The 144179-nt window shown below is 46.3% G+C and overlaps 4 protein-coding genes and 3 non-coding genes across 9 annotated transcripts; all 7 read left to right on the top strand.

The window, feature by feature from the left end:
* Window positions 1–348: 348 nt before the first annotated feature.
* LOC142592702 (regucalcin-like) lies at window positions 349–29712 on the top strand. The gene is made up of 7 exons (XM_075704281.1): window positions 349–367; window positions 479–554; window positions 9537–9733; window positions 15313–15507; window positions 21884–22096; window positions 27836–27982; window positions 29306–29712. The coding sequence occupies exons 3-7, from the start codon at window positions 9577–9579 to the stop codon at window positions 29497–29499; spliced, it is 906 nt and encodes a 301-aa protein (XP_075560396.1). The 5' UTR covers window positions 349–367; window positions 479–554; window positions 9537–9576; the 3' UTR covers window positions 29500–29712.
* A 6729-nt stretch (window positions 29713–36441) lies between these two features.
* On the top strand, window positions 36442–63954 carry LOC142592701 (regucalcin-like). Of its 3 annotated transcripts, none has more exons than XM_075704278.1 (6): window positions 36442–36582; window positions 47672–47904; window positions 53482–53676; window positions 56052–56264; window positions 62022–62168; window positions 63542–63954. In XM_075704278.1, exons 2-6 carry the CDS (start codon window positions 47748–47750, stop codon window positions 63733–63735), a joined length of 906 nt encoding a protein of 301 aa, XP_075560393.1. In that variant the 5' UTR covers window positions 36442–36582; window positions 47672–47747; the 3' UTR covers window positions 63736–63954. The 3 variants fall into 3 exon arrangements, with proteins under 3 accessions (XP_075560393.1, XP_075560395.1, XP_075560394.1); XM_075704280.1 differs by having other exon boundaries at window positions 36448–36582; window positions 47711–47904; XM_075704279.1 differs by lacking the exon at window positions 36442–36582 and adding an exon at window positions 38899–38954.
* Window positions 63955–82340: 18386 nt separating this feature from the next.
* Window positions 82341–85924, top strand: LOC142592703 (uncharacterized). Its single transcript, XM_075704282.1, has 2 exons — window positions 82341–82534; window positions 84164–85924. Exon 2 carries the CDS (start codon window positions 84263–84265, stop codon window positions 85748–85750), a length of 1488 nt encoding a protein of 495 aa, XP_075560397.1. The 5' UTR covers window positions 82341–82534; window positions 84164–84262; the 3' UTR covers window positions 85751–85924.
* A 1214-nt stretch (window positions 85925–87138) lies between these two features.
* On the top strand, window positions 87139–111837 carry LOC142592704 (uncharacterized). The gene is made up of 3 exons (XM_075704283.1): window positions 87139–87350; window positions 103568–104838; window positions 108117–111837. Exons 2-3 carry the CDS (start codon window positions 103948–103950, stop codon window positions 108702–108704), a joined length of 1479 nt encoding a protein of 492 aa, XP_075560398.1. The 5' UTR covers window positions 87139–87350; window positions 103568–103947; the 3' UTR covers window positions 108705–111837.
* A 2212-nt stretch (window positions 111838–114049) lies between these two features.
* Window positions 114050–114123, top strand: TRNAN-GUU (transfer RNA asparagine (anticodon GUU)). The gene has a single exon. It is a non-coding gene; the product is annotated as a tRNA-Asn (tRNA).
* Window positions 114124–123347: 9224 nt separating this feature from the next.
* Window positions 123348–123421, top strand: TRNAN-GUU (transfer RNA asparagine (anticodon GUU)). The gene has a single exon. It is a non-coding gene; the product is annotated as a tRNA-Asn (tRNA).
* A 6814-nt stretch (window positions 123422–130235) lies between these two features.
* On the top strand, window positions 130236–130309 carry TRNAN-GUU (transfer RNA asparagine (anticodon GUU)). The gene has a single exon. It is a non-coding gene; the product is annotated as a tRNA-Asn (tRNA).
* The last annotated feature ends 13870 nt before the right edge of the window (window positions 130310–144179 follow it).

Consider the following 144179-nt stretch of genomic DNA (forward strand, 5'->3'; position numbering starts at 1 on the left):
CCAGAAAAGCGAATTCTCCTTTTACATGTATTTACACAGGAGCACCCGAGCTAAAGCATGGGTACTAGATTGCACGCCCCACAGCGCTTCGGCGTCGCTGCACGGAACTACAGAGCGCGACACGTCGGGGGGCCATAATTAGCTGTGCGAGGCGTCCGCTTCGTGCGAGCCAGCGTCCTTGGTGCTGACGGCGATCGGGCAACGTCGCGCTGAAGCATCCAAAGAAGCGGAATGGGGTGCGTGCAGATAAAAAGAGGAAATTGAAAATAAAAAAAAGAAACACACATTGAGCGGCAATCAAGTGTCCGCAGACACGCGCAACCCACCCGCATAGAGAGACGAGAGGCCGAGACCTCCGCGTGTTTCGGTAAGAGACGGCCGGTCACGTGACTGTACGCCTGCGACGTTCTTCAGTGTGCACAGCGGGATTCCGTGTAGTGGTACGGAGCAGGTTTCATTTCTGTTGTGTTTCTTTTAGTTCGTTTCAGGTTTCGCCGGCAGAAGTCTGCTCCGAAAGAGGTGGCAGTGAAACGGTGTCTCCTGTTCCAGGCAAGGTGAGCCAGACGGAGTTATCCCCGTTTTCTTATAGCAACTCCGAGATTAGGTTTTTTGAGCTTCCCGCTGCTTTGTTATCGCTCAAATTCTGCGTCGACATAACATCGTTTGTCCAGTAGCGTGTGCTAAAACAGTTCGTATCTTAACCTGCCTGGTTTGCACAGAGAAAAAATAATACGCCACCGGCGCCTTGCCCTTTAGCAGACACCAGCTGCTGCGTAGACGTGGATTTGATTTTACAGTTGGTCAGCGACTGAAGTCGATCGTTTTATCGAACAATGCGGAGCGAAAAATTGCAATCTCCGTGCGAAATCTGAGCACAAACGTAGCAGCAGTAAGCGTTAAATCAGGTTTTAAGCATCTGGAATAGAAACGCAGGTGTATTTGTGGCATTTTGATCTCGTGCGTTTCGCCCGGACTTTTTTTTTTCTTTAATTGCATTCTGCTTCTTCGTTGACAACTACCCGCTTAAGGGTTGCCTGGTCTTGCGATACACAGCCTGCGAAGACGGGCGGGAATAAGCGGCTTGGGATAAAAATTGAACGAGAACGGCCGTCCCAAATCGGTCCTACTGTGAGCGCGCAGAATATGGCGCGTTCCTGCACATGACGAAAAAGTGTCGCTCATTTCTAAATTATTTTTATCTCATTCATGTGCGCAACATTCCTGCTGAAAAGCCCGCATGCCTCACTAGGACATGAACGAGTTCCATGTCATGGCGTAGGTCCCCGTGTATTCTAGTCCTACAGGATCACTTGAGATTACGGCGTATGGAGCTGCTGCTTCTGAGATATTTTCTTTTTTTTTTTCTGATGTTGTAGACAGCATTTGAATCTAGCGTAGCCAGCTGTTTCCGGACGCTCAAACGTAGCCGACATGCGCGTTGCCTGGAGACCAAAACGAGTAAAATGCCGACAAAAGGAGGACTAAATTGCTTGACGAACGAAAATGGGCACCGTGTTGTGTTTTGCATTCGTTTTGGCCACATGCAAGGGTGGCAGCTAAATGCAGTACCGATGACGCTTTGCTCTGAGACTCCCTTTCAGTTGCACAAACTGATCGCGATACTTCTCCGGCAAAAAACGACGTGCCAAAAATATCGTCCTCTTGACTAGCGCAGCGATGTACCGGTTACAACGTTTACGGTCACCAAGGCTTACGCGACAAAAACAGGAAGTGCAGGACTAAAGAAGTTCGACGAAGGGTCTGTTATTTATTTCTGTCTGCGGAAAGTTCACGAACCCGTGCGATAGGCTTCTCTTTTCCTTTTTTTTTTGTTATTTTTGTCGGATACAAGCTCGCAACTTGAAACTTTCGGAGACTTACTTCCCTCGTTGGGACATGTTAAATTATATTGAAATTGCAGCATCAAATTTTTATATGGGAGATATATGTAATGCTGGTGGATGATTTTTTTTTTCTGGAAAAGTGGTCAATAAGAACATTATACACCACTGTAGGCATTTTTACGTATTCTGCGGGCTTTCTTTCCGGCTTGGCAAAAAATTATGTAGCACCTATTGCGCAACAGAAAGCAGGATCGGGAGTTTTTCAGGATGATCTCCCATTTTCTCATTGAGACCTTTTTTCTGAATATATCATTTGAGAAATTCATTCATTAATAATAGCTAATTATGTGATTAGGCGAAATACAAATAGTTGTCTGACTTACTTGCTCCAAGCAACGGCAAACAACGTTATATTGGTTCGGTCCAGCTACGTACCACTAGCATGTTGTTAAAATTTCGGCACAAATTACGTACACCCGGTATGCACGGGTTCGCACCGATTTGCTCATTATTCCGTGTCCATTTAGGCCGTTTGTCTCAAATAATTGGTCGTATATGAACTGTCTGTTAACTTTTTTTTGCATTTGCTTTGACAGTCAATTCTGCTTGACTTTGAAATTTGCTGATACTTGCTGTATGCTTTGTACAGGGGGTCCGAATCTCTTCTTCAAGTGGAAAAGTTTCTGCTTTTTGTTCGGGCATTCCTCAATACTTATGGAAAATAAGTTGGAAATTTCAATTGAAATTGAAATATAAATCGCTACAATGTTTATTCTATGGTGCTTTCATGTGAGCGTAATAGACGATGGGATGAGTCCGCGTGCTGACCCTGGGAAAGCACGCAGAAAGATATGAATCCGCGTTCTACATAGCACAAATCCGCGCAACGTTTATAAGCAAGCGAGATTGTGCACGTAAGGCTGTCACGCACATGAGTGACAGCGTCAGTGTGCGCGAGGGTGTACACGAGCGATAAATGAAAGAATGCTCATGTACTCGGATTTAACTGCACGTTGAAGAACTATGCAGGGGGGGGGGGGAATTCACCCGGAGCCCCCCACTACGGCCTGTCTCGCGTTAACGCGGGGTTACTCTGCATTGTTGACTCCGTAATTTGATTTCATTTAGTTACGAGCTTAACTTCCGCGGCGCCAGGTTTTCTTTCAGCAACGATATAGTATACGAAACTCCGTGTCAGTAATTTTCTTGCATCCAGCAGTAGCCTCCACTGCTGTTACGGGGGGTAACGAAGTAGGCATGTGCGCACCTCCTCCACTCATCGAAATTTCTGTTTTGGTGTGCGGTCTTTCCAGCTCTCCTCTTACCTTCCTCCTCCTTCCCGAACCTCTAGAAATATTTCTGCCTACGCCACCGCCCGGCTGTGTCTGAACGCGGCGGAAACTACCGAGTGGACCGCTGAGCCTTGGTGGGAGGCGTTATCACGAGCGTGTTCTCCTTTTAGAGCGCCACCTCGACGCCCGTTCCCGATTCGAATGTCGGCGCTCCCGGCATAACCGAGCGAACGAGCAGAGCGCAAGACGAGAGCGAACGCGGAACGCAGCGGGAGATGAAAAAAAAAAGTGGCGAGAGAGAAGAGCCGCGAGGAGGAAAGCGGAGAGGAGGGTGCAGCGGGACTACGACGCGGAAAGCGGAGGAGGTGATGGCGAAAGCGTGAGAAGGAAAGCGTAGTGCCGCGCACTGGGGGCCTTTCCGGCGATGGCTACGAGATGGCGTCTGATTGGCGCGCGTGGTCTGGGCCTGTCGGCGATGTCTTCTGTGTATCGCGCCCACGCGTCACCCACGCGCTGGCCCCACGCGCTGCCTCTCGCGATTTCCACGTCAGCGAGGCGGTCGCGCCACACTTCGCTCCGTTTGCAACGTGCCGCACGAGACCGATTGTACGCGCCAGCCAATGTATCGCGAAATGAAAACACGTATAGAGCTGCGCTCAAATTTCGCGTCAGGGAGTATCGTAATCGTCCTTGGCTTTTTTTTTCGTGGCAGCTTTTTTTAAATGGCCTGCGGTGGATAGAGAGAGAAGAAATTTTATTAATGAATGGCCGGCAGTTTCGTTGTGGTGGCCTCAGGTGGCGGCTCCAAGTCTTTGGACTCGGGCGGCATCTTTGGCTTGCCGGACGGCCCAGAGCTGGTCTGCCAACTCTGAACTTTTGAGAGCCGCCTCCCAGCGGCGGCGACGCCGATGGAGAAGGTCCCCGGCGGGCCCCGCAGCTGGGGCAGCGTCGGGAAGAAGCGAGCTCGAGGCTTCCCGTACTGTGGTAACGGCCGCGATTACGGACGCCTCGCGAACGGATGTGGTCCCATTACTGTGGTTGCCAGCACATTACCAGAGGATATGTCGCAGCGTTGCTCGCTGTCCGCAAACTTTACAGGCATCTCTTCGATATAAACCTGGGTAGAAGTGATGTAGTACCACGGGGCTAGGGTAGCTGTGTGTCTGGAGCAAGCGTAAAGTTAAGGCCTCATTCCTGTTCAACTTGTCGTGTGGTGGCGGGAATGTGCGTCTTTGGAGTCTGTAGTGTTGGGTGAGATCTCTGAACGTGGTCAGGCGATCGCCCCACGCCCATTGTGATTCTTGTTGCCGCATTTCTGTTGTAGTGTCCCGATCAGGCAGATCCTATGCCCCGCTCTCGGGGGCGGGGGCGGCGGCCACATAATCTGCGGCGGCTCGGCGTGTGAGACCTCGAGCCGTGGCGTGGGCCGCCTCGTTGCCCGCGAGCGGGACATCGGTGTGTGCCTGGGGTCCAGAGGAGGAAGACTGTAGAATTTTGGGGTTGCGAGGGCGATGACGAGTCGCCGTCGTCACAAATTTGGAGTATGCGGACCGCTTCCCGCGAGACGCGACCGCGCGCGAAGCCGCGGATTGCCGCCTGCAAGTCGCTGATCACGATCGCAGCGCTAGGCACCGTGGCCAGTGCTAGGGCTATTGCCGCTTCTTCGGCCGCCTCCGTGTGTCCCGTGGTCACTGTAGCACTCGCGAGGCACTTACCCGTGCGGTCTACAACAGCGATCGCGTGTGCGCTTTTCTCTCCTTCATATCGCGCAGCGTCTACGTACACCGCCTCGTTGCTGTTGTCAAACTTCTTCTGAAGGTCTCTTGCTCGTTTGTTGCGTCTCGCGGCGTGGTGCGTCGGGTGCATGTTTTTGGGAAGCGGCGGGATGATCAGGCGGTCGCGGACCGAGGCCTGAACCGCGATCTTTTCTCCATGCTGAGTGTGGTACGCGATGCCGAGTGCCTCGAGGATGCATCGACCTGTCTTTGAATTAGATAATCGCTCGTACTGCGCAATGTCGTGCGCCTCGATTAACTCGTCAAGTGAGTTGTGAAGCCCGAGCTCCAGAAACTTGTCGGTGCTCGCGTTGAGTGGAACGCCAACCGCCCTCTTAAAAGCCTTTCGTATCATGCATTCGACCTTGTTTTTTTCGCACCCTATCCACTTAAGGTAGGGCGCAACATACGTTATGCGGCTTATCGCGTACGCCTGCACGAGACGGATCACGCAGTCTTCACGCGTACCATTGCGTCTATTCGTGATGCGACGCAAGAGTCGGATCGCGTCATCTGCCGAACGACGAAGTCTTCGCACCGTCTCTCCGTTATGGCCATTTGCCTGCAGGTGTAACCCCATGATTCTAATTTTGTCTACGTGCGGTACGGGAGTACCACCTGCCAATATAATACGTATTTTGGAGTATTCCCGTTCTTCGTCGCGCAGGGTTTTACGACCTCACCTTGTGGGTTTGTAGATTAACAGTTCGGACTTGGTAGCCGAGCACTCGAGGCCCGTTCCACGCAAGTAATTCTGGACCGCATAGATCTACCCCTGCCTGTAGCGTTCGCTCGACGTGACCGTCACATCCTCCCCGGGAACCCAGAGGGTGATGTCATCCGCGTATAGACTATGGCGCAATCCTTCTACTTCTGTTAATTTCTCGGGTAGACCGAGTAGAACTAAAGAGTAATGGTGATATTACGGATCCTTGCGGCGTGCCGGACGGACCCGTCTCAAATTCCGGCGATTCCTCGTCGCCAACGACGATGCATGCACGCCTGCACGCGAGGAAATCTCTAACGTAATTATACGTTCTTTGGCCAAGTCCTAACGTTCTAATTGTTTTTAAGATTGCTTCGTGTTTAACGTTATCGAAGGCCTTTTTAATGTCTAGGCCGAGGACTGCCTCAGTGGAGCTGGTAGTGTCGTCTACGATCTGGTGTTTAAGCTGAAGCAATACGTTCTGTGAGGAGAGGTTGCGGCGGAATCCTAGCATGGATGGATGGAAACAACTTTATTCTGAATCCGGCAAATTTGGTGACCCGGGCTCAGGTCTCCCATGAGGGGACTCACAGACTGCATTTGAACACGCCATCATATTGCGGAGAGTATAATGAATTTAGCACTCCCAGAATCCTTCAACTTTCATTTATCATTTTGAATGGTGACTTAAATGTGGTACTGTAATGACACGGACATCATACATATTGATGATAACAAATATATATTTTTCAACAGGAAGAACAAGTGAAGTGGCAGAATATGTCTGTATTAGAGCTTAGTTACAACTGCGCGTATATTGATGAACTGTCAATATGGAATGAAATTCACGAAGTGGTTCCCGAAAAATGTACAAAATTTGCGCATGGCTTGTTACAGACCTCTTGACGCCAATTGCACCGAGTTCTTGACATTTCTGCAAAATCCGTTTTTTCTTTTGTAAATCTGTAAACAATAGTACTTAGAGGGGGCCTATGCTGTCCAGCAATGCCAGAAAAAGAGTACGTCCGTTTAGCTCGAATCGCACACGCTGTCTGATGTTATTATGCTTGCTCCTGCGCGCGTTGCCGTAACTTGTGCATCGATGATCGACCTATATTTATTACAAATATGACACTTGACTGTGTACAGGCTGGCACGATTAACGTAGCTATTAGTGATCACTTACCTACATGTTTTGTTGCTGACAGGCACCCGACGTGACTTGAATGAGTGCCAGACATTGTCGTTCGACATATTTCTGCATGAAGACTTGTATGCAGAGAACAAAGAGCATCAACAAAGTGGGTCAAGGTATCCTCCGCAGCACCTAATGAAGCATATAATTTGTTCATCGATGCATTGTGTTCCCTATATCACAAGCACATCCTGTACAAAAAATAAGACGCCATAACCAAAAAGTGCGCGGGAGACATGGATAATACCGGAACTGCTAAGTATGGTAGGTATAAAGGAGAAAATTTATTATGTGTTCCTGAAGAATCGTTATACTGATACATTAAGAGAACTTACACGCTATAGGAATGACCTTAAAAGCTTTAGCTCGGGCCCAGCTCCGACGCGGCCTATTCAAATACATGTAAAATGCAAAAACGTTTTTCTGGGATAACCGCTTGACCGATTTTAATGAAATTTGTTGTATTTCAGAGAGAAAGTGAAATTCTAGTGACTGTTGGAAGCGGAATTTCGATTTAGGGCTTGAATTTTGTTAAAAAAATTTTCAAGTATTCGACCGCTCGAATAAAAAAAAAATAGAAGCACTACATTTACAAATTCATAGCTCTGCATCAACAGATATTGCGGTTCTGTAAACGGCATCCATTAGATCATTCAAAGCGAACAAATTCGATATGTCATTTTACATCTTACGTGAATTTGTTACGTTGGTTACAAGGGTTCTGCAAAAGCTGTATTTCCATATTACTAATTTCCTGTATATTCATGTGTAACGTATCAATTTTGGCCGCTTTAGATTTACTATGAGATACAAGTCACAGAATTTCATTATCATTTTTCGTTGTTGAGTTACAGAGCTGTAAACTCGGTAGTTTCGTTTTCCTAAAATTTTAGATTTTTTGGCAATTTTTAATGATTGCCTTTTCAGATTTTTTGCCATTTAATGATTGCCCGACGAATGCCTAACTTCTGAGATATATCACGAGAAGCCAACAAACAAAGGCACCAAGGAAAACATAGAGGAATTACTTGTACTTACTAATCGAATTAAAGAAATTATAAATTAATGGCAATGAAAGTGGATGAAAAAACAGCTAGCCGTAGGTGGGGAAAGATCTCACATTTTCGCATTACGCGTGCGACGCTCTCGCACGCGTAATCCGAAGACGTGGGATCGTCTTCCACCTGCGGCAAGGTGTTCTTTCATCCACTTTCATTGCCATTAATTTATCATTTAATTCAATTAGTAAGTACAAGTAATTTCCCCTATGTTTTCCTTGGTGTCTTTGTTTGTTGGCTTCTCGCGATATATCTCAGAAGTTAGACATTCGTCTGACAATCATTTTTGCCAAATGGTTTTGAATGTATTGGCAAAATGGATACGGGTCTGTAGTTCATTAACGTGTTATTGTTTTATTTTTATTTTGTACGTACTGATTTTCGGTAACCTTCTCAAAGTTGATGTGGTAAACCAAATTTTATATTGCTACAACCGGCGTAATTCACGTTTCTCTCTCATAATATCAATTCAAGTCAGCTCAGACGCTGCGTGCTGGGATCGTACCTGCTTTTCAAATACATTTAAACTGGGCATTTGGAGGCCTCTAAGGCTCAATAATACGACGGCCTAACTGCTACATCAGACGTCACGCAAGTGCAATCACACGTTCGTAGCACACATTGAAATACTTCACGTCTCAGTGACATACTAGCACTAAACATTCCGCGGAAAATAACAAAAAAGTAAAGGGTGGATTTCGCTTACTCATCTAGTAGTTAACGTCTCAGCACAAGGTTTATGAAAATATTACTTTACAATTATTATTATTATTATTCAACAACACGTACCCAAAACATCACACACACCGGGTGAGCAGTTGTCCCCTAAAAAGAAACTACGCCCACCCGCTCGAAGAGGAGACAAAAGGAAATAAGAAAAGACGGAATAAACAACACATCACAAAGTCACACGCAGAGTACCAGCATTGCAGAAAACAGTCCAGACTCGTGTTCGACAAGAATTCTGGTGCAGATTGTGAGAATCATATCAAATTGATGCACGACCCTTCGGAAACGATATATCATTAAGCGGAGTTCGAGCCAGATATATTTGTTGAAACTTGCGGAGCAGCACACCACGACGTCTGCGGAAAGTTGGACACTTTCTTGAAGGAATAATTTATCAGCTTCGATTGATTCAGTCTTCCTCTTCACTGTCCCGTATAAGCCCCTGCGTCACACTCTGCTGCGATGTCAGATGAGGTCGCGACCTTCCAAAATGATCAGTACCCAAAGTGGTCAGTCGTCAAGACTGGTTAGCCCAGACGCAAGCGGTCGCCCCCTGTACGCCATTATGGCAGCACTCTCAAAAAAATAAATGCTCAATGTTATCTCTTTTGTGTGACCGCAGTCACCACGCACTTCTAGTGGCCACCGCAGCGTCACGTGAACTTATGAACCGTAACGGGGGCGTTAACTGCAACTAGGGCTTACATGCACATCCGCATATGTGCGATGCGTTCGTATAACTGAAACGTCCTCTAAAGTGCCGTGAACACTGCGCGGGTCTCACTCTCCACGCTCGTTTACCGTTGCTACCGTTGTCGATATCGCTGTCGCGGATAAAAGTGTGGCGCTGTTCTGCGTAGGCCCTGCATACAGTCCCCTCACCGTGTCCTGTCTCCCACCTTATCGATTCGCGGTATCTCGCCCCGCAAACTCCCAGTATCAGGTGGACATCGTCCGGACGTGTTCGAGCCTGAGCGATGAAGGTGGAAGTGGCCAGCAAGCGCAAGAACATCCTGGGCGAGGGCCCTCACTGGGACGAGCGGAGCGGGACGCTTCTCTACGACGATGCCCGTGGTCTCGAGCTGGTCCGCTACGATCCGCAGTCCAGGACCGAGACGGAGATCCTCAAGCTCGGTGGGGGGCTCTTCTTTCGCTTTTTTTTTTCTTAGATAGCATTTACTTGCGTTCCAGACATCGGCGACCTCGATAAGGTGGCGCCGTTTGCCTAGGAAAAAAATTACTTCGACAGCAATTGATGATAGAGTAGCAATTCGATGAATTCAAAACTATGTGCAACAGCCCAGAACATGCGCGCCTGGTGCACTGCATCTTTCTCGAGGACTACAGGAAATTGCGGGTTTAGTGCAGTTACCCGAGAATCGCGTAACTGTAACCCGCAATATTGTCTTACGTATAAACACTTCAGTACTCTTACAGCATACCTTCACTCAGCGCTCCACGTCGACTCGTGATGATGATAACGATTACGGCTTATTGGCATCCCCTTTGAGCCCGCGCGGTGACAAATAGCCATCGAGCCTGTTTGCGTTATTCGGGTATGCTGTACGTGCTTTTCATTCTGGCATTTTTTTGCATTAAGCTCTTTAATCTTTTTGTCTCTTTCTCAATACTTCTCTATTTACCGTGTACCGCTACGTATGCCTTGAACGGATCTGGTCGTATCAGTATCATTCCTGCTTTTTTTCCACCAATACCCTAAGTGTATCTTCCTTATCTCGTCTGCTGACCGGTCGATGCTTGCGCCCACTTTAAATCCAAGCGCTTCTGGAAGGTGTACATTACGTATCGGTCTCACTGAGCGAATCCCTTCGCATTCCATTAGGGTGCGCTGAGTGGTATTCGGAATTTTGCTGCAGCACAAACGTAGCTCAACTTGTTGCGAATATTTGCTCCGGTATGTTTTTGTCCTTAGGCAACCAGCTCGAGCCTCATATAGGAAGACTTTTCCCTTCGTGTTATCATACAGATTTACCCTTCTACTTCCTTCTCATTCTTGTGAATCGCCATGGTCCTTTTTGTTTCCATTCTTTGCATCCAATTCACTGTCTCTGTCCCTCTCACTTTCTTTGACTCCTAGTTTTCTACTCACGCTTTCAATTACCTCGTTTATGGTTGCCAAGTTTCTTGACCTGTTCCTTTATTCTGTGTCCACGCATTTCAGGCACAGAAACATGTGCACTTTAACCGCGCATTTATTTTCGTCCTGTTCCTGAGTCTTTCTTCATAACTAATCTTGCTCTGCGCTTCTCTTACTTCAAACGAGGCCCAACGCATGTCATCTTTCACATTCTCATTTGTGGTTTATCCGTGGGCTCCCAAAGCCAGCTGGCCCACTGATCTTTGGTTAACTTCGAGCCCCGACGAGATATGCGATATTAAGCACGGAATCGCATTTGCGAACGTTGTAGCCCTGGCACCATTACTCCTTTCCAGATTCCACGCACCACCTCGTATTTATTGCGGCCCCAAGGTTATCTGTGTTTCATTACTGCTGCATGCAGCTGCCCCTTTAATTTCAGGTTATCTTGGTGGTACCCAAGTCGGTACTAATTGATGGCAATGCTACCTCTAGACAAAAGCGGTCACTGCTCTATACAGACGCTCCACAACAATAGTTGAGAAGCGCAGTGCCTTATTTATCAGAGGAGTGGCGCTGTGATTAACTCAGTGGAGTGGGGAAGGAATTTCGAGTCGAGGATTGTCGAGAATGCAGGTGATAAACTCACGCAGCAGGCAATGAAACAAACCAGCCGCGGGGCCGCTGTGGCTATAGTGTTCGGTTGCCGAGGAGGAGGCAGTGGGTTCGATTGCCCGCCATGACAGTGGCATGCAAATGCAAGAAAAAAAATCTATGTTAAGTTAGGGTCTCCCTTAAAGTACCTAAAAGTGGTGGAAATTAGTCCTCCACCGCAGAGTCTCTCATAGCTTGGGAGTTAGTTTCCTTGGGAAACTAAGCCTCACGAATCAGTCAATCAACAATTAAGTGTAAGCTACAACGATGTGTCACAGACGCGTACACGTGAACAGCAGATATTGTACAAACAAGAAGGAGTACGTAGCTACATTTCATGCTCTACTACCCTATATCTTGCGCAGAAATGAGCCTTGAACAGGCCAAGGCGTGATTCGTGGTATTGCTGACAAAAATTAGCCGGTGCGTCCGCCTCCAATGACCAGACCGGTCAATAAGCAAATTTCACGCGCCCATCAGACATTACCACGAAGGGCTGTTACCATTGCCGAAGTAATTACTTTTTGCCGAAAAAAAAGAGCTCCTCCTATAATCTCACTCTACGAAAAAAAGAGCAGCCAAATAATGACCGTGCTTCACAACACTTGAAGTGCTATGGCTGGTACGTGAACGCACATGGCTGAGAAGCGGGCAAGCGGCTCTGACCTTGGCACGAAGGCTATGTTTCACACATAGCAGGCCATGCTACGAAAGCCAGAGACACTTCCATAACGATTCGCATCTGCGACCTAAAAGCAGTACGTCGCATATGGAAGGAATATGTTAGGTACGCGCCGTGTAATTCGAGGTAAAATCATGTTTCGCGCTTCCATGTCATAAAACGTGAGGTATTTATTGAATGAAAGTCGCCGGAGACCTAAACCTATACCACCGGAAGAGCGGAGTAACACGTTTTCGCGGTCAGCAGCCTCATCGCCTCACTTGTGCCGCGACAAAAACACAGCACGTGACCGACAAGAAGCAGAAATTTGCGCAAGGGGTACGTGTTTTGACGAGAAATTGTGTCCACAAGTAGCAGTTGGATAATGTGTAGCAGTTATTTCGTAGAAAACGTTGCAGAACAACAAGTACAGCGCTTCGAAGCGCGCGTATGTGCCCCTTCTATAGCCGCTTGATACTTACATAGCCTCCGCAGCATTGCCTGCTATTTTTGAAAACGAGTATAGTGGTTGCTTGTCGGACTTATCTCATAGCACTGACCTTACTAGAATAATAAGTTCGATTGAGGGTAAAAGAGGACTTGAGATGAGGTTAGGCGAAATGATGCTTTGTCTTTCCACAAAAGGCCGCTGATAAAGTTGGTCTCACTTAACTCGAGCAGCGCTGAACAGACAAACGGCCGCATTCTATAGCGTCCAAGTGAAATCTCATTTGCGTGAAGGCCGAAGTTTCTCTTGTTTGAATTTCGCTTCCGAACGCGTCGTCCCGGTCCCTGCATCGTAAGCACGCTAAGAGTGGTTTCAACCGCCGATTTCGAGACTTTTCGCGCTTCTCCCATACACACGGCACTATCTAATTCATAGTATAATTGCAATTTCGTTTTTTACATAGTTCGCTCCGCAATTTTCTCGGCCACGAGACGCATGGGCGGTTCGTTCGTATTAGTATATATGAAGTGCAGAATTTGAATGTGCTTTTGTATGTTCGGGTTGTTTTCGTCGAAATAAGTTATCAAAACTTACTTAATACGCCGAGAAGCGGTGCAACTGGTAGAGTTGGAAATTCATAGCAAATTTGCAAAAAGCGTTGTACGAATGAGACATCGACAAAAAAAAAAGGGTGCAATGATCACGGCGCCCTGTATGTTATGCCTGTTTCGATCTTTGCGTATGTCTTACGTAACGTGCTTTTGCTAGTTTAGTATATGTTTAGTCTTCGTTTCCTTGAGAATGTATTCTAATCTTCGTTTAACGCTTAACTATTAACTAATCCCGAACATGTCTTTATATATATATATATATATATATATATATATATATATATATATATATATATATATATATAGATATATAGCAGTTGGATAATGTGTAACAGTTATTTCATAGAAAACGTTGCAGATCAACAAGTATGTCGATGTCTCATTCGTACATCACTATACATATATATATGTAGTGATGTCACGAGGAACTACAGAGCGAGAATTTCAAGACCGGATGTCATTTTTACGGGAAAATTTTTCGCCTATTATACGATGGTTCCGCTCGCGGAAATGTTGACGGTTCTGGTGTTACAGAAGTCTTGTTTACTGACCCAGCTTAACCTATAGTGTTCCCTTTTAGTGGCCCTCTCATTTCTGTCACCCTGGTGCTGGCAGGGGTTGTCATATCGCAGATCGTACATGCAGCACACAACGCCACCGCTGTTTCGGAAGGAAGTGCTCTTTTTTTATCGATCGCATTTCCTGGATGTGGAGGTCGTAGACACCGGAAAGGCAGTCTGCTCGAGAATAATAATAATAAAGAAAGGCAACTCTCCCTACTCAATTTCTCATAGTGACTGATGGCGATGATACACATTTTATTTTTTTTCAAATACTGTAACCTAAGGACAGGATCCCTAATGAAGAGATAACCGCAAAGCTGCGAACATTCATTAAACCTTTCAGGGCGTTTGTTTTTAACGTCAGCAACATTTTCGGAAACCGCATTGGGCATATATGCGACAAATCTACGCAATAAGATTTGTTAATCGAAGAGACGAACATGACTGACACCGGAAATCAAAATACGTAATTAACTAAGTACCAAAACCTAGCTAATCGACTTTCTAATTGTTAGTTTAGCATGCATATCGCAACATACGAATCTAAACAAGTGATTTCACAAGGCACGCCCCCTTGTAACGAATTTTAGAGCTAGCGAGTCCAGTTTCGAGATAAGCGGTGTCAAACGCGCTAACAACGCACCCTTGTTCCACTTACCCTTTTAAGAAAACACATTTTTATTCACTGAAGCACAGAAATCACTGGAACGCCTGTGCATTTCGTCGAAAAGTTTGGAAATGAATTTCAAGAAACTTGCTTCATCATCAGAACTATTCCAAGTTGATGCGACTTTCGAAGACACCAGCTAAAATTCATATACTATTGCAAAGGTGCCATATAGTATTCAGTTCAAAACTTATATCCTAAAATTTGTTAATTACGAAATTATTCATTTTGATTTCTCGTGCAAGTAATGTCTGCTTCTAAAAGTAATACATCTCAAGAAGTATAATAGAGCTACATACCACGGCTTATTTAAAAGAACAGAATGCCGTGTAAAAGAAAAAGAAACACCCCGAAGAATGATACGGGATTCTGAACAAAAACATAGCGTATGCTTTCATTAAAAAAAATTTACGTGCCAGAACCATGCTATGACTACAAGGCAAGCTGTAGGTGTCGACCCCTGATTACTTTTGACGACTTGGGCAGCTTTAACGTGCACCTAAGTTTAAGTATGTACTCGAGCGTTATGTTGCATTACGCCCCCATCGAAATTCGACCGCCGAGGTCGAGATCTTGGCAGCGCGAGCTTCCATAAAAGCCCACATGACTGTACAATGTTACGGTACAAGGCGTATGGGTCTTGCAAATAGGAATGGGATATTACGCAGAGGGCCGCAACGAGTACAGAACAATGCAACATACATACTAGAGTTCGTGAAAAAAAATGTAAGACTGGAGGCCTTTTTTCAATGTTCCAATGATGGCAGGTCGATGGTATTCTTAATGGATTACATACCTGACGCGAATAAAACTGTTTCGGGGTGAACATAACTGCTTTATTTTTGTTGGGCATCCGCTTCATTCACCATGTATGAATTGTGAGAGGGAATCCTTATATAAATGAAGCGTAATATAATTTTGAATGTATGACAGTGGTACGCACGCAAGAAATTTGGTGTCTTTGGGTAGAACCTTTGGGCTGTGCTTACCTGGTTGCTCGCCTGGTCGCAGACCACGAGATTGGCAACCTGATTCCGTACGCCGAGGACAACCGGAAGCTGATGGTGTGCATGGGCAACGGCGTTTACAAGGTGGACCTTGACACCAAACAAAAGACGCTGCTGGCCGAGATGCTGGACAAGGACTCCGCCGTCCCTACGCGCATCAATGACGGAAAGTGCGACGCTGTGGGACGTCTCTGGGCCGGTGAGTGCAAGCGCTGTATGGGCCATTTGGCTGTTTGCAAATGGAGGCCCTGATAATGGTATTATCATTGTAGTCGTCGTCGTCGTCGTCATCATCAGCCTATAGTTATGTCCGCTGCAGGACAACGATCTCCAATTACCGATGTCTTGCGCTAGCTCATTCCAAGTTGTACTTCCAAATTTCCTAACTTCATCACACCGTCTAATTCTCTGCCGTCCTCGACTGCGCTTCCCTTCCATTGGCACTTGTTCTGTAGCTCTGAAGCCATGTAATCTGTAACTCTCAAAACTTGGTAACATGCTTTCCTGCAAATATCACTAGAGGGAATGTGGGCGCTAGCGCCTACAGGAACTCAAGCAATGGTGGTTGTCAGCGCGGGAATGATGGGCGGCAATGCATTGATTTGCGTAAACTGCGTGTTTGTGGCTTCAAACGACTGTGCAACTTTGCAAGTTGTTCAGTTGTAAGAAAATTTTGCATTGCACCATTTTACAGAAAAGGATTGCGCATGTATACTGAGTTTTCTGTGCTTATAAAAGTATGAATGATCGGAAACTTAGAAATACAAAGCCTAAAACATCTCGAGAACGTTCGAAGACACAAACAGAAAGATGGAACAAATCTATGTACGAACAATCAAGCCTAGCAGCTTAGCTATCTCAGTGCCTCAGTCTCCACGACTAAATTTTGTAGGAAACTATGCCTATAGATCACCAGTCAGCCTCTAGACTTGGTGCAGGGGTACGTTTATCCAGGTCAATTACTTACAGGGGACCCTGATCATGAGAAGGAAATTTACAGAAGGAAAAAAAAATTTGTAGGAGTGCATACGGCAGGCATTGCCAAATCCTGACTGGAAGCATACTAATGTCACTGAAAAGAAAAGTATACAAACATTGCATTATACGGGTGCTAACATATGGGGCGGAAACTTGGAGACTGAAAAAGAAGCTCGAGAACAAGTTAAGGACCGCGAAAAGAGCGATGGAACGAAAAATGTTAGGCGTAACCTTAAGAGACAGGAAGAGAGCGGTGTGGATCAGAGAGCAAACGGGAATAGACGATATTCTAATTGACATTGACGGAAAGAAGTGGAGCTGGGTATAGGTCATGCAATGCGTAGTTCGATAACCGGTGGACCATTAGGGTTACAGAATGGGTGTCAACGTAAGAGAAGCGTAGTTAAGGAAGGCAGAAAATTAGGCAGGGTAATGAAATTATTAAATTCACAGGTGCAAGTTGGGATAAGCTAGCGCAAGACAGGCGTAATGGCAGATCGCTAGCAGAGGCCTTCGTCCTGCAGTGGACATACAAATAGTCAGATGATGATGATACCTATAGGAGGCTTCTGGTCTTGACCACTCATTGTGAGGCACGATGTAGTATATAGCATAACAAACGGTCGGGCGAGCTGGAGTGAGTGCCAAAAGGTAGCGATGTCCTGCTGCCACGTGACCGTCTTTAGTGTCATCACATCACGACAAAGAAGAAACTAAGCCGAAACTTAGCGTGGAAAAACTATTGCGTTAAAATATTTAGGAACTCTTAGTTTCGCCAGTACTTTCTTTCTATGGTTTAGACGTCCCGGACTTTGACTCAATGCAAAAAATGAAGCATCGGAAATATCGTGTCAGTAAACGCTTGAAACTAAATGCCCTTCCAGGCGTAGTGCCTTCTCACAACCCATTCCGTTGTCTAATGCGTACTCTGATTCTCAATGTCACCAGTTGTGGCTACACTTGATAGATACATTCCTGGATTATACCGAAGTCATTCTGCGTAGAAACCATACCTTATAACGTTTTTTCCTTTTATTTTTGGTCGCAAGATCCCTCGATACTTGAAGTTGAAGGTTCCACTTGTGTGCTTGCTGCTCACTGCTGTAAGGGTTCGCGGTGGCTCACACTGCAAAGATAAATCAAATAAGAATAAATGCCAACAAGCCCTATTGTATTCACTTCTGTGAACTTAATTTTGTTGCTCAAACGAAACCAGTCGAATAGAGCGCAAATGTCGTATCCGCCGTAGACAAACTATGCGTGTGTGAAGGGAGAAAGAAAAGCGTGTGTGGTGTCTTGCTTCGTCCTCCGCATAAGTGAGCAAACGAACTTCCCCCCAAGGCCCGGCCTCGCCTCAGCCTCCAATCATGACCTCACTCAACATCACTCACTGAGACTTCAGCTGAGTTAATATAGCGGCTGCCAGTGCTCATATGTATGGCTTGTTTCAACAGCGTTGTCGAGGAGAACTTATTTGTTGTGTGGCTTACTTGGTACGGGTTCGTCCAAGACGAACTCATCGAGGTCGAGCCCTCAAATTCAGCCTCACTTCGTCAAATCTGGCAGTGGAACGCGCATCTCACACGTCTCGCACAGAAACGAAAGAGCGATAACAGTGATATTTCGGTGAAGGAGATCACGGGCGAAAACTGAAGCAGATACCTGCCAATCCATAAGGATCAGTGGCGCCACACTGACGTCACCGGCGCCATGTTTCAGGCGCGATACTAAACAGGAAAAATGAAGGGCTGGGGGCAGGCACGTACCTGGCATTTTATTTCGGGGGGGGGGGGGGGGCACCACCTCCAACTTCATCATCATCATCATCATTATCATAATCCTGTTTTATGTCAATTGCACGACGAAGGCCTCTCCCTGCGGTCTCCAATCACCCCTGTCCTGCGCCAACCGATTCCAACTCGCGCCCACGAATTTCCTCCTAATTTCATCGCTCCACTTAGTGTTTTACCTACTTGGGACAGTAATACCTACTTGTAGTAATACCTACTTGGGACAGGTAGTGACGGCGGATCCCGATCATGAGACGGAAATAATCAGGAGAATAAGAATTGGCTGGGGTGCGTTTGGCAGGCATTCTCAGATCATGAACAGCAGGTTGCCATTATCCCTCAAGAGAAAAGTATATAATAGCTGTTTCCTACCAGTACTCACCTACGGGGCAGAAACCTGGAGGCTTACGAAAAGAGTTCTACTCAAATTGAGGACGACGCAACGAGCTATGGAAAGAAGAATGATAGGTGTAACGTTAAGGGATAAGAAAAGAGCAGATTGGGTGAGGGAACAAACGCGAGTTAATGACATCTTAGTTGAAATCACGAAAAATAAATGGGCATGGGCAGGACATGTAATGAGGAGGGAAGATAACCGATGGTCATTAAGGGTTACGGACTGGATCATACGGGAAGGGAAGCGTAGCAGGGGGCGGCAGAAAGTTAGGTGGGCGGATGAGATTAAGAAGTTTGCAGGGACGGCGTGGCCACAATTAGTACATGACCGGGGTTGTTGGAGAAATATGGGAGAGGCCTTTGCCCTGCAGTGGGTGTAACCAGGCTGATGATGATGATGATGACTTAGTGTTTTGTCGTCCTCGATTGCGTTTCCCTTCTCTTGGTACCCATTCTGTAACCCTAATGGTCCAACGGTTATCTAACCAGCGCATTACATGACCTGCCCAGCTACATTTTTTCCTCTTGATGTCAATTAGAATATCGTCTATACCCGTTCGCTCTCTGATCCAAACCGCTCTCTTTCTCTCTCTTAACGTTGTGCCTAGCAATCTTCGTTCGATCGCTCTTTGCGCGGTCCTTAACTTGCTCTCAAGTCTCTGCCCCATATGTCAACACTGGCAAAATGCACTGATTGCACACCTTACTTTTCAGTAATAATAGTAAGCTTCCAGTCAGGAGCTGGCAATGTCTGCCGTATGCGATCCAACCTATTTTTATTCTTCTGTGAATTTCTTTCTCATGATCAGGGTTCCCTGTCATTAATTGACCTAGGTAAACGTACTCCTTCACAGTCTCTAGTGGCCGACTGGCGATCATGATCTCTTGTTTCTTTGCCCGGCTATTTATCATTATCTTCATCTTTTGCATATTAGTATTCAACCCCACTCTTACACTCTCTCTGTTAAGGTCTCCAATCATTTGTTGTAACTCGTCTGCAACAATGTCATTGGCAAACTGAAGGTTGCTGAGATATCTGCCGTCGATCTTTACTCCTAAGCCTTTCCAGTTTAATAGCCTGAATTCTTCTAAGCACTTCTAAGCACTTCTTCTAAGCCCTTTCTCTATAGGTATCTCCCTGCTTTTCTTGTGTAGGATTAAGGTAGCTGTAGAACCTCTGTAGATATTATTACGCGAAGGACGAGTCAGTAAGACGAGAAACTATTTACAGAATATATTTACAACAACGGTTGCAGCGCTGACCGGTTAGATTCGCAGCGCGAGCCCAGTTCGTTCTTCCTCCTCTTTTCTGGAGTGATGGCGCCTACGCACCTCGTTCAAACAAACAAATACCACACGCATGTAGCAATATTTTCCAAGCTTTTTACATGAGCGTTCTGTACTCCTTGATTACGTAGTACCCCTATGATTGCTGGTATCTCTACTGAATCAAATGCCTTTTCGTAATCTATACAAGCCACATAGAGAGGCTTATTGTACTCTGCAGATTTCGCGATAACCTGATTGATGACATGGATGTGATCCATTGTAAAGTATCTCTTCCTGAGGCCAGCCTGTTCCCTTGGTTGACAAAATCTAGTGTTGCCCTTATTCTATTGGAGATTATTTTGGTAAATATTTTATATAATACTGAGAGCAAGCTAATGGTCCCTCTTTCGTGGATTAGTATAATGTCTGCATTCTTCCAGTTTTCTGGGACCCTTGCAGTCAATAGACACTTCGTATAAAGATACGCCAGTTTTCCAAGCATTACGTCTTCTCTATCTTTGATTAAACCAACTGTTATTCCACCTTCTCCTCCCGCTCTTCATCGTTTCATGTCTTGCAGGGCCCTTCTGACCTCATCGCTAGTTATAGGAGAGTTTCTGTATCCTGTTCATTACTGTTTCTAAGTGAGGTATCGTGACTCCTCTGGGTACTGTATACAGGTAAACTTAGAATTTTTCCGCTGCTTTTACTATATCTTCGAGATTGCTGATGATATTATCCTTCTTATCTTTTAGTGCATACATCATGGTTTGTCCTATGCCAGGTTTCTTTTTTTACTGATTTCAGGCTGCGTTCATTTCTTACGGCTTCTTCAGTCTTTCTCATGTTATAGTTTCCAATATCAGTTATTTTCGCCTTGTTGATCAGTTTTGACAGTTCCGCGAATTGCGTAACGCTGTGCGGCCGCCAGTCCCATACAACCGCGTAGAGCGCAGGACTCTGGGATTCTAGACGTACTGCGCTCACTGCGAAAGGTTAGAAAAACACCCACATAAGCACAGCAGAGAAGTGGCTACGTGAGCCGGTTCGACCGATAACTGTAGAAGCGTCATTCAAAACAAGTAATTGTTCTCCACTTCCGGCGGCGTTTTCCCTACTTCTTTTTTAAATAAAAAGATGTTGATCCATAAATATTCTCATAAACAACGGTTAACCTTTTTATCATTCGCTTTTGCTTGCAGTTTGGTTGTTGCCTCGGCTCTCTCCCTTAGTAAATCGCTTAATTTCTCAACTCCTTGCGATTTTTGTTTCCAGTTGCCAATCTTGCACGAAAAGTGATATACAATTAGTGAAAAACAGACGAGGTAACGGGTGACAGTCATCTTGCTTATGAATTTAAGGGTTATTGCAGGGTTTCATGATAGACGCTCTTTCACATTATTTTATTTCCCACCTTATCTAACCCATATCACGTGTATATGGTTCCGGGCATCTGCCAGCGTCGCGGCGAGCCGTAACTCAAGGAAATAATGAAGCAAAGGGATAAGTTAAAAGCAATTGGCGTTTTTTCCGGCCGCAACTCGTTCCATGAGAGTACAGACTAGCTGAGTAACAGCCGCATCCCTCTCCTGGTCCCAGGATCAGCCTAAACAAAGAAGGTTGAACTAACAAAAGCAACAGCTATGTGCGTGACGGTTGAATAGATGGTGACAACTGAACGCATCTCGAGTTAATCGCGCGGGTGCGGAATCTATGAGAAAACTGTCCTTCACATTACAAGAGATGCCGATAACTACCGCCATCTAAAAGGAGTGGAAAAGGCAGCATAATGCTGACCGATGAACAGCTGCCAAGTCTCAACATTGATCTGGCGGCGCTTTAGGAATGTGTGAGGAGTGGTGGCGGGGGTGGGGATGGGGGGGTATGCCACTTGATATCGGGGGGGGGGGCGCGCCCCCCCGCCCCCCCCCCCCTGTATAGGTGCCTGGCTGGGGGTATGGTTTGACTTAGGCCTTTCTCTGTAATTAATCAACCTCTTCCCGCCAAACAAGTACAGATACAACTTCGAAAGACCATATTACTAGTCTGATACCGTTTTATTTAGAGGTCACGTGATTTTGACTGCGCGGAACGCAATTTGCAGCTCGCCCATGGGGCCGCGTTCATATTGTCATATTCCAGGTTCGATGCCTGTGGAACTCGACCTCGAGGGTATGGTCCAGGGGAAGAACAACTTCTGGTCTTACTCCAAGGGACAACTGAAGCACAAACTCGACAAGATTTCCCTCTCCAACGGAATCACGTGGACGAACGACAACAAGACAATGTTCTACAACGACTCCGTGCCCGGGAAGGTCTTCGCTTTCGACTTTGACCTTGCGTCCGGTGATATAAGTGAGTGCGCTTTCTTGAGCGTGGCTTACGACAACCGACTTGATCCTATGGAACTGAGTATAGTTATACGGAGGGCTTATACATACAAAGCGCAGATCCACAACATCGAAAGCAAAGTTCGCTCTTAAAAATCAGAACCGCGTGTAAAGAATTTTTGCATTTAAAACATGGCGAGCTACGTTGTGGGACAATTATAATGGGAAATTCGCTGCGAGATTGAATATCCGACTTTATACATGCGCTGTAATTAATGCCCACTTTCTCTCTTTTCTACTTCTTAAGCTTTGCAATGAGTAAACATGAGAGTCACCTATCGTACTGTAATATATTATGAACATTGTAGGGTGCACGAGTGCGATGCCTTGGCATCTTCAACTTTTTCTGATCACATTCTTTTAATGCGTGAGCTTTGGGAGTTTCAAAGTGGAAAAAAGCGTGTGTTTGAAGAGAGCTACACACACACATATATATATATATACATATATATATTAGTGCGACTGCTCCAGTGTGAACGGCGGCCTGCTCCGAACTACCGCCAGTTGCACTTCTCTACTCCAAGAGAAAGGGCGTGCGTCGAGAAAGGTCCTGAACAATACTTTGAAATGTGGTGAACGCGGTTTCAGCCATGGAGCCGGGACCTCAGGGGTGCGACGTAATGTTAGCGCATGTCTCTCGCATTTAAAACTCAATCATCGCTGAATATATATATTTTTCAATGGGACATGCATGTTCCTGAGGGTTACGATTTGACTGTAATATGTTTGCTGTTTGTCTTTTGTTTATTGCTTGTAAACGAAAAAAGCTAAGCTCTAGTGACTGTTGAAAGCCGATTTTCTATTTACTTTATCTGTATTTATCAAAATTGTTCACAACGCAAAATTTTAGAACTCGGAAATATGAAAGTTACAACTCTGTAACTCAGTAGCGAAAAACGACATCACAATTCTGTAAATTGCACGCAACGATGCATATAAAGCGGCATCACAGTTGAGCCCGAGATAAAGCTTCTTTTTAGGAGCACTTCGAACTAAAATGTTATAGAAGGGGGCGAGGGAATGGACGTTAAATTCTACTAAACGCAAAACACTATAATTTTGACGTTACTCTAACGGCATGGTTCCTTCGTCTTGGGTACGATTTCTAACCTACCCGTTAAGACAGTTACCCACTCTAAGTACTTAGGTGTTATTGTTTTTAACGATCTCGACTGCTGTAGGCATCCAACTAACGTGATCTCGCCGGGTAAGGAGTCTTTGGTTACATTAAACCGTCAACTACGAAACGTACCAAAGCACATGAAACTACTAACTCACCAGAGACTAACGCGACCCGAACTAAATATACGTACGCATAGAGCCCTCACCGAATTTACCTCAGTAACGCACATGAAGCCTTTCATAATCGCGCCATTCGTTTTATCATCTCTTCTGTCTCATATAGCACCAACCTATCTTCATTCAAAGGCATTCTCGCACGAGGTTGCTTTAGTATTGTGTGTGTTTTTTGCATAGTGATAAGCTATAGCAGTAAAATGACGACTAAAAACCGTTTCCGGTTGACGTTTTAGGGCTAGCTATGGCTTATCATCAATACACTGATGTTATCACAATGCACTTAATCTCCCCCTACACGGCTCGCCACCGTCTATTAGATTCTCTCACACGAGCAATTTATTAAGCATAAATTGTTCTCGCGCCCACGCTGTTACTTTAGCATCTTTTTTTTTTATTGAACAGCCAAAGACTGGGATGACTCTGCTTATATGCGATATCGCAGTCGTCACACCTCTTCATCTCCCTTCACATCAGAAGATTCCCCGCATCGTACATTTTATCAAACGGCAATGCGCATTTTTTTCTAACCCTAACCGTTGTGGAATACCTCTAGAGCAGTCTTTACGGTAATAAACTGACAGCGGAAGCTTTTACAAGGCTATTGAGACTGATGTATGTTTCTCTTTTTGCGGTTTCTGTTTACCAGTAATGCGTTGCATGAGGCTAGTGCCCGCAATGACTGGGCGTTTCGCAATTGCAGCAAATATACGAAACGGCCTGTAATTTTTCTTCCCCCGTGCCTTACGTTTCGGAAAAGAGACCTTTTATTTGTTAATGCAATATAATGGCGATAAAGTTCAGTACTTTTTTCTCGCCCATTGGATGCGCAGGAAGCAAACGAGATATGTGAATATGCTCTGAAAAAAAGTTTGCACCCTTGCATGTGGTTCTATTTTGCCCCCAAACAAGAATCGTCATCTATCTTGCCCGCATTTCCTTTCTTTAGCGCTGCAAGGCCGGTACTCCCTACTCACGAACGGCTTGCGCGTCATCAGGTGACACAGCACTCTCGACAGGAACGTAGCGAGCGCCGAGTTTTCAATAGAGGAAACGCAAGAAATGTACATGACAATTATTGTTTGGGGACAAGATAAGCCCCAAAGGGTGTCAACTTTTATTAGAGTATAGTTGTTATCCTTTTATTTCCAGATTTCTTGGGGGGAGGGGGGGGGGCAAGAATGAACAATTCCTTTTCCGTAAAAGTACCCATATGTGAGGCATAAGGCATAACGTACTCTTTAAAAATTTACACCATTTGGGGTTTATCTTGTCCCATAACGATAATCGCCCTAAATCTCCCCCGCGTTTCGTTTCTTTAATGCTGCGAGTCCGGTACTTCCAAGTCACGAATGGCTTGCGCGTTACCTGCATGACACAACATTCTCGACAGGAAAGTAACGAGCACTGAGCTTTCGAGAAAGGAAACGCAAGCGAGGCAGATGACGATTGTTATTGTGGGACAAATATACACCTGAAAGGGGGGCAACTGTTTTAAGAGCGAAAGAACGCCTTTGTATCAGCCGCTCTCACTTTGAGGCAGCTTGTAGAACGCTTGCATTTGCGAAAATGAATATTGACATCCGTGAGCCCCAATGGATGCCACCGTGCGAGTTTTTTAGATGCGTTCACTGTCGTGGGAAATTGTGCTTATGCAGAGCATTGTTTTCTGAATCATAATGATGACACGCTGGCAGAATTTTTGTTTTAACAGCTACACATGGGACGTCAAAATGCAGCTTTATCTTTCTTGAGCGCCCCTGTTCCAGGCCCGCTATGGTCGCTCAGCGGCCATGGCTTGCGCTACTAAACACTAGTTGACCGGTTCAAACCTCAGCCGCGGAAGCCGCATTTCGATGTGGAAAACAAAATTGAACTCACTCGTACTGTGCATTTGGTACACGCTAAAGATACCCAAGTGTTCGAAATTATTAAGGGGCCCCTCTACGGCGTGCCGCATAATCAGATCGTGGTTTCGGCACGTAAAATCTAACAACTAATTTTTTTAGTCCCGCTCTAATTCTGGAGCTCAGTATCGAAAAGGCAAAATGGACAACCGCTTCCAATAAAATCAAAGGGCACTAATAAATAAGAGTAAATTAGTTTTGGCTGTGTGGTACCATTTCAACTATCTACTTTCGTATATTAGGAAAGAAAAGGTTTCGTTACTAGCGAATAAAATTAAAACTAAGGGTTTTTTATCTCAAATTTCGCGCGCAAATCGCACTGCCGATACGTCAGTGTTGCGTCACTGATGACAAACTATGTTCGTGAGTTCGGGTAATTTCGGAGCTAAAAAAACCCTGAAAACTTGAGGTCTACTCTTTGGCTACTTTAACCTGCAATGTGTGAGCATTCCTTCCAAAACACAATTAGCATGACGCGTGTAAAATGCTGTCAATTCATGAAGTCAAGGGAGGTTAGTGCAAGAAAACCGGATGCTTTCGCCACATCTATTTCTTTGCAGCGCCTTTTCATACAAAAACCAAATTTGACTTTATACTTACTTTATACTTTATATACTTGCTTACATACTTATTTTTTATACTTCATCATCATCATTATCATCATGGCTACGCCAACTGCAGGGCAAAGGACTATCCCATACTTCTCCAACTACCCCGGTCATGTGCTACTTGTGGCCATGTTCTCCCTGCAAAATTCTTAATCTCATCCACCCACCTAACTTTCTGGCGCCCCCTGCTACGCTTCCCTTCTCTTGGAATCCACTCCGTAACCCTTAATGACCATGGGTTATCTTCCCTCCTCATTACATGCCCTTACCATGCCCATTTCTTTTTCTTTATTTCAACTAAGATGCCATTAACTCGCGTTTGTTCCCTCACCTAACCTTCTCTTTTCTTATCCCTTAACGTTACACCCATCATTCTTCTCTCCATAGCATGTCGTGTCGTTCTCAATTTAAGTACAACACTTTTCGTAAGCCTCCAGGTTTCTGCCTGTAGGTGAGTGCTGGTAAGACACAGCTGTTATACACTTTTCCCTTGAGGGATAATGGCAACCTGCTCTTCATGATCTGAGAATGCCTGCAAACGCACCCCAGCCCATTCTTATTCTTCTGATTATTTCAGTCTCATGATCCGGATCCGCGGTCACTACCTGCCCCAAGTAGATGTATTCTCTTGCCACTTCCAGTTCCTCGCTACCTATCGTAAACTACCGTTCTCTTCCGAGACTTTTAAACATTACTTTAGTTTTCTGCAGATTAATTTTTATATGCACCCTTCTGCTTTGCCTGTCCAGGTCCATGAGCATGCATTGCAATTGGTCCCCTGAGTTAATAAGCAAGACAATATCATCAGCGAATCGCAAGTTACTGGGGTATTCTCCATTAACTCTTATCGCCAATTCTTCCCAATCCAGGTATCTGAATGCCTCGTGTACTTGTATACTGTAATTTTATGCCTACTTATACTTTATACTTATACGTCCTGTATACTTAGGACACTACCGAAAAGATACGACGCAATCGATGACTGGCTGACTGAGCCGACACAGTGCTGCTAATGCGACCGGGTTAACGGAGCTTACCACGGCCCTTGTGGTCACCGCGCAAAACACTAATTAATTGATCGATAATTGGGTTTCATGCCAGAAAGGGTAGTTCTGGTCAAATAGCGCGCCAAACATATGGTGCAATGAGTTAACAGTTGTTTATGAAGTTAAGGCTGCAACATGGCTGTAAAAGGCAAACTCGAGAGTGGACACCGTCACACCCTCACAGCCATTTCCAAGTAGCCTCTCCCCGTCGTCCCAATACTCACGGACAGGCGGCCGATATCCAATAAATGTTTCCTTCTCTCTGTCGTCTCATTATCAGCCTTATTCTTGTGTCTACTACAGAATGAAGGCGCCTCTTCCTGCGATATCCAATTACCCCCACCTTGCACTGGTTGATTCCAGGTGATGCCTGCAAATTTCCTCACTTCATCCGGCCCTCCCCATCTGGCGTCTTCGACTGTACTTACCTTTCCTAGGGAACCATCTTGCAACACTGATAGACCACGGGTTCCCTGCTCTATACGCATTCCGTGGCCTGTCAAGCTCCATTCGTTTTTCTTTTTTTCACCTGTTACTGTCAACTAGAATATTGGATACCCCCTTTACGGCCTAATCCACACCGCTGTCTTCCTGTCTTGTATAGCGTTATGCCTAAGATTCTGCGTTGAATCGCTCGTTACGCATTCCTTAACCTTTGGTTATCTGCTTAGTCCATTCAATCTCTTCTGTAAGCCCGTTTCATGTGCCTTTAAGGACGTAACTCAATGATGCCTGAACTTGCGCAAAAGGCGAATAGGCAGAACTACGGGGTTTCCTTGCGGCAGTTCTTGGCATGACTCGGCGCTGAAAGAGTTGGTCAGCCTTCGAAAGTGATTGATCCGTGCAGGTAACCGGCGTGTGCTGGCCGAGTTCAAGGTGACCCCCGGCTACCAGCAGCTGGGCGTTCCCGACGGCATGACCATAGACGTCAACGACAAGATCTGGATGGCCTGTTTTGCAGTAGGCGCTGTGGTGCAGATCGACCCTGAGACCGGTACGTATACAAGGCGGCCAACGGACGGCCTCGGCAGGCTTATCGTTTTCTAAAATTTAAAAATACATATCCCACCAGTTTTTCTTTTATTTCATTTTTTTTTGTTTCTTTCCGTGCGAACAGATCTTCCTTTTAAATCGCCCATAAGAGATAATGCAAACCCGCTTTGGTTCCTCAGTGGCTATGGTGTTAGGCTGCTGAGCACAAGGTCGCGGGATCGAATCCCGGCCACGGCGGCCACCTTTCGATGGGGGCGAAAACACTTGTGCCCTTAGGTGCACGTTAAATAATCCCAGGTGGTCGAAATTTCCGGATTCCGCCACTACGGCGTGCCTCATAATCAGAAAGTGGTTGTGGCACGTAAAACCCCATAATTTTCGTTTTTTAAAGGTGTTTCAGGTGTACTTGAGGAAGGCGCAGAATTTACTTGCGTGAAAAATTTTAATTTCCAGGCAGCGAATTGAAAATACTCACAAATACGCTTGCTGTTTACTAACTGTACAGCACAGGCTCCATTTGCGAGATTGAAGCCTAGTCACAGTGAAGTCATGTTTGATTAAAGCTGGCAAATCGTAAGACTCGCATTGTTTCCAAGATATCTGACCTTAAAAGGTGCTGCAAAATTCACTGGCATTCCATTTACCTTTTTGCCTAAAAGCGTTCGCAGAGCATTTCTAGACGATGTTAACTGGAATGACAGCGCACTTTGTAGCAGATTTTGGGGACGGAAATTTGGAAAATCGTCTTAGCTACGCATGATTTCTGCGAATAATACATGGTTTCACTACTGCTCGTTTTCAGTTTTGCAGTTGCATCACGTACTCCAAATTGCATAATTAGTTAGTTTATGAATGCTTTAATTTTCCAACTGGGCACTGCGATTTGTCGTGCGAGTTACGTACGCCTTTCCGTGCAATCCACTCGAACTTCCCAAATTGCTCCACGTGCACAACACGGGTAAAGAAAAGTCCCAACTAAAGAAATTGCCTCAAGGGAATATCAGGGCACGCGAATCTTATTCACCAGCCCGCAAAATGAAGGAACGTGAAAACTGGCACTACGTAGACTGAAACCATGGCCGCCCTCTCATAAGAAAGTCAATTGCGACCTCGTTTCCAGACTCAAATGCTGGTTTCGGCAAGTTCTAAATTAAACGTTTATTTGACTGATTTCCATACCGCAATGAGTTTTGTTTACGCGTTTTGATAGCGCCATATTACGCATGTTTGAGTGGCATGCAAACAAGTATATTTGGCTGATAATGCCTGCATTCGACAATGACAACATGTCTTCTTCCCATCATTCGTCCTTGCCTACATTTAGCCAAAGTCCTCACCAAGATCAGTTTTCCAACCAAGTACACTACGTCATGCTGCTTCGGAGGGAAGAACTACGACACACTCTACGTCACTTCCGCTAGCTTCCCGCCCGAAGCCACGAGGCCCGAAGACGGACTGGTCTTCCAAGTGACCGAGCTCGGCGTGAAAGGAAAAGCGGCATTTGAATTCGCTGGCTAATGCCCCGGACGCCTTGGGAAAACCAATTTAGCACAGCTTATATGTAAACCGGGATATCGGCGGCCATGGATGGATGGACGGATGGTTTGTATAAGCGTCCCCTTGGAAAGGGTGCGCTGGCTTTGCGCCACCATGACATATCTTTCTTATTTCGTCGAATGTCTTACCTCTCTTACTCTTTTAACAAACAATAAATATTCTGCAACAAACATTTTCGGTACTTATTAGGAACTTCGTTTTTGTGCACCTACATCGTTTGTGGCCTCCATACTTTTCTGCCACCAAGCCTGCAACCGCCTTTTACTAATCTCTATTGCGGGCATGTTTACTTTCCCCCTGCTCTGAGCTCGCTGAACCCGAGAACTTCAAGGAGGCCAGAAGAGTCTAAACCTACAGCGTAGCCAATATCTTCAAATTCTAATAAAACATGTTGCATAGCTTCCCTTTAAGTTACCATAATAGCCGGTTTATTTTGGATTGCCGCCACCAAGGAGATTGTTTCAACCTCATTGCCTTTGCATTTAACGCTCTTTTTTTTGCCATGCTGCTTAATATACCGACCGCGTACTTTCTGGTAAGCGCCTTAGTACTTTTCTTCTACTACGAGTCCATATTTTTTCCCTGTAGAAATACCTGAACAGTCTCCCGGCCCATTTACTTTCTTCCATATTCCTCAGTCATTCTTCATGATCAATTTTATTGCCACTTTTCCTCACTTCAACACTTGTCCAGCCCATACATCTCACCTGTACGGATTCGTTTGTAGTCTTCCCGTGAGCTCCCAGTGCGAGGCGTCCGACTGCCATTTGGCTGCCATCGAGCACTTATTGTAGCTCTAATTTCAAGCAAGCGATCGCATTTCCAAATTTAAGTCTTGGAACCATTATATCTTTCCCAAAGCCCCTCGTACCTATAGTATCCCCATAGCGTTCTGTGTTTCTTTATGGCCGCATTTCTTAACCGCTTTGCTAATAGTATATTTTTCCTTATATCTGTTGCCCTCGTTTATTCATAAACCGAAGTATTTTTATTCTCCTACATGAGGTATTTCCCGGCCCTGTATTGACCCTGTCTGTTCACTGTTTTCATTAAATACAATAGGACCGAATTCTCAACCTTAAATTTCAATCCTAACATCTCACCTTCCTATCCACCCATATTAGCCAGATGTTGCCAGATAAGCAGAGTTGAGTCCGTCATTAGACCATAAGTGTTACGCCTGCTTGCCAGCTGTGTGGGAAAGATAATGGAAAAGATGCTCCTTGCCCGCTTGAAGTGGTACCTGGAGCACTACAACATGTTACCGAATTGCATGGCTGGTTTTCGTCGAGATCGCTCTTCAGTAGACAGTGTTGTTGATCTCGCTACGTACGTCCAGCTTCAAAAGTCACGCAAAAGATTATGTGCAGCTTTGTTCTTGGATGTCAAGGGGGCATACGATAACGTATCTCACGAGGCTATCCTCGATGCTCTTGAGATGGTTGGTCTAGGTGGTCGAGTTTTCCAATGGATCTCTCATTACCTTTTTATGAGATCGTTCTTTGTCTGTACCTGTGATGGTAAAACCGCACTACACTACACGTACCGAGGTGTTCCTCAAGGCGGTGTACTAAGCCCTACCCTATTCAACCTCACACTCATTGGTCTCGTTGATCATCTGCCAGTAGCGATCAAGATATCAATGTACGCCGACGACATATGTATATGGACCTCAGGTGTGACACGTCCTCAGATACGTGCAAGACTTCAAAAAGCTGCTACCCGAATAGCTATATACCTCCGCAACCAAGGTCTTGAAATCTCGTCAGACAAATGTGCACTGATGGCGTTCACTCGCAAACCAATGACACCCTACGCCATATCAATAAATGGCCAGATAATTTCTTATGAGAAGACTCACAAATTTCTTCGCATAATCATTGATAGAGATCTCTCATGGAGCCCGCACGTGGCCTACTTGAAAAAGCGTCTGACAGCAATCTCCCAACTTTTCAAGTTTCTGGGAGGAAAGACTTGGGGAATGTCAGTGCATGCAATGTTGGAATTGTACAGGGCTCTTTTTCTGGGCTTCTTGAGATACAGTTTGCCCGTACTGACCAACACCTGCCAGACAAATCTTCGTGCTCTACAGGCTATTCAAGCTCGGGCTCTCAGGGTTTGTCTTGGTTTGCCAAAATGCACATCGATAGCAGCGACTATTGCGCTTGCTCGGGACCAACCTATACAAACACACCTTGCGGTAGAAGTGTTGAGAGTGCACATTAGGCACGTTGCCCGTGCCTGTTCCCACCATCTGGCAGCACTACCGTCAGAAAGGCCGCAGGCAGCATATTGTACTACGCTTTCGGAGTATTACACCTGCCTCCCGTCAGGCTTCACCCCCGCAACTAAGCTATCGATTCCTTTATGGTGTTTGGCTCGACCCGCAGTGCACCTCACCGTACCAGGAATCAGGAAAAAAATATGAGCTGTCATCCCCTGCTCTTAAACAACTAACTCTGCTCCTTTTACACGAGAGGTACGCGAAACACGTACATATTTATACTGATGGATCGGCAACTCTCCAGTGTTCCTCTGGAGCCGTGGTCTTCCCAGCGAAAGCCACACCATCAGTTTCAAGACATGTCACCCAACGACACCGATGGCCGCGGAACTTGCAGCCCTTCGCGCTGCACTTCGTCTCGTCAGCCAAGAGCAACCTCGAAGATGGTCAATATTCAGTGACTCGAAGGCTGCACTGCAATCTTTGCTATCGGCCCTGCGGCGCGGACCAAACGAACAACTGGTATTTGAGATTAGAGAACTCATTCATACCTTAACTGAGAAAGGACACCACGTGACATTTCAGTGGCATCCAACTCACTGCGGAGTCATAGGGAACGAACACGCTGACAACGCTGCTCGGTCGGCTCTTCAAGGGGACGAAGAGGAGCCGACACCCTTATCAAGGACAGATGCCGCTCGTAAACTTCGAATGATCAGCCGTGACGTCACGTTCTCCTTGTGGAACGCTGGAAGTTTTCACGACTACCGACTCCAGAATCTTGACTACCCTCTACGCCTTTGTATTCCAGCTGGACTCTGCCGTCGCGAAGCTACCCTGCTTTGTCGACTATGGCTAGGGGTGGCTTTCACCAAGTATTTCGCTTACCGAATCGGATGGGCCGACGACGCCACGTGTGAGGACTGTGGTAACGAGGAGACTTTTCAACACCTTCTTTGTGACTGTCCTCGATATAATTTGCAGAGACAATCACTCGCAACCGCGATAGCGCGCTTTGACCAAAGACCTCTCACAGAGGAACTTATTTTAAAATACCGCCATCACAAGCCATCGCAGCAGAGGGCGACGAGGGCACTGTTGCGGTTTTTGAGGGCGACAGAATTGGACAGGCGGCTGTAGCCTGAACAGATGTAGATAGTGCGGCAAGTGTCACTGTGCTGTGCGATGACAGTATTCGGTGCCAGTGACCGATTGTGATTGTGTGTCTACGCTCCTTCCTTTCCTTATCTCTACTTTGTTACCGCTTTATCTCCCCCTCCTCTCTCTCCCCAGTGTAGGGTAGCCAACCGGATCTTTTTCTCTGGTTAACCTCCTTGCCTTTCCCCTTTCATCTCTCTCTCTCTCTCTCTCTCTCTCTCTCTCTCTCTCTCTCTCTCTCTCTCTCTTTTTGGTCTCTTACTGCTGTGTACGTCGCGGCTATAATGTATTTTTTCCTCTATTGCTGAGTCAAGCTGAGCGGTTTCGCAATTACATTGTATCCACGTAAAGGAGTACTGACATACTTCTTTACTTCTTTAATTCTTCCTTTAAATGAAACTCCAAGCAATTACGCGCCCTTGTAAAACAAATACTGGCAAGCTTCAGGTCACTCTAAGTAATTCGCTATATTTGCATTCTAATACTTCATTCTAGGAATCTGTTCGAGTGCTAAGATGGTGGACACACGGCGACATGTCGTCATTATACACTGAGCGCTATTTTGGACCATGACAAATTCCGCTACAGTGTCGGATGTGACATCTTGTCAGCTCTGATTGGGGCCCCCGTACGCCCATATTTTGTCGAGCGGAAGGCACCAAATTGCCAGGGAAATTAGAGAGGCGTTCCACATCAAAAATATATGGGAGAATACTACGTCAGTGAGTCGTCTATTTTGTTGATGGGAAAGGGATACGCATATCTGTACAGCACGTGTTGCGGGATTCTTTGAATGCAAATTCAGCAGTTGTTAGATTGCATGTTTTTAGTTAAGACTGAAGGGCGTGGCTAAGGAAGTAATTCGTTGGTGTGATTCACGTGACAGGACAGCAGGTGGCGTGCGCTGCAGCTGGTGGTAGTTAAGAAAAATTGACAGTCACTAAAGTATCCTCACGTGATTTCAACGCGGAAGCATTGTGACTTCACTGAGTTACCACCATTAAAAGCTTCGTAAGTACGACAACGTGTTTGCGTTCCGTTCTCCGCTTTCCTTTCTCTGTGTTCATTAATCACCAGACCGCAACCATTCAGACGTCATCGCCAAGTAGCTACGCGTTCACTCAGTGATTGCTTCATAATGGCCTTCATGACGTGACACGCGACGTGACGTAATGCGTGAGCATCTCGGAACCAATTTCACCTCGGATTATCACGTGACCATGATCGGGGACGTGATACATCGTCACGTGTACTGTACAACTCTACCTTAGTCCATTTTGCTCCAATTTGTACCACCCTTAATATACCTTGCTCCACTTTGATCAACCTTGACCCGCTTTAACTCACCTTCATTCACATTAATTTACCCTAATTCACCTTACCCCACCTTAAGCCACCTTACTCTAACGTCACAGCCAGCTACCACGTGACATGTGCAATGACGTTTCGTACTGGGTCGTGGCGTCGGGGAACAGTGCTCGTCGCGCGCCCCGGAGGTCGGGGTTCGATCCCCACCCGGACCCAAATGTACCAAATTTGCTTTTCAAAGCCCCATCGATTTACTTTGTTTACAATAACCTCGCTGAGCAATTTGACGTCAATCCGAGAATTCTCGACGTGTTTTTACTTCTTGAACCGTCAGTCGTTTTTTGGTGCCATCGCTTGATCACGCCGGATTTTCTGCCTCATTGGACGGGTAATGCGTTCACGTTAAAAATGCTTAGGAATTAACCATCATCCGTGTACGTAACGTAAAAAAAAAGAACGAATAAGATTAATAAGGGAGTGAAACTGAAATGAGTCACATATTGATACATCAATTTAAGGTCATTGCTTATGTCCATTTATTCATTTAAATCGCCTCAGTCGCCGCGGCATTATAGAGGGAATGTGAATTACCAGAACCAGAAGGCAGTATTGCAGAAAACTACAGAAATTAGGCAACCGTACGACACAGGTTACAATATACTATGGCTACATAAAAAATAATACAATACGGTATGCGAATAAACGGTTACATTACCTGGTGTTAGTGAGATAGAAAAAACAAAACAAAATGAATCACGTTATGGCTACTGAAAGTAATGAAACATCCATAAGGTAATGCGCTGCTAATTTCTTACTTTATAGATTTTTTGAATACCAATTTGTTTTTTGTCATGTACAGTTACCGTATAATTGTATCTTGTTAGTTTACCTTTCTCTGTGCTTTGATTACTCCTCTGTGCCCTCTAAGATGTGTTGTAAATAAATAAATAAATAAATAAATAAATCACAATTGCGAGTTCGGCCACTTGCCGAGTTCGGTCGGTCTTCTTTCTTTCTTTTATCCGCATTTAACCTTGCCGCGCGGAGTATTACTACCAACATATGTAAATGCATTCTGCTTGTCACTTCCGGACCCGTGTGAGTGGCACCTCGAATGAGACGAGCGGTGTCGTTCCGATGAATTGTTAAGAGGAAGCTTTAGCTCGGGCCCAACTCCGACGCGGCCTATTCAAATACATGTAAAACGCAAAAACGTTTTTCTGAGATGACCCCTGAACCAATCTTAATGAATTTTGTTGCATTTGAGAGAGAAAAGTAAGTGCAGTGACTGTCGGAAGCGGAATTTCGATTTAGGGCTTGAGTTCTGTTACAAGAACATTCAAAAATTCGGGTTTCAGAAACATACAATCACGAAGTTTATAAATTCATAGCACTACATCAAGAACAGATATCGCGTGTATGTGAACGGCATTTATTAGATCATTGAAAGCGGACAAATTCTATATGTCATTTTACATCTTACCTGGATTTGTTACGTTGGTTACAAGGGTTCTGCAAATGCTGTATTTCCTTGTTACACATTTCTTAAAGATTAATATCTAACATATCAATCTTGCCCGCTTTAGGTGTACTATTAGGTTCAATTCGCAGAATTTTATTATCATTTTTTCCTGCACAGTTACGGAGTTGTAAACGTGATAGCTTCGTATTATAAAAATTTTTGGTTTTCGCCAATTTTTACTAAAAAATTGGCGACCTTAATCAAATGTTCGGAACCAACATTCACTAGATCTTCAGTTTTTCTTTTAAATGCAACAAACCTCGTCGAATTTGGTGCAGTGGTTGCCGAGAAAAATGATTTCTCCTTTTACATGTATTTACAGAGGAGCATCCGTGTTAAAGCTTCCTCTTAATAAAGTATGTGTACTAGATCGCACGCCCGAGGCAGCCCTTCGAGGTCGCTGCACGGAACTACAGAGCGCGACACGTCGGGGGCCATAATTAGCCGTGCGAGCGTCCTTGGTGCTGACGGCGAGCGGGCAACGTCGCGCTGAAGCATCGAAAGAAGCGGAATGGGGTGCGTGAAGATAAAAAGAGGAAATTGAAAATAAAAAAAAGAAAGATACATTGAGCGGCAATCAAGTGTCCGCAGACACGCGCAACCCACCCGCAGCATAGAGAGACGAGAGGCCGAGACCTCCGCGTGTTTGGGTAAGGGACGGCCGGTCACGTGACTGTTCGCCTGCGACGTTCTTTAGTGTGCACAGCGGGATTCCGTGTAGTGGCACGGAGCAGGTTTCTTTTCCTTTTTTTTTAGTTTGCTTCAGGTTTCGCCGGCAAAAGTCTGCTCTGAAAGTGGTGGCAGAGAAACGGTGTCTGCTGTTCCAGGCAAGGTGAGCCAGACGGAGTTATCCTCGTTTTCTTACAGCAACTCCGAGATTAGGTTTTTTGAGCTTCCCGCTGCTTTGTTATCGCTCAAATTCTGCGTCGACATAACATCGTTTTATCGCGTAGGGTTTGATAAAACAGTTCGTATCTCAATCTGCCTGGTTAGATTGGAAAAAAAATAATACGCCACCGGCGCCTTGCCCTTTAGCAGACACCAGCTGCTGCGTAGACGTGGATTTGATTTTACAGTTGGTCAGCAACTGAAGTCGATCGTTTTATCGAACAATGCGGAGCGAAAAATTGCAATCTCCGTGTGAAAGCTGAGCAGAAATGTAGCAGCAGTAAACGTTAAATCAGGTTTTAAGCATCTGGAATAGAAACGCAGGTGTATTTGTGGCATTTTGATCCCATGCATTTCGCCCGGCCTTTTTTTTTTTTTTATTGCATTCTGCTTCTTCGTTGACAACTACCCGCTTAAGGGTTGCCTGGCCTTGCGATACACAGCCTGCGAAGATGGGCGGGAATCAGCGGCTTGGGATAAAAATTGAACGAGCACGGCCGTCCCAAATCGGTCCTATCGCGAGCGCCCAGAATATGGCGCGTTCCTGCACATGACGAAAAAGTGTCGCTCATTTCTAAATTATTTTTATCTCATTCATGTGCGCAACATTCCTGTTGAAAAGCCCGCATGCCTCACTAGGACATGAACGAGTTCCATGTCATGGCGTAGGTCCCCGTGTATTCTGTATTGTCCTACAGGATCACTTAAGATTACGGCGTATGGAGCTTCTGCTTCTGAGATATTTTCTTTTTTTTTTCTGATGTTGTAGACAGCATATGAATCTAGCGTAGCCAGCTGTTTCCAGACGCTCAAACGTAGCCGATATGCGCGCTGCCTGGAGACCAAAATGAGTAAAATGCCGACAAAAGGAGGACTAAATTGCTTGACGAATGAAAATGGGCACCGTGTTGCGTTTTGCATTCGTATCGGCCACAGGGGTGGCAGCTGACTGCAGTACTGATGACGCTTTGCTCTGAGACTCCCTTTCAGTTGCACAAACTGATCGCGATACTTCTCCGGCAAAAAACGACGTGCCAAAAATATCGTTCTCGTGACTAGCGCAACGATGTACCGGTTACAACGTTTACGGTCGCCAAGGCTTACGCGACAAGAACAGGAAGTGCACGATTAAGGAAGTGCGACGAAGGGTCTGTTATTTATTTCTGTCTGCGAAAAGTGCACGAACCCGTGCGATAGGCTTTTCTTTTTCGTTTATTTTGTCGGATGCATGCTCACAACTTGAAACTTTCGGAGACTTACTTCCCTCGTTAGGCCATGTTATATTATATTGAAATTGCACGATTAAGTTTTTATATGGGAGACATGCGGCGCTGGTGGATGATTTTTTTTTTCTATAGAAGTGTCAAAGAACATTTTAGACCATTGTAGGCACTTTTACGTATTCTGCGCGCTTTCTTTGCGGCTTGGAAAAAAATTATGTAGCACCTATTGCGCAACAGAAAGCAGGATCGGGAGTTTTTCACGATGGTTTCCAATTTTCTCATTGAGACCTCTTCTCTGAATATATCATTTGAGAAATTCATTCATCAATAATAACTAATTATGCGATAAGGCGAAATACAAATAATTGTCTGATTTACTTGCTCCAAGCGACGGCAAACAACGTTATACTGGTTCTGTCCAGCTACGTAGCACTTGCATGTTTCTGAAATTTAGGCACAAGTTACATACACCCGGTATGCAGGGTTTCGCGCCGATTTGCTCATTATTCCGTGTACATTTAAGCCGTTTGCCTCAAATAATTTGTCGTATATGCACTGTCTATTAACTTTATTTTGCATTTCCTTTGACAGTCAATTCTGTTTGACTCGGAAATTTGCTGATACTTGCTGTATGCCTTGTACAGGGGCCCCGAATCTCTTTTCCAAGCGAGAATGTTTCCGCTTTTTGTTCGGGCCTTCCTCCATTCTTAAGGAAAATAAATTGAAAAGTTTAATCGAAATTGAAATTTACGTCGGTACAATGTTAATTAAATGGTACTTTCATGTGAGCGTAATGGACGAGGAGATGAGTCCGCATGTTGAGCCTGGGACGCCTACAGATAGATATGAAGCCTCGTTCCATACAGCACAAGTCATCGCAACGTTTATGAGCAAGCGAGATTGTGCGTGTAACGCTGTCACGCACATGAGCGACAGCGTTAGTGCGCGTGAGAGTGTATGTACGCGAGCGGTAAATGGAAGAACGCTCGCGTACTCGGATTTAACTGTGCGGTAAAGAACTATATGCAGGTGGCGGAAGCTCACCCGGAGTCCCCCACTGTGGCCTGTCTCACGTAAAGCCGGGGTTTCTCCGGTGTGCTTGACTCCATAATTTGATTTCATTTGGTTACGAGCTTCCGCGGCGCCAGGTTTTCTTCCAGCAGCGATATAGTATATGAAACTCCGTGTCCAGCAGTAGCCGCAGCTGCAGTTACAGGGCGTGGCGCACTAGGCATGTGCGCCCCCCGCCCCCCCACTCCACGCATCGAAATTTCTGTGGTATATATGCGGTCTTTCCAGCTCTGCTCCTACCTTGCCCCCTCCCCGAAGCCTTGAAAATATTTATGCCTACGCCAATGCCCGGCTGTGTCTGAACGCGGCAGTAGCTCCCGTCTGGACCGCTGAGCCTTGGTAGACGGCATCAGACAGTTTTAGCAGAGCGCTTGCTTGCGCTCCGCTCCGCACATGTTTCACGCGCACCGGTGGCTGCATAGAATGCATTGATTTCGCTTATCTAACAAGCGCGTCTCCCAGAGACGTCGCTGACGTGCTCTAAGCTTGGCGGTAAAACGATTACGAAAGCAACTACACGCTCCCTGACGCACCGCTAAATCAGGTTCCTAGCGGAACGGGGTCAGCGTCCCACGTTCCGCTGCCGCTGTGTGTGCTGTGCGCACGCGCGTCAGAGTTCCCGGTAGCGTTTTGCTGAGCGGCTGCGTGCCAATTGTAGTGATAGGCCGGTCTGAGCGGAGCAGACCGTAAACGCTCTGCTAAAACTCTCTATTATCACGAGCGTGTTTTCCTTTTAGAGCGCCAGCTCATGGCGCACGTTCCCGCTTCGAACGTCGGTGCTCCCGGCATAACCGAGCGAACGAGCACAGCGCATGACGAGAGCGAACGCGGAGCGCAGCGGGAAATGAAAAAAAAAAAAAGTGGCGAGAGAGAAGAGCTGCGAGGAGGAAAGCGGAAAGGAGGGTGCAGCGGGACCACGAGGTGGAAAGCGGAGGAGGTGATGGCGAAAGCGTGAGAAGCGTAGTGCCGCGAACGGGGGGGGGGGGGGGCGGTGTTGCGGCGATGGCTACGAGATGGCGCCTGATTAGCGCGCGCCGGTCTGGTTCTGTCGGTGACGGCTTCTGTGGATCGCGCCCGCGCGTACACGCGCTGGCCCCACGCACTGCCTCTCGCGATTTGCACGTTGGCGAGGCAGTCGCGGCGCACTTCGCTCCGTTTGCAACGTGCCGCACGAGACCGGCTGCACGCGCCAGCCAATGCATCGCGGAACGAAAACACGTATAGAGCTGCGCTCAAATTTCGCATTAGGGAGTATCGTAATCGTCTTTCAGTATTTATGTTCTTTTACTTTTTTCGTGAAAGAGAACTTTTTTTAAGATGACCTGTGGTGGATAGCATCATTTTAGTCCATGAGCTGTATCGCTCAAAGATGCGGACGTTACTTGTAATTGAATAAATAAAAAAAATTGTTAATTTTGTTTAGTTACTTCTTTTACGGCACGTATGGCAATTTACGAAGTGCAGCCGGTGAGTTCTCAAGGCCCGTGCGCTAGAAATTAATCTTCAGGTTAGCACCAGTCTCGAGATAATAATTCTCAAAGAGGGCGACGAAGTGCATTAGCGGCACCGTCAATTTCGTGCTCTGATGCACAAAACTACCTTGTACGCATAAACGAAATGCATAAAAGGAGAAGTGCATTTTTACCGCAAGTTTGGCGGCGCATACCTCGTAATCCGCGCAATCCCCAGGATTCGTTCTAAGTCGATGTGAGCGGTAAACTCACGGAATAAAATTTCGTAAATTGAAATACGAGGTGTAAAGCAATTAGCAAGAAACTCTCACCAGCGAAAATCTGTTAATTATTCGATTAAGCTTTTTTGTTTTTTGTTTCTACAGGAAGTAATGCCCGTTACGGCCTCCTCGAGTAGTGCTTTTCAAGGATACGGGCAATTTATATTAAAAAAAAAGCTGAGTAGTTTGAAAAAAAATCGCCCTACCATGCTTCCACGCTCGATACATGCTCCACCCGCGGGCGAAAGGCGAACGCTATCTGGAGCATGGAAAGTCCCGCATTGCGATAGGCAGCGTTCCTATAGAAGATAACGCGGCTTGGCTTTTCACTTCGGAAACTCTCTCTGCCTAACGCTGGCGCTCAAGTGGCTCACTGCGAGTGGTGGGCGCGTGGAGATAAACGTTGGAAGAACGTCTCACAGTGGTAAGCACACGCTCCGCTTCGGACGCGCAGCTCCTGAAAAAAAAAAAAAAAAAGCTCATTTCTCGAGGAGCGCGGATCACATGCACGGAACGCGTGGAACGTGAGCAGCGAGAATGTGCATATTTACCGCTTTCATACTTTAATGAATATATGCCTTTTTTTCTGAGAGATTTATCATTCGTTCGTGATTTCGCTTTTTTTTTTTTGCTTATTTCAGTCATACTACGGAGCAAAAGATAACGCAGGCGGGATGATAAACATACGGAGAACTTGTTTCGTTGTATCGTGCAGCAAGCAACATGGGCTGTTGTAGAGTGACGCAGAAATCGTGCACCTATGAAACAAAAACAAACACCGAACACGACAACAGAATCGACCGCGACACGAACAGAAAAAAAATATGTGTTAAGGAATCAAAGTACAATGTGGACAGTTAAGAAAGCCCAAGAAATTACGTGTATGCGATTTAAATATCAATGAGTGAACCAACCACGCATCCGAATGCATTCGCGGAATCAAATGTTGAGACGTCAGCCAGTAACTATACTCAGTGAGTGTGCGTGGAAAATACGAGAAGACAAACATTTAGGTGTTCTTGGTTGCTTGGGGGCTTGAGTGATTATTATTATTTCAGTATTCTTTAGTTTTTTTTTTTTTTGCGTACAATGCGGAGAAATAAAGTAGCCGAGCCACTGCTTGCACCGATTTTTTCACTACAACCGATTTATAACAGAACATATATCCTGCGGATAAATATCTCACTTAAGTCTTGTCACCTTGTTTACGCGAACAGACTCTACCTGCACGACAAACTACATAGTGATGCTAGCTAATAAAAGAAAATCACCAATTAACTTTGTAATTGAACGCCTGTGAGAACATGTCCCAATTAAAGAATTGAATCCACGAAGTAATGAAGTCATATCCACCTACCCAGAGGTTCAAGAAATACGTTGTCAAACGTGTCGCAACATCTATTGACGTTGCAACCGACCCTCGTCATCAATACATATAACGTGGGTTCGTATGCCACATGCGGCCAATTTTCTTCCACTTCCATAGCCCTTCATTTATTATTTCTACATTTCAATTAAAACAGGTATATCACCTTGTGATTTCTTTAGTCTCATTGTCTGTACGTTGGCTTCATATGATTTTGATATGTGACCTTCGCAGCAGTTCTATTGGCGAAAGGATCTACCTTTCTTTTCTTTCTTTTTTTTTTTTTTGCATTGGCCACTTCCTGGGCTCCTGCTCGCACGGGACTCATTGTTTTCCCCCCTTCGAGCGATAAGTTGATCGGCCACGGCATTTTGAACATCCGGCCTGCGCCCGGCTTGTTTTCTTTCGAGTAAAAGGTTATCGGTCACAGTATTTCGAGAAGTCACGCACGCGCAGACACTGGCAACTTCCTGAGTGCATCTGAACTATAGAACTTGCCGCCACCCTGGACAACGACAAACGCTCCCTTCGCGAACTTTGCGACTCGTGGTATGCCGGCGCGCTCGTTACTTCGGCAGCAGCTGCGGCGGGCCGAGAGGACGTGCCTACAATTCTTCGCATTCGCCACTTTCCAGGTTGGGGAAATTTCGCCGTTACATTAACAGCTCTGTTTCTCTGTGTCAACCTCTTGCTGCCCTGCTGCTGCCAGTGTGAGATCCTTACTTTTTAGCGTGTGTTATTTTTTTTTTCAGTCTTAAGCACATGCTCGCACGGTTTCGTTCGAGCATGCCTCGTGACAGCGAAAGCGCTTGTCTTGCCACGAGGGGTTGCCCGAGACAGGTCACCTGTCGTGCATTCAGTGTAAGCATCCGTACCACAGAGCGAAGTGCTCGGGTGTTAATTTGGCCCCGTTTAGGGCTACATGGAGATGTCAGACGCGCGCAAGCACCGCTAGACGGAGCGATGGAATTCTTAAGCACATGCTCGCACGGTTTCGTTCGCTTGACAAGGATACAAATGCCTAACTAAGCGAGCAGAGGTGATTGAAAGGAAGTATGACGCTGAGGACGTGACGCAACGTCGTTAGGTAGTAAATGAACTGGAGTGGCGAAATAGACGCCAAGATCTACATACACGGACTGCCAAAATCGGATAGGGAAGACCTCCTAGAATGAGTAAATGAGGTCGTACGGCAAATTAAGGTACCTGCATTAGCCGCTTAGTCAATCATGGCATTGCGCATGATATCAGGAAAAAAGCCCTGTAGTTACTGTCCGCTTCTTGCGGCAGTCTTTGACCGAGGCTGTTGGCTTTCCGCGAGCACTGCTCCCGAGTCCTAGTTGAATTCTGTGTTTATCAGAGAAAATTTCACTCAGTCTAGTGAAGAACGGCTCTTGCCAGCTAAACGATGAGCCAGAGGAAAGCACTACACATATGTGTAGTACAATAACGGAAAAATTCTTCTGCGAAAACATGGCCAGCCTATTGTGGCCATAAGAAACCGGGTGAACTAGAAAGTATTTGAATGCAGTGGTCCGCAATTTTAAGAGCCTTCTTCATCAGAATGCGCAGCTTTGGCGGCATAAGCCCATCTGGCCTGCATCCGCTTTCTGCGCAGTTTTCCTCGGCTCTCACACGCCGCATTTGAACACGCAATCATCTCGGGGAGAGTATAATGAATTTAGCACTCTTTGAGAATCCTTCAACTTTCAGTTGCCATTTTGAATGATGACTGAAACGTGGTACTGTGATGACACGGAAATCATACATCTTGATGATTACAAATATTTTTTTTTCCCCAGGAAGAACAAGCGAGGTGGCAGAACATGTCTGTGTTTGAGCTTAAGTCGCAACTGTGCGTATATTTATGAACTGTCAATATTGAATGAAAATCACGAAGTCGTTCCCATAAAATGTAAAAAAAAATTCTATAGGTTTGCTACAGACCTCTCGACGCCATTTGAGCCGTGTTCTTTACATTTCTGGACAATCTTTTTTTCCTTTGTCAACCCGTAAACCGTAGTACTTGGAGGTGGCCTAAACACTGATATGCTCTCGAGCAATTCCAAAAAGAATACGTCCGTTTTGCTCGAATCGCACACGATGTCTGCCGTTATGCCTGCGCCTACGCACATTACCGTAACTTGTGCGTCCATAATCGATCTATATTTATTACAAATAAGACACATGACTGTGTACAGGCTGGCACGATTATAGTAGCTATTAGTGATCCCTCACCTACAGGTTTCGTTGCTGACAGGCATTTGAAGTCACTTAAAGAATGAGTGCCAGACATTATCGTTCGACATATTTCTGCATGAAGACTTGTATCCAGGAGCTCAAAGAGCATCAACAAAGTGAGACGAGGTATTATCCTCCGCAGCACCTAACGAAGCCTATAATTTGTTCATAGATACATTCTGTTCCCTATATCACAAACAGTTCCTATACAAAACATGAAGCACCATAACCAAAAAGTCCGCGAGAAACAGGGATGAAGCCGGAACTGCTAAGCATGGCACGTAGTAAAGAGAAACTTTACTATGGTGTTCCTGAAAAATCGAGATCCTGATGCACTGAGAGAACTTAAACAAAGCTTAAAGCACACTCAGTGTAACTATACTTTGCATATTTGTTTGACAGCGCAGTAGACTCGAAACGCGCATGCACGGAAGAAGCTTAATTCTATACTGTCTCGTAGAGACATGAATTTCACTGTCGAGGAGGTGACGCTCGCCGACGAAACCTGCAATGGAAAAGCACCAGCTGATAAGTTCGATCAGTAAACCACACTTCCCTGGTGGACAATAGTCACCAGGGCGATGCTGTGCGCTATTTACCGCCACCACTTGTGCAGTCGAGCGACTTTACTCCGACAAAGGGAACTGAAGTACGTAATGCGTCCGACATGCCAAGAATGAGCGAGTCGGAAGATATCGAAGGCATTAAACTACAACCAGTTCGCTCTGTTCTTGACCTCATCATTCCATATTTAACATACATTTATAACCTTCTCTTCGGTCGCCTCAAAAAATGCGAGGGTGACTGTTATACATAAAGGGCAGCTATAAAAACACGTTAGTGAACTACAGACCCGTATCAATTTTGCCAACACATTCAGAACCATTGGAAAAAAGAAATGACTGCTAGACGAATGTCTAACTTCTGGAATGGCGATTCTGTTAAACCGCATCGCAGTATGGTTTCAGGTCTCGTAGATCCGCGGAAACCGCACTATTATATCAAAAATAATTATTATTTAGCGACATTGCACAAAAAGAAACTACCATCAGGCATATACTTGTAGACCTTGCATGGTATTTGACAGGATTAATAATGAAACATTGCAAGAGAAATTTTGTTACTGTGGAACCCATTGCAATGCCTAAGATTTATTAAAATTCACCTAGCCAAGCATCACCGATATGTATATATTGGAAAAGCACTGTCTTCATCAAAACGACTTTATCATGGTAGAGCACGGGGAAGTATTCTAGGCAAAAGCACTGTCTTCATCAAAACGACTTTATCATGGTAGAGCACGGGGAAGTATTCTAGGCCCCCTGTTATTTATAACTTATGATAATGACATCGTAAGACTTGACAACACTATTCAGTACGTTATCTACGTGCATGATACTAGCTGATTCTTTATTAATACACATGGAAATCCCCTTGCACAAACTGCCACAGTAGGTTTAGGAAAACTACACACCTGGTCAATTAACATTTGCTTACTGATCAACTCATCTAAAACCCAGGCGCTGGCCAATTAAAAGCTGCTAACTAATCTAAAACCCAGGCGGTGCTTTTCAGGTCCCAACGGACACGTACCGCATCTCCTTCGTTGGTGCTCATTAATATTGAAATTATTTTTCTCCTCTTTTCCTAAAATGTTCCGCGAGTTCTGCGAGTACATGTTAGGATGACCATTGCGTAAACTTCCAAGTTAGCCAAAGTCAAATTCCGATAGGCACGCCTTCACGGGATCAGATCCCGCCGCATTTCGATGGGGGCGAAATGCAAAAACGCACGTGTACCGGGCATGCACCTCGTGCGCATTAAAGAAGCCCTGATGGTCTAAATGAATTCCGAGCCCCCACGGCGTGTCTTCGTAATCATATCGCGGTTTCGTCACCTAAAGCCCGGAATTTCTATTTTCCCACATGGCAATCCGTCTTCAGCTGCAAACTCGTGTACCAAATATTTGTCCTCTTGAGATGCTTCAAGTGAGGCAATTTACGTAACTTCGATATTGACTTTGGTACAAAACTACATATCTATAAACTCCTCGTTTCAGGTTTATTTTATGCATTATGATTTTCGGCAATTTTTGCAAGGTTGATGTCGTAAAACAAATTTTATCTTGCTAGAACCGGCATATTTCGCGTTTCGCTCTCAGAAAACCAATTCAAGTTAGCTCAGCCACTGCGTTGTGAGAACGTGCCTGCTTTTTAGATGTATTTAAATTGGGCATTCGAGGTCTTTCAGGCTCAGTATAGATGTAGGCTTAACTGCTACATCATACGTGATGGAGATGCAATCCCACACCTGTAACACACTTTCAAATACTTGACGTCACAGTGAAATATCAGCGCTAACGATTCCGCGCGAAAGAAAAAAGGTAAAGTTTTGATTTCGCGTTCTCGCCTAGTAATAAACGTCTCTGCACAAAATTAATGAAATTATTATTTTGTAATTATTAATATTCATGTAAGCATACACAAACATCACACAGAGCAACAAAAGCGGGCTAGCAGTTGTCTTCTAACAGGAAACCACGCCTACCCGATCGCAGAGGAGGAAGAAGAGGAGATAAAGCAAAAAAAGAAAAAGAAGGGGGGTGGCATCAACGCATCACACAGTCACACGCAGAGTACTAGCATTATCGACTAGAGTTTATATCGGTGGTTGACAACTATTAAAGTGGATATTTGTGAACCTCATATCAAATTGACGCACGACCCTAGGAAACGAGATATCATTAAGCGTAGTTCGACCCAGATTAAGTTGTTGAAAGTTGCTGGCCAGCACACAATCACATCTGGGGAACGTTGGGCACTCTGTCGAAGGAACAATTTGTCGCGTTAAATTGATTCAATCCTTCTCTCCAGTGTCTCATATAAGCGTCTTCGTCACACTCTGCTGCGATGACTGATGAGGTCGCGGCCTTCCGAAATGATGTAGTGAAATTGGCCAGCCGTCATGACTGGTTAGCCCAGTCGCAAGCGGTCGTCCCTGTACGCCATAATGGGAGCACTCGCAAAAATAAAAGTGTTCGATGTTTTTGTGTGTATGTGTGTGTGTGTGGGGGGGGGGGGACCGCAGGCGCCATACAGTTTCAGTGGCCATCGCAGCGTCACGTCAACTTATGAACCGCAACGGGGGCGTTAACTGCAACTGGGGATTACGTGCGCATACGCGTACGTTCGATGCGCTCGTATTAGTGAAACGTCCTCTAAAGTGCAGTGAAACACCACGCGGGTCTCGCTCGATCTCCACGCTCGTTCACCGTTGCTGCCGCTATCGATACCGCTATCGCGGCTAAAAGTGCGGCGCTGGTCTGCGCAGGCCTTTCCCTACAGTCCTCTCACCGTGTGCTGTCTCCCACCTTATCGATTCACGGTATCTCGCCCCGCAGGTGCGCCGACCCGCTTCTCTGACGAGAGACTCCCAGTAGCAGGTGGACATCGTCCGGACGTGTTCGAGCCTGAGCGATGAAGGTGGAAGTGGCCAGCAAGCGCAAGAACATCCTGGGCGAGGGCCCTCACTGGGACGAGCGGAGCGGGACGCTTCTCTTCGACGATGCCCGCGGTCCCGAGGTCGTCCGCTACGATCCGCAGTCCAAGACCGAGACGGAGATCCTCAAGCTCGGTGGGGGCTCTTCCTTCACCTCTCTTTTTTTTTTACTGAGATACCATGTACTTGCATTCCAGACTACGGTGATCTCGATAAGGTGGCGCCCTTTGCCTAGAAAAAAAAAATTACTCCTAAAGCAATTGATGATAGGGTAGCAATTCGATGAATTCAAAACCATGTACAGCGGCATACAACATGCGCGTCAGGTGCACTGTATTTTTCTCGAGAACTACAGGTGCAGCTACCCGAGAATCGAGTCACTGTAACCCGCAATATTGTCTTACGTATAAACACTTCAGTACTCATACGACATGCCTCCACTCAGCGCTCCACGTCGACTCGTGATGATGACAACGATGACGGTTTATTGGCATACCCTTTGAAACGGCGCTTGCGTTACTCGGGTATGATATATGTTCTTTTCATTCTGGCATTTTTGTATTGATCTCTTTAATATTTTTTGTTTCTTCCTCAGTACTTCTCTATTTACCGTGTGCCGCTACCTATGCCTTTAACGGATCCGGTCGTATCAGCATATTCCCTGCTTTTTTTGCACCAATACTCGATATGTCTCGTGCTTATCTCGACTGCTGACCGGTTGATGCGTGCGCCCACTTTAAATCCAAGCGCTTCTGGAAGGTGCACACTACGTACCGGTCTCACTGAGCGAATCCCTTCGCATTCCATTAGGATGTGCTGAGTGGTATTCGGAATTTTGCTGCAGCACACACGTAGCTCAACTTGTTGTGAATATTGGCTCCGGTACGTTTTTGTCCTTAGGCAACGAGCTCGAGCCTCAAATAGCAAGGCCCTTGCTTCTGTGTTATCGTACAGATTTACCCTTCTAATTTCTTTCTTCTCATTCTTGTGAATCTCCATGGTCCTTTTTGTTTCCATTCTTTGCATCCAATTCACTGTCTCTGTTCCTCTCACTTTCTTTGACTCCTGGTTTTCTACTGACACTTTCAATTACCTCGTACATGGCTGCCAAGTTTCTTGGCCTCTTCCTCCATTATATGTCCATGCATTTCAGGTACAGATACATGTGCAATTTAACCGCACATTTATATTCGTCATGTTCCTGAGTCTTTCTTCAGAACTAATCTTTTTCTGGGCGCTTCTCTGACTTCAAACGAGGCCCAACCCATGTCATCGTGCACTTCCTCATTTGTAGTTTTGCCGTGGGCTCCCAAAGCCAGCCGGCGTACTGATCTTTGGTTAACTTCAAGCCCCGACGAGATATCCGATATTTAGCACAGAATCGCATTTGCGAACTTTGTAGCCCTGGCACCATTACTACTTTCCAGATTCCACGCACCACCTCGTATTTATTGCGGCCCCAAGGTGCTCTGTGTTTCATTAATGCTGCATTCCGCTGCCCCTTTAATTTCAGATTTCCTTGAAGGTCCCCCAAGTCATGCTAATTGATGGCAGCGCCACCTCTCGACAAAAGCGGTCACTACGCTGCACAGACGCTCCACAACAATAGTTGAGAAGCGCAGTGTTTTCTTTATCCGAGGAGTGGCGCTGCGCTCAACTCTGTGGAGTGGGGATGGAGCTTCAAGTCGAGGATGTGGAGAATACGGGGCACAGACTCACGCAGCAGACGATGAAATAAACCCGCCGCGGGGCCGCTGTGGCTATAGTGTTCTGCTGCCGAGGAGGAGCCAACGGGGTCGATTGCCGGCCGTGGCAGTCGCATGCAAAGGCAAGAAAAAAATGCATGCTAAGTTAGCGTCTCCCTTAGAGTCCCCAAAGTGGTGGAAATTAGTCCTCCACCGCAGAGTCTCTCATAGCTTGGGAGTTAGTTTCCTTGGGAAGGTAAGCCTCACGAATCAGTCAATCAACTATGAGGTGTAAGCTATACAGCGATGTGTCGGAGATACGTACAGGTGAACAGCAGATATTTGACAGACGAGAAGGTTACGTAGCTACATTTCATGCTCTACTAGCCTATACATTGCCCAGAAATGAGGCTTGAACAGGCCAAGGCGCGATGCGTGGGATTGCTGCAAAAAATAAAATAAACGGCGCGACCGCCTCCCAAACATGCCAATAAGCAAGTTTATGGGCCCGTCAGACATTGCCGCGAAGGGAAGTCACCATTACCGAAGGAATTCTTCTTTGCCGATGAAAAAGAGCTACTCCTATAGTCACACTCAGCGAGGAAAAGAGCAGCAAAATAATTATCGTGCAGGGCTTCACAACACCTGAAGCGCTATGTTTGGTACGCGAACGCACATGGCTGAGAAGCGGACAAGTGGTCCCTACCTTGGTGCGAAGGCTCAGTTTCACACATAGCAGGCAATGCTACGAAAGCTAGAGATGCTTCTACAACGGTTCGCCATCTGCGCACAACAAAATAATATATTCCGCACCAACAAGCCCCTGTCGCTATCGTACGACCCAAAAGCAGCAAGTCACATGTAGAGGAAAGATGTCGGGTACGCGCCGTGTAATTCGAGGTGAAATTATATCTCGCGCTTCCATGTCATAAAACGTGAGGTATCTATTGCATGAAAGTCGCCGGAGACCTGCAGTTATACCACCGCAAGAGCGCAGTAACACGTTTTCGCGGCCACGGCAGCCTCCGCACATCACTTGTGCCGCGACCAAAACGCAGCACGTGCCCAACAAGGAGCAGAAATTTGCGCAAGAGGAACGTGTTTTTGACGAGAACTTGTGCCCACAAGTAGCAGTTGGATAATGGATAGCAGTTATTTCGTGGAAAACGTTGCAGATCAACAAGTACAGCGCTTCGAAGCGCGCGTATGTGCCCCTTCTATAGCCGCACTATACTTACATAGCTTCCGCAGCATTGCCTGCTATTTTTCAAACTAAGTATAGTAGTTGCGTGTCGGACTTATTTTATAGCACTGACCTTAGTAGAATAAGGTCGCTTGAGGGTAAAGAAGGACTTGAGATGAGGTTAGGCCAAATGATGCTTGGTCTTTCGACAAAAGGCCGTTTTTGCAGCTGAAAAAGTTATTCTCACTTAACGTGAGCAGCGCTGAACAGACAAACGGCCGCATTCCGTAGCGCCAAACTGAAATCTCATTAGCGTGAAGGCCGAAGTTTCTCTCGTATGAATGTTGCTTCCGAACGCGTCGTCCCGGTCCTTGCATCGTATAAGCACGCTAAGCGTGGTTTCAACCGCCGATTTCGGGACTTCTCGCGCTGCACACGGCGCTGTCGAACTCATAATAGAACTACAGTTTAGTTTTCTACATAGTTCTCTCTGCTATTGTCTCGGCCACGAGACGCATGGGCGGTTCGTTCGTATTAGCATATATGAAGTACAGTATTTTAATGCGCTTTTGTATTTTCGGGTTGTTTTCGTCGAAATAAGTTATCAAAACTTACTTAATACGCCGAGAAGCGGTGCAACTGGAAGGGTTGGTAATTCATAGAAAATTTCCAAAAAGCGTTGTACGAATGAGACATTGACAAAAAAAAGAGGGTGCAATAATCACGGCGCCCTGTTTGTTATGCCTGTTTCTTTTCGTATGCCTTACGTAACGCGCTTTTGCTAGTTTAGTATACGCTTAGTCTTCGTTTCCTTTAGAATGTATTCTAAGCTTCGTTTATCGCTTAACTATTAGCTAATCCCGAACAGATATAAATATAGTGACGTCACGGGGAACTACAGAGCGAGAATTGCAAGACCGTATTTCACTTTTTTCGGGAAAATTTCTGGCCTATTATACGAAGGTTCCGCTCGCGGGAATGTTGACGGTTCTGGTGTTACAGAAGTGTTGTTTACCGATCCAGCTTAACCTATAGTGTTGCCTTTTAGTGCCCCTCTTATTTATGTCCCCCCGGTGCTGGGTCGCGGATGTCGCGTCGTAGGTCGTACAGCACGCAACGCCACAGCTGTTTCGGGAGGAAGTGCTCTTTCTTTATCGATCGCATTTCCTGGATGTGGAGGTCGTAGACACCGGAAAGGCAGTCTGCTCCAGGGTAAAAATAAAAAAAAGGCAAATCTCCCCACTCAATTTCTCATGGCGACTGATGGCGATGATACGCATTTTATCTTTTTCAAGTAATACTGAGCAGTGGGAGGCCGTGTTGCTCAGCTCTGACCTTGACCTGCAGGCCAAGGTCATCAAAGAGCTGAAGAAGCCGCCAGGGCCCAGCAGCTCGTGGCTGCCTAGCAACAAGGTCATCCGTCAATACCTTGCTTTCAAATATAGTATTTACTCACTCACTCTCTTCAAGTACTGTAACTTAAAGACACGCCTCTAATGAAGAAATAACCGTAAGGTTGTGTACATCCAATAATCCTTGCAGGGCGTTTCTTTTTAACGTCAGCAAAATTTTCCGAAATCGCCTTCGGCATATGCGACAAAGCTACGCAATAAACTGGGTTAATCGAAGACGCGAACATTACTGACACCGGAAATCAAAATACGTAATTGACTAAGTACCAAAATCTAGCTAATCGACCTTGTAACTGTTACTTTAGCACGCATATTGCAACATTCGAATTGAAACCACCAATTTCACAAGTCACGCCCACTTGTAGCGAATTTTCATGCTAGCTCCAGTTTCGAGATAAGCGGCGCGTCAAACTTGCGGTAAAAATGCAACCTCGTTCCACTTACCCTTTTGAGGAACCACCTTTTTATTCACTGAAGCGCAGAATTTCCTGGAATGCCTGTGCATCTCGTAGAAAATTTTGGGAATGAAATTCAGGAAGCTCGTTTTGTGATCAGAACTATTCCAAGTGGATACGACTTTCGGAGACACCAGCTAAAATTCATTTACTATTGCAATAGGTGCCATATAGTATTTAGATCAAAAACTTAATTCCTAAAATTTTGTTCATTACGAAATTATTCGTTTTCGTTTCTCGTGCAATACATCCCAAGAAATATAATAGTGATATATGTCACGGGCGATCTAAAAAAAAAAATACCGCGCAAAAGAAAAGGAAACACACCGAAGAATGATACGGTATTCTGAACAAAAACAAAGCGTATGCTTTCATTTTAAAAAAAAATGGAATTTTACGTGCCAGAACCATGCTATGACTATAAGGCAAGCTGTAGGGGTCGACTCCTGATTACTGTTGACGACCTGGGCACCTTTAACGTGCAGCTAAGTTTAAGTATACGCAGTTATGATGCATTACGCCATGCGACCGCCACGGCCAAGATCTTACCAACGCGAGCTTCCATAAAAGCCCACATGACTGTACAATGTTACGGTACAAGGCGTATGGGTCTTGCAAATAGGAATGGTACATTACGCAGAGAGCCGCAACAAGTGCAGAACAATGCAAAATACATAGTAGAGTTCGTGAAAAAAATGTAAGGCTGGAGGCTTTCTTTCTAGGTTCCAATGATGGCAGGTCGATGGTATCTTTAGTGGATTAAATACTTGACGCGATGAAAACTGTTTCGGGGTGAATATAACTGCTTTATTTTTGTTGGACATCCGATTCGTTCACTATGTATGAATTGTGAGGGGGCTTCTTATATAAATGAAGCATATTATAATTTCGAAGTATGATATAGGTACGCAAGCAAGTTGGTGTCTTCGGGGTAGAACCTTTGGGCTGTACTTACCTGGTTGCTCGCCTGGTCGCAGACCACGAGATTGGCAACCTGATTCCGTACGCCGAGGACAACCGGAAGCTGATGGTGTGCATGGGCAACGGCGTTTACAAGGTGGACCTCGACACCAAACAAAAGACGCTGCTGGCCGAGATGCTGGACAAGGACTCCGCCGTCCCTACGCGCATCAATGACGGAAAGTGCGACGCTGTGGGACGTCTCTGGGCCGGTGAGTGCAAGCGCTGTATGGACCATTTGGCTGTTTGCAAATGGAGGCCCTGATAATGGTATTATCATTGTAGTCGTCGTCGTCGTCATCATCATCAGCCTATAGTTATGTCCGCTGCAGGACAACGATCTCCAATTACCGATGTCTTGCGCTAGCTCATTCCAACTTGCACGTCCTAATTTCCTAACTTCATCGCACCGTCTAATTCTCTGCCGTCCTCGACTGCGCTTCCCTTCCATTGGCACTTGTTCTGTAACTCTGAAGCCATGTAACCTGTAACTCTCAAAACTTGGTAACATGCTTTCCTGCAAATATCACTATAGGGAATGTGGGCGCTAGCGCCTACAGGAACTCAAGCAATGGTGGTTGTCAGCGTGGGAATGACGGGCGGCAATACATTGATTTGCGTAAACTGCGTGCTTGTGGCTTCATACGACTGTGCAACTTTGCAAGTTGGTCAGTTGCAAGAAAACGTTGTGCGGTGGGGATCAGACAGCAAACGGAAATAGACGATATTCTAATTGACATCAAGAGAAATAAGTGCAGCTGGGTAGGTCATGCGAAGAGTAGGTTAGATAACCGGTGGACCATTAGGGTTACATAATGGGTGCCTAGGTAAGGGAAGCACAGTTAAGGAAGGCAGAAAATTAGGTAGGGTGATGAAATTATGAAATTCGCAGGCGCAAGTTGGAATAAGCTAGCGCAAGACAGGCGTAATTGGAGGTTGGAGATCGCTGGCAGAGGCCTTCGTCCTGCAGTGGACATACAAATAGTCAGATGATGATAATACCTATAGGAGGCTTCTGGTCTTGACCACTCGTTCTGAGGCACGATGTAGTAGCATAACAAAAAGTCGGCTGAGCCGGAGTGAGTGCCAAAAGGTAGCGATGTCCCGCTCCCACGTGACCGCCTTTGGGGTCATCACATCGCGGCATAGAAGAGACTAAGCCGAAACTTAGCGTGGAAAAGCTATTACGTTAAAATATTTAGGAACTCTTAGTTTTGGCAGTATTTCCTTTCTAAGGTTTAGACGTCCCGGACCTTCGCTCAACGCAAAAATGAAGCGTCGAGAATATCGTTGGCGCGTTGGGAGGCGGCCCTGCTCCGCGACGACCTCGCTGATCAACTGTCGGCTGTCCGGCACGCCGAGGAAGCCGCCCGAGACCAAGGAATCGAGGCCGTCACCTAGGCTGGGGTGCTTATGGCCCCACCCTGCCAAAATCGCCAGACATTTACAATAAAGTTTTCACTCACTCGAAAATATCGTGTCAGTAAACTTTTGAAACTAAATGCCATTCTACGCGTAGCGCTTTCTCAGAACTCATTCCGTTGTCGAATGCGTACTCTCGCTCTCAAAGTCACCAGTTATGGCTACACTTGAAAGATACATTTCTGGTTTATGCCGAAGCCATTCTGCGTAAAAAGCATACCTGTTAACGTTTTTTCTTACTTTCATTTTTGGCCCCAAGATCACTCGATGCCTGATGTTGAAGGTTCTACTTGTGTACTTGCTGCTCACCGCTGTTAAGGGATAGCGGTGGCTGACACTGCAAAGATAAATCAAATAAGAATAAATGCCAATAAGCCCTATTGTATTCACTTCTGTGAACTTCATTTTGTTGCTCAAAAGCAACCAGTCGAATGGAAAGTAAATATCGTATCCCCTGTAGATAAGCTATGCGTGTGTGAAGGAAAAAAGAAAAGCGAGAGCGGTGTCTTGCTCCGTCCTCCGCAAAGGTGAGCGAACGGACTTCGATCACCCCAAGGCCCGGCCTCGCCTCAGCTTCCAATCACGACCTCACTCAACTTCACTCACTGAGACTTCATCTGAGTTACTATAGCGGCTACCAGTGATCAAATGGCTCGTTTCAACATCATTATTGAGGACAACGTAGTTGTGTGGCTTACTTGGTACGGGTTCGTCCAAGACGAACTCATCGAGGTCGAGCCCTCAAATTCAGCCTCATTTCGTCAAATCTGGCAGTGGAAAGCGCATCTCGCACGTCTCGCACAGAAACGAATGAGCGATAACAGTGATATTTCGGTGAAAGAGATCACGGGCAAAAACTAAAGCAGATACCTGGCAATCCATAAAGATCAGCGGCGCTACACTGACGTCACCGGCGCCATGTTTCAGGCGCGATATTGAACAGAAAAAACGAAGGGCTGGGGGTATGGTTTGACGTAGGCTTTTCTTTGTAATTAATCAACCTCTTCCCGCGAGACAAGTACAGATGCAACTTCGAAAGACTATATTATCAGTCTGAATGCTTTGTTTCTAATTGCCACTTTATTTCGAGGTCACGTGACTTTGCTTCAGCGTAACGCAATTTGCAGCTCGCACATGGGGCCGCGTCGATATTGTCATATTCCAGGTTCGATGCCCATGGAAGTAGACCTCGAGGGTATGGTCCAGGGGAAGAACAACTTCTGGTCTTACTCCAAAGGACAACTGAAACACAAGCTCGACAAGATTTCTCTCTCCAACGGAATCACGTGGACGGCCGACAACAAGACAATGTTTTACAACGACTCCGTGCCCGGGAAGGTCTTCGCTTTCGACTTCGACCTTGCGTCCGGTGATATAAGTGAGTGAGCTTTCTTGAGCTTGGCTTACGACAATCGACTTGATTATATGGAACTGAGTAGATTATACGGAGGGCTATAGATACAACGCGCAGGTCCGCAACATCGAAAGCAATGTTTGCACTTAAAAATGAGAACAGCGTGTGAAGAATTTTTGCATTCAAAACATGGCGACTACGTTCTGGGACAAGTATAATGGGACGTTTGCTGCGATAGTGAATATCTGACTTTATACGTGCGCTGTAATAATGTCAACTTTCTCTCTTTTCTACTTCTTAAGCTTTGCAATTAGTAAACGTGAGGGTTACTTATCATACTTTAATATATTATGAACATTGTGGGGGTGCACGAGTGCGATGCCTTTGCATTTTCAACTTTTGTTATCCCAGTCTTTTAATGCGTGGGCTTTGGGAGTTTCAAAGTGGAAAATAGTGTGTGTTTGAAGTTTCGGCAGCCGGTCAACTGGTAGAGCTATATATATATATATATATGATGAGCAAAACGTGAACAAGGTGAATGCAGGAGCTCCTGCATGCGCTCCTGAGCTCCTGAATGCTCCAGCATTCACCTTGTTCACGTTTTGCTCATCGTCTTGAATTTCCATCTCCCGCATTCCCCGTCTTTTCTATATATATATATATATATATATATATATATATATATATATATATATATATAGCGTCTGCTCCGAACCACCTTCAGTTACTCTTCTCTACTCAAAGAGGCAGGGCGTGTGTCAAGCGAGGTCCTGAATGAATAAAACTTTAAAATGTGGTCAACGCGGTTTAAACCATGGATCCGGGACCTCAGAGGTGCGACGCAATGTTGGCGCATGTCTCTCGCATTTACCGCTCAGTCATCACTGAATATATATTTTTTTTAATCGGCCATGCATATTCCTGAGGGTTACGACTCGACTGTAATATGTTTGCTGTTTGTCTGTTGTTTATTGCATATAAGCGAAAAAGCTAAGCTCTAGTGACTGTTGAAAGCCGATTGTTGATCTAGATTGGCTGTGTTTATCAAAATTGTTCACAATGCAAAATTTTAGAACTCGGGAATACGAAATTTACAACTCTGTAGCTCAGTCGTGAAAAACGACATCACAATTATGTAAATTGCACCTAAGAATACATATAAATTGGCGTCAGAGTTGGGCCCGAGATAAAGCTTCGTTTTGGGAGCATTTCGAAATAAAATGTTATAGAAGGGGCGAGGGAATTGACGTTAAATTATACTAAACGCAAAAACTATAATTTTGCCGTTACTGTAACGGCATGGTTCCTTCGTCTTGGCTGCAATTTCTAACGTACCTGTTAAGACAGTTACCAATTCTAAGTACTTAGGTGCTATTGTTTCTAACGGTCTCGACTGGTGTAGAAATCCAACTAACGTGATCTCGCTGGGTAAGGTGTCTTCGGTTATTTAAAACGTCAACTACAAAACGTACCAACGCACGTGAAACTACTAACGCACGAGAGGGTAACGCGACTCGAACTAAAAGTACGTACGCATAGAGCCCTCACCATATTTACCTCACTAACGCAAATGAAGCCTTTCAGAACCGCGCCATGCGATTTATTCTCTTCTGTCTCCTATGGTACCAACCTATCTTCGCTAAAAGGCATTCTCGCACGAGGCGGCTTTGGTATTGTGTGTGTGATTTGTTTAGTGATAAGCTATAGCAGTAAAACGGACACTTAAAAGCCTTCCCAGTTGCCGTTTCACGGCTAGCTATGGCTTATCACCAACGCACTAATGCTATCACAGCGTACTTAATCGCGCCCTACACAGCTCGCCACCGTGTGTTAGATTCTCTCGCACGAGCAATTCATTAAGCATAAATCGTCCTCGCGCGCACAGTTACTTTTGGATCCTTTCTTTTCTTCTTCGTGAACAGCTGCGATGACCCTGCTAATATATGCGATATCGCAGTTGTCGCCTCTTCATCTCCCTTCACACCAGAAGATGCCGCGCATCGTACATTTTAGCAAGCAGCCATGCGCATTCATTTTCTAACCCCATCCTTTATGGAGTACCTCTAGAGCGGTCTTTGCGGTAATAAAATGACAGCGGAAGCTTTTACAAGGCTGTTGAGGCTGGTGTATATTTCTCTTCTTGCGGTTTCTGTTTGCCAGTAATGCGTTGTGTGAGGCTAGTGCCCGCAATGACTGGGCGTTTCGCAAATACTTTATCCTCCCCCGTGCCTTACGTTTCGGGAATGAAACCTTCCATCTGTGGGTGCACTATAATGGCGACAGCATTTAGTACTTTTTTCCTAGCCCATTGGATGCGCAGAAAGCAAACGAGGTATGTGAATAGTTGTTATCCTTTTATTTCCTGCATTTTCTTCTAGGGAGGGGGGGGGGAAGCAAAAAAGAACAAGTAATTTCTCCTAAAAGCACCCGTATGTGAGGATGGAACATCAAAACTTATTTTCCAGGGCACCTGCTACTCCGGCGTGAAATTTTGTGAACTGGATACAAGGCACTGAAACGGGCGTATACACTCTTTAAAAAATTTACACCATTTGGGGTTTATCTTGTCCCACAAGAATAATCGTCCTCTGTCTTCCCCGCGTTTCCTTTCTTCAATGCTGCGAGCCCGGTACTTCCAAGTCACGAATGGCTTGCGCGTTACCTGCGTCACACAACATTCTCTACAGGAAAGTAACGAGCGCTGAGCTTTCGAGAAAGGAAACGCAAGCAGGGTAGATTACGATTATTGCTGTGGGACAAATGTGCACCTGAAAGGGGGAAACTTTTAAGAGCGAAGTAACCCCTTTGTATCAGCCCACTTTTCAATTTCTTTTTTTTTTATACTGTGATTTCATAGAGTTTAAAAACAGACTGGCACTTTGGGGCAGCCTATAGAACGCTTGGATTTGCGAAAATGAATATTGGTATTCGTGAGCCCCAGTGGATGCCACCGTGCGAGTTTTTTAGATGCGTTCACTGTCGTGGGAAATTGTGCTTGTGCAGAGCATTGTTTTCTGAATCATAATGATGACACGCTGGCAGAACTTTTGTTTTAACAGCTACACATGGGACGTCAAAATGCAGCTTTATCTTTCTTGAGCGCCCCTGTTCCAGGCCCGCTATGGTGGCTCAGCGGCCATGGCTTGCGCTACTAAACACTAGGTGACGGGTTCAAATCTCAGCCGCGGAAGCCGCATTTCGATGTGGAAAACAAAATTGAACTCACTCGTACTGTGCATTTGGTACACGCTAAAGATACCCAAGTGTTCGAAATTATTAAGGGGCCCCTCTACGGCGTGCCGCATAATCAGATCGTCGTTTCGGCCCGTAAAATCCAACTATTTGTTTTAGTCCCGTTCTAATTCAGGAGCTCAGTATCGAAAAGGCAAAATGGACAACCGCTTGCAATATAATCAAAGGGCACTAATGAATAACCGTAAATTAGTTTTGGCTGTGTGGTACCATTTCAACTATCTACTTTCGCATATTAGGAGAGGAAAGGTTTCGTTACTAGCGAATAAAATTAGAACTAAGAGTTTCCTATCTCGAATTTCGCGCACAAGTCGCACTGCCGATATGTCAGGGTTGCGTCACTGATGACAAACTATGTTCGTGAGTTTTGGTAATTTCGGAGCTGGAAAAAAAAAACCTAAAAACTTGAGGTCTACTCTTTGGCTACTTTAAACTGCAATGTGTGAGCATTCCTTCCAAAGCACAATTAGCATGACGCGAGTAAAATGCTGTCAGGCCATGAAGTCAAGGGAAGTTAGTGCAAGAAAACCGGATGCTTTCGCCACATCTATTTCCTTGCAGCGCCTTTTCTTACAAAAACCAACTTAAACTTTATGCTTACTTTATATATACTTGTTTATATACTTATATATTATACTCCCTCCTCCTCCTCCTCCTCATCATCATCATCAGCAGCAGCATCATCCTGGCTACGCCCACTGCAGGGCAAAGGACTCTCCCATACTTATCCAACTACCCCGGTCATGTGCTAGTTCTGGCTATGTTGTCTCTTCAAACTTCTTTATCTCATCCACCCACCTCACTTTCTGCCGCCCCCTGCTACGCTTCCCTTCTCTTGCAATCCAGTCCGCAACCCTTAATGACCATCGGTTATCTTCCCTCCTCATTACATGCTCGGCCCATGCCCCCCCCCCCCATTTCTTTTTCTTAATTTCAACTAAGATGCCATTAACTCGCGTTTATTCCCTCACCCAATCTGCTCTTTTCTTATCCCCTCCCCCTTAAGGTTACACCCATCATTCTTCTCTCCATAGCTCGTTGTGTCGTCCTCAATTTAAGTAGAACCCTTTCCGTTAGCCCCAGGCTTCTGCCCCGTAGGTGAGTGCTGGTAAGACACAGCTGTTATACACTTTTCTCTTGAGGGATAATGGCGACCTGCTGTTCATGATCTGAGAATGCCTGCCAAACGCACCCTAGCACATTCTTATTTTTCTGGTTATTTCAGTCTCATGATCCGCATCCGCGGTCACTACCTGACCTACGTAGATGTATTCCCTTACCACTTCCAGTGCCTCGCTACCTATCGTAAGCTGCTGTTCTCTTCCGAGACTGTTAAACATTGCTTTAATTTTCTGCAGATTAGTTTTTAGACCTACCCTTCTGCTTTGCCTGTCCAGGTCCGTAAGCATTCATTTCAATTGGTCCCCCGAATCACTAAGCAAGGCAATATCATCAATGAATCGCAAGTTACTAAGGTATTCTCCATTAACTCTTATCCCGGATTCTTCCCAATCCAGGTCTCTGAATACCTCCTGTACTTATATACGGTATTTTTATACTTACTTATAGTTCATACTTATACGTCCTATATACTTAGGACACTATCGAAATGATCCGACGTAATCGACGACTGGCTGGCTGAACCGACACAGTGCTGCTAATGCGACCGGGTTAAGGGAGCTTACCACGGCCTTTGTGGTAACCGTGCAGAATACTAACCAATTGATCGGTTATTGGGTTTCATGCCACAAAGGCCAGTTCTGGTCAAATAGCGCTCTAAACGTATGGTGCAATGAGTTAACAATTGTTCGTGAAGTCAAGGCTGTAAGGTGGCCTTAAAGGGCAATCGAGAGTTGACGCCGTCACACCCTCACAGCTGTTTCCAAGTGGCCTTTCACCACCGTCGGACGATATCCAATACGGACGATATCCAATAAATGTTTCCTTCTCTCTGTCGTCTCATGAGCAGCCTTATTCTTGTGTCTACTGCAGGACGAAGGCACCTCTTCCTGTAATGTCCAATTACTCCCATCTTGCACTAGCTGATTCCAAGTAATGCCTACAGATTTTTTCACTTCATCTGGCCCTCCCCATTTGGCGTCTTTGACTGTGTCTACCTTTCCTAGGGAACCATGCATATTGTAACACTGATAGAGCACCGGTTACCTGCTCTATACGCATTACGTGACCTGCCCAGCTCCATTCGTTTTTTTTTCCCTGTTACTGTCAACTAGGATATTGGTTTACCCCATTTACACCACACCGATGTCTTCCTGTCTTGTATAGCGTTAGGCCTACGATTCTGCGTTGTACCGCTCGTTGCGCATTCCTTAACCCTTGGCTTATCTGCTTAGCCCATTGTATGTCTTCTTTAGACCTGTTTATGTGCCTTTAAGGACGTAACTCAATGATGCCTGAACTTACACCAAAGGCGAATAGGCAGAACTATGGGATTTCCTTGAGGCAGTTCTTGACATGACTGGGCGTTGAAAGAGTTGGTCAGCCTTCGAAAGTGATTGGCCCGTGCAGGTAACCGGCGTGTGCTGGCCGAGTTCAAGGTAACCCCCGGCTACCAGCAGCTGGGCTTTCCCGACGGGATGACCATAGACGTCAACGACAAGATCTGGATGGCCTGTTTTGCAGCAGGCGCTGTGGTGCAGATCGACCCCGAGACCGGTACGTATACAAGGAGGTCTGCGGATGGATCTCCGAAGGCTTGCTGTCTTCTCATATTTAAAAATACATATCCCGCCAGTTCTTTTCATCATTTTATTTTTTTATTGTTTCTTTTGGTGCGCACAGATTTTTCTTTTAAATCGCCCATAAGAGATAACGCTAACCTGCCGTGGTCGCTCAGTAGCTATGGTGTTAGGCTGCTGAGCACAAAGTCGCGGGATTGAATCCCGGCCACGGCGGCCGCATTTCGATGGAGGCGAAAACACCCGTGTACTCAGACTTAGGTGCATGTTAAAGAACCCCAGGTGGTCGAAATTTTCGAAGTCCTCCACTACGGCGTGCGTCATAATCAGAAAGTGGTTTTGGCGCGTAAAAGTCCATAATTTTCTTTTTTTAGATATAATGCTATAGCGCTGTTTCTGGTGTATTTGTGGAAGGCGCAGAATTTACTTGCGTGAAAAATTTGAATTTCCATGCAGCAAATTGAAAATACTCAGAAATTCGCTCTTTATTTACTCACTGCAGAGCTATTTGCGAGATTGAAGCCTAGTGATAGTGAAATCATGTTTGATTGACGCTGGCAAATCTTGAGACTCGCACTGTTTCCAAAATATCTGACCTTAACATGTGCTACAAAACGCATTGGCATTCAACTTATATTTTGCCTAAAAGCGTGCGCAGAGCATTTCTAGACGATCTTAGCTGGAATGGCAGCGCACTTTGTAGCAGATTTTGGGGACGGACATTTCGAAAGTCGTGTTAGTTACGCGTGATTTCAGCGAATCATACATGGCTTCACTACTGGTCGTTTTCAGTTTTGCAGTTGCAACATGTACTCCAAATTGAATAATTACTTAGTTTATGAACGCTTTAATTATCCAACTGGACACTGCGATTTTTCGCGCGAGTTACGTATGCCTTTCCGTGCAATCCACTCGAACTTCCCAAATTGCTCTACGTGCATAACATGGTTAAAGAAAAGTTCTAACTAAAAAAAAAAGTGCCTCAAGGGAATATCGGGGCACGCGAATCTTATTCATCAGCCCGCAAGATGAAGGAACGTGAAAACTGGCACTACGTAGACTGAAGCCATGGCCGCCCTCTCATAAGAAAGTCAATTTCGACCTCGTTTCGAGACTCAAATGCTGGTTTCCGCAAGTTCTAAATTAAGATGGACCGGTTAAAGGCGTGTCTTTAAAAGGTCAAGTTTATTTGACCGATTTCCAAACCACAATGAGCTTTCTACGCGTTTTGATAACGCCGTATTTCGCATGGTCGAGTTGCACGCATACAAGCATATTTGGCTGTTAATGTCTGCATTCGACAATGACAACATGTCTCCTTCCCCACCATTCGTCCTTGCCTACTTTTAGCCAAAGTCCTCACCAAGATCAGTTTCCCGGCCAAGTACACTACGTCATGCTGCTTCGGAGGGAAGAACTACGACACACTCTACGTCACTTCCGCTAGCTTCCCCCCCGACGCCTCGAGGCCTGAAGACGGACTGCTCTTCCAAGTGACCGAGCTCGGCGTGAAAGGAAAAGCGGCATTCGAATTCGCTGGCTAATGCCCCGGACGCCCTGGGAAAACTGATTTAGCACAGCTCATATGTAAACAGGGATATCGGCGGCCATGGATGGATGGACGGATGGTTTGTATAAGCGTCCCCTTGGAAAGGGTGCGCTGGCTTTGCGCCACCATGACATATTTTCTTATTTCGTCGAATGTCTTACCTCTCTTACTCTTTTAACAAACAATAAATACTCTGCAACAAAATTTTTCAGTACTTATTAGGAACTTCGTTTTTGTGCCCCTGCATCGTTTGTGGTCTCCATAATTTTCTGCCACCAAGCCTGCAACCGCCTTTTACTAATCTCTATTGCGTGCATGTTTACTTTCCCCCTGCAATCCCTGGACCCGAGGACTTCAAGGAGGCCAGACATGCCTAAACCGGCAGCTGACCAAATATCTTTACATTCTAATGAAACATGTTCAGTCGTTTCAAACATAGCATTACCACCGCAAGAAAATGTTTCTTCCTTTTTGTACCACGCTTTATGACTACGCGTTCAAGGCATCCCGATTGCCTTTCGAAAAGTAGACAGCGTCCCTTTGAGTTATCATAAAATGTTTCTCTCCCGATTTTGTTTTTACCTCTTAGGTAGTTACTCGTAGCCGGTTTCTTTTCAATTGCAGCTACCGAGGAGATTGTCTCAGCCTCATCTGTCTTTGCGTTTAACGTTCTTTTTTGACATGTTGCTTAATATACCGGCCGCATACTTTCGGGTAAGCACCTTAGTTCTTTTCTTTCACTGCGAGCCTATATTTTTTCCTTAACAAATACCTGAACAATCTCCCGGCCCACATACTTCCTTCTATATTCCCTCAGTCGTTCTTCATAATCAATTTTACTGCGACTTTCCCTCACTTCAACACTTGTCCAGCCCATACATCTCACCTGTACGGATTCATTTGTAGTCTTCCCGTGAGCTCCCAGTGCGAGGCGTCCGACTGCCATTTGGCTGCCATCGAGCACTTATTGTAGCTCTAATTTCAAGCAAGCGATCTAATTTCCAAATTTAAGTCTTGGAACCATTATACCTTTCCCAAAGCCCCTCGTACCTATAGTATCCCCATAGCGCTCTGTGTTTCATTATGGCCGCATTTCTTGACCGCTTTGCTATTAGTATATTTTTCCTTATATCTGTTGCCCTCGTTTATTCATAAACCGAAGTATTTTTATTCTCCTACATGAGGTACTTCCTGGCCCTGTATTGACCCTGTCTGTTTACTGTTTTCATTAAATACAATAGGACCGAATTTTCAACCTTAAATTTCAGTCCTAACATCTCACCTTCCTGTCCACTAATATTAGCCAGGTGCTGCCAGATAAGCAGAGTTGAGTCTGTCATTAGACCATAAGTGTTACGCCTGCTTTGGTCTCTTACTGCTGTGTACGTCGCGGCTATAATGTATTTTTCCCTCTATTGCTGAGTCAAGCTAAGCGGTATCGCAATTACATTGTATCCACCTAAAGGAGTACTGGCATGCTTCTTTGCTTTCTTAAAATTCTTCCTTTAAATGAAGTTTCAAGCAATTACGTACACTTGAAAAGCAAGTACTGGCAAGCGTCAGGTCACTCTAAGTAATTTACTATATTTGCATTCTAATACTTCATTCTACGAATCTGTGCGAGTGCTAAGATGGTGGACACGGCGACATGTCGTCATTATACAGTGAGCGCTATTTTGGACCATGACAAATTCCGCTACAGTGTCGGATTTGACATTTTGTCAGCTCTGACTGGCGCTCACGGACGCCCCCATTTTGTCGAGAGGAAGGCACCAAATTACCAGAGAAATTAGAGAGGCATTCCACATAAAAAATATATGGGAGAATCCTACGTCAGTGAGTCGTCTATTTTGTTGCCGGGAAAGGTGTACGCTTACCTCTGCAGCACGTGATGCGGGATTGTTCGAATCAAAATTCAGCTGTTGTTAGATTGCATGTTTTGAGTTAGGACTGAATGGCGTGGCCAAGGAAGTAATTCATTGATGTGATTCGCGTGACACTTCAGCAGGTGGCATGCGCTGCAGCTGGGGGTCGTTACGAAAAATCGAGAGTCACTTAAGTATCCTTACGTAATTTGAATGCGGAAGCATTGTGACTTCTCTAAGTTACCACCATTAAAGACTTCGTAAGTACGACAACGTGTTTGCATTCCGTTCTCCGCTTTCCTTTCTCTGCGTTCATTAATCATTAGACCGCAACCAATCAAAACTCATCGCCAAGTAGCTACGCGTTCACACAGTGATTGCTTCATAATGGCCTTCATGACGTGACACGTGACGTGACGTAATGCGTGAGCATCTCGGCACCAATTTCACTTCCGATTATCACGTGGTCGTGATACGTTACGTTATACATTGTCACGTGCGTTGAACAACTCTACCTTAATCCACCTTGCTCTAAATTGTACCACCCTTAATACACCTTACTCCACTTTAACCAACCTTGACCCGGTTTAACTCACCTTCATTCACTTTACTTCACCTTACCCCCCCCCCCCCACCTTAAGTCACATTACTCTAACGTCGCAGCCAGCTGCCACGTGACATGTGCATTGACGCACGCACTGGGTCAGTCAACCATAACCGTGGAGACACCGTGGCGTTGGAGAAGCGTGCTCGTCTCACGCCCCGGAGATCCGGGTTCGATTCCCACCCGGACCCAAATGCACCAAATTTGCTTTTCAAAGCCCCATCAATTTACCTTGTTTACAGGAACCTCGCTGAGGAATTTGACGTCACTCCGAGAATTCTGGACGTGTTTTTACTTCTTGACCGTCGGCCATTTTTTTTTTTTGGTGCCATCGCTTGATAACGCCGGATTTTCGGCCTCATTAGACGGGTTAATGCGTTCTCATTAAAAATGCTTAGGAATTGACCATCACCAGTGTACAAAACACGAAAAAGCGAATAGGATTGATGACGGAGTGAAACCGAATTGAGTCGCATATTGATACATCAATGTAGGGTCATTATACTTATGTTGTTTATTGATTTAAATCGTCTCAATCGCCGAGGCATTATAGAGGGGATGTGGATTACAGAACCGGAAGGCAGTAATGCAAGAAGTACGGAAACGCGGCAAGCGTACGACACTGGTTACGAAATACAATGGTTACATAATATATAGTACAATACGGTACGCGATAAGATGGGTAATTACATGGTATTAGTGAGATAGAAAAAAAAGGAATCACGTGATGGCTACTAAACGTAGGCACAAAATTTTGCTTTCAGTCACAATTAACGAACGTGACCAAAGAATTAAAAAAAAACTAGCATAGTTGGCAATGAACACAATAGCAATGGGAACGTGGTTCCAATCCGTAGAAGCTTGTAAAATGATCGAATGCAGAAAGGTTTTGGTGCGACAGAGAGCATACCCCACTTTGTACTTATGATCCACACGAGAAGAGTGATAAGAAGATGCTGCGACAAGCTCGCTTCGTAAGTATTGCTGATGGCATATTTTGTGATAGAGGCAGTTAAAGCCGAAACAAAAAAAAAATTCTTCCAAAGTGACAGCAGTAGTCACACAGCCTGGTCCGTGATAATTGGACAAAACAAAAGGACTGACATTTTGAATTAATTTGCTACCTTTACTTTTTGATCTCCACCGGAAGTAGGTGAAAGTTTAATATGACTATTAATGTAAATATGAGAGCCTAATATGACGGGAATGTGACTCTCACATACAACAGGGTGCACACGTGAGCTACTTGGTGATGTGGTTAAAGAAGTACTGACGCGAATTTTTCGACTCTTTTTTTTGTTACTTTTCATTGATTTTGCATTAAACACAGATGTCCGACTTAGAAAAACACTAGAAAGTACGTTGGCCAACCTCAGAGCGCCCTAACTATTTCAACGTAACGGTTCTTTTTTCTAAAAACCCGTTTCAGTTTCTAGGGGGAGGTGTACGTGTAGTAACTAAAGCCCCTTAAACTTTCGTAAAGTAGCGCCACGCTTTGAAGAGTGCCGCCTCCTCCTCGCGCGCTCTGGCCGAGGTCGATACCGCGTCTCTATTGGCCTAATAGCATCACGTGGGCCCTCGCGCCAGCTTCGTTTGTTTAGAGTCGTGCTTCGGCGCCGTTTTCGCTTGAGAAGCGTCTACGGAGTGGGGACGAGCGCATGTTGGCGCCATTGCTGCGCTCGAGCGGTGTAGGCGGCGAGCGTGAAGGAGGGAGCGGTGAAAAAGAGGAGAAACGTGGAGGAGTGAAGGCGGTGGAGGAGAGCGTCGCTACTTTATGAAGTTTAAAAGGGGCTTTATTAGTAACGTCATAGTGGGAGGCGTGGCTAGCCAGCACGGTGCGGGAGGACCAATTGGCCCTTCTCGACCAAGCCCGGCGTGCCGCGATCGCCAGTGGGGCCCTGGACTGAGGGACCCACCCACTGGACCTGAATGCAATTTTTTTTAAATAAAAGTTTTATACTACTATACTATGACGCAGAAGGTGGTCACGTGAGGAGAGGGGCATCGTGACGCTTTGGCACTGGCTCCGGCTCCTAGTCGGTTTTATGCTACGTGCTGCTATTGATTGCGCGGCCCGACGTAGCGACATTCACACCACCATACCAACCGTAGCGATGTCCTTTGGCCGTGTGAGCACGATCTGTGTCACCACGCCAGAACGCACACACACTCTTGGAAAACAAAACCGAAGCTGGCTCGCAGAAAAGCTATTATAATAAGTCATTTAGGATGCTCTGGAGATTGCTAGTAAATGAGAGTGGTGATGTGGGATCGTTCGTTGTTCATCTTGAAACGAGAGAGTTGTAGAGCGAACAAGGACACGAGAAGGCACGCATAAAGGATACACTCACGTAGCCCTATTGGACAACAACTACCTTTATTTTCAACGCCAAGTCACAGAATTGACCTCACGCGCGGCGCGATACAGATCACGTGGGAGCAACACGTTCTAACGCAGAAAGGAAAAGAAAGAAGAAAAGAAACAGCACCAGTAGGCGTAGCCAGAAACCATCATTACTACCGCTTATGCAGGAAATCCAACTCTCGAGGCGACAACGCTATCGACTGCTTGCTTACGCACGATTCACCAAGTGCGTCGATGCTCTCTGCCTCTATTATCAAGCGGGTAACCACGTCGTTATATCTACCTACAATGGCAATTTCTTCAAACATTAGGTGGTAACTACAATTCTGAGAACGGAGTGCGAGAAATCCATGAGGTGGGAGCTTCTTCACCGTGCTGTGGCATTCTCTTGGACGGTCGTTTAGGCATCCGCTGGTGCGGTCAACATTGTGCTGCCCCGCAAGACAACGGGATGCGGTAAATTACGAGTGACTTGCAACCCACGAACTTAATTGTATGCATTTCTTTCACACTCGAATTTTGCTGCTCTTGCCGGATCTGTCCTCTTACAACGCATTCCTAGCTGGCTGGGCAATGAAGAGATAACCGTTATGTTGTCAATTACAAGCGCCACGTGTGTGTATTCTTTGTGCCTTCTCGTGTCCTTGTTTCCTGTCCGCGTTCGCTTGCTTGCTAGTATATCTTCTAAGGTTTCGACGTCCGACGTTTGGTCGCGGGATCAAACCCCGACCAAGGGGGCCGCACCTCGACGGGGGAGGTATGCAAAAACGACCGTGTGCCGTGTGCATTGGCTGCACCTTAAAGAGCCAAAGGTGGTCAAATTTAATCCGAAGTCCTGAACCATGGCGTGCCTCTTAACCAGATCGTGGCAGGAATTTAACGTGCGACACCTTCATGTTGATACAACAAAAAAAGAAATCAGAAATGTCATGCAAGTATTCTTTTGAATATAGTTCAAGCTCGGGACGGCGGCTGAGAGAGAGAGCAAACTTCTATTGTAGTATAAGTTGTTTGGATATGGGTGGGTGGAGCCCCTCCTCCAGGGCCCCACTGCTTACAGCGGCTCGCCGGGCCTGGTCAAGGGTCGCCAGTTGGCTTCCCAATTCCACTTCCGCGAGTCGCGCCTCCCACGACCAGTTATGTAGAGTGTTGTCTAGCAGCGGCGAGGTGGCAGCCGCCGGACGTTACACGCACTGGAATGTTATGTGTTCCAATGTCGGTGTTCCGTCGCACCACGCGCATGTGTTGCTGTACTTGTCTGGGTACGTTTTGTGTAGCCTGTATAAACGCGTGAAAGTGTTGGTTCGCGGGCGGCGCCAGTCCCGTGTTTGCCTCCTGTCTAGGTCTGGGACGGCGGCTGAGAAACACTGGACGCGGTTATTTTGCCGGACCTTCCTTGGTCAACCGAACGGGCAGAATTGGCTGTTGCTCCGGTTAGGCGGGCAGCGTTTTCGCATGCACGCTAGCGCGAGCATTTTCGGGTTTCGTCACCTCATCTGAATGAAGGCCCACCGCTGCCGAGAATCGAGCCCGCGACGTGCGCTCACCAACGGAACGTCATACAGTAAACTCTCAGTTGTACGAACGTCTGTTTATCGAATATTTCAGAATAACAAACTTTTTAAAAATCTCCGGCAGTTTTCTTATAGATTCTATGCAAAAATGTTTCACTTAAACGAATTTCGGGACAGTCAATATTTCAGTTTAACGAACTCGCTCAGAGGACCAAGGCTTATTTTTACGATCAGAACCGATGCCTGCCCTCATCAAACCGCCGCTCCAGCGGCAATGTAACGTCGCTGGCACTACAGCGCCCCTGGAGAAAAATGGCGGCGTGGAAAACGAACGGCAACGAGGCAGGGCTTCCGACATCGCCCACACAAAACGAGCAAGCATGTAATCTCGGAGGCCATAAACCTAGTAACATCGCTGGCTTACAACGCCGCCAGAACAAAGCGGCGATATGTCACACCACAAACCACGTGGTGTGTATTTTTTTCCGACCGGCTAGTCGTGGCATGGTCGTTGTCTCCTTCGAAAAAGAGGCGAAGAAGACAAAGAAGAGACGAAGAAGAGGCAACTGCCGAGCCAGTTTCAAGCCCTATAACTCTAGCTGAGGTTGTAGGGTTCACTGGAAAGTTGAGAGACTTTGTGTCTCAACAGCAAGCTGTGCCAGAAGAAGTGTACGAAAACATTGACTCTTTGGACAGTTTTGTTGCTTCCTGTGCTTTAAAAGTACAAGTGCAGAAGAAGATTACAGGTTTTTTTTTCTAAGTGAGAAAGGCAGCATTATAACTGTCATGAACCTTGTACTTGTTGATAAGTACAAATTCCATTTCACACATTTCTAACACTATGGATGTCATGTGTTTTGCTCCATGAATTGCACTTTAAACTTTTGACTCTGTATGCCATGTCTTATGTTGGTCTAGTGAATATTCAGTTTAGTGAAGTTTCAGTTAAGTGAACTATCTCCTTCGGTCCCTTGAAGTTCACTCAAGTGAGAGTTCACTGTATAGCCGCGGAGAAATATCGCCAAGTGCAGACTTTTCTCTTTCTCTCTCTTCAGTTCGCGATGAGCGTTATGCGCCTGCCATCTTTATGGGTAAGCTGAGTTAGAATTTATTCCGTGTGTTTTTATGCTCGGACCGGTCGTACACCTCTCCGGCATTAAGTCCTTTCTCTTGACTCTTTTTTTTTCCCCGCCATCCACCGCTCACAACCTTCCGTACCTGCAATGATGACGCAGCTAGCTCGGCACTCGCACCACTGGCGAAGCGCGAAAAGGAAAAGAATCGGAATGGAATCGTTAGCGCATGACGGCCTTATGTCTCATTGATATCAGCGTTACACAGAACGTTACGTGTTGGCCGGCCCACCGGTAAGAGCTCCTTACAGCAATCAATATACAGCAATCACATTAACACGAAAGCTTTAAGAGGAAGCTTTAGCTCGGACCCAACACCGACGTGGCCTATTCAAATACATGTAAAACGCAAAAACGTTTCTATGAGGTAACCCCTGGACCGAATTTAATGAAACCTGTTGAGTTTGAAATAGAAAGTTAAATTCTAGTGACTGTTGAAAGCAGAATTTCGATTTAGGGCTTGGATTTTCATAAAAAGATTTTCAAATATTTGACCGCTTGAAAAAAAATAGAAACACGAAGTTTACAAATTCATAGCTCTGCATCAAGAACTGATATCGCGGTTCTGTGAACGGCATCCATTAGATCATTCAAAGCGGACAAATTCGGTATGTCATTTTACATCTTACGTGAATTTGTTACGTTGGTTACAAGGGTTCTGCAAAAGTTGTATTTTCCTATTACTAAATTTTTTTATATTCATGTGTAACATATCAATTTTGTCCGCTTTAGATGTACTGTTAGATTCGTTTCACGGAATTGCATTATCGTTTTTCGTTGTTGAGTTACAGAGTCCTAAACTTGAATGTTTCGTTTTTTTGAAAATTTTCGATTTTTGCCAATTTTTAATAAAAAATTGACGACCTAACTCAAAAAGTCGAAGCCAACAGTCACTAAATCTTAAGTTTTTCTTTTAACTGCAACAAATCTCGTCAAATTTGCTGGAGTGGTTGCCGAGAAGTACAAATTCTCCTTTTACATGTATTTAGACCGGAGCACCTGAGCTAAAGCTTCCTCTTAAGTGGCTCACGTACACCCGATGGCCTTGAAAAAAAAAACACGGAGAAAACATGCATCGTCCAGTTCAAGGTACAAAAACTATCATCATCGGCAATGGCTTATACGCCCCTAAGCAAGCAAAAAAAAAAGCGCAATGGCTCAATGGCTCGTCCCTTTCGTAATGCAGAGGCAACAGGCATTCGGCGAAGTGAAGCGTGCAATGCATACAATCTTTGGAATGACGCATACTGCACGCAGAAAAGCGACGTCTAGTAGAATGGTACAGAGAAAACCACGTGACTTCTGAATGGCTCCTACCCACGTAAGCAAGCAAAAAATGCAGTGGCTCATATCGCCGTAAGTCTCAGGCTACAAGCGCTCGCTAAAGTGAAGCGAACAGTGCATACAATAATTGAATTCACCCATACAATGCGCAGGACAGCAGACGTTTCAATCCCCTGCTGAGAGGATGCAGCGTAATGTCGAAGTGAAACGTCGTTGGCGCGTGTCTGGCTCCGCTATGCGGGCGCACGAAGCCGCAGCCAAGCGTCGAAAACGAGCCCAAGAAGCCGAACTTCGAAAGCAACAAGGCGACGATGCGAGACGGCGCAGTACCGAGTGTGCAGCAGGCTTTCGGCTTCGCGTGTTACAGCAGTGCAACATGCTGCCGAACTTTTTGTTAGGACTGAGCATTGGCTAAAGGTTCTGACCCGGTTAGCCCTTACATCGTAATAGAGTAATGATGCCGAGAGTCTGGAGGAATATCGTCTGGTCGGGACGAACTATGTATAGAAAACAGAACATACGTCGACCGAGGTGAAGAAATGATTGAAATCTTATTCATCTTGTTCATACTGGTGAGCAACAAGCCCATGTAGAGTTCGATACGACGTCCTATTGCGACAGCAAATATACGGATACGCGAGGCGCATTCGCGCCGTTGTCGCCACCGCCGCCCCCGTGGAATCCTGGTATCAAGGAAGTACGGGGGCAGTGGCGTAGCAACAGGGGGGGGGGGGGGGGGGAGGGGGGCCGTGGGCCCCGGGTGCAGGGGCGAGGGGGGGGGGGTGTCATACGCCTGAAGACAGCCCTCTTTCCGCCGGCTTGACTGGGCGCAAATGGCAAAGAATGCTCAAGATATCTAGTAGCCCGAGCTCATGTACCCGATGCGTTGGCCGAAGAATTGTCGGCTGCAGCTCTATCAACAACCCACGAAATAATTGCACGAATGTGCGGGCTAAAAAATTTAATTCGCAAAATGGTCGCTAAACTACTCGCCTTAGCGGAACGTCTCATGTGGGGTGCGCTCTTGCCTTGTGTTCATGCTGGCAGCAGGCGTCGCTAAACATACAGTCAGGCCATAGAGAAAGAAATTCAACAAGAGGGGACACTCTTCAAAAACTGGCAACAGGAAACACGTCACGCCTAGTTTCAACAACAACCGTCAGTTGACGCGAGCATCAGAAAAAAAAGAATGTGAAATAAACTTCCAGACAACGTTTTATTTTTTTTATTCTTTCCCACTAAAAGTGAAAAAGTTTTGCGTGTAAATGAACTTATACTTTGCAACTTTTTGTTTCGTTGCCTAGCAACAAGCTAGCGGCACGCCAGACGCGCGTGCATACGTCATGCGCCAGACAAGCCGCAGGAGTGAGCGAGGCCGGTCGTACGTACGAAGCTCGCGTGCTCGCCGACCCGTCTGTTATGGATATAGCCCATGTTTTTGGGCTCCCGGCCTTCTCTATGCTTTTCTTGCGTATCGTCTGCATTTCGACACGGCACCACTGCCCTACTGGACTACGGCAAGGTGAGAAATTGTGTTTGACAGTGTGCGGCGCATTTTAAAGGGACACTAAAGGTTACCAGAAACTCAAGTTAAAGTGGTAGAGCAATGTTCTAGAACGTCTAAGGCGTCAATATAATCGCGAACAGAGCTTTAGTAACCGAGAAATTGAGGTAAATGCATGACACGATTTGAGACCCCCCAGCGACATTCCGGTACTAGCCCGATGACGAAAGGTCTCCTCATAATTTGTGTTACTAATACTCGACTACTCGTATTAAAAATATCATTTCATTCGATTATAAGCCGGAAAAAATGCTACTTGTCTACGTCTATTCGATTCTAGGAAAAAATAACATTTTGACGTTACCCTTCAGTAATATGGGTGTTCGAAAGGTTTCGTTTTCGCTCGACTCTGCGCCGCGCACGCTTTGGAGTTTCAGTAGTTTCGTTATCGCGTCGTGCTGTGAGGGTTCTGCTCGCGAAACTTTCATTTGGAACAAGCAGCGAGAATGCCACGTCCATGTGATGTCGTGGGAAGCCCTCGTTGCTTTCCCGCTCCGGAGAGCCGGTGTCGAGGCCGCCGTCGTAGTACGCAACGACGCCGGCAGTGCGAGCCCTCAGAAGCAGGTCGCGCTCGTCGGTGCTCAAATCGCTGAAGTTGAGCCCACCATCGCGAGCCAATCTGTCGGTGTCAGGGTCCATTGCGACGAGCGTCGAAGTTAGCGTCATAGAATGAAGTACCAGCTTATGGGCGTCTTGCGCTGGAGTGTGAGGTATAGTAGCGGCGCCTGGTGGCGGTGCGGGAAACGACATCTGGGTCGTGCCAGCTTGGGTCGTATTGAGCCCTGGCTGTGGTGAAGCACGTTTCTAGGCCGAGTTTTGCGTCGATTCGCACATTTTTATGCCCTGTTGCGAGTGCGAAAAGGCTCGTCGCTTCTCATAGACCACGCCGACCACGCTGCGAGCTCGCTGCAGCCTATAGTTTAACGAAAACGGACTCTCCGTGTGCCGTGGGACGTAACGTGGGACGTAATTCGTTTCTCCTTCCGCTAGCCACCATACTCCCGCTTTCGCTCTGCTGTCGGCTCTGTCTTGGCTCTGTTTCTGGCCGCGCGTTCGCGTTTTGCGCAGAAAAGCCGTAGCGCCGTCTGCGGACGCCGTTCTACTCACCGATGGCGCAACGTCACTATGAGACCATGATGTCAGTTCTCCTCGATCGGAGGGCGGGCGATTTGAACTGCGCTAGAGGTACGCGGACGCTTCAGAACGCATTTTCTCTTAAAATAAGTCTCTCCTTGGCACGAAACAAGCGTTTCGAGGTTTCTGGGATGGTATTTCAACAGTCCACGTTGACTTAATAGTAACCTTTAGTGTCCCTTTAAGCACATTTAGGCTTAGTTCGAGTGGCGCAGTTAGCGAAAAACAGCTCCGCCGTCCTGGCGCAGTTAATTTGAGTTAATGCCTCTTCCTGGGAGATGTTTGCGGCGCTTTCTATGAGCGCCAACATTGCTGTAACTTATTTCGGTAGTTTTGGAGCACGCTTGCCGCACCCGGCTTATTGACGCAGTAAGCGAAAACCGGCTCGGCCGTGTGACGCATTTGCGCGTGTACATGCGTGTACTACGTCGTAGCGCCTAAGACAGACAAGTTTTCGCGCATTCTGTGGCCCCCAACATTATTGTAACTAACGTCGTTATATTTGGGGTAATTTAGAAGCACGGTTGCCGCGCCCGGCTTATTGACTCAGTTAGCGAAAAGCAGCTCGGCTGTGTGCCGCAGTTTCCGTGTACTGAATCTTACTGGTAGAAGTTCGTTACGCATTCTCTGACCCGAAAAAGTATTGTAATTTATTTGGTAACTCTTTAGGATATCTTGAGGCTTGCTCGCCGCGCCTGGGGTTGTGAAGGTGTTAGCAAAAAAGCAAGCCGGCCATAGTGAGTTGGTTTTGCGTGTACTGAATTTTAGTGGGACAAGTTTGTGACGCATTTTATAGCCCTGCAACAACATATACCTTATTTCGGTACTCACGCTTCTCGAAAACGCGACGAGCGATTGCCGAGAGTGATAACACGGGAGTGTTGCATGCGCCGGCAGGACGCGTAAAAGATAACAAGGAGGAGCTCAAGAACATGACATTTATGTATTCTGAGCGACTGAAAACAGGCTTTGCACCCACGAGTCTGACTTCAGTGCGATTAGAAGGCATTCTGCGAGCGTGTAACATGGTCTGGCTGAGCCTGTGTTGTAGCCACCTTTGTGTACTTGGCGTACCATCGTGTCGACTGAGGCCAAGTTGCTTTGGAAACGCGCAGTCACCCGTGTATTTGTGCACTTGAAGTGCAGGAAATAATGCCCGGGAAAAGAGGGCTGCTTGAAAATTTTGTAGCATTGTTTGGGAGGAGTCTTTGCTGCGAAATATACGTAAAAGTGAATTTATCTGTAATGCCGCTCATTCACCACTTACGTAAGCACGTTTCGCCTCTACACGAAATACTCCTGTTAGGTCAATATACCAAAATGATACATGCTTGTAATTTACTTTCTTTCAGCTGATGGCATCCGGTGGAGCATCGTACGGCAACGACTGCTGCTTACCTGGTGCCACAACTTTGAATGAATGCAGAAGCCCGGAACGAGCATTTATATAGAGCAAAATAAACATTTCATCATTTCAGAAGGCGTCTTTCGTTTTCTTTATGAAATTGCACCTAACAGATTCGGTGCAGTCTTGTAAAGGTCAATCGCAATCATTTCTACTTAATAATGAAACTATTCCACGCCAAGGCCACGCGAGGCTCAGCAGAAGCGAAAAGAAAGAAAAAATTAATGCCGCGCCGAGCAGCGGAGCCGGCGCGGCGTGTACCAAGTGGTGTTCAAAACGCGCGCGCCCAAAACCGAAACCGGAAGGAGTCAACAACATCCGCTTGGTGTGCTACAGTCAATTCGGCCGCTGGGCTCTATGGGAGTGTCCGCTCTTGTTGAAATTTCTTTCTCTATGGTCAGGCGTTGTAAGGCGTTGAGGCTCTTGGGTCCCTCTTCCGTTCAGAACGCGCAGCGGACAAAGACAGCAGCAAGGGGGCGTTCAACCAGCCCGCCCGGCGCTCGCGTTTATGGCGAAGCGTTCGTTGAGAGTGACGTTGCATAAGTGCGGCCGTTAAAAATCGCGAATGGGATTCTCTGGATCGTCTTCAGACTCGGTGCGGCCGAAGAGTTTGGCGGCGTATGACTCGACAGGCTGTATATAGTCGCGGGCGCCGCGATGTTCAGCTCGTTTTTACTTCCCCTCTCCCGCTTGCTCCCATGAAATCGCTGCGAAACCTGCCGTTATGTTTCACGCTTTCCTTCCTACCCTCGAAAGTTTCAGAAAGCTGTTCTTGTTGTGTGACTTCCTGTCACAAGTACAGTGTCTGTGTCAGCTGCACCGAATTTTACAAAAAAAAAAAAAAACGTGGATTTTGTAAGGATATTTCCCGATATTCTATGAAGTTATGTGTCTTTGTGATTACTATGAACTCGGTAGCGTGAAAAATATGGCAGATAAGTAATAACCATATGCTTAATAATTCCTTAGTTAGTACTTATAGAGGAAGCACTTCAATTCCAAGAATTGAGGACTCAAAGTCATATTATTAACTCAACAAAAACTTCTTAAACAAAATCACTTTGGGTGCTACAACCTACAGTACTTTGGCACGGCGAGCGGCGCCCAGTATGGCAGCAGCGAAATAAGTATGAAATAGTGGACCAGCGACGTTGATCCCTCAATCCTCTCCTTTGCAAGTGCAGACCAACAGGTTTCGCGGGCACGGGCTTCATCGCGGCCTTCTGTTTTTTTATGGTGACGCCAAGAATCGACGCGAAGCGTGCTCTATTCTGTTCCCAATCTTTTGGTGGTACGGCAGCTCGGATAATCACGTTTGTCCGTATAGCAGCAAATAAAAACAAGGCTTTATTGATTAGAATGAAGAGAACCAGTAATTGTGATAGCATTGGCGCCCGCGCAGCAGGGAGGCAGGTGGCCTTTTCCATTGTTCTAATATGGTGGGGAGATCAGCGTCACTGAGACACAATTTAATTTTCGTTTTCTTTCGGGGCTGTCCACAGCCAAAATACTGCGGGCCATAGTACCTACGACGATTTTTGTGAAGTTGTTGTTGGGCAAGATATGAATGTCGGCCTTCAATTTTGCAAATGCAATGTTGCCGCTAAAATTGCTCATTAAAACTGTATAAATTTTTTTTTTACTTGTGACGTGAGCCGTTCTTGTCACGATGCCGCATTTGTATTGGTTGCCAAGCCTTACAGTCTGACATAAGACGTGCACATGCGCTTATCACAAGTTATCAGTGCAGCACCCTGTCTTATTTGGCGCAGAAAAAACTGCGTGTATAGGCTTCGAGCTCCACCACTGAAAAGCTGGCGCCTCCGTCGGCGTGACGTGCTATTAGGGATCACGTGGACATAGCGGCCGCGTCGGCTGCTTCGAGGGCGCCGAAGCGAGCTGATAACAAGAGTTTAAATTCCCTCGTACGCTGCGGTCCTCATTTAGTGGCGAGATTTTTCCGCTTCGAGTGTCTCCTTTACAACGCTTGAAAGCACTACAATAGGTAGTGGCTGGCTTTGAAGGCGCGCAACATGGTAGGCTACTGCTCGGTGCCGCAGTGCCGGACGTATGTACGCAACGGAGCCCGGTGTCAGCCTTATTCATACGTAGCCGCAGGACAAGAAGCTGGGGGGCCCACTGGTTACAGCGGCTTACCGGGCCTGGTTACAGCGGCTTGACCAGGTCCGGCGAGCCGCTGTAACTAGTGTTGCCCTGGAAGAGGGGCTCCACCCACCTTAACCAAACAACCTCTATTACAATAAACGTTTACTCTCTCTCTGCGTGAAGCTTGGCTCGCGAAACATAAAACCGGCAAACAATCATCGGCTAGAACTCGGGTATGCAGCAAGCACAGACGCGAGGAAGCTTTCTGCTACGGCGCCGGGTCTGCGATGCTCGGAAAACGCGCACTGAGACGCTCGCCCGAGTCCGCTGCCCGACTAATGTCATGACGGTTTGGTCTATGAACTTGTCGATGCTATAGATACTGGCAAGTTCAGCTGGAGTGGAAAGGGAGCGGTAAGAAGCACATTAAAAAAAAGCATGGCATATGGTCATGTTTGTGTTATGAAATAATGCACTGGATTACAAAAAAAAGAAGCAGCGGGAAATCGCAAGCTGAGAACACCGATAAACATACAGTGCGACACAACTCGAGAAATAATATTGAAACGTCCAAAAATTTAGAAGAAAAGAAAGATTGAATCGTCGCGTCAGCACATCACAGTCCCCGTAGGCGTCGAAGTCTCTACAATGAAAATATTTTTGAACAGCTCTGATAGCGCCCACGCAACAATGGTTGCTTGTATACTGTCAAATGCTCATATTCTGCGGCCTAAAGCTCATGGCACGCGGCGAAAGCGAAACAGTGCGCGGAACAGCATGCAGACGCGCAGTCGATCGCTGCGAAGCTGTGCGATCGCTGCATTGAGGCTTCATTGTATTACGCTCCATTTAGTTATACAAACACTGTAAGAACATATTGCACATAGTTTGCTCTCAGCGTTTACCTACGTTTCACGCAAGAAGCCGGTTCGGGAGACTCCATCGCGGCGACCGCGCATAGTGGCGTTCACTGTACGTATTCGGTAAAGAGATAGCGTCTGTAAGCGATTCTGTGCTTTCAGTTTGTCCAAGATTATAATTGAGACAGTAAAAACCTTCTCTCGTTTCGAAAGTACTTACAGAAATGTCCGGGAGCGCTCCCGCGTGGTGTTTTCAGTGAGCGCTGACAGCAAAACCTATGAGGAGCGCGCCGCGTGATCCCTCATACTAAGCCAGCGAGGAGCTTCCGATAGGTGGCGACTCCCTAACTCCTCGCCGCCAATACCTGCTGCGTTCGCGATCCCTGGGAAACAAACCGAAGGAGAGGGGGACCCGGGGGACGTGCGCAGTATCCAAGGCGGCTGTACTGGTGCTGAAACCCGGAAATTGTCGATATCCTCGCCTTCCTCGACTACACGCGGGGGAGGGGGGGGGGGGGTGTATGACAGAAGACCTATGGGCCCCGGGTGCCAGACCACCTCGCTATGCCAGTGCACGGGGGAACGCCGCGTGTAAGCTTAGAATGCCTGAAACGCGCAACGTGTTTGGCTATGCTATCGGCATGATTATGCTGGTTGCGGTTATGCAAGCACGGTGACGCTATCACTTCCCGATGGCATAACCATGCCTTCGAATGTGTTGTCTTCGGGCAAAACTGCCAGTTTTGTTTAGTAATATTCCTGCACATTTGTCTGCGTCTGCCGCGTTTTCTTTTAAATTGTAATCATGATTCAACTAGGTTCGCTGATTTACGTCTACAAGCTAAAAATTTAAAGCTGGTCACGTGGGTGCATAAGCTCTGAAGCAAGAATAAACCGCATCTATATATCGGGTGATTCACTACCAGCAATTTCGCATTCTTGACTGACCCCAATGTGCATCTGCCACTCTTTTCATTCCCATTTTCTGCAAACCGCCCAATTCCTGGTCAGTCTCCCCACGGTGGGTATGGGCCATGTGTGCAGAGGAAGAACAGCAGCGATTCGTCCAGCCCCAATTTTTAAAGTTTAAGTCACGTCCCTTTCAGCTCCGCCTCACAAAAAATCAAATAAGGTGTTCCCCCGGTACCGCTTATTCTGTTTTATTACAGACCTTGTGCTGCTGCAACTCGATGCGTATTTTCTCTATTCTCGGAGTGATAAATTTTTGACGCCGCAGGGGCTGCTGCTCGAACTCCAACCGGACTCCTCCGCATTCGCTGCGTCACGCGCCTTTCTTGCGTATGACCGAAACCCGCTCCTCAATTCATTATAGTAAGGCTTTTTGTGTGTGTGAGCTTGCTCGTGCGAACTCTGTTTCCCAATATGATGGTATTTTGAACACGTGAATATTCCCAGACGCTGTGAGAATGGGAGTTCTTATTCAATATCAGTTAGCCTCATTTTCAAAGCAAACATCACTAGATTGCTTAACGATAACTACAGTGAACCATCTGCCAAGAAAACATACTGCTACGCGCACCGCGATAGTGCAGTGGCTATGGCATTGTGCAGGGCTTAAATTCTCCGCTCAGTGGAAACAGCCTCATTGGTCGGCGACCACTATATATATATATATATATATATATATATATATATATATATATATATATATATATATATATATATATATATATATACAGGAGCAGCAATGCGCAAGTAAGACTAGCGGCAACACAGAACATTAGATGCCTTGCTTTATTGTCAGCCTCAGGTTCTACGACAACATATTTTGCGGTTTCGTATGTACTTACCTACAAAAGTGGACAACCTGGTATGCCTGCCCTCTTTGTTATAACCCAGCATTCAGGCACAACTAAACGAATTAGAATTAACTGGCAACCTAGAGAAACCAAGGTGAACGTTCACTTGTTCACGAGCATGTAGCTTCCCGTCCAGGTGGCTCATGAAACAGTACGCCGTGCGAAGAATCTTAGTAGAACAATGGTGGTAACCGCCATGTGCGATGCCTGGGAGAAACGCATGGAGCGGTGCGACAGTGCCTGCTTTCGTGTTTTTGCTCATGCCACATCAACCGGTTAATAGTGATTAAATAATTAATCGAAAAATAGGTCAGTTATTGCTGCCCCGCACAATGCACCACAGGTAACAAAATCACCTTCAGCGCTTGTCGAGTGGGTGCCGCAATGCTACAGTTGACCTGCCGAGGGTTGAGAAGGGGGGATGCGTCGCCCCGGGCAACTCCTGACTTTAAGCACTGGCGTAGTGCTGTTATGTGTTCGATCCTGGCTGCGGGGATGACCACCTTCGATTAGGCGCGAAATGCAAACACGCTCTTGTACACAGATTTAGGAGCACGTTAAGGAACTGCAGGTGGTCAATATGAAGTAGCAGTCACACCCAACAGCGTGCCTCATAATCAGACCGAAATTCTGGTACAGAAACGGCGAAATTTAATTTACAATTGAGGAAACGCATTGCTCCGCCATATCGCAAATATCGTACCTTTGATGGGCATGTAACCTGTCGTATGCGTGGCGTCAGTTCGACAAATGAAATTTACTGAAAGGTGAAGCAACGACTACGGTACATTATTTTTATTTTCACGTACTTATGTTGCCTTAAGCCATTTAAAACAAAATTAAAATCCAATTGTGTAAAAAAATTATGTCTCACTAGCGACGAGCGCGCCACACTTATTGCGGCGGACGCCTTGCGCTCTATGCTCGCGTCGTTCCCACCGCTCAGTGTACTATATTGTGGGCATAGTTCTCGTCTGCATCTCAAATGAACGCTGCACTGGCGTCGTCATTCTTGGACGGATTTACGATGTGCACCGTAGAATAAAGCGTCCTTGGTGTCATTAGTGTAAATAAGGTCAAGGAAGCGGCTCGACTAGCGCCGAAGCCCTCTCGGCGAACCGTCGGTAGTGCAAGTCTGAGGTGAGTAGCGCCAGCAGTACTTAGCACCCACTCTATGCTTGCACCGTACGGTACACTGAATCCCACTCGTTGAAGAATGATCCGCTTGTTGTCGTGTTGACGTAAATGATCGAAGCTGCAGTGTTTGCGAGCCTGCTTTCGGCCGCGCGCTTGGAGTTTCAGTTGCCTAATTATTTAGTCTTCAACCAACTGCTAGGATCGGTTGAAACCTCCGCTGTTTCATGTCATATAGGTCAGGATATGTAAATGTTGTGTGTTGTTCGCTGTAATGCATTTCAGGAGGTACATCGGTCTCAGCGCGGAGTTGGGACGAAAACAATGCCGTGCGGCAAGCCAGGTTGTTGTTAGCGTCACCATGGGGAGGGCGTTGTCAATTCCGCTGAGCACAGCGCAATAACTTCAAATGCATACAAATATATTTCGTGTTGGAGGCCAGATGGCGCTTGCTACTGTAGCGGGGTTTGTCTGACGTGGACACATCGGCACTTCCAGTGTCGACAAGAGCTACTACCATTGCAACTTTCTTTTCTTTCTTTCTTTATTTAATTTTAGCTTTAACTGGTAACATGTATATCAAACAACAAATGACAATTGCTGTACAGTTTCAAAACAGCGTGAACGTTGTATACTAATCTTAGTTATACTTAGCTAAGCTTATACTTAGCTCACAACACATTGCCGCTAGACTGGCTGCTCGAGGCACTTTGCGTCTATTCGCGGTCTTCTTTCACGCTCGGAAAAACATTTTTATGTAGCACGTATTTAGCAACAGAAAGGTATATCGGGAGTTTTCCATGTTGCTCCATAATTTTTTCATAGGCATTTTTCATCTAATCATAATATTTGAGAAGTTAAGATATTTATGTAATTAAGTTGAATGCAAAAAATAATGTATCTCCAAGCGACGGCGAACAACCTTCTCTTGGTTCTGTCCAGCTACGAGGCATTTCCATATTTTTAAACTCTGGCTAAAATGCGAAAGTACCCGTGGGCTTAGATTATTCCGGGGTCCCCCACTACATCATGCCTCATAATCATACCATGGTTTTGGCACGTAAAACTTCATAACTTAATTTAACTTAACGCTCCTAAAAATAATTATAGTTAACAGAGCCTATTGACCAATATTGTTATCAGTGCTTGAAAATTTTACCTTAGTGCAGGCGTTTTTGCCCTTTACATGACTTTTGTTTCACACTCCAGTCTGCAATGCCGCTTTCAGGGTTTCACTCAAGAACTAAAAGAAAAACTGTTCTCGCAATTATGCATTATTGTTTAGATTCTTCCTGTACCTTTGCGCAAAAGTAATGCACCACTATTGAGTTATAACGTGAACCTTTCCATAAGCTACACAAGGTATCGTTTCTACCCGAAGGTGCTCTTCAGGCATACAACTACGCCTCGTTAACATCAGTAAGTTCATCAACATAAGCCTAATCGCGCTTCGGAAAATTATGGGAAGCCCGTTACTTTTGCCCACCGCAGTAGATACCCCCCTATTCACACTCGCCTAACACCTGTCGCACTTTTTGTGGGCGAGATAATCAGGTTCTCATTTAAGTTATTGTAATCATGAAGCACGGCTGACCTTGTTCGGCGTTCTAAGCGTTGTATTTATTGTATTCGCAGAGTGATTGACGTCGCCACCTCACAGCCGATTTTGGAGTGTGGAACATCATTCAAGCCGTGCGTGTTACAGCGAAGCTGAAGCGTGGACTTGTCACCAAGATGTCCGGCGATCTCTGTGAAGATCCATCGGCTGAAGGCGTCGAGCTCAGCGACGTCCTCAAGAAGGGGCTTCGGGCGAGCGCCGACGGCGATGCCTGCTCGGGCACAGTTGGCGATGGCGACGTTGTAGCAAAAGCCATAAGGCTGGAGTACAAGGCCGACCTGTCGGTTGACGAAGCCCGCGTTCTGAGGCGCGCCTTCAGCACAGAGGGATTTGTGAAAAAGCTGAAGCTCTTTGGAGTACCGCTGAACGTGTGCAAGATCGTCCTGGAAGACCTCGATGAATCGTCGTCGCTGGAGGAACTGGAGCTATTCGGCATTGAGAGCGAGGAAGAGGAGTTCAGCGTCAACCTGTCGGGGATCTTCGGAAACCTCCGCGTGTTGCATCTGTCATGCAGCGAGATCGGCGACCAATTTGCCATGGACGTCGCGTTCTTCTTGCAGGACAATTTTCGCCTGGAAGAGCTGAGCCTGTGGTCCAACGAAATCAGCGACGATGGGGCCTCCTCGCTTGCCGAAGCGCTCACTATAAATGGAACCCTTAAAAAGCTCGTGCTCGCTAATAACACCCTGACGTCCCGCACCGTGGTCGCTTTCGCGGACACGCTGACGGTAAACTCGTCGCTAGAGATGGTGGATATCTTCGAAGTGGACCTGGAGGAAGAAGACGTCCAAGTCCTGTTTCAGGACGAGAAGTATGCGGACACCTTCAAGAGGATGTACATCTTGTGGAAGCAAAACTTTCTGCCCCACCTGACCAGGCTGCTGCGAGAAGACAGACACTGCGCCGACGTTTCCGTCGACGTCACAGAATCGGTGTCTGAGGATGGTCTGCGGGAGTTCTTCGACGCCGTCGCGACAAACACGACTGCGCGGACACTGCACTTCTACCCGAGTGGCAAAATGTTTGACGCGCTCACCGACGGCCTGGTGTCCGTCTTGCAGCGAACCACAACTCTCACTCGCGTCCAGAACCTCATGGACGTGGACCGAGCCGAGACCCTGGTCAGGGTTTTGGACGCTCTGCGGGAGAACCGGTCGGTGACGACCTTCTCCATGTACGCGGAGCTTGTGACTCCCGAGATCGCAGCCTCCCTGTCGGAACTACTGGCCACCAACGACGTTTTGAATGACGTGAACATCTGCGAGTACTACGGAATAAGGAGTGAAGAACTCGCTGTCGTCTTGGAGGGCCTCAGGAAGAACTATACGGTAACGCATCTCATGGTGGCGTGGGACCCGGACGACGATGTGGAAGGCGTATCCGAGATGGCGGAGCTCCTGGACAGGAATGTTCGTCTCCTGGACCGGGCTGTCGAGTTCGTCAGAGCGGGAGGCGGTGACGTCGACGATGAGGAGGGGGCAGATGCTCTGAAGAAAGTGCGTTCTAGTGCCTGTCTCACTGACAAGCTGCAAAAGATCACCGGAAAGACGAAGGAGGCGGTGGTGGCCGATGTGGAGGATGCACTTAATCGGGTTGCATGCTGAGGTGCTGCCGACTGCGATGTCCGTCATTGTGTCCGGGTTGGTTTTCCATTTATTCAGCGCAGCTTATGTAAATACGTTATTGCTGGGGCATAAGGTCGCTAAAGAAACAAGCTTGTTGTAGAACTTGTTTTGCTTTTGGTAATAAATTATTGCAATCTGCGCGCTCATGTAGAAGGAACGTGTTCACCAATATTTATTACAAACTGTCGTGCAAACTCAGCGACCGTGACAGAGAGCACCAAGTACGTACAGTGCAGAATAATTAGCAATGCTGCAAGTGTAGTACGTGTAGTGGACTCGGAAACAAAAAGCGACGTGCAGAGAGTGTAGTGGGCCACGTGAATCGTCTCTAACCGCCGAAGAGCGGGTCCTTGTCAAAAATACCAACGCATGTTTCGTGCAACATACTTAAAAAAACTTAAAAGGGAACGTTTGTTTACTGTCGTTGCCTCGATTACAAAGCATTGCTTTTAGAACGGAAATCTAAAGTTCCCAGAGGTAAATAAATAACCGAATTTAATCGGCTGTGAATTTCAGCAGAGGCGATTTGCTTTTCCGTCCTTTTTCACATATAGTTGACAATCGCGGTGGCACTTCCTAGCCTTCTGGTTAGATTAAAAGGTAGAGTGACCGCCCGGAAAAGAGTTTGTCCCAGGTTCGATCCCCAGAGGACTAGAATTAAAGCTTCTTCGAAGTGGTTGCTCAGTGGCTATGGTGTTGGGCTGCTGAGCACGAGGTCGCGGGATCGAATCCCGGCCACGGCGGCCGCATTTTGATGGGGGCGAAATGCGAAAACACCCGTGTACTTAGATTTAGGTGCCCCAGGTGGTCGAAATTTCCGGAGTCCCCCACTACGGCGTGCCTCATAATCACAAAGTGGTTTTGGCACGTAAAACCCCATAATTTAATTAAAGCTTCTTCGAAACATTCTGAGGAATTCCAATGCGAGAAGACATAATAAAAGGCAGGAAGGTTGACGGACGTCTGGTTGGCTATCCTTCACGGGAGAAACGACTGCACGCAGATCAGTTTTCCATTTATCTTCTTCTTTTTGATTTTGTGAAACTTCCTTCATTTTGCGAAATTTTCCGTGTACATATACGCAGCGACATGCAAATGCAGCTCGATGAGTCGCGAGAGTTCGAGGTGCTTGGTCTCGTGTGATTTCTTAAATCATCACTTCTTTTAATTCGTAACAAATCAGCAACCATGCCGCGCTAGAAATTATAAAAGTTAAGAGCAAGACGTTTGCAATGGGTGCGAAATTGTAAGCGCTCAAAGTAAAGGGTTCCATACTTTCTCGCACAATTGATACCGTTGGTAACTCACTAGCTACGCTAGCGCCGCGCTGGAAGTAGCGGAAATCTTTAAAAGGGTGGCTGCAGTGTGTACTGGTGTTCCTGGTTCTCGACTGGCTTTGATGTTGCTTTGTTCTTCGTTGGTATCGCTTCGTCTGTCAGCTTTAACACTCTTCTGGGAGCGTTGCCGAATGAAACATTATTAAACCAATGTGCGTACTCGGATTTATACCAGGCTATACGGCTGAGCTGTGCCACAGCTTTTTCAGCGGGCCCTCGTGGTGCTTCTGCACTGGTTTCAGGTAAGCGGCACTTCACGCTTCGTAACCTCGCTGTTCGTGCTGCTGCCACTCACGTATTCTCTGTGGCACGCGATGATAAGGCGTCTCGTGTCAACGTTGAAAACAGTGATGTCTCTTGTCGTGTTGGTGTCACGTGTGTAGTACGGTTATTCTGCGCACAGCCGTTCGTGCTGTTGCAACACGTCTCTCGAAGTTGTCGCATGCGAGTCTTTCAGTGTTGTTTTCTAATGCGACGTTAGTGGCCGGTCGTAATGACTGCAGTAGCCTAATTTATCTTTCGGAGCGACCAGGCGAAGGCTGAAGGCTGTTTCACATGCTGCGACTGCAACGACGAAAATCGGTGCTGTCGCACGCGTCGCAATGCGATTTTTAGAGGGCTCATTTCTCATGATTGCGATTTCAACAATGCGACTGGTGCGACGCCCAGGGCTGCTTACTGCCAGGTTTCGTGGCACACTCTGCATAATTCTTTTATTGTAGTGAATAAAACGTTTAGGCTATAATACTATTGACTTCTCTTGATTAAAAGCAAATAATATGTACGTTTACTAATTTAAAAACGTTAGTTAAGATTTGTCTTGGGGTGCGCGACGGCGGTTTCTGTAATTCAGTGCGACATCGCGCACGTAAACAGCTGTTCGCAGGTGGTTCAGCGATTCTTTATTCTATGGTTCAGCGCTGTGTGTTGTCTTATCTACCTTCTATGACCGTTTCGTTCTGCCTGCGCTACAACAATCTACAAGATGACCTATCGACAAGTTCATATAGCTACCCTCACCGTATATGCAGTATTCAGAATTCGGCTGCCACGAAGTTGTCGTGTCAGCCCAACAAGATCCTCGCGCTACCCGTGCTCGGCGTCAGCTTCTGGAGAAGTGATGCGTGTATATTGCCCGTCATTGCGCATATGTGGTGCCTGCTCCTAGCCATATTCTTACGCCAAACGCAACAAGAAGCATCAACCCGAACGCCCGCGTGTGCCCCTGAACGAAGCCTCAAACGATCTGTGTGATTACGACGTGGAACGAAAATTGTGTCGTGAAATTCAACCTTAGCGCTAGCCTGGTTCGTCCATCGCCGTGCTTGCGCTGCGAATATATATATATATATATATATATATATATATATATATATATATATATATATATATATATATATATATATATATATATATATGTATGTATGTATATATATGTATGTATATGGGAACCCTCTCTAAATATTTCTAAAGGCGCAAAAGCCGACGCATCAAATGTTTCAAGCAGTTACCGTCACTTTTGTAGAAACCTGTACGTTGTAACATAGCATTCTAAAAGACGCGCTTCTCGTCCACTTTGTTGTCCCGTGTCTCGCGCTGGTAGTATACTCGGAACTTCTAACAAGAAGACCATATCAATACGCGCTATTCATAATGCAGAATCGTAGGCCCACGGCAGGCGCACTTGCCGTTTAGAATTTTTCAGCTTTCTGCTCAGCCTCGCACGCCTCTCACGGTTAGCCTGTTTTGTGGAAATAAATATTATTATTATATTATTAATGTTATTAGATATTATAGTTTCTTCACTGTAATTTACAGCAATCATCCAGATTTCTTAAGCTAGTCATGCATTTAACTTGTATTAGATCAACATTGTTACGACATGCTTATGGGAGTCATTTCAAGCTAGATTGCTTTGCCAGAGAAAGTACAAATGCAAGTCTCAATGTTTATTCCAATTTGGTATTCCTAAACAGATTATATTGGCAGAATTTTATGCCTGCTTGCATTTCCTGCAATTCAATGTTCAGAGCTGGAAAAACTGATTCCTTTTCTTGCTGTCGAAAGGCTGCTTCAATGTCGATAGCAAGCTATAATTGTTAATTTCGAAAGTGTTAAGCAATGACTATATGTCTAAGCTTATCAATGCGTTTTTGTTCCACGAACAAAATGAATGAATGACGTGCTTATGTACTTATGTGTTTATATACCTCGCAGGCTACTAGGTTGGAGTATTATGCAAAGGGGAATAAAAAAGTTGTTACAAAAGGAAGAAGGGCACAACATTAAGAAAAAAACCAGCAAAAAAAGCAGTACCAATACATTGCATCAACTAGCCCAACGTGTTTTACTGGCACATTATACAATACTTAACAAACAATAACAGAAAAAGTTACTGCCCATGCACCCTGTACAGACGGTAAACCAGCGAAGCTGAAATGTGCAGCCCCGGCGTTTATCACTGGGTTAATTCCAATGGTTTATTCAAGTCTTTCTATATTATTGGTTATGTCTGAGTTTCTTAATGAGGTTATGCACATGTTTGGCTTGGGTTTATCACATTGTTTATTTGGAATGCCACACATTGCACTTTGCAAGATCACCGTCATGGAAAGTGCAATGAGTGGTTCATTGTGTTAATCCAGCGGGTCCATCAAAGTCTTTCTGAATTATGTTACGGGCTTGTGTTTTGTAATGCGTTAATCATAATGTTTATGACTCAGTTATGCACTGTAGTTACGAAGTGACACACCGGGCCTGCACATTTCATTTAATGAAATACAGGGACACATTTTCGAACCTATTCGGAAGTCTGAGAGAGACTACTGCACGCGCGCTCTGCTGCTAGAGAGAAACGACATCACTATCGGTCTAGCCAATTGCCCACCTCACCTTTGCTGCGAGATAATAATGACATCATGATCTTGTCTTAACCCCATCCCCCTCTGTGTCCCTTCCCTGCAATAATACGCAGATAAATGTATGGTTGAAATGCATAAGCATTTCTATGTCTACCCAACAAGAAATGTCTCCGTCCATCATGCAAGACGAATGCAATGGCTCAAAGCCCCTTAAACAATGGCTCATACCCCTTCACTAGGGTTTTTGGGATTGGATCATGAGTGTTTCGCCTAGGCATATACAGCTTCACTGTAAAAAGAATGAACACCTTTCTGCTAGAGACCAAGGCAATCATGAGGTGTATTAACAAATGAAAGTTTATTGAACATGCCGAGTAAATGCTGTTCGACAAGCAATAAATCGAATTTACACAAAAAGCAGAAGCAAGATCTGATGTGTGTCCATACAGATCCCAACAGGAAATGCATCCATCTCTGAAAGTGTAACAGCGGCCATGCTGACACAAGATTCTCCCAGTCTATTTGCATCTACAGCATCCATAATTTCTCTAGGCAGCCGATCTCCACAGGATGCTAGCTTCTTCCTCTACAATGCACTCTCCACATCTGAGCGTGCATTGTAGAGGAAGAAGCTAGCATTCTGTGCAGATCGGCTGCCTAGAGAAATTACGGAAGCTGTAGATCTAAAAATGCTGGGTTAATCTTGTCAACACGGCCTCCGTTAAAAATGGATGCATTTCCTGTCAGGAAACGCACATGAATTTTTGCTTCTCCTTTTTTGTATGTTCAGTTTGCTTGTCAGCGAGCATTTACTCGGTGTGTACATTAAACTTTTGGTTGTTAGATCATCTCGGTTTTCTTGTTTGTCTTATGTGTACTCTGGTGCCATTTGCAGCCAGGCTATTCATTTTTTTTTAGACTGCAACAAGTCATTTTAATGGCCCTCATGATACCTTATAAAATCTTTTATTTGGCCAATGTAACAAGAATGTAGTGTGAAGCAGTAAGAACAGGGTATGCTAACTTCTAATTAAAAGGTTTATTGTGAAAATGCAGTGATCTCTAAAGGTTACCACAAAGTAGTACAGCAATAAAACCTGATAAAGACTAGTGCTTAATGAAACCAAACATAAAAGCAGGAAAGGGAGAAAATACATATAGATATACAAGTCCAGGGGAAAAAAACATTGTGATCACCAAGTGTGCATGTGGCTACCTTCCAGGAAACTCATTTCTTTCCCAATGGCATGGAACTGGAAGAATGTGCTTGCATTAGCAATCTGTCAGTCTGTCTATTGGAATAACAACCGTGTTTCTTGAAAGGTGCTGGAATGCAGGATTGGCAATTGTAATGATTTTTTGCTGCACTTGGAATTTTTCTCTATTTTCTTTCTGTAGCATTTTTATTTATGTTTGGCTGCATCAAGCACCAATTTTTATCTATCCTTCAAAGATGTCTTTCTTTTTCTGGGGAAAACTCGGGGAAGGCAGGAGATGGAAATTCAAGGCGATGAGCAACACGAGAACAAGGTGAAAGTAGGAGCCAACTTTTCCACATGTGGACCTTGAAGAAGACAAGTCCACTTGTCGAAATGTTGGCTCCTGCTTTCACCTTGTTCTGGCTTTGCTCATCGTCCTTTGTTTTTCTGGTAATTTATATATAACTCCCCACATTTTTGCAAATGAACCTCAGTTGAAAGTTAGTCCTCATCCATATCTAGTGTCATCCTGTTGAGACTGCTTCATGCTATGCACTCTTTCAACATTTGTGTGTGTGTGTGTGTGCACACGCATGGATTTGGATGCGAGATCGGGCCCTTGGGCAGAGGTATCATTCTTCTCCTGTGCAGCCTTATGAATTCATTAACTATAGTGCAACAGAAATGCGATGGACAGGAACGCAGTGAACAACACACAGAGCGCTTTGTTCCTGTCTGTTGTCTACCTGTTGCACTTTAGTTAATAATGAGTACGCACAAACTCATCTAGTTTTCAGTTATTATGTCAGGCTTATAAGCCCGCTTGTGTCCTGGAATATCTGCATGGCTGTGTATCCTGTAATTTAATTCTTGGCCATTTGCTTGCAAGTCGCGTGTCAATCTCCTGATTTTCCTGACAATCTTGTGTGATGTGCAGGCGCAGACAGTTTCTGGTGAATCCATGCAGGGTGTTGTGCAGGGTGTAATCTGCACAACAAGTGCTGCTTTGATTGCTTTCAGTTCAGCTTTTCTAGGTGTAGGATGACCTGGAATGGTACTCACTTATATAGGGTTTAGTTTTATGTAGTGTCATACTACTGTTACACTGCTATTGCCAGATCAGTGTACTATATGTGCCTTATGTTTGCTTGCATCTTCATGATTAGCAACCTCCTCTGTGTGTTTGGCAGTTGCATATAGTCTCCTGGCCTAATTGTTTGCCCCCATATTCCACGGTATGGGCCTGTTGTGTTTCAAGTTCAGGTACTCCCAAGGTTGTGTGTCTGAAGGGAGGGGTAGTTGTCTTTGCATCTCATATGATAGCTGGCATAGTATCTTGGGACGAGGTTCTGAGCTCTTGAGACAAAGAATTTGTGCTGCAGGCTGCAACTCTACTCTGTCTAGGTACTTGTTCGTTAGCTCTTTCTCATAGAGGTCTTCAAGCATGGTACAGTTGGAAAGACCTGTTATTACTACACGATGCCTGTATTCGATGAGTTGTCTTTCTTGTGTGCTGCTGGTAATTCACACCGTACCATACCTTGGACACAAGCACAGCATCTGCGATTTTCTATAGTATCCACTCGTCCACCCCCATTATTTCGAGATTATTCTTTTCACCAGGTGTGGAAGTTGCGTCCAGGCATTGCATAATTGTTTCACCCACGTGCTGGCTCTGCCGTCATGGACTTACATTAGCTGAGGATTTGTGGATGTTGACTTGTGGGCATATTTGTCCAGCTATGTGGATCACAATGTGCAATCTGGGGTAGTTCTTGGTTCTAGTCTTTCTTTCTTTTTTCCGACGTAGATATGAGCTGACTTATCAGAAAGCGAGAGGCCAGAATGGCCAAGAAAGTCTGCAGTGTTGTCGAGGGCTTGTTGCATCATTCTTGATTTCTGTATAACATAGCTTTCCCATAGACTGTAATACACCATAGGCTGTAGTGTTTCTTGTAGTATGCCCGTGTTGTTGTTGTGTGTGGGCCAAATGTACCTCCAACGCTCACGTGGAATTTTCCGTCTTTCAGAAAGTTACTGTTTACGTGCTCTACCAGAGATGTTTTTGCTCATCATTCCTCTTATTAGAGCAGCATGAGGTACTGCTGTTAAAAGCCTCTTCACACTCTTCATTCTTTCATAAGCGGTATTACACAATGTCCTGCAATAAAGTTTCTGCTGCTGATGGCCCACTCATATCTGCCAGAAGGGACAACTCTTGAAAAAGGTTTTCTTTGTTCTATATGTGTGACGTAGTATGAGCATTCATGCCTTGACATTTATACATCTGTAGAACCAGCTTCCTGACAGAGTACTTGCTATACCTGATCATGCTTATTTGTGCAGTGCTGTTGAACAATACATATTGATGCAATGAATATTTACACACTCGAATTATCATGAAAGATGGTTGTTTTACAATTCTGCCCTTTGCTTTCTATTGGTGTTAGATTTTGCATAAGCATGCCCCCCTATGCAATAGTATTTTGAAGTGTAAGGGTTCAATAAAAGGTGATGAACTAAATCTAAGTGCAAGAGCTTTTTTTCTCACCTATGACTCCCATCGAAATGCGACTTCCATGGCTGGCAAATCGACCCCTCGCCTTGCGTTAGCAGCAGAATGCTATAGCCACAGTGGCAGGTGAACAAATTGAAGAACAATATTTGTCTATAATTTTTTTTCTTGCCTGTATGTAAGTAAAGTTTGGAATAAGTTTGTCATTGCAAAAAGGCCCAGTTTGTGGTCTTTTATTAAATAAACCACATATTGTGTATAGTTGAAATGCAGAAATTTGTTCTAAAATCCTCGGGTGATATATGTACTTGCAAGTAGCATGGTATTTCATTACTTATAAAGGTAGTAATCGCAGCGGATATCGTTATATGGGTTTACACAGTAATATATATATATGTGATCACAAACTTATTAGAAACTTACTAGAAACATGTAAGGCATGAATGTTTCTGCACACTTGATCCGCTGTGAACGTGCAAGAACTGCTTGTACTGACTGACTTCACTGCACAGTTTTGATTTACTTTTCTTCAGCGTGTCGTTTTATACTGTTTTATCCCCACAAGAACAGGCCGTTTGCCTGCTTTTCGCATTGTTGCACGAGTTCTACATAATTGTGCAGGAGGGTACGTTGTCACTTTGCCACTATAGCAAGCAATTTAATTAATCTGCTAGCTGTACAGTTAATTACCTTGCAGAGCAAGTGTTCATGCAGATGCAGTAAGGATACAAAGTCCACAACATAGTCTATGTTTATTGGTTTCTGTGCAAGAAAAAAAAAATTCTCCAGAGAAGAGGTGCAACTTAACGTGCATGTAATATTTTATTCAAGCCACGGATTTAATGCTATCATAGCAAATTCATTACGATAGCCTACAATTTTGCTCTGTCAAATTTAATAAGAGGCAAGATAAGCTTTCAAGATGCATCGGGAAATTCATGCTTGAAAACCGACAAGAAAATGCAACTGAACGGTACCGCGTTCAGCGCAACGTTGAAACTTCTGGTACTTTGCTGTCTTGTCATTTGCCCTTGCCGAGGTTGAAATAATTCAAGCTGCCTCGTAAGCGCGATTTCTGCATGCTGCTCAACAAAAGAAAATTGTGACGACCTCGTCGTCTGCTGGGGATCGAACACCTCCTAGCACTGACAACTCGCAAAGGCGTACGAAGCAAACGTGAAAATGCACTTCATTTGCTGTGTAGCGTGTCAACAAACGCATAGCAATCGGAGAATGCAATCTGTACAAGTTTTTATTCTCCCTTCGCGTACGTACCGAATTCGACGATCCACGTCTACGCGCATTGCACTTGTCGTGCGAGACGCCATTTTCCAAAACAAACAGGCGGAATAGCTCCGCTGACAGCTCTCCGCGCAATTTCGACGGAAAATCGCAGCGATCGGTGCGACGGTGCGACTGTGCGACCAACCGGTTGGTCGCAGCCGAAAATCGGGGGGTCGGCACTGCGACTGCGATTTTCATCGCAGACGACGGAAATCGCACTTCCGGTGCGACGAAAATCGCATCATGTGAAACAGGCTTAAGCCGTAGCAGCAGCACAGTTGAAATGTGGGCAGCTGATTTCTGATTAGGGTTTGTTCTGATTACAACAGGCTTCTTTGGCGCTTGTCGCTTGCGTGAAAACCTTGTGCCAGCTCGGCTTCGATCGTGGAATCTCCAGTGTTTCTATCGAAGGGAAAACTTAATTTTTAAGGCAAAAGCCTTAGATCTCCATGTTTAAAGTATAAACCCCATGCAAGCGATCTTGCACGCGACAGCGACAAGCGACGCGATGGAGATTGCTGTCGCGTTCGCTCGTCGCCTACAAGTTGCACCCCATGCGAGCGATGACTTCGAGCGACGTCTCCCCAGTGTTGCCGGTATGAGGGCAGCAATATAGGAGCCGAAACTAGCGTGACGCGTGCTTTATTACCTTAAGTTGATGTGTTTTACTGTAAAAAGCAGCATAAAATATTTCTGAAAGTCTTGCAGTAGGTTCTTATCCTTGCACCTATAAAAATTCAATCGTTTGCTCGTTCCCTGCGACAATCGGAAGTACTTGAGTTATGTACATCTAGTTCCGGCTTCGCGCTATTGGCTAGTCGCTCACAGCACTTCCGGGCGGCGAGCGACGAATTCTAGATTTGCAGAACCGAGCGATCGCGCGACAAGATCGAGCGATCTGTTCACGCGACGCCCGATCCGTCGCTCGAAGCCGTCGCTCGTCGCTGTCGCGCACAAAATCGCGCTTATGGGGTTTAGCCATAATGGTTGTGTTGTGAGGTTCAGAAAGTATCACGCGACCGAAGAAAGGCCAGAAGCGAACCAAAGCATGTCCAGCCGTGTATAAGAGATGATTAATGATTAGTAAATTTAATTATTGATTGATTAGTGATTGGATTAAGGTGGATTAGGTTGAATTAGGGGGGATCACGGTTTATTAAGGAGCATTAGGGTGGATGACAGAGGATTAGGGTGGATTAAGGTGAATTACTGTAAGCTTTACAAGGCGTTCACCTTCGCGTCGAGATCTCTTAGGCGATAGCTAAGGATGCCTGTTTTTTATTCTAGCCATGAGAGCAGAGTAATTTTTTTAAAGGTAAGTGTTAGGTTACATTTTTATTCTAATAAAATAAAAGAATGCTGAGGTTATATTACTGTTCTATTAATGTTTTATTAATGCATAACCATTCAAGACCGCCGTACCCGATCATTTTTCGAAATGACTCGGATTTCGCTGTTCTTTCTTTTTATTTTTATTTGCTGTTGTTTCTGCCTGTTTCTTATTGTTGTGCTGATAGGTTTGAATGTTTTTGATTGTTTGTAAACAATGTACCCATCTCCTGGCTCATAATGCCCATTCGGTCCCGAGGGTATATGATAATAAGTAAGTTAGCCTACAAAATAGACTGCTGGTGTTCCGTGTACTATATAAATTTCTTAAAGCTGGCAAACACGTGCAGTTTTCTTTCTATGTCTGATGTACTTGAACAAAAATAGGAAACAGAGCTTTTATTTAAGCGTAACAAAGATTTTATTCATGTGGAAGAATAGTCAAACGGAGGCACAATACTGCACTAGATGAGATAAAGCACACATACATGAAGATAGATCTAGTTGCAGTGACGCAGTTTGAGGAGCTTCTGCCTTTTTCTTTGCGCTTCCCTCTCTTTGTTGATGCTTTTTGTAAAAGAGACGAAACCTCAAAAGAACATAGAACTTTACTACTGCGGTCAAAGTTGCTTTCTCGTGCTCTGGGCACCCTAGTTGTGGAAAGGCCAGTGTCTGCAGCTGACTTGAAAAACCAGCTAGACTCGCTACATGCAACTTGTTTTTACTAAAGAACGCAGTAAATGCATCTTCCATGGCCTTCACAGCTGTTGATAAGGTCTGACTAGGATACACAAGGCCTCCATTGTCAAAATGGGTTGTGAAATATAAAGCAACGTCGGCACTAGCTTCTGCTTTACTTACGCAAAGGCAGCCTGCACACTGGGGACAAGAATTTTTGGCAATGATTTTTCGTGCAACATAACCTGCAGTATAGCATATCAAAGCGCTATTGCTCCTTTTTTTCTATGTAAGCTTGATGTTCACCACTGGACGCAAGAGATTGAATGACATCCTCAGCTTCATTGATACTTCTCCGGTCAAGAAGGCCGTCTATCCTGTCCAGTAGGCTCCTGCCTGTTGTTGCACACAACTAATTTGGATTCAGCAGTGCTCTGACCACGTCTGGTGGGCAGTTTCCTCCTCTGGGTGGTTTGGCTAGATTATAAAATGCCAGTAAGTTGACAGTCACGAGAAACTGCGAAACTGTTGGATGGTCATTACAGCCTGATGATTGTCTAATTATTCCAAAAAGGTTTTCTAGCTTATCTTGACTTAAGCGGGACGTTAAAGGATATTTGAAGCTCACGGTAGATGACAGGTAGGACAACAGATTAAGGATATATACTTGTGATGGTAACCCTTAGTCCAGAAGCTGTGCTTTCTGTAAGAAAACCATCACCAGCCGGTTGTGCATGTTGCTCTCACTCTCGCAAATATTCAAGAAACCCTTTCAAAAAGCGCATGTTTGGACTTCCAGGCTTGAGCGCCTTTCCGCTTGTCTGTGATGTCATGACACGAATCAGGCGATTCATTTCTTTCACAAAATGTACAGTCGGCTGCACAGTCCCATACGAAGACTCAATGCGCTCCCTGTACACAAATAGCCCTTTGACGACCTGATCGCTGAAGAGCTGAAATGCGATGTCCACGTGCACCTTCATTTTTTCGAAACAGTTCGGCTTAGTGTGTGCATTTGTAATGCTCGGCATCACTTTCAGTGTAACACTTTCCCGATCTGCTTCGAAAGCTGCTTGAACAATACCACTGTGGACATGTCCAGTTGGTGTCAGGTACCGTTATACAACAAATCAATTTCTCACGTTCTTCATTAAGTGTGGAAAATCGGGCACAAAGAACAGCTGCCTCTTCGGATCGACTGAGTGCTTGGTGCTGCTCCGAACGTGGCTTGCAGTACCTTGTAAAAAATAAAGAAAGAAAACATGTTAAGGAGAAGCAGTTATTACCTAATTTCAAAAAAAATTTTGTGGTTTTACATGCCAAAACCACAATAAGATTATAAGGCACACCGTGGTGGGTGACTGGACTATGGATTAATTTTCACCACCTGGGGTGCTTTAACGTCCACCCAATGCGCGGTACATGGGCGTTTTTGCATTTCGCCCCAGTCGAAATGCTGCCGCTGCAGCAATGATTTGATCCCGCACCCTCGGGCTTTGCAGCGCGCTCTACAACAAAGCCACTGCTCCACCACGGTTGGCGATTAATTCATCACAAGTTAAAAAATCGTAAAGCGTGTGCTGCAGTACTAGCACAACATTGCAAGAACAACTTAGCATGTTGCACTCAAATAAGATATCTCACCGTGTATTCCAAACAGCCGCCACATGCTCCTATTCCAGCTGGCGCCGTCGCATGTTATGCAGTCCACAAAGAGACCAGCTTTTTCCGCAAGGATGGCTGTTTCCACAACGATTTTTGCCAGTGTCGCGGATTTCACATTGGCCTTGGAGGCAGAAACGCCAAGAATTTGTGTCCAGCTTCCTGCATAAAGGTATAAGTATTTTCTGAGAGCATAAGCCTTACATATTATACGGTTGCGAAGCAAGAAAGAAAAATAAGTCAGCTAACCAGTAAATGGCTGAAACAGCACTACCGTGCCATGGTCTGCCAGCACATTCTTCTGGTCAGCAGGTCTATGATCCCCGAGGTCGACAAAACCTTCAATGTGGCCTTAATTGTAAAAAAGAAGCACAGGAGGAACATCCAGATTTACTTCGACATCTCAAGAAAGGTTGGAACATTTCAGTCGTTAGTAAAACAATGTAAACATGTCAGTTTCACATGAAAGGCGAGCAATTTATAGCGATGGCAAAGCATTAACCTACACGAAATATTAAGGTTCGTAGTTTTATCAGTCGTATAGGTTACAGTAAAGATTCGCTAATTCAATTTACAAGTACGGTGTCGCGTGCGCACCGGTACTTCTTGACGGACAGCACTCGATGAACAGGAACTCTGGTGGAGAGCACATGCAGCGGGGAGAAAATGCCTCTCGCTTCACCGCCGTTCCAGAATTTGAGGTTACACGACCTCCAACTCAAGGCGAACAGAGAGCGTTTATGTAGCCACAAGCCATGTCGGCTCGCCCTAATTAGGCTATGCACCCGTCGCAAAGGTGCGGTGCGCGAACAGCCATGCGCAGCCACGGCCGGGCTAGAGGAGCCTGCTACCCCCTATAGCTCCCGCTTGAATGTCAGCTCCCACATAGAGCGCACGGGAAGACGGTGTGCATCAAACCATCATAATTTTTGGCGCACCATTGCACGCACACCATACGGCGCTCAGGGGTGTGAATGGGTCTTACCGCACTTTAACTTTACACAGAACATTACGGCGGTGGCAAAAATTTACCTGGAGTACGTGTCCATATAATTAATATTGCAATAAGAAGCAACACATTGCAGAACACCTTATGCATATGGGCGTTCGATCGTAATACATTTCGTTTGAGGAAAATCATAGCGATTAGCAGAACACTCCATCTTCATGTACGCAGGGGTTTCGAAGAATATGCAATGAAGCTTTACTCACCTGCTGATTTTGCATTTAGGTGCTCTGAAAGCTTGATGTCATCGATGACGAGACCACCGTGTCGACTGTAGACATCCATGGCCTTCGTCTTTTCAGTCAAGGCATTGAAAATATTGGCACTGAGGCCAAAGCCACCCTTGAAGCGTTGCAGATACCTTTGCAGGCAAGTTCTCCCAGGCAGTACCATAATGGTTTCTCTGCGGAGATGTTCATACAACTTCGAGCTTCGCATCTTCATCATCATGCATTCTATGATCCACTCATCATTGTATCGCATGCCTTTATGTGACTTTCGTCCTGCAGCGAGGAAGCAGCTCTTGACAGCGAGTTGCTGTTTGTGAGGAAGAGATTTAATTTTATTTTCAAATGCCTCTTCGCTAACAGCCTCATTTTGCTCTTTCATGTGTGCCACCTGTTCTTTTGCAGTTGCGAGTCGTTTCTTGGTTCTCGACATATTTCTAGACGTGTTCTTACAGTGTTTCTTTTCGCCATGCTTCCCTGCGCTTGCCTTTTCCCTTTTCTTTCTCCTGCAGGCTTGGTTTTGAGCTATAGAACTCTTTGGTACTTGCAAAAAATACCGCAGGACTCCCCTTCAGACTTCGTAGATAACAAGCATTTTTCCGCAAAATACATCTCTGTAGGAAGTATGCTTCTTTGAAGCAGGCTTTAGCCGCATCCACCACAAAGAACTGTCAAGGAAACGTTCTTGATCAGAGATTCGGCCTCATCACGAGTTGTGAGGACTTGTTTTGATTTCTCTCTCCCTCTCAAGTAAACCGTGGCTACTACTGACTGTCGCTCAGGCAAAGGCTTTTCGAACAATACCATTTTCTCAATGAAAAGGGTGGCGAAGTTACTTATTTCGGCTTCACAATAAGCGTAAGCTACTGATTCTGCTGGCAGAGATGGCACTTTCATCCACCCGACAGGAATAGAGAGGTCGCTGAACGGATGGCGACTTTCAGTAGTGTTTTGTAGGCACTGAGCTCCATCATTTTGCGCGCTTGCTGCTTCAAAGCTACTGCGTGGGATGCACTCTTCAGGTACAGCAGCATTCTGGTGGACACCTTCGAGACTCTGTTTCCGCTCCCTCAACGGCTGAGCACAGCTCAGAGGCAGCTGACTCACCCCGCTTGCGCCGCTTTGATGGAAGCTCTAGATCTTGCTCGCACAGATTTCTTGTTTTTCTTTTTAATGGCACTTTAGGCACAAGGTGCTTAGGATACTCAGGAAATATCGTGGGTACGGCGTCGGGTTTCAGGCGCGGTTTATCGCGAGGAATCTCGTGGACGACGCCGTTCACGGTGACAGAGAACGCGCGCTCGATTAAACTGCTTTCCAAATGTTTTTCGCAAACCACAGCAGTTGGTGCTAGTCTTCTGTCCGTTCTCTTAATCATTCTTGCCCATTCTGCTAGCCGCTTCACACCAGATGGTGCAGTGAACAAGGATACACGCTCTGTGTTCGAGCGGTAACCACTTTTACACAACGGCACAAAGCAGGTCTTCTCCTTGCACTGTCTCTTTAGCTTCGGCATTTTTTCACCGCCGCCATATAGTTCTTGTAATGACAGGCACACAAACACCACAGCGACACACTCACTCTTTTATAACACCAAGAACAAACACGCAACACTGTAATAACACTGAGAACGCAAACATGGAAACCGACGCAACCGCTGCGAAACTGATGTGCGAAGCAGACGACACGCGCAGTCTACACCCACCCGTATGGCAGCGACCTCTGCCGGCCACCGTGGGCATTCATTGCAGGCGGCGCCACGCTCCTCCATTGAAAAGAGCGGGTGGACGGCACACTAGCCACTATATTCCAGGCACTATAGCTGCAGCGGACTTAGTAGTGTTAGGAAGAAGTATAAGAAAGGAGTAGAGCACACACACACACGAACACACACACGCACACACGCACGCACGCGCACGCACGCACGCACAAAAAAGCTCCCGGGAAAACCAGAGTGGAAAACTTATCACTCATGCTTGCCGGAGCCAGGCTAACAAGCGCCCGGAATATCTTCCATGCTTTATTGTCCACTATTGCTACATGGTAAGGTGTGATAGCATTTCCTGTCGGCAATGCTATCATGTTGATAACGCGCATGCCGTTCATTACTGTAAAGTACCGGGCTCGCAGCGTTAAAGAAAGGAATCGCATCAAGGCAGATGACGATTATCGTTGTGTGGCAGAAGGGGCACTCCAAAGGGTGTAAACTGTTCTTAGAGTGCAAGTCACGAACAGCTTGCGCGTTATCAGCGTGACACAGCATTCTCGACAGGAAAGTAGCGAGCACCGAGCCTTCAAGAAAGGAAACGAACGCAAGGCAGATGATTATCGTTATGGGACAAGATAAGCCCCAGAGGGTGTAAACTTTTAAGAGTTCTTAAGGTAATGAAAAGCGTCGTAAGTGTAAAGTCACAGATGCAGAAATAACCGCTATATAGGAAGAACGAATGGAGCGGAAGCCAGTTATGAAACAATAACAAAAAAAAAGAATCCGGGAGGGAAAGGTTTATGATAATTACTGCTATAGCTAAATGAGGGTGTCTGAGAGCGCGTAGTTACCCGTCGCGGCCGCTTAGTGGCTATGGTGCTGGCTGCTAAGCACGAGGTCACGGGATCGAATCCTGGCCACGGCGGCCGCATTTCGATGGGGGCGAAATGCGAGAACGCCCATGTACTTAGATTTAGGTGCACGTTTAAGAACCCTAGGGGGTCCAAATTTCCGGAACCCTCCACTACGGCGTGCCTCATAATCAGATCGTGGTTTTGGCACGTAAAACCCCACAATGTAATTTTTAGAACGCGTAGGCATAGAACTTTTTCTGATGACTCATGCATAGCGCATGGTAATGGTGCATGAGGACATTGATAATATCCTCTTAGAATGCGAGGATATCCATCCAGCGAATATATATGCGGAAGCTAGATCTTGGCCGACGCGCTAGGTTTTCAAGAGAGTAAGGGAAACATGAATGAAACTACTTTGAAGACCAGAAAAGGCGGCTTGAAGATTGTTGCCGCAAGGGGAGGGAGCATAGAATGGGGAACTTTTTACTGTAAATAATGTAGCTTAAAGTATAAATATACAGCAACATTTAAATGTGCCAAAAGGTTCGAAAGAACCCGCGCTTGGTGGGAATGCGCCACCGCCTTGTCTCAGAGGTAACGCTCATAGCAAATTCGTCCCGTCCGCATCCACGCGAGAGAGCTGGGAGGCTGCCCTGCTCGGCTTCTCTACCTTAGAGAGCCAAAGAGCTCTCGTGGCTAGGGCCCGAGCCACAGCGGAGGCCACAGGAGTCCCGGACTAGAGACCCCTCCTGGATTTTGTAAGGGGCCGGCCCGTAAGGTCGCCCTCAACTCTCTCTGTAAATAAGTGGAATAAATGTTTACCACCACTACCACCGAATCATAGAAGTCCCGCGCAATCGATTTTGTTTGCTTTGAATAGAGTTGTGTATTTATGTGCGCCGAAACAGCATACAATAAGCCTTCTTGTTTTGTGCGCACTATGAAGAAAAGAAGACTAAATATGAATAAAGAACAACATAAATAATACTTAGAAGAATAATTCAGTAGTATTTTTAAGGACAGAGGTATAATTTATAAATATATCGACTTTGCCCGAATGGTACCTGACTGGTAAAAATGTGGCAATTCGTCGCATATCTGTTGGGTAAACGTTGTTTTCATGTTTTTCGCAGGCTGGGCCACTAACCCTTGCAACTATCTGAACGCGCGGCCCGTTGAAGCAAGAATGTCCCTGGCCATCTGAAATGTCACCGCCTGCATGAAAGCAGCGCTGGAAAGCACCTGGCAACGCGTTATTGAGCTTTAGCTTCGGAAGCACAAAGCTATAGCTGTCTCCAGTTTACTACCATGCCTGCTGCAAGATGATTGGGAAATGTGGTATTATCGGACGCTTGCCGAACGTCGCTGAATGGCAGCTCAGGAGGTCTGATACTGGAGAGTCCAGGCCGATCCCCCGGAATGGCGGGCCGGAAGAGGCGCACTACGGTAGGCTGACGAGCTCGCGGGCTTTGTGCGCTCGATAGATCAAGGTTGAACAGTCAAAACCGTAACTATGTTCTGCTTTGTGCCCGGCTGCAATTCCGTCTACGCCAGAAACAAGAGGACGTGTCCGCTTTTCCGGCCACCGGCCGACCCCGATTTGCTTCGCCAGTGGGAGCGGAACATACAGAGGAAAGACAGGGCGCTCACTCGGAAGGACGCGGTTTGCGCGCTGCACTTCGAGAAGCACCTGGTGTGCGACAGGTATTACAGCGAACACGCGGGGAACGTGCTGCTCAACGAGAGGAAAGTTCCGAGGCTCCGGAAAGGCGCGGTGCCGACGATTTTCGAAGGAGGTGTGGTCGGTGTCGCGGGCGCCGGTTCGGACGCACCAGAGGGGTCGTCAAAGACGGTCGCGCAACAGCCGCCAGATGCCGGGGCGCCTCTGTGCGATTCGAGCCTGACTCGGTATGCCTCGCTCGAGACGACGCCTTGCCTGAACGCCGACGCCCGAAGCGGTGATCTCGACCAGCGCATCACCGTTAAGAGAGAGGAGGAGGACAGCCCCGACGCGAGCCTGACTTGGAACACGGAGCCCCGCACGGACGAAAAGATCGTCGCTCCTAGCGTTCACCCTGACTTCCGCGTCAAAGTGGAGAACGAAGAGTACTGCTTGGGTGTGCCGATTCCAAAGGAAGTGGTTCACAACGAGGACCAAGGCCGGGTGGTAGGACAGCTCAGTGAAGTCGAATGTAATGGTGCGGGCGTTGACTGTCGTGTCGAAGTAAAAAAGGAAGAGGAGTGCACCGACGAGCAGTGTCTGCTTCAAGTGCCCAGGGTAGCGTGCGTAGTCAATGATTTCGACACACCGCAGGCACCCCGCATTGTGCCACGGGCCCTTGTGGAACACCTCGTGCACCACCCTGAGGTGGTGAAACTCCCGCTCACGTGGAACTACCACAAGGTATGCAACACGATGCTATCATTTCACATATTCATCACTCCAATGAGTGACCACTGCCCCTCGGTCAAAATGCACATGGTGCGGCGTGTTGTGTGCATAGGAATCTGCAGGAACATCGCCTCCGAGACTCCATAGATTCTTCGGATACAGTACAAATAGAATAACAGACGGTGTGGGATTCACATTGAAAATTCCGAATAACCGTGCACCTTTCCTCCTGCTGAACTTACCTTTATAGATTTTCTGTTTCTTTGAAATGTGGGCCTTCCTATTGCGTATCATTTCGTTTGTGTGTTTCAGCACGTGATCACTTAATGCGTCGTGGGCACAGCTTTCGGACTATTATCTGTTCCTAGATATTGGGGATGCTTAGTTTTCATGTCTGTCCCATCTGTACTTAGTGGGCAGTTCTTTACTTCCGTTCGTTAGTTCATGTTTTATATGTTCCAGTGAATTATCCTTACTGTTACCAGGGGAACATAACTTTGTATAATTAGGGATTGGGCTTACCATACTATTCAGCGGTGCTGACAATAGAATATCATGAATTTGCCAGACATCAGTGATCACATTAAATCATTCTAGATTCAATGGTTAACTATAGCGCTGTATGTTGTAGCATATGTAAGAATGAATCGTTTTTTTCCCATATGTCTGTACAGACCTATCGGACCTAATTGAGACATCATTCATTGGAAACTGAAGCTGTCACACTTAGGAATTGAAGGGATTACAAGCTCATAACGGGAACTGACGGTCACCTTATCATAACTGAAGATTAGTATGTGGCATGTGTGTGACATTACCTGAGGTACGACCTCAGAAATCAACATTACCATCACCTGTCTGGCCCAACAAAACAAACCAAACGCCATTAACATGGCGTGGCCTGAATACCAGCACGTTTTTGCATACCCTATGTTCAATGTAATGCCCCTTCCAAGAGAAAATTGCCAGCCCACCTCTTTCTTTCTGTTTGTGTGGTGTTTATGTATGTTTACATTAATACTACCTATTATTAATAATAATGACCATTGCTTGCAGTTTAGCCCAAAAATGTCTTGACAGTGATAGCAATCTACAGACCCATTGCGCTTGCAGAAGTTCCCGTTATGTGTGGCGTTTTTAAATGGTGGACCTTCCAATTTAATGCTGTCGAAAAACACATAATGCGTGCTGTTGAAGGAACTGTTCACACTCATCTCCCACCGCAAAAGTTTTGTGTAGCTTGGTTTCGCGTTAAGCGCATGTGTAACCGTTTGCATATTGCACCACATTTTGCAACATAGCGAACACACGACCTCCAGGCAAGATGCTTGTTCCTAGCTTTGAAAATGTGCTTCCATTCCATGACACCAGGCGCAAATTTCACACTTAACGCGTGGGTCTTTATATGCTCAGTCTTACCCGCGCAGCAATGATTTACTCCCATCTCATGACCTCTGTGAACCAGGCTACTGCACCTTACAGTTGCCATGATCGGCCCAGTTTTGATTGCATCATCTCAGTCTTTGGTATAGTTTACTGCTACACTGCTTTTGGGATCAGCCCACTTAATTCGGTGAAAAACCGACCGAACACCGCACCCAAATCCAAGGAGGAAAGCAACGAACGATATTTCTCTCTTTAATAAAATAATGATGCAGAATTGTGGGCTTCAAGACGGATATTTTTTGCAGCGAGGATGCTTAGTTACCCGTGTTTCATAGTTTAGTTCTACAGCGAACGAAGACCATGGTCGGCACATTCTATAGGGTCAGTACGGATGGCTGAGTTAGCTGATTTGTCTGCCTTGGGATTGTCGTTGTCTGCTCGGGGAAATACGCACCCACTCATACCAGACCCCTTCCTTACCCTCAATACATGCCTCAGCCAATCAGCTGGCTTTAGGTTAGAAACGCCCAACTGACGATCATAGCTGAAGTGGCAAAGAAGCTACCGCTTAATGATGTGCACATGTTCTCCTAGCACAATACCACACAGAGATGGAGAAGGTAGGTTTTCTGTCAGTCCCGTCTGAGTTTACATGTGCAAGAGCATTTTTTATAATCACCAAACTTCTTTTTCTTGTCAATTTGGCAAAGCTAGAAGAAAATATTGCATTATTCTCTACACAACATGTTGAGCCATGGAATGTTCGCATGCACAGGGTGTCCCCACTATCATGCACCAAGATTTAAAAACATGCAAATGCCACCTGGCTGGATAGAACCAAGGGATTGTTGTTTGCCACTACTTGAGATACTCATAGTATCTTTTGCATTCCACCTGATTGCGTAATTAGTCATCATTATTTATTAATGAATTCTCAAATATAATTAGATGAAAAGTGTCAATGAGAAAATTGCGCAGCAACAAAACTCCCAATACAGCTTTCTGTTACTGAATATGTGCTAAATAAAAGTTTTTTTTTCCGAGCATGAAAGAAGCATGCGAATACATACGAAATTGCCGCGTGACTGGCCGCTGGAGGCACTTTGCGTGTATTCGCAGGCCTCTTTCACGCTCGGAAAACACTTTTATGTAGCATGTATTGAGCAGCAGAAAGTTGTATCGGGAATTTTTCAAGTTGCTGCACAATTTTCTCCGTGACACTCTTAATCTAAACATAATGTTTGAAAATTTATGAATAAATAATTAAGACTAATTACGTAATTAGGCAGGATGCAAAAGATACTCGGAGTATCTCCAAACGACGGCAAACAACATTACCTTGGTTCTGTCCAGCTACGTGGAATTTGCATGTTTTTAAATCTTGGTGCATGATAGTGGGGACACCCCGTCTAGAGATACGTACGACGTACAGACTATACAAAACAATGCACTTAGGTTATTTAGTTGCCTAAACAAAAATGATAAACATGTAGACACTATTACATTCAAGCAACTACAAGACTTTTGTTTTACTGCGCTAGATCATCTGATTTTGAAAACTGTCTTTCAAAATTCTCTATTCTAGAAACTCGCAGCGTTCGTCTGTTTCGCGGGACGTTTTATTTCTTCTCTTGTATTTCACGTGTTATGATTCGCGCCATTAATTTATATCTCTGTTTACGCCGAGTTACTTGTTAATATGTATTATATATATGTATATGTAATATGTATCTATATAATTTGTCAATTCTTTTTTTTTTTTCTTTAAGTAATCCGTGAAGTTGCCAGCGGGGGGAATCTGCGGTTTGTCAGTTTGTCGTTGACGACAGCGTCACTGCTGTCGTCCAACACATACTGCGTACTACGTACACCGATGCCAGTAACGATGATGTTATCGGTCGCAGGTCAGGGTGCCCCGAGGGAACCGCGTCGTCTTCTGCACCCTCGCCGTCGCCAGCGACGGAACGACACCCGTCGTCAGCAAGTTCGTCAACGTCACGGACAGCCGCGAGGGGGAGCCGCTCGAGGCGTTCGTGTCGAACCGGAGCCTGAACGGCGCGCTGGGCGACGTCGCGAAGCCGACCAGCGTCGAGGCTGTCGAGCGCATGGTCGAGGCGATCGACCGTCTGCCCATGTGCAGCGGTGGACCGCCGAGGGCCAAGTACCCGGATGTGGACCCGACTCGCGCTCGCGTCGACGCCCTGGGCGTGTGGAGGCACGCCGACTGCGAGGTGTACGGCGCCGCGCTGTGTCGCCACTGTGCCCGGCTCGACAGCACCCTGCGCGCCCAAGTGTCGAGGCAGCGCAGGAGGAAAGGCTCGGCGCCGCTCCGGGTTTGCCTCGCCTCGCTGCCGCCGGCGCAGCGCTCCAAAGTGGAGCTGCTCCGAAAGCGCAGCCGGTGCCTGTACAAGAAGCTGCGGCGCCTCACGGGCGGCGGGAGGGAACTCTGGGACGACGAGGACGGGGAGGACGACGACGACGGAATCGAGTGACCCGAGGCGCTTTCGCAATCGGCGGGGGCTGGGCTCTCGTCTATAGGCCTTGTCAACGGCGCATATATATTTACGTCGTCGCGAGAGACCTTTAGCGTAACGCCACTAGTATACTGTCGCGCACATTGTGAGCTAGAACGCGGGTGACCCGTGGCCCCTGCGGCTTCGAAACCTCGCGGCGTCGTTGATGTGCGAAAAAATGTTTGTGAACAAGATGCTACGGTAACTGGAACGGCGTTCGCTTCTCCGAAGATTGGTGGGTTGGCACCGCCGGGCAGTCCGGAGCCCCCCGGCCAGGGAGCCCGTGCCGTAGCCCGTATTGTGCGCAACTTGCGCGTGGGCACAGAGGAAGAGCAGTGCACACACGCAACCGCATATACGTCCAACAACGAATCATTTCCTCGGTGAAAAGCACGGTATTTATCGATTCCACAGTTTACGTAACCGGTATACATTCTGTGACGTATATCGCTGGATGTATAAGTGGCGTCATTTCCCGGGAATAAGTACTTGTTGAAAGTTAGCACTGTGTGTGTGTGGCTTGTTCTTACTCAGCGTCCGTGTACCAGTCGCGCCAGGCTAGTGGCCTTAATGATTTTTGTAACATTCACAGATAGCTTTAAAGCGTAATATACATGATGCGTATTGAAAACCATCCGATCCGTTGTACGAGTACCAGTCGAGGCAACAATTGATAGCGTGCAACACAGCTGCAACAAGTTTACGACAGAAAAGCGCGGTTATCGGCCGTTCGCTATGTGGGTACAATCACTTTCGCGATGCTTCGCGTGACTACGTACCGCCGGACGCGTTGGTGCCTGTGGGCGGCATTGTTCAGGACATCGTGCAACTAAATTAAGACAGCGTGCTTAGCACTACGCCAAGAATGCCTGCAGGAGCCGACGCATTCGGTACTAGTCACGTTAAATCTCGCGAAAGTGATTATATGCCCGAAAACAAACGACCAAAAAAGGAGAGGATCGAGTTCCAAACGAGAGCACAAGTTCTCAAGGTAGCCATGCTTCCAAAGTGATCGCGCCCGATTGGTGTTGAAATTGACCCGTGTGACCGAGGGTGTAACTGTCGTCGGAAACCCAAGATGCCAGCCGAAGTCGTCGGCATATCTTGTGTGCGCATATTAGCAAGAAATTTAGATTTTTTTTTTCAACTTCGTTGTACAGTGTGCGTTTCAAACTGAACTGAGAGATCACTTTAGGCAAATAATTTAGATGAAATGCTTTTTTTTTTCTCATATTGTACTTCGTGAAACCGGAGTCCTTCCATGTTTTTCTGGTCACGAAACTCCGCCGTCACGCTATGGGAGAGGTTCATATGCTGCCCAAAGGTGCCGCGACGCGGCGCCACTGTGCCACAGAGGGCATCGTTCGCGTACCGAAATGCGTGCGCAGTGCGAGGCGAGCTGACTGATCGGGTGCGTTCTGTGCATGTGCTGTGCTATTTTTCGAGTGTTGGACTGTTTGGTTGAAGTGGTGGAGTGGGACAACGATGCCGAACACGTGTTGCGTGCCTGGGTGCCGTTCCGGCTACAAGGGCACGACCGAAAAGGTGTCGTTGTTCTGTTTCCCTAATAACAAGGATCAGCGCGAGAAATGGAAGCGGGCCATACCGCGGCAGGAAAGTGGCGGTTTTAATTTCGAATCGAAGTATACACGTGTGTGCGCGAAACACTTTGACGCCTCGGACATCGTCACTGCGTACAATTTCAACATCAACGGCGACGACGTGTCCCTGGAGCGTGAGAAGCCGACGCTGAAGACTAACGCCATTCCAAGGATTTTTTGAAGGCCTTCCAGCGTACCTGACAAAGCCCAAACCTCGGTCCCGCTCATAAGATACTGCCCACAGAGTCCTTATCTGCCACAGTTTAACAGAAACTGAACAGCTGTGCTCGGCGAACAATCTGGCGCTATGCACAACGGAGAATTGGCGCTTACTCATCTGGTGATAAGTGGGACCACTGGCGTTTTGTTGCGAATGCGCGGTGTTTAATTTAAGGCAAATATTAAAAAGCGGAGCCCACCGAAGCGTTGATGCGAACGGCGATGACGAAGAAATCCGGACCGAGACCGCCCGGCCGTGTACAGCGGACGCACTTCGATGGGGGCGAAATGCAAAACACCCGCTTATTTAAATTTAGGTGCATTTTAAAGGATCCCAGGTGGTCAAAACTAATCCCGAGTCCCCCACTACGGCGTGCCTCATAATCGTATCGCGGTTCTGGCTCTTAAAATTCCAGATCTTTCTTTTTTTTTTCGGTCTGAGACTGCCGCAAGCTCCATGTTATGAGCGGCTTTTTTTTTTCGTCCCGTGCGCTCATATCATCGAAGAAGACACGCTCAGGCAGTAATTTAATTATATTCAATGTTAAAAATAGTTACGTGAAACTAAAGCGATCGTTGAGGAAGTTAAGAAAGCTAGAATACCGAGGCTGCCCCACACACAACAACAGCGGTAGCGGCGTTCGCATGCCCTCTCATGCACGGTTGCGCCTCTAGCGGCGGGCGCTGGCGCTATATGAAACTGAGGCGGCAGTTTCGTGACCAGAAAAAACATGGAAGGACTCTGGTCAAACTTAGGCGTGCTGTCCGTGCATAAGGGTCAACAATATAATCTCCACCACTCGTATTGCCGAACGCTTCGGGAACGGACGAACAAGTAAATAAAGAAAATCCATTTGGTCACATTGGCGGGTAATGAAAGACAGCTGGAAGCTCGGGAAGTAATGTTGTTCTTTCATACATGCAGTATGTCGTTCGTGTGCGAGAGCCAGACCTAACTAGGACAAGTCCAGCTCTCGGAGCCACACGTGAAGCGTCTAGTCGTTCAGCGGTAGAGCGGAGCCTGAGATCACTGTTCGCTCAGGTCTTTGACAGAATGTGTCCGCCAGAATTGCTCATCTGGAGTGCCGTCGCTTTTTCCTTTTTCTTTCTTCATCTAGTGCGGTAAGATTTTGAGGACTTGTTTAAGTGCCACAGTGCGGTCCCACTTTTCCCCGCCATATCCGTTTGTGAAAAATTGGTCTCCAGGGTAACTCTTCTCGCGTGTGTTTGGCGCACAGATTTGTTTTACGGTGTTGATATGTTTCCCTTAATAAACTTTTCAGCTAAAATGTCTGAAATGTTTGTCATGCAGCCTCTAATATTACGAAAGTCGCGTTTTGAGGAACGCATGAAGGTTGTGTCTGTAATGAGTGACCGTTTAGCTTCGAACCTGGTTTTGCTGGGAGCACAGCGTTGTTGTTGAACAGTTGAACAGACGTCAGCACGTTGTCGGCTCTCGGTGCGAGTGCTATGCCACAACGTCCTGGAAGTTCGCGGTACGGGTGTACCACTTGTTTCTGGGAAGACAAACTCGGATTATGCAAAATAGGAAATTCTAGAAAAGGTTTTTGTTTTTCTGACAAAGCTCAGTCACGTGATAATCGCCAGTGCCCTCAATAACACAACTTCAATCAGTAAATTTTAGTGGCTTTGGGAGTTGCGTTCTAATTACAGAGTTCAAGCGAACCAGTACTCAAAGCATAACACTTGTCTAGAAATTGCGTGTAGTGCCATTTTCGAGACAGACTCAGAGAGTGTGGCATAAAATGCTTTGCTTTTCAAGATAACACTTTTCTTTTACTGCGTCTTTCTACAGTGTATAAATATACTAGCTCGATCGGCATTGTATTTCGTTCCAAAGCGCTTGAAGTGTGTAAAGCTAAATATAGAATTCAAATTAGGCAACTGTGGCCGTAAAGAAAAAAAATGCCATATAGCATACAGCATACGCAATGAAATGTTGCGTGAATTCTGCAAAAGTTACGTGATCGTAATACTCTGATGTAGCTGAAAGTCGTTTGTGACCGGTGGCATGTTATTCAAGGTTCTATCACGCGCAGCTTATACAATCGTTATCTATAGTGTAGCGACGCACAATATATCTCTTCGACGCGCGCTTATTCTGACGCAATGTTCGCCTTTAAAATTGGCCTCAGCGCATCGTTTTGCTCTCTGCCCTCCCGCATTCATTCGCACATAAGCAAACGTATGTCCTGCAGATTGTGATGCCTTTACTTGATTGTACTGAAATGTCGGCAACATTGATCACTAGCTCTTCCGCGATAGTTGTCGGTCAAATTATGTCAGAGACATTACATGACCGGCCAAACGCTCACCCACATACGTGCGCACGTTTTAAAACGATGACCACTGTAGTGGACGCATTACACACACGTGTGTGTGTGTGTGTGTGTGTGTGTGTGTGTGTGTGTGTGTGTGTGTGTGTGTGTGTGTGTGTGTGTGTGTGTGTGTGTGTGTGTGTGTGTGTGTGTGAGAGAAAGGGGGTTGACGCAAAGTGACAAGATTCCCATAGTTCTCGGATCTGGCGGCACCTTGCTTTCGAATATATACGGGGGGCTCATTTCTAAGTATTCCAGAATTTCCGAAAATCGCCTGTGGCAGATGGCATATGTGACATAAATGACACTAGTTTGGAGATATTATTTACCAAAGTGTGGGACGAAATACATGGGCGTTCCAGTTAATTTGCTGCTTCAACGCATGAAAAAGCATTTTGTTAAAAAATTTACTGAAAGAAGAATGTACTTTTACAGCGACTTTGATGACGCGTATCTCTCAACAGGTGTCATTCTGAATATTAATTCCAAGTGGATACACCTTGCAACCTCACCGGGTACACATCGTAAATTGCGTTATGTCCCGTGGAGCAATTAAGTGAGAAGTGAATTAGCGAATTATTTTTAATTAGTCGAATATATGTTTCGATTTCTCGCGAAAGTAATGGCCGCCTCTCTGAGCAATCCAGATGAAGGACTGGAACATTTTTGTCTGCGACAGATGATATTTAAATATTCCGGAAAACTTTATTTATTTATTTAGGAATACTGTAGCTCTCACTTGAGGGCCATCACAGGAAAGGAAATATAAAATGAAAGATAAATTTCAGCACCGGCAATACAACATTATAGAGCATTGTCGAACACAAATTACAGGAAGCATGAACAAGTATATACGTGTAGGGACTCTTAGAAATGCAAGAATAACAGTAAGCTTGATTATTATCCCGTTGCCTGTAATGCAATTCTAGTTGAGTATAAAATTCTTCAACATTTTGTGCTGTTACAGTGCAGTCCGCAAAGCCATTCCATATGTTTATGCAGTAAGAAAAGAACTAGTATTGAAAACTTAAACTTGAAAACTTAAAAGTCATCACCCCTTATACATATATAGCCCACATGACGCGGACGTGCTCCAGATCGGCCTTTACGAAATGCTCGTAGAGCAAGGTATATCTCACTCTTTCACTTCGGAGTCCTTCATCCGGCCTCCGTGGCGCAATCGGCTAGCGCGTTCGGCTGTTAACCGAAAGGTTGGAGGTTCGAGCCCTCCCGGGGGCGGCCGTCTGTTTTTCGTCTTCCTAGATTTTTTTCTTTCTTTTTTTGCAGTGTTGCCGCCATCTAGCGTCTTGCCGAGCTCCGCCGCCATACTGGATTGTGAAAGCAGCAGCATCGGCGCATATGATTGTTCTTTTATTTGTATATATTGTTCACTAATTCTGTAGACGCTTAACGGTATAGCGTATGACCGCTGATGATTGTTTCGCTGTAGTTGTATAACTAATGCATGGAGAAAAAAATTTTCCAGAGCACCCTCTAACGAGGGTGCAACGATGCGTCGATGTGACTAAGCCGGTTTTACTTATTTATTTTTGCAATTGCTACTACGCCTATACAGGGATTTAATATAGAGTGCATTTGCTATTCAAATGCAAATTGAGTGAGGCTCTCTTTTATTGCGCGTGCTGCAGCCAATAATTGCAGTATAATTGAAATAAATTACTAGCTAGACATGACCACAACTGGTTCATTCATTCACCGTGGCACGAACAATGCAAGGACCCGACCCGCACTCCTCCTTTCCCTTGCCTCCCCTGTATCTTTTGTCGTAGCGGCAGGCCATACTGATTCGAATATGAAAAAAAAAATAAAGATTTGATTTAGGCCTAAGTTGACTTGTGACGTCGACCTCGACAGGCGTCTTGCATCAGGGCGTATGTATGTAGGCTGCCAACTACGCTTAGATCGCCGTCTATGCTTTCTGGAAAACTAACCCCCCTTGATGTTCATTGGAAACTTGGTTTCACTGACATCTGTCGGTTAAAACGAATTAAAAAAAAAGTACAATCCAATCTCACATAATGTCATCTGATCGCATAATCTACGCTCACATCATTAAAGGGACTTTGAACCATTTCTGCATAGAAGTGGAGAAAGGCATTCGAAGTAAAAATAGGCCATTTCAGAAATACTGCGGCGCAAGAAGAAAGTACTTCAATGCGTTCATTAAAAGCGGAGTTATTGGCAATCAAACCCGGCCTGCGCTGTGCTCGCTTTCCTTCAATGCCCTGCACTGCCAAGGCTACGGCGCAGTTTGGCGTGCCCACAATGCTCCGCCTGCTGTATGTCACCGTGGCACGCAGTTGAAATTTAATTTTGGATGTCGACGTCGACGCCACGACTTCGGCCTTTGGTGCCTACGACGCGCTAAACATAAGCCAAACGCGGTTGTGCTCGGCGAGCAGCAGCGAGCTTAGCCAGTGGACTGGTGGCGGCAGCCCGCGGCGGTCGCGGTGTGTGCGCCACGTAGCCGACCGCAGCTTGATGAGGTATCGGCCAATAGCAGCCGTCTAAGCGAATGACGACATTGTTCGCCCGATGACGAAATGGGGCGTCTAGAAGAGAGCGAGGACAGGGCCTTCTGTTGAAGAGAGAGCATTTGAGAAAAAAGGAGACTTCGCGATCCGTTTTGCGAGCTCCGCGCACCGCGTACGACGGCGAAACTTGGCTGAGATGTTAACTGCAGCGTGTGCTAGCCGCGGACTACGTTATTTCACCAAGTGCGAGGGGTGGTTCAGGGCCACTTTAAGTTAATAGCATCTGTTAACATATTTAACAATAACCAGCACGGTTTTCTCTGAGGCTTATTCCATGCCACACAACTAACACTTTTTTAAAAATTACTTGTACTAGTATGAATCTGTGAATCACGATGTACTCAATTTAATTTATTTTACTTTATTTACCCACTGACGCTTTACTTTTACGCTTCGGAAGAGCACTTGACAAATGCCTTGAAGCTTTCAAGACTAAATTCCCTTGCTGTGGGCTGGTATGCAGCCGCTTGACCAACTGAGACCACTTTGTTTACGCCAGCGACTGCGCCTCTTCGGTTTTACTCGTTATATCTAGATCTTCGTCAGCTACCGCCCTTGGTCTTGTACTTATCCAATTCTATGTGAATGACTTGCCTTTATATGCACCAGTTCCGCCATGCGTCTCTTTCGTCGAAGGTAGTGTACTTTTTCCATCATTTAAGAAATGAATACATTAATAGATCACCTTAGATCTGACCTTGATAATATTTATACTTCGCGCATTCATCAATCACTTAGACTTTGTAACATCAAAAAGTTGCAGTTTCGCCCGAAGGGCGAAGCATCTATTCATATTAGTGGACAGCTATAAGGATAGTAATTTTATCGGTCGTGTAAACTTGGAAACATTCGTTTACTAACTGAAAGAGCATGGCGTCAGCGCGCACAAGCAAACATAAACACATCACATTCGATGAGCGCGGACACTCGATAAAAAAGCCGATGTGAGCAAGCGCGACAGTAGCAGCAAGCAAAGTGACCTTCGTGCGGTCTATCGGCTTCAGCGCAAGAGCGGCGAGAACACAGCGCGCACAAAGATACGAGCCGGCCTGCAGATGCCTTTCAAGCACTTGCAAGATAACTAAGCACTTGTTGGCGGAGTCGAAACCACCCTCACTCCCTCCCGCGCTGTCTTCTCGCTTTCCTCCGTATTGGCAGCGAGGAGTTACGGAGTCGCCATCTATCGGAAGCGCCTCGCTGGCGTAGTATGAGGGATCACGCGGCGCGCTCCTCATAGGTTTTGCTGTCAGCGCTCACTGAAAACACCACGCGGGAGCTCTCCCGGACATTTCTGTAAGTACTTTCGAAACGAGAGAAGGTTTTTACTGTCTCAATTATAATCTTGGACAAACTGAAAGCACAGAATCGTTTACAGACGCTATCTCTTTACCGAATACGTACAGTGAACGCCACTGCGCGCGGTCGCCGCGATGGAGTCTCCCGAACCGGTTTCTTGCGTGAAAGGTAGGCAAACGGTGACAGCAAACTATGTGAAATATGTTCTTATAGTGTTTGTATAACTAAATGGAGCGTAATAGAATGACGCCTCAATGCAGCGATCGCACAGGTTCTCAGCGACAGACTGTGCGTCTGCATGCTTGTCCGCGCACTGTTTCGCTTTCGCTGCGTGCGCATTTTGACACCATGCCAACAAGAGCTTTAAACAGCAGAATATGAGCATTTGACAGTATACAAGCAACCATTGTTCCGTGGGCGCTATCAGAGATGTTCCAAAATAATTTCATTGTAGAGACCTCGACGCCTACGGGCACTGTGATGTGCCGTCGCGACGATTCAATCCTTTTTCTTCTAAATTCTTGGACGTTTCAATACTATTTCTGGAGTTGCCTCACACTGTATGTTTATCGGTGTTTCCAGCGTGCGATTTCCCTATGCTTCTTTTTTGTAATCCAGTGGATTAATTCATAACACAAACATGATCATATGCCATGCTTTCTTTTAATGTGCTTCTTACCGCTCCCTTTCCACTCCAGTGAACTTGCTAGTATCTATAGCATCGACAAGTTCATAGACCAAACCGTCATAACATTAGTCGGGCAGAGGACTCGGGCGAGCGTCTCAGTGCGCGTTTTCCGAACATCGCAGACTCGGCGCGGTAGCAGAAATCTTCCTCGCGTCTGTGCTTGCTGCATACCCGAGTTGCAGCCGATGACTGTTTGCCGGTTTCATGTTTCGCGAGCCAAGCTTCACGCAGCTTCTTGTCCTGTGGCTACGTGTGAATAAGGCTGACACCGGGCTCCGTTGTGTACGTCCGGCACTGCGGCACCGAGCAGTAGCCTACCATGTTGCGCGCCTTCAAAGGCAGTCACTACCTATTGTAGTGCTTTCAAGCGTTGTAAAAGAGACACTCGGAGCGGGAAAATTTCGCCACTAAATGAGGACTGCAGCGTACGAGGGAATTTAAACTTTCGTTTTCAGCTCGCTCCGGCGCTCCCGAAGCAGTCGACGCGGCTATGTCCACGTGAGCCCTCATAGCACGTCACGCCGACGGTGGCGCCAGCTTTTCCAGTGGTGGAGCTCGAGGCCAATATGGTGCGCGAGATTGAGCCGCGATCGTGAGATCCCGTGGCGCCCGGTCGCGAAATGCGCGATTGCTACTGAAGCACAACGACACCGCCCTCCCTCCCTCCGTCTCATCCCCCCACGGCCTTTCGCGCGACTGAAGACAAAGCGATTGCTCTCCGCTTTCTCCTTCGAGCGCGCCATATCGAGTCGCGATCGTCGGCTTATCTCGCTTGTGTTCACTCGCACATACATCATACGACCCGCGGCGATGGTGTTATCGCCCTTGGACTTAAGGCGGAACATCACGGCGACAGCTACGGCAAAACTGCGCCTGGAGTGTCCATATAATTGCGATCGCAGTAACAAGAAACTTAAAAGTGCGATAACCTCTTTCATTTCCTGTCATTACCCTCACTCTTACATGTCAAGAACTTGCGCAATTGATGTGATTAATGTAAACCGTCCAGCTTCAACAAAATACTTGGACATGCATTCTCCTTACCCTCCTCCTTTATTGGTGTTCTTGTATAACGAACATTACCATTGAAGCTAACCGCGCCCTAATTTGCGGACACGTTTGTAGCGAGTGAATGCGCCAATAATATTCACTTGGAACGCCTTCTAAGCATGGCACCAGTTCAGAGATATGCATTAGAATATGTGCAATGGAATTCCAAGGAAGATAGAACCATTACTGCTTAGCAGTGACAATGGTAGAGTGTTTCATTGCTCAATAGTACAGGAAAAAAGTTTGAAAACGTTAATGTGCTTAATAGAAAGGCAAAAATTTCAGACTGATGATTTCCGGTTAACAATAATGCTAATAGACAGACATGGGTCATAGCGCAACGACAGGAGAAAGAAAAAGATGAACCTCAGAACTTTGCGTTTAAGTTGCAATTACTGGGTACCACGTGTTTGGATGAGAGTTGTGGGCCAGGCGGTTTTACGGTAGTTATAAAAAAAAACTAAATACTTTGCGCAAAACCATTTCAAGTGCGTTATATCGTGTTATACAGGGTGTTTTTACAGACATACTGTTAGGCTTTAGTAGGTTGACATTTTTCGTGTCCGTGTTCCTTAGCAAAAATGTGGGCCGATCCCGGTGGCAGTGCAGGGCCAGGAGCTGTGGCTCGTAGCCCGTAAGGGTGAGGCTTCAAGAACTCAGCAAAGTGAAGCGAACAGTGCATACATTCTTTGGAATAACGCATACGACATACAGAACAGCATACGTTTCAGTAATGAACATGCACGCAACAAGCATCCGAACCACATAATTGACGATATGGCGCTCCCGATAACAATGCGTAGCACGTAGCGCTCCTCAACGTTGCTATACATGCTTCAGTTTTCAAACTCGGCGCCGTTGCGCGGAACCGCCACCCGCCCGCGCCTTCGTGGCGCTGCAGTCGCGCCCAGCTTCATTTCCCCACTAGCCGACTACGCGGGCGGGCCGGACTATAGGCACGCGGTGCAGCGTTGGTGTATTCTGTGGTTCGCTGTTGAGGCAGAATTTCAGAAAGCATGTCATCCGCGAAACTGTAGCCTTCGCTGAGTTTGTTAAGAATATCAGCAGACGATGCCGACGTGCTGCGTACCTGGTTGCACAGGCGGCTATCGGAACGATGTCGACGTTTCGGCGCGCCACTTTTTCTGTGCTCCGAGCAATGCGACGCTTCGCTCGGCGTGGAACAGAGCGATTCCTCGTGCCGACCGGGAACTCTCTACGAAGTCCACGGCACGCGCTCGTGCCACTGCTCCCGCGTTCGTCGTCTTCTTCTACAGCTGGCTACGTTGCCGTTCATCATTCCAGCGTAGAATTTCACTTTTGTCGTCGTAATGGGGAGGCCGGGTTTACGGTGGTATGAGCCATTCTTTAGGGATTATGAGCCACTCATTGTCTTACGTAAGAACATAATTAAGTATGAAGAACTTTAACTTCGAAGGATCACAAGCGGCAAATGGCGGGCGAAGGCTGCTAACCACGCCGCCGAGCAAACTCGAGATATCGAACCCAAGCGACAACGGTGGATTGCGAGCATACCGTCAGTGGCGTACTCTCTCAGTCGCAGCTGATTCTATGTGTAACCTCATAATTGAGAAATACTTTAATGAACCCTCGGAGTTAACGCAGTGATAAACACAGGCACCGCACGTTTCAGCTTCGATGGTTAACCATCTTCACGGAGTGGAAGAGCCGACGATTTTTTTTTTGGCTTGTGTGTTCAAAGACTGACTTCATCTTTATTTTTGTAGCGCTCCTTTGGCGTGGTGAGATGCTTCGGTGGGGATGAAGATCATCCTACAATCACGCACGTTGGCTAGATCTTCAGGCTCACGAGCCTAAACTGCGCGAAACGTTAAGAAATTGCACGAAACGTTAAGTCTACACGAAGAAACACACGACATTTCGAAACGCACGTTCTGCGCTTCGCTGTATGCGTTTTTCCTTTCGTGCAGTTTACCCTTGTTTCAGTATGAACCAACAAGCCTGATAAATTGTATTGCTGTAGGTGGATGCCGCTTTCTCGTGGCATCACTAATTCGCACAAGGGAAACGTCAGCGAGCGTGAAACACGCGCAAACTGCCCGTCCGCACGAGCTCAAGGCTGCGGTGAGGCGGCTGCAGTGGAGCTCGATTAAAGCCCCTTAAACTTCGTTAAGTAGTGCCACGCTTTGAAGAATGCCGCCTCCTCTTTGCGCGCTCTGGCCGAGGCCGACGCCGCGTCGCTATTGGCCTGATAGCATCACGTGGGCCCTGGCGCCGTGCATCAGCGCCATTTTTGCTCGAGAAGAGTCTACGGAGTGGCGAGGAGCGCATGTTGGCGCCGTTGCTACGCTCGAGCAGTGTAGGCGGCGCCACGGTCGAGGAAGGAGCGTGAGAGAGAGGAGAAACGAGGAGGAGTGAAGGCGGAGGATGAGATTGTCACTACGATGTTCAGGCGGTTTTAAGCTCGATGGAACGGCGCTGCCATCTGGCGGCTGTCACAGAAGTGGCGACAGCGGCTGTAAGCCCGCAGGTAGAGAGTTTTACAACTGAAGCTAGTCTAGTAACGTTGGCGCTCCCTGCATACGTTTTCCGATAAAAATTACTGTTGCGCAAACTGCCGCGGCGACGGCAGCTTGCGACGTGAGGAGGGTTGTCCCTTGCATTTGATATATAAAAGAACCAGCCCAATAGCTGATTTCAATGTTGTTGCTGCAACGCTATGGGCGGTGAGTGCTATCAATATTACCATTACTCCTATTACTACTATTACCTTAAGTTACCATACCCTAAATCAATAAATCATTGAATACCCCCTGAGCATTTGTACCGTAGGTTTTTCAACAGCTTCGCTGGACGGCCACTTACGCAGGGCCGTTATGACGAGTCAATTTTTTGATTGGCTGCACCAAATCTTAAGAAAATTGCCTGTGGCAAATAGCAGAATGCTAGCACTTGATCTGAATCATGGAGGAAGGAAGAAGGTTAGGAGGGAGCATTGCGCAACACAATTGAAGGGAAGAGCGTCCTACCAACATGTGGTGAAAACATGGAGGAAGGAAACTGAGGAGAGGCCCTACCCCCTCCGCATGCCAGGAGAAAAGTGTAGGTTCTCCTTTGTTTTGCTGTTTTTTTTATTTCTTTGCTGTAGTGGCCCCACCTTTCGGGTCACAATGGCGGCTTTGTTATTGTACTGCGCGCTCACACGTGTTGCTCCGTATGTTTTGTACCGTGGCAAAGGTGCCGTGCGGGCAGCTTTGAGTTGGTCTCCGTGTTTTGTTGCGCTGTGTTATCTGGACTGTGCTCTACCGGATGTTGCTGTGGCCAGGAGGGACAGGACGAGCTAAAGTTCGTGAAATGAATGCGCATGCAACGCTGTACGCAATGTAAAACGCCACGACAATGGCTACGGACGAAGGAATATTCGCGGGAAATTTTGCCCTCTTTCGCGGAATCATGCTAACGTGCTAACGATTGCTTAGTATTGCTGCGGAGCGCACGGGTCCGAGCAGCACGGTTGCGCGCAGCGCGGCGTGGTTTCGCGAGAAATGTAAACAAGAGAGGAGAGCTCCCCGATAGGCGGAGCAACGCCATGAGCAACGCCAACTTCCGGCCTCACTTTAGCTTCACAAAGAGTGACGCCAAGGCCTGTCCTTAGTTTCCTTCCACCGTGGGTGAAAACTTCAGAGCATGGTCAGGGCGTGCGGTAGGTATTAGTAGTCCCGGTTTTTTTTTTCAAACACATTCGCAAGGAGGAAGGGAAAATGCTTCCTTCTCGGCAAATCTGGATTCTTGCCCCGTGATCTCGACGCAAGAGGTCACGTGTTGGGCCGACACTGAGCAGAGCGACCGGCGTCACTGAGCGTTAGCTTGCCAAGGCTGGCTGCGTGACGTCATGCTCTCTACTGACCTTTTCCTTCCTGCGTGATCTAAATTACTCGTAGAGGCGGTCACTAGTTCTACGAGAAATCAAAATGCATATTTGAATAATTAACGTTTTCACGCTAAGTATTATAAATACTTTGCGGCACATAATCTACATATTGTAGCTAGTGAGTATGCAAGGTATCTAGACTTGAAACGGATTCACAAGACTGCGTCAATTTCGAGATAATAGCTTTCGGTGTCCCACAAAATGAATTGGCGTTCCAATTACTTTCGTGTTGCAGTGTAAACAATGGCGTTTTCCTAATCAAGTAAGACGAACAACCGGATATTTTACCGCTAGGTTGACGGGGCATATCTCGTAACCGGTGTCATCATCAAAATTCTTTCTAAATCGATATGCCTTGCATACTGAGAGGCTATAATTCGAAGATTGAAATATGTGCACTAGTGTAATGAATTAAAAAGTTAATTGGCGTAATTCCCGTTTAATTAGGTCATTTATTAAATTAAGTATTTTGATTTCTCCTAGAAGTAATAGCAGCTTCATCGTTTAATTCAGATGACGGGTTAGAATAATTGTGCTATATGCCACAGCCAATATTTAAATATTTGGTGCAGCTTAAAAAATACCACCCTGTACAATTGCACATGAGCGTTACCCCTGCGCGTAACCCATCTCTAGTTAGTGGATCTAAAATGGTTTGTGGTGGCAGTGTATTATGGTATTCCGGAAGTCACCAGACAAGCTCATTTAAAGTTGCATCCAAGCCAAGTTTATTGACTCAAATGCAATAGTTCTTCAGAGTTTTGGGCCCGGGGCACGTATACAGGTCAGGTCTTAAATCGCGGGGCCGTGATTGGGCGGGCCAGCGTGTGGCACTTTAGAGCTCGGGACGGGCAAAGGCAAGTGTTCGTTAAACAATAGCTGTCCACAGGATCGGCCTTTGTGAAACTCTTGGGCGGTGACGTAACCCAACTTTTTTTTTTACGCTGCCGTGCCGCGTCCAGCCTCCGTGGCGCAATCGGCTAGCGCGTTCGGCTGTTAACCGAAAGGTTGGAGGTTCGAGCCCTCCCGGGGGCGGCTGCTTGTTTTGGTCTTCCCCGATGTTTTTTTTTCTTTATTGCAATGGCGCCGCCATTATTGCTGTGGTCGTCATCTAGCGTCTTACCGAGCTCCGCCGGTGCATATGATTGTTTTCTTTATGTTTGTGTATTGTTCACTAATTCTGTAGACGCTTAAACGTATGGCGTATGACGGCTGGTGACTGTTTCGCTGTGGTTGCATAACCAATGCACGGAGAAATATAAATTTTGCAGAGCAACTTCTAGCGAGGCTGCAACTATACGTTGATGTGACTAAGCCGGTTCTTTCCTCTTTTTTTTTGCAATACCCGCAACGCCTTTAGAGGGATTTAATAGAGAGCGCATCTGATATTCGAGTGCAAATGGAGTGAAAGTGTCTTTTTCATTATGTGGGCACTGCATAATGGAGCAGGCAATAATTGCAGTATAATTGAGAAAAAAAAATTACTAGCTAGACAGGACCCCCACGTTGCCACCAGCAAACTGGTTCATTCATTCACAGTGGCACGAACAATGCAAGGACCCGACCCGCACTCCTCCTTTCCCCTGCCTGCCCTGTATTTCTTGTCATAGCGGCAGGCAATACCAATTGGAATATGAAGAAATGAAAAATAGATTTGATGTAGGCCAAAGTTGACACGTGACGTCGACAGGCTTTTTGCATCAGAGCGTATGTATGTAGGCTGGCAGCTGCGCTCAGATGGCCGTCTATGCTTTCTGGAAAAGTAACGCCCCTTGGTGTTCATTGGAAACTTGGTTTCACTGACATCTGTCGGTTAAAACGAATTAAAAAAAAAAGTACGATCCAATCTCACATAACGTCATCTCATCGCATAATCTGCTCTCACATCATTAAAGGGGCCTTGAACCACTCTTTATCGAAGTGGAGAAAGGCATTTGAAGTGAAAATAGGCCAGTCCAGAAATACTTCGGGGCAAAAAGTACTTCAATGCGTTGATTAGAAACGGAGTTATTGGCAATCAAAAACGGCTTCCGCTGTGCTGCCGTTCCTCCTTCAATGCCCTCCACTGCCAAGGCTACGGCGCAGTTGGGCGTGTCCACAATGCTCCGCCTGCTGTATCTCACCGTGGCTCGCAGTTGAAATATAATTTTGGATGTCGACGTAGACGCGACGACTTCGGCCTTTGGTGCCTTCGACCCGCTAAACATAAGCCATACGCAGTTGTCCTCAGCGAGCCGCAGTGCGCTTAGCCAGTGGACTGGTGGCGGCACCCCGCGGCGGTCGCGGTATCTACGGCATGCAGCCGACCGCAGCCTGATGTCGGCTATCGGCCAATAGCAGCCGTCTAAGGGAATGACGAAATAGTCCGTCCGATGACAAAATAGTGCGTTTAGAAGAGCGAAGACAGTGCCTTCTGTTAAAAAGAGAGTGTTGTGGAGAAAGGTGACTTCGCGATGCGCTTGCGAGCTCCGCGCACCGCGTACGACGGCGAAACTTGGCTGAGATGTTTACAACAGTGTATGCTACCCGTGCACTACGTTATTTCACCAAGCCCGAGGGTTGGTTAGGGCCACTTTAAATTAATAGCATCTGTTAACATGTTTAACAATAATCAGCACGGTTTTCTCGGAGCCTTGTTTTACGCCACATAGATAACACTTTTTTAAACATTGCTTGTACTAGTACGAATCACAAAATATCCCATTGAAGCTTTACCTTTAGGCTTCTAAAAACATTTGAGAAATGCCTTGAAGCTTTCAAGCCTACACCTATATCCCCTTGCTTTGGGCTGGATATGCAACCGCTTGACCAACTGACACCAGTATGCTTACAGCAGCGACTGCGGCTCTTCTATTTCACGCGTCATATCTAGATGTTCCTCAAGGTACGGCCCTTGGTGCTGTAATTATCCTAATCCATGTGAATGACTTGCCTGTGTGCAGCTGTTCCGCCATGCGTCCCTTTCGTCGAAGGTAGTTTTATTTATCGTCCATTTAAAAAATAACTGTATTAACATATCGCCTTGACCTGTCCTTCATAATATTTCTGCTTGGCACCTTCATTAACCAATGAGACCTTCTAACCTCAAAGAAGTCGCAGTGTCGCCCGAAAGTTGAAGCATCGGTTGCGATAGCAAATTAGTTGGCAGCTATACGAAGTACGGACAGTAGCTTTATTAGTCGTATAAACTTGCAAACATTCGCTTACTACCTGAATTAAAGAGCATGGTGTCAGCGCGCACCAGGAAACATGAACGCATCGCGCTCGATGGACGTCAGACTCTGGAGTTTTGCAAGACGCCTAGCGCCACCTGCCGGTGCGAAGAGGCAGTAATTGAGTAGTGCCAAGCCCGACTCCCTTGCTAAGTTGCCTATGCAGCTAGCGACTGCGAAACAACGATTTAACTAGATTTTGGTCCATATTGCAGTGTTTTGCGCATTTAACACCCAGGCTCTCTCGTCAGACTGATCGCGGAAACGACGGCAACGTCGATAGCTCCGCGCGCAACGAAGAAACGCCGCAATCGACGCTACTGTTGTGTTGTAAATTGCCATGAACGTGAAGGACTGAATAACAACGTTCAGTTTTACCGATTTCCAGCGCGATCGTATGAAGGAAAAGGCGAGAGCGCTGGATACGGGCCGTTCAACGTGTTGGGTAATCGATTTACTTGCATTCCCCACAACACAGCGGCTCGCACGAGAATGTGCGATAATGTTGTTCTGCTGTAATTGTGCTACGTGTGTAGCCCTGACGTAGGACCGTGGCCACCAAGCGAAACTCAAGAATCTGCAGCCGCCACTTCGTTGGTAACAGAAAAAAGAACGTTGCCAACCATCCTGCTTACGTCCCATTGATATCCACCTTTTAACAGACGTCCGCCTCCGCTTGACTCAATAGGTGGAACGGAGAGGTTTGGCAGGTCAGCTTAACCAAACATTTTGGTTCGTTTATGAATTCAAAATCCTGTTCTAGAGCATCGTTGTATCGCGAGCCCATTTCTACTTTCGGTATTTTGTATGTCCTGCGCCGATACAGCAAGCACGTTCCGCAATGTGCCGAGCCTGCTCGACTGCGTTTTTCAAATGTGAATAATTAAGTTGCTGTAGGAGCACTGGATGAGTAAGTGCGAAGTAACGTACGTGTGTAAAAAAAAGTTGCGTTTATTTACATTCATTTGTGCGCGTGTCGCTTGAAGCGTCTGCGAAAATTTCAAAGGTACTGAGCCATGCTGTAGCTTTTGCGAGGCAGAAAGATGCGGCGCGCAGGCGTTGTAGGGAGCTTACTTTCGTTATGTTCACACGCTGTTTGCTGTCCAATTTGAAATGCTTAGATTTTTATGCTGATACGCCTATAAACAATCCTGATGCTCTCTGTACGTGCGAGTTGCAGCACGCCGAAATAACACCCGATACTTCCTTTATATTGTACACGCACTTCGCCCTGCTGAGCTTCCTCCCTTTCCGAAGCGTGGTGGGCAGAGAAGCATTCCAGGTCCTTGATTATGAGGAAACCATGCCTCAACACAACCGAAAGAGGAGGGTCCATTGTGGCCTATGAACCTTTGCTCGGGGACGGCTCTTCATAGAGGCTCTTCTTGCACTACTCAGTTCGCGTCAAGGCTGCGATGGGGGCGCTGGTGACGGGTTTTTCCGCAGCGCCGTTTGGGCGGCGTCTGAGGTCTATGAGCGCGGACACTCGCTGTAAAAAAGCGGGTGTGAGCATGCGCGACAGTAGCTGCCAGCGAAGTGACCTTCGTGCCGTGTATCGCTTCAACGCAAGGGCGGTGAGAACACAGCGCGCACAAAGATAATGAGCCGTCTGCAGACGCCTTTCAACCACTTCCAAGATACGGCGGGCCCGGCCTCACGCTGCAGTGCTGTTGGCGGAGCCGAAACCGCCCCTACTCCCTCCCGCGCTGTCTTCCCACTTTCCTCCACGTATGATGCGCGAGATTGAGCCGGGATTGTCAGTTCCCTTTGTGCCCGGTCGCGAAATGCGCAATTGCTACAGAATAACAACAACGCCGCCGCCCTCCCTCCCTCTCATCCCTCCCACGGCCTTTGGCGCGACTGAAGACGGCGGCGCGTTTGCCCTCCGCTTTCTCTATCGCGCGCGCCAGATTGAGACGCAATCGTCGGCTTGCTTGCTTTCACTCGCACATACAGCATACGATGCGCGGCGACGGTGTTATCGCCCTTGGACTTTATGCGGAACATCACGGCTACAGCGACGGCAAAAATGCGCCTGGAGTGCCCATATAATTGCTATCGCAATAATAAGAAACTCTTAAAACCGCGATCACCTCTTTCATTTCCTGTCTTCACAACCATTCTTACATGTCAGGAAATTGCTCAATTGATGTGATTAATGTAAGCCGTTCAGCTTTAACAAAATACTTGGGCATTCCTTTTACCCTCCCACTTTATTGTGTTCTTGTATAACAAACATTACAAATGAAGCTAACCGTTTCCTAATTTGCGGACACGTTTGTAGCGAGGGATTGCGCGAATAATATTCACTTTATAATAATATTCAATGCATTCTGAGCATTACACCAGTTTCGAGATATGCATTAGAAGAAGTGTAATGAAATTCCAAGGACGATAGAATGATTACTGCTTAGCCCTGACAATGGTAGAGTGTTTCGTTTCCCAATATTGCAGGGAAAAAAATTTGAAAACGTTAATGTGCCTGATGCAAAGTTAAAATTTCAGAGTGACGATTTGTGGTTAACAATAATACTAATAGACAGACATGGGTCACGGCGCAACGAGAGGAGAGAAAGAAAGATAAACCTCAGAACTTTGCGTTGAAGTTGCAATGAGTGGGCACCATGCGTTTGGATGAGAGTTGTGGGTCAGTCGGTTTTACGGTAGTTAGAGAAAAAAAAAACCTAAATGCTTTGTGCTGAACCATTTCGATCGCGTTGTATCGTGTTATACAGGGTGTTTATAAAGAGATCTTGTTAGCCTACAGTAGGTTGGCATTTTTGGTGTCGGTGTTGCTTAGCAAAAATGTGGGCCGATGGCTGCGGCAGTGCAGAGCCAGGAGCCCCGTAAGGCAGAGGCTTCAAGCACTCGCCAACATGAAGCGAACAGTGCATACATTCTTTGGAATCGCGCATGCAACATACAGCAGATCTACAGCATACGTTTCAATAAAGGACAAGCAAAAAAACAAGCATCCGATCCACGTTATTAACGATAGGGCGCTGCTGATATCAACGCCAAGCACGTAGCGCTCCCCGCACATATTTTCCGATAAAGATTACTGTTGCGTAAACTGCCGCGGCGAAGACAGCATGCGAGGTGGGGAGTGACGTCCCTAGCATTTGGTACACTAAAGAACCAGCCGAACGACTGATTTTAATGTTCTTGCAGCACCGCTATGGGCGGTGAGTGCTATCAATATTACTATTACTTCCATTACTGCTATTACTTTAAAATACCATTACTCTAAAGCAATAAAGCATTGAATACCCCCTGAGCATTTGTACCGGTGGTTTTGAACAGCTCCGATGGACATCCACTTTCGCAAGGCCGTTATGGCGAGTCAATTTTTTCATTGGCTTCACCAAATTTTAAGAAAATTGCCTGTGCCAAATAGCAGAATTCTAACCCTTGATTTGAATCATGGGGGAAGGAAAACGGTTAGAAGGGAGCATTGCGCAACGCGATTGAAGGGAAGAGCGTCGTCCCAACACGTGGTGAAAACTGCAGAACACGGAGGATACGTCAGAGCGCGTGGTAGGTTTTAGTAGTGCCGTTTGATTTTTTTTCCAGCCCCATTCTCATGGAGGAAGGGAAAAGTGCCTCCATGTCGGCAAATCTGGATTCTGTGCTCCGTGATCTCGACACAAGAGGTCACGTGTTGGGCCGACACTGAGCCGAGAGACTGACGTCACGGCCTGGCAAGGCTGGTTGCGGGACGTAATGCTCTCTCCCAACCTTTTCCTTCCTGCGTTGTCGAAATTACTCGAAGAAGCGGTTATAACTTCTACGAGAAATCAAAATGCCTATTCGAATAATTAACGTTATCACGCTAGTTATTGTAAATCATTTGCGGCACATAATCTACATATTGTAGCTAGTCAGTATGCAAGGTATGTCGACTTGAAACGGATTCTCAAGACTGCGTCAATTTCAAGACAATACTTCTCGGCGTTCCACGAAATGCATTGGCGTTCCAATTGCTTTTATGCTGTAATGCGAACAATGGCGTTTTCTTAATAAAGTAAGACGAACAATCGGGCATTTTACCGCTATAGGTTGACGGGGCATATCTCGTAACCGGTGTCATCATCAGAATTCTTTCTAAGTCGATATGCCTTGCGTACTGAGAGGCTATAATTCGAAGATTGAAATATGTGCACTAGTGTAATGAATTAAAAAGTTAATTGGCGTAATTCCCGTTTAATTGCGTCATTTATTAAATTAAGTATTTTGATTTCTCCTAGAAGTAATACCCGCTTCATCGATTAATTCAGATGATGCGTTAGAATTGTGCTATATTCCACAGCCAATCTTTAAATATTTGGTGCAGCTTAAAAAAAGCGCCCTGTGCAATTGCATATGAGCGTTACACCTGCGCTTAACGTATATCTAGTTAATGGATCTAAAGTAGTTTCTAGTGGCAGTGTATTATAGTATTATATTATAGTCTAGTATAGAGGTCCGGTCTGAAATCACTAGGCCGTGAACGGGCGGGCCAGCGTGCGGCACTTTAGGTCTCGGTGCGGGTCCGGGCCAGTGTTTAATAAGCAATAACTGTCAAATAGGATCGGTCTTTGTGAAACACTCCAGCGCTGATGTAACCCCACTTTTTTTACGCGTCCGTTCGGCGTCTTGCCTCCGTGGCGCAATCGGCTAGCGCGTTCGGCTGTTAACCGAAAGGTTGGAGGTTCGAGCCCTCCCGGGGGCGGCTGTTGGTTTTTGTCTTCCCGGATGTCCTTTTTTCTTTCTTTATTGCAATGGCGCCGCTATTATTGGTGTTGCCGCCATCTAGCGCCTTACTGAGCTCCGCCGGCGCATATGATTGTTTTCTTCATGTGTGTGTATTGTTCACTAATTCTGTAGACGCTTAAAGCTATAGCGTATGAGGGCTGGTGTCTGTTTCGCTGTAGTTGTATAACCAATGCATGGAGAAATTTTTGCAGAGCAACCTCTAGCGAGCGTGCAACTATGCGTCGACGTGACTCAGCCGGTTTTATCGATTTATTTCACCAATAATAATAATATTTGGGGTTTTACGTGCCAAAACCACTTCCTGATTATGAGGCACGCCGTAGTGGAGGACTCCGGAAATTTTGACCACCTAGGGTTCTTTAACGTGAACCTAAATCTAAGCACACGGGTGTTTTCGCATTTCGCCCCCATCGAAATGCGGCCGCCGTGGCCGGGATTCGATCCCGCGACCTCGTGCTCAGCAGCCCAACACCATAGCCACTGAGCAACACGGCGGGTATTATTTCAGCAATACCCGCAGCGCCTTTGATATTCGAGTGCAAATGGAGTGAAAGTGTCTTTTTCATTATGAGGACGCTGCATAATTCTGCGGCCAATGTTTGCAGTATAATTGGGAGAAAAATTACCAGCTAGACAGGACCACCGCGTTGCCACCAGTAAACTGGTTCATTCATTCACCGTGGCACGAACAATGCAAGGACCCGACTCACACTCATCCTTTCCCCTGCCTCCCCTGTATTTCTAGTCATAGCGGCAGGAAATACCGATTCTAATATGAAAAAAAAGTAAAGATTTGATTTAGGCCCTAGCTGACACGTGACCGGGGAGGTCACGTGTCATACCGGTCACATACCGGACAGGCCGCCATTGGAATCTGAACCTGGCAACGTTTAACGCTAGGACGTTATCTAGTGAGGCGAGTCTAGCAGTGCTATTGAAGGAATTAGAGGGCAGTAAATGGGATATAATAAGGCTCAGTAAAGCCAAATGAAGCATATACAGTACTAAAAAGCCGGCACGTCCTATGCTACCGGGGCTTAGTGGGCAGGCGAGAACTAGGAATCGGATTCCCGATTAATAAGAATATAGCTGGTAACGTACAGGAATTCTATAGCATTAACGAGAGGGTGGCAGGTCTTGTTGTGAACCTTAATAAGAGGTACAAATTGAAGGTCGTACAGGTGTACGCCCCTACATCCAGTCATGATGACCAGGAAGTTAAAGCTTCTATGAAGACGTGGAATCGGCGATGGGTAAAGTCAAAACAAAATACACTATACTGATGGGCGACTTCAATGCCAAGGTAGGCAAGAAGCAGGCTGGAGACAAGGCAGTGGGAGAATATGGTATAGGCACTAGAAATAGCAGGGGACAGTTATTAGTAGACTTTGCAGAACAGAATAAGAGGCGTATAATGAATAACTTCTTCCGCAAGCGGGATGACCGAAAGTGGACGTGGAGGAGCCCCAATGACGAGACTAGAAATGAAATAGACCTTATACTCTGCGGTAACCCTGGCATCATAGAAGATGTGGACGTGCTCGGCAAGGTGCGCTGCAGTGACCATAGGATGGTAACAACTCGAATTAGCCTAGGCTTGAGGAGGGAACGGAAGAAACTGGTACATAAGAAGCCGATAAATGAGTTAGCGGTAAGAGGGAAAATAGAGGAATTCCAGATCAAGCTACAGAACACGTACTCGGCTTTAAATGAGGAAGAGGACCTTAGTGTTCAAGCAATGAACGACAATCTTGTGGTCATCATTAAGTATTGTGCAATAGAAGTCGGTGGTAACTCTGTTATACAGGATACCAGTAAGCTATCGCAGGAGACGAAAGATCTGATCAAGAAACGCCAATGTATGAAAGCCTCTAACCCCACAGCTAGAATAGAACTGGCAGAACTTTCCAAGTTAATTAACAAGCGTAAGACAGCTGACATATAATATGGATAGAATAGACAGCTGACATGCAATATGGATAGAATTGAACATGCTCTCAGGAACGGAGGAAGCATAAAAGCAGTGAAGAAGAAACTAGGAATAGGCAAAAATCATATGTATGCGTTAAGAGACAAAGCCGGCAATATCATTACTAATATGGATGAAATCGTTCAAGTGGCTGAAGAGTTCTGTAGAGATATATACTGTACCAGTGGCAACCACGACGATAATGGAAGAGAGAATAGTCTAGAGGAATTCGAAATCCCACAAGTAACGCCGGAAGAAGTAAAGAAAGCCTTGGGAGCTATGCAAAGGAGGAAGGCAGCTGGGGAGGATCAGGTAACGGCAGACTTGTTGAAAGATGGTGGGCAGATTGTTCTAGAAAAACTGGCCACCCTGTATACGCGATGCCTCATGACTTCGAGCGTACCGGAATCTTGGAAAAACGCTAACATAATTCTATTCCATAAGAAAGGGGACGCCAAAGACTTGAAAACTTATAGACCGATCGGCTTACTGTCCGTTGCCTACAAAGTATTTACTAAGGTAATTGCAAATAGAATCAGGAACACCTTAGACTTCCGTCAACCAAAGGACCAGGCAGGATTCCGTAAAGGCTACTCAACAATAGACCATATTCACACTATCAATCAGGTGATAGAAAAATGTGCGGAATACTACCAACATTTATATATAGCTTTCATTGATTACGAGAAAGCGTTTGATTCAGTCATGGAAGCATTACGGAGTCAGGGTGTAGACGAGCCGTATGTAAAAATACTGAAGGATATCTATAGCGGCTCCACAGCCACCGTAGTCCTCCATAAAGAAAGCAACAAAATCCCAATAAAGAAAGGCGTCCGGCAATGAGATACGATCTATTCAAAGCGTGTTTACAGGAGGTATTCAGAGACCCGGATTGGGAAGAAATGGGGATAAGAGTTAATGGAGAATACCTTAGTAACTGAGATTCGCTGATTATATTGCCTTGCTTAGTAACTCAGGGGACCAACTGCGATGTATGCTCACTGACCTGGAGAGGCAAAGCCTAAGGGTGGTTCTAAAAATTAATCTGCAGAAAACTAAAGTAATGTTTAACAGTCAGAACAGCAGTTTACGATAGTTAGCGAGGCACTGGAAGTGGTAAGGGAATACATCTCAGGACAGGTAGTGACTGCGGATCCGGATCATTAGACTGAAATAACCAGAAGAATAAGAATGGGCTGGGGTGCGTTTGGCAGGCATTCTCAGATCATGAACAGCAGGTTGCCATTATCCCTCAAGAGAAAAGTATATAACAGCTGTGTCTTACCAGTACTCACGTATGGGGCAGAAACCTGGAGGCTTACGAAAAGGGTTCTACTTAAATTGAGGACGACGCAACGAGCTATGGAAAGAAGAATGATAGGTGTAACGTTAAGGGATAAGAAAAGAGCAGATTGGGTGAGGGAACAAACGCGAGTTAATGATATCTTAGTTGAAGTCAAGAAAAATAAATGGCGGCATGGGCAGGACATGTAATGAGGAGGGAAGATTACCGGTGGTCATTAAGGGTTACGGACTCGATTCCAAGGGAAGGGAATCGTAGCAGGGGGCGGCAGAAAGTTAGGAGGGCGAATGAGATCAAGAAGTTTGCAGGGACCACATGGCCACAATTAGTACATGACCGGGGTAGTTGGAGAAGTATGGGAGAGGCCTTTGCCCTGCAGTGGGCGTAACCAGGCTGATGATGATGATGATGACAAGTGACGTCGACCTCGACAGCCTTCTTGCATCAGAGCATATGTATGTAGGCTGGCAGCTACACTCGTATCGCCGTCTATACTTTCTGGAAAACTAACACCCCTTGATGTTCACTGGAAACTTGGTTTTACTGACATCCGTCGGTTAAAACGAATTAAAAAAAAAAGCACGACCTAATCTCACATAACGTCATCTCATCGCACAATCTACGCTCAGATTATTAAAGGGACTTTGAAACATTGTATTATCGAAGTGGAGAAAGGCATTTCAAGTAAAAATAGGCCATTTCAGAAATACTTCGGCGCAATAAGAAAGTAGTTCAATGCGTTCATTAAAAGCGGAGTTACTGGTAATCAAACCCGACCTCCGCTGTGCTGCCGTTCCTTCAATGCCCTGCGCTGCGAAGGCTACGCCGCAGTTTGACGTGCCCACAGTGCTCCGCCTTCTGTATGTCACCGTGGCGCGAAGTCCAAATTTAATTTTGGATGTTGACGTAGACGCCACAACTTCGGCCATTGGTGCCCACGACGCGCTAAACATAAGCTAAACGCGGTTGTCCTCAGCGAGCAGCAGTGAGCTTAGCCAGTGGACTTGTGGCGGCACCCCGCGGCGGTCGCGGTATCTACGGCATGTAGCCGACTGCGGCTTGATGTCAGCTATCAGCCAATAGCAGCCGTTGTTACGTTTCGCCTACGACGCGCGGTTTAGCCGGCGCGACTACAACAAAGCGGCAGACATTTTGGCCCGTTCGGCGTCGCCGCTACGCTCCCCGCCAGGCGCGTCCAGGCATGTTCCGATGCCACGTGTCTTCATGTGCGTGTGTGAGTGTATGTGCCATTGTGCCCGACCGGAGGCGCTACGAGAGTAGAAGTCACCTTCTCCTCCCAGCCATTGTGCCCAAACGAAGGCGCTACGAGAGTAGAAGTCTCCTTCTCCTCCCAGCCATTGTGCCCGACCGAAGGCGCTACGAGAGTAGAAGTCACCTTCTCCTCCCAGCCATTGTGCCCAACCGAAGGCGCTACGAGAGTAGAAGTCTCCTTCTCCTCCCAGCCATTGTGCCCGACCGAAGGCGCTACGAGAGTAGGAGTTACCTTCTCCTCCCAGTCTTTGTGCCCGACCGGCGGCGCTACGACAGTATGCGTCACCTTATCTCATTGTACAATCACGTGCTCGTCTATTGAGGGGTTCCTTCTTGCCCTCAACTGCGAGAGTATAAAAACAGCTGCCCCCGGACGCCAAAGGAGGGCTCCGATTTCTTCTGTTGAGTAAAGTGCTCTCCCGTCTCTCTACTTCGGTCAACCTGACCGCCAACTCTTTGCGATGTTAAAATAAACAAGTTGTTTTGTTGTTACCAGTCGACTCATGCTTTGCCGGGACCTTCGGATGCTTCCAGTTGTACCCCAGGCCGCCAGGCCAACGCTACCCTTGGGGCTTGAGACCCAGGTACAACCACGGGCGTCAGCGCCGAGTTCCCAACAGGTCGTACCAGTGGTGCGACCACAACAACCGTTGCCATCGGTGGGATTCAAACACCGTCTAATGGAATGATGAAATAGTCCGTCCGATGACGAAATGGGGCATCTAGAAGGGACCGAGGACATGGCCTTCTGTTGAAGAGAGAGGGTTTGAGAAAAAAGGAGACTTCGCGATCCGTTTTGCGAGCTCCGCGCACCGCGTACGACGGCGAAACTTGGCTGAGATGTTCACTGCACCGTGTGCTACCCGCGGAGCAGTGGTGTAGCCAGAAATTTCGTTCGGGGGGGGGGGGGGGCTCACGTTGCAGGTGGACCTCCTCCTTAAGAGGAAACATTAGGTCGGATGCTGCTATCTAAATACATGTATAAGGAGAATTCGTTTTTCTCGGCAACCACTGCACCAAATTTGACGAGGTTTGTTGCATTTAAAAGAAAAACTTAAGTTCTACTGACTGTTTGTGTCGAATTTTCGATTTAGCTCGTCAATATATTATTGAATAGTAGCAAAAATCGAAAATGTTCAGAAAACGAAACAATTAAGTTTACAACTCTGTAAATCAGCAATGACAATTGATATCACAATGCTGTGAATTTCACATAATAGTACATCTACAGCGGACAAAATTGATATGTTACACATGATGGATGGATGGATGGATGGATGGATACAACTTTATTGTACGTCCGGCAAGGTTTAACGCGACCCGGGCTCAGGTCTCCCTCGAGGGAACGTCAAGGCCCGGCCTCACGGGCTTGCTGGAGTGCCCACGGTCTGAGCTGCGCAGAGCGGCGGCCACCTCGACGACAGGGTCTCCGGAGTAACTGCCATCCCTCCTATAACTGCATTGCACTCCCACAGCATGTGTTTGAGTGTTGCTGGTCCTTCCTGGAACAATTTGCACGTGTCGTCCTGATGCTTATCTGAGAAGATACGTTTCAGACGGAATGGATTAGGGAAGGTGTTCGACTGGAGTTGTCGCCAGGCGACGGCCTGCCTCCTGTTCAATTTGGGACTCGGCGGTGGGTATATCCTTCTGGCGTTTAAATATGCACTGGTTATGTCGTATCTGGTGAGCCTGTCCCGTTCTGCTCGAGAAGCGTTCGCTATCGTGCGAGAGGCGTTGCCCTGTTCGGCGCGGCGGGTCATGTCTCGCGCCGTCCGGTGCGCCGTCTCGTTTAGGTTCGGGAGCGCGTCGCCTTCCGTGGTGACGTGTGCAGGGAACCATATGATCCTCGAGCTCGCGGTTTTGGATCTGCCCGCTTTGGCCAGAATGGACAGGGCTTCCTTGGAAATTCGACCTTTGGCGTAATTCTTTACTGCCATTTGCGAGTCACTTAGTACGACTACGCATTCCTGTTCTTTGAGGGCCAGCGCAATCGCTACTTCCTCCGCTATTTCCGAGCGTTTGGTGTATACACTGCATGCGGTTCTGATTTTCGACTCTGCGTCTATGACTACGGCGGTGTACTTCTGGCCGTTCGCATATTCGGCTGCGTCGACAAAGCGCGCGTTTCTCTCCCTGCCGAATGAACGGAGCAGAGCCTCAGCTCTTGCCTTTCTTCTACCTCGGTTGTAATCGGGGTGCATGTTTCTTGGGATGGTTGCCACCGTAATGGTCTCTCAGATTTTGTTGGGGATTTGCATTTTCTGGCCGTGCTGGTTGTGGTGCGTTATGCCGAGCGTGTTCATAATGTACCTTCCCGTCGTGGTGGTCGACATGCGTTCGAGCGGCGAGATGCGTTGGGCTTCGGCTATTTCTTCCAGGCTGTTGTATATGCCCAGCTGAACCAGGAGCTCGGTGCTCGTCGATTCCGGGAGGCCCAGGGCTGTCTTGTACGTTTTCCTTATGAGCGTGTTGATCTTGTTCTTTTCCGCGACGTACCAGTTCTGGTAGGTGGCTACGTAGGCGATGTGGCTGACAACGAATGAGTCTCAAACGAATGAGTCTCAAACACATGAGTCTCAAAAAATTAAGTATTATGGAACTACGGCTTTTGCAGAACCCTTGTTCATAACATAACCAATTCACGTAGGATACAAATTGACATATCGAATTTGTCCGCTTTGAATGGTGTAATGGATGCCGTTTACAGAACCGCGATATCTGTTCTTGATGCAGAGCTATTAATATTTAAACTTCGTGCTTCTATTTTTTTCGAACTTTCGAATTTTTCAATATTTTCAACAAAGTTCACGCCCTAAATCGAAATTCCGCTCCCAACAGACACTAGAAATTAACATACTCTCTCAAATGCAACAAATTTCATTAAATGCGATTCAGGAGTTATCTCAGAAAACCGTTAATGCGCTTTACATGTATCTGAATAGGCCGCGTCGGAGTTGGGCCCGAGCTAAAGCTTCCTCTTAAACAATTTGCCTAGGGATCAAATACACGAATAATAACTGCATTGCCATTGCCAAAGGTGCTGCAAACGAACTGCTGAACGCTACGCATTGTCAATACAAGTAAAATATGTATTTTTTCATAAAAGAATATACTCGTACATGCCAAAGGTTGTGCCCAACATAACTGATGTCAATGCTTCCATGTATTTTGTCTATTTAATAAGTAAAGAAAATACCCGCCGTGGTTGCTCAGTGGCTATGGTGTTAGGCTGCTGAGCATGAGGTCGCGGGATTCAATCCCGGCCACGGCGGCCGCATGTCGATAGGAGCGAAATGCGAAAATACCCGTGTACTTAGATTTAGGTGCACGTTAAAGAACCCGAGGTGGTCGAAATTTCCGGACTCCCCCACTACGGCGTGCCTCATAATCAGAAAGTGGTTTTGGTACGTAAAACCCCATAATTTAATTTTAATTTAAGTAAAGAAAACATCACAGGAACTCTAGAACTACATCAGTTCGAGGCCAGCAAAGCAGTGCATGCCGCTGATGTGAAAAATGTAAAGGCCATGAAATGAACAAGTTGAGTACAAATATGTTAATGACACTTTGTCATTGAAGATCCTTGTTTACATTCTTGTACATAAGCAACGGCCAGTAAAAAATCTCAATGACGCTGCCATTTGTTCCAATGTATTACGCAGCAGCAGCTGTCACCGGTCATGTATCGTGAGTAATTGCACCGAAGTTATAGTCGCAACAGAGACCACGTATAAAAAGGAGGAGTTCTACAGAATATACGAGGGCGAGTCAAATGAAAGTGAGCCAATGAGAATATGTAACAAACGGGGTGCTTTAATTAAAAGTAGCCCCCATGTGCATTTAGACATTTGTCCCATTGACTAAAGAGTCGCGCAATTCCCGTCTCATAAAGCTCCTTGGGTTGCTGCTTCAAAACGTCTGCAACTAACTTTCACGACATCGTCGAAGACGAATCTGGTTCCCTTCAGCTCTTTTTTCGGTTGCCTCAAAATGTGGCAGCCGCAAGGCCACAGGTCTGAGCTGTATGGCGGATGTTGCAGCGTTTCCCACTTGAACTTTGCAAGTTTTGTATTAACCACATCAGCGACGTAGGAACGGGTATTGTCGTGAAACAAGATGACCCCATTCGTCAATTTTCCACGTAGTTTGTTCTTGATTGCGACACGCAGCCGATCCGGCGTTTCACAATATCGGAAACAATTGATAGTCTCTAAAGATTTAGCAAACTCTATCAGTAATGGCCCGTGACGATCGAAAAATAAAAGTCAACAACACCTTTCTGGCGGAAATGACGGCCTTTGCTTTCTTTGGGGAAGGTGAATTTGAATGTTTCCACTGTAAGCTTTGCCGTCGTGTTTCAGGCTCTTAGTAGTGGCATGATGGTTCGTCTCCGATCAAAATTGCAGACAAGAAATCGTCACCTTTATTGTGATACCGGATTAGATGAGTAAAGGCAGCGCCGACCTTCTTCGTATTCTTGTGGTGGTTCAAAATCTTGCGCATCCATTGTGCACACAAGAGCCGATAACCGAGATGTTCATTAATTATGGCATGAACCAAACCGTGAATGATGTGGACACGCTCTGCCAGTTCATCGATGCTTATCCTCCGTTCTTGTCTCATCAGCTCATCAACCTTTGCAATTGTGTTAGGGGTGATTGCACGATGGCTTTGGCCCGGTCTGGGATCGTCTTTGCAAATTTCACGTCCTTCTTTGAACCGTTTGTTCCAACTCTTCACAGTGGCCAATGAAATGCAATGTTCCATGTACACGGCAGCCATACGGCGACTAATTTCTTTTTGGCAAAGACCTTCAGCTGTCAGAAACCTGACGGCACCACGCTGCTCAACTTCTGGAAAGTCCATTACGGCACGCAACCATGTTCAACCCAGTGTATGAGAGCATTAAAGAACATTTATCCTCACACTTGCGTGTCACTTTTGTAAATGAGAGATGCCTGTGTGTTACGCGCAGGCCTTGCAGGTAATGAACAGAACCATAAATGCGCGGGGTGGCTAGGCTCACTTTCATTTGACTCGCCCTCGTACATTAGAAATGCGAAGATGCAATTGAATATACAAATGCGAAGATGCAATTGAATATACAAATGCGAAGATACAGCTTGATAAAGACCAAAAAAGTGCCACTGGAAACGAAGTTCACTGCACGTATACACAAAACCTCGCAACAAGATATTTAAACAGACGTATAAGTAAGTCTCCAATAAATGTACGTATCTAAGAAAATGTCACGGTATATAATGCGTCAAACAAGGCAAATAAACATGTTGCGCAATCACAGATTCACAGAATCTTAGATCCTGCCCCCATTCCATCCACTCCCCCCGATGTATCGCGCGCGACGGAATGCGGCGCGCTTGCTTCTCACTTTTCTCCCTTGCGCACACAAGACTGAGCCACTATCGTCGGCTCACCCATTCCGACCCCCCCCACCCCCTACACGCTTTCACTCGCACATACAGCATGCGGCGCGGGGTCACGATGTTATCGCACTTGAACTTTATGCGGAACATGAGGGTGACGGCGACGGCAGGAATGCGCCTAGAGTGTCGACATAATTGCTATCGCAATTATTTAATAAGAGCATCCGGCAGCTGAAGCGTCCCATGGCCCGTTACTTTCCGCAAAAGAAGTAACAAAATAGCACTTTCACTATGCGACAATTCGCTGCACCGCAACAACGCTTCTTTTTTTCCTTTTGTGGGGCGGGGGCACCGTAATGAAAAAAAAAGCGTGAAGTATGTTGGTCACAATAAAATGCCTACTTTGGGCAACTGATATGGCTATTAAAGGAATATCGAAGAAAACAAGAGACGCTTGGTCCACCAAGAACCATGCGCATATTGCTCAGTATCCTACACCGGCGAGACAGACTTTCTGGAGAGGTTGCGCTCAAGCGAACGCGGCATGCAATCCGTTGGGTCCCCAAAGTGATGGCGGCTAGCGACCATTGTTTCTTTTTCTCGTCTGCTAGAAAGCGTCCAAAGCTCTGCCAGGCGAAAATGCACTCGGCCAGAGAAAACCGAACCCTCACCGAAGTGCGCCGCGCGGTGGTCGGGGCAACACGAGAAAAACGCATGCGCTCTGGCTGGCTCTGGCAGCGCGTGGGTAGGGGACCGAGAACAAAAAAATCGAAGAGGCTCAATGTGGTCCTCGGGATTAAAAGTCAAAGTAGAAAAAATAAATAAGAACGTAGTTGCCTTGGCTGGCTTTAGTGTCTTCACTGGATGCGTTGGCCCATGTGAGAAAAAATGTTTATATTTTTTTACGTGACATGACGGCACGAATGAACCACCACAACGCTTCGTCTCATCGGGCCTCACTGCGGGCTTTGTCAACTTGTCTGATAGCGTGTTCATTTGGCTTGTCTCGTTGTATGGCCCGATGTGCGACTTTCGAAAAGTCAATGAACTTTTTTTTTTTTTTTTTTTATATTTATGGGAGCATTAAACTTACAAAGTTCCGGAATTGAATATCTAAAGCACACGGTTGGAAATGTCAATGCACCTTTCACATGAAAAGTTTATGAGAACTTTATACCGATAATGTTTCGGAATTGACATCCACGCGCTCCGTAGACTCCATGATAGAGTGTAGATTCCGCGGCCTCTGCGAGATGCCGCGGCGAGCCCGTTCGCCATGAAAACATCCTTGAAACTTTGTGCTTGGATGGGGCTGCTTGCGTTATGTGACTCCCGGTGCATGGGCGTTGCCACGAAATTCAGCCCGAGTTCGCAATTTTCGCGGTAAAATGGCTTTTTCGCGGTGAAATGACAAAATCCAGAATGATTTCCGGCGCCGGGGGTTGCTTTTGTCGGCGGTGCATGGACAGCACGAAAAAATTTCGTGGGGGTGCGGGGCTGAAGCCCCATAAGACGCTACGCCCCTGCCACGGACTACGTTAGTTCACCAAGCCCGAGGGTTGGTTCAGCGTCACTTTAAGTTAATAGCATCTGTTAACATGTTTAACAATAATCGGCACGGTTTTCTCGGAGGCTTGTTCTACCCCACACAGCGAACTCTCTTTAAGAATTGCTTGTACTAGCATGGATCACAAAATACCCCATTAAAGCTTTACCTTTAGGCTTCGAAGAAAACATTTGAAAAATTGCTTGAAGCTATAAGCTTTCAAGCCTACACCTATATCCCCCTGCTTTGGTCTGGATATGCAGCCGCTTGGCCAACTGTCACCACATTGCTTACGCCAGCGACTGCACCTCTTCAATTTGAGTTATTAAATCTAGATGTTCCTCAATGTACGGCCCCTGGTCCTGTACTTATCCTAATATATGTGAATGACTTGCCAGTGTGCAGCACTTGCGCCATGCGTCCCTTTCGTTGAATGTACTGTTCTTTATCGTCCGTTCAAGAAGTAGCTCCTTTAACATTTCACCTTGATCTGACCTTTGTAATATTTGTGCTTGGCACCTTCATTAACCACTTAGACCTTCTAACCTCAAAGAAGTCGCAGTGTCGCCCGAAAGGTGAAGCATCGGTTGCGATAGCAAATTAGTTTGCAGCTATACGAAGTACGGACAGTAGTTTTATCGGCCGCATAAACTTGGAAACATTCGCTTACTACCTGAATTAAAGAGCACGGTGTCGGCGCGCACCAGCAAACATGAACGCATCGCACTCGGTGAGCGCGGACACTTGCTGTAAAAAAGCGGGTGTGAGCATGCGCGACAGTAGCTGCCAGCGAAGTGACCTTCGTGCCGTGTATCGCTTCAACGCAAGGGCGGTGAGAACACAGCGCGCACAAAGATAGAGCCGTCTGCAGACGCCTTTCAACCACTTCCAAAATACGGCGGGCCCGGCCGCACGCTGCAGTGCAAACTGAGCACTTGTTGGCGGAGTCGAAACCGCCCCTACTCCCTCCCGCGCTGTCTTCCCACTTTCCTCCACATATGACGCGCGAGATTGAGCCGGGATTGTCAGTTCCCTTTGTGCCCGGTCACGAAATGCGCAATTGCTACAGAATCACAACGCCGCCGCCCTCCCTCCCTCTCATACCTCCCACGGCCTTTGGCGCGACTGAAGACGGCGGCGCGTTTGCTCTCCGCTTTCTCTATCGCGCGCGCCAGATTGAGACGCAATCGTCGGCTTATCTTGCTTGCTTTCACTCGCACATACAGCATACGATGTGTGGCGACGGTGTTACCGCCCTTGGACTTTAGGCGGAACATCACGGCGGCAACGACGGCAAAACTGCGCCTGGAGTGCCCATATAATTGCTATGGCAATAATAAGAAACTCTTAAAACCGCGATCACCTCTTTCATTTCCTGTCTTCACAATCATTCTTACATGTCAGGAAATTGCTCAATTGATGTGATTAATGTAAGCCGTTCAGCTTTAACAAAATACTTGGGCATTCCCTTTACCCTCCTACTTTATTGTGTTCTTGTATAGCAAACATTACAAATGAAGCTAACCGTTTCCCAATTTGCGGACACGTTTGTAGCGAGGGAATGCGCGAATTATATTCACTTAATAATAATATTCAATGCATTCTGAGCATTACACCAGTTTCGAGATATGCATTAGAAGATTGTAATGAAATTCCAAGGACGATAGAATGATTACTGCTTAGCCCTTACAATGGTAGAGTGTTTCGTTTCCCAATATTGCAGGGAAAAAAATTTGAAAACGTTAATCTGCCTGATGCGAAGTTAAAATTTCAGAGTGACGATTTGTGGTTAACAATAATACTAATAGACAGACATGGGTCACGGCGCAACGAGAGGAGAGAAAGAAAGACAAACCTCAGAACTTTGCGTTGAAGTTGCAATGACTGGTCACCATGCGTATGGATGAGAGTTGTGGGTCAGTCGGTTTTACGGTAGTTAGAAAAGAAAAACCTAAATGCTTTGCGCTGAACCATTTCGATCACGTTGTATCGTGTTATACAGGGTGTTCTTTCATATATGATGTCAGCCTCTTGTAGGCTGGCATCATTTTCGTGTCCGTGTTCCTTAGCAAAAATGTGGGCCGATCCCGGCGGAAGTGCAGGGCCAGGAGCCCCGTAAGGCAAAGGCTTCAAGAACTCGGCAAAGTCAAGCGAACAGGGCATACATTCATTGGAATTGCGCATGCAACATACAACAGAACAGCATACGTTTCAATAAAGAACAAGCAACAAAACAAGCATTCGAGCCACGTTATTAACGATAGGGCGCTGCTGATATCAACGCCAAGCACGTAGCGCTCCCCGCACATATTTTCCGATAAAGATTACTGTTGCGTAAACTGCCGCGGC

This window comes from Dermacentor variabilis, chromosome 9, assembly GCF_050947875.1.
Source record: "Dermacentor variabilis isolate Ectoservices chromosome 9, ASM5094787v1, whole genome shotgun sequence".
Classification (NCBI taxonomy): domain Eukaryota; kingdom Metazoa; phylum Arthropoda; class Arachnida; order Ixodida; family Ixodidae; genus Dermacentor; species Dermacentor variabilis.

Excerpts from the sequence above, each read along its gene's own strand:
- LOC142592702 (XM_075704281.1), top strand. The coding sequence starts at position 9,577 with ATGAAGGTGGAAGTGGCCAGCAAGCGCAAGAACATCCTGGGCGAGGGC. Across the intron at positions 15,508-21,883 it reads TGTGGGACGTCTCTGGGCCG|GTTCGATGCCTGTGGAACTC; the intron begins GTGAGTGCAAGC and ends GTCATATTCCAG. Across the intron at positions 22,097-27,835 it reads CCTTGCGTCCGGTGATATAA|GTAACCGGCGTGTGCTGGCC; the intron begins GTGAGTGCGCTT and ends TGATCCGTGCAG.
- LOC142592701 (XM_075704278.1), top strand. The coding sequence starts at position 47,748 with ATGAAGGTGGAAGTGGCCAGCAAGCGCAAGAACATCCTGGGCGAGGGC. Across the intron at positions 47,905-53,481 it reads GACGGAGATCCTCAAGCTCG|ACCACGAGATTGGCAACCTG; the intron begins GTGGGGGCTCTT and ends GCCTGGTCGCAG. Across the intron at positions 62,169-63,541 it reads GCAGATCGACCCCGAGACCG|CCAAAGTCCTCACCAAGATC; the intron begins GTACGTATACAA and ends GCCTACTTTTAG.
- LOC142592703 (XM_075704282.1), top strand. The coding sequence starts at position 84,263 with ATGTCCGGCGATCTCTGTGAAGATCCATCGGCTGAAGGCGTCGAGCTC.
- LOC142592704 (XM_075704283.1), top strand. The coding sequence starts at position 103,948 with ATGTTCTGCTTTGTGCCCGGCTGCAATTCCGTCTACGCCAGAAACAAG. Across the intron at positions 104,839-108,116 it reads TCACGTGGAACTACCACAAG|GTCAGGGTGCCCCGAGGGAA; the intron begins GTATGCAACACG and ends TATCGGTCGCAG.